This window comes from Pogona vitticeps, chromosome 5 (genome assembly GCF_051106095.1).
Source record: "Pogona vitticeps strain Pit_001003342236 chromosome 5, PviZW2.1, whole genome shotgun sequence".
Taxonomy (NCBI): Eukaryota; Metazoa; Chordata; class Lepidosauria; order Squamata; family Agamidae; genus Pogona; species Pogona vitticeps.
The window spans coordinates 164136526-164280704 of NC_135787.1; the positions used below are offsets into that span (position 1 = coordinate 164136526).

The window sequence follows — 144179 nt, forward strand, 5'->3', positions numbered from 1 at the left end:
GGCAAGACCGGTTTGGATTCTTTTTTCAGGTTTGTACCAGACAAACAATATTAACCATCTAAACCAGATGATGAGAGTGACTGTGAAGAAAGGAAGGGACCAGAGGCATAGGAAAGAAAGATAGGGAGGCCTTTAAACCAACCCCCCAAGTTTGCTGTGCAAAAAAGCCTGGCCCTTCTCCAGCTGTCTCTCCTTATCTTCAAGATACTTAAGGTGCTGGTTCTTACGGAACTCCCGCCGGATGAAGCTGAAGTAGAACTCACGATCAGTATAGCGCAGGCCACGTCCCTGACGTAGCAGAGCACGATAAAGTGTCAGCACTGCTTCACGGCTCCAGGTGGCCATGGAGGATGAGTGGCAGGACAGTGAACTGAAGGGAAACAGAAAATTTAAAAATCCATTTATGCACACTTGTCTAAACTGTGTCTTAAGAGAAACAGTGTAGCAATTAACCAGAGAAATACACTCATGTAAAGTTCTGCTTGTTCTTTACTTATCATTTACTTAAAATATTTAGACACCATTTTTCAAGGCAAAGATTTCCCAAGGCAGTTTACAATGTCCACTGCAGCATAATTTAGTTTCCTATATGTTGTATGGGAGGAGGACAAATAGGGTAGGGGAAGCAAGCTAGCTGAGGGAAAATTAAAGAGAATAAACATTCCTGATGTGCAGGCTGTCCTGTTTCTGTTGACAGGAAGTCCACAGTATGTGCATATCTTCATCCACACTAGCAGCACAAGATGTGTATGGATTTATTCAGTGGCAAGATGAATTATTGTCTCTGACACAGTGCATGATGCTTTCATATTTTATATTTGTGGTAAATTTTCTGGGAGATCTTCCTATTTCCATGAAATACGTTCAAGGAAATCAACTTTGTGATAATTCTATTTGAGATGATTTTAAAAGACTAGTGTGCCTTTCTTTCATTAAGGTGTTACATTGGAGCCCAAAAGAAGAAAAAAGGGAGAGGGACTCGAATTAATGTGTGCCCCTCTTTTTCTGCTTTCTCCGAAATAGGCATCTCCTTGCATCAATACATATTGTGACTGCCCACACCCCTTCGCAGCCATTTTTCATGCTTTCTACAACCCATGGCACTTACTTTGTTCTAACACCCACAAAAATTCCACAAATATGTAGACGTTACCAGGAAGATTCTCTAGCCGCCCCCCCTTTCCACGGATGTTTGGGGCAGCGGAGGGAGGCTGAAATTAAGAAACGTTTGAGGAATCAGTCATACTCTCGCCCTTTCCTCCACCCGGTGGTCTTTTAGGAGAGTACACGCGGTGAAAAAAAAGCGAAAGGCCCTCAAAAGAAACCGGAGCTGCAAGACGAGGGCGAACTCTGTCGCCCGAACAACTCCAAGATGAAGTGTCGGGGGCGAAGCCGGGGATACCCCCACATAGGCGGGTCCCAGGGTAGGGGGTCTTCTGGAGGCTCTGGGGGCTCACCCGTGGGAAGAGGCGTGGGACGAAACTAGGTGTCCTGCTTTCCAGACCTTCACGGAGGAGGCAGCCGCGTCCGTGTCTCAGAGACTCCCGAGCCCACCTCTTCCCGCTCCTGGCACAGCTCGCGGGGTCTCTCGGCAAAATGGCCACTTCACTTCCGGAGCCTGACCTCCCTCACCATAGAAACTGAAGGAGAAAGGTTTTAAAACACGCACACACTGCCTTTTCTGTCCATACGCAGCACTAAGGGGAAAGGGGAGATTGGTTAAGGATTCAAGTGAATTAATAATGAATATTAGAACCGTGTTGGCCCGTGACTTTCGACTACAACTCCTAGAATTCCTCAGGAAACCTGATTGCCTGAGGGATTCTGGGAGTTGTAGTTTTACAAAAACTCATGTTTGCGCGCCTGTAATTTCTAACCTCCCTGTTGGTCTGTTGCCAGTGTCAAAATTACAGGAAGAAAAAAACGGAAAGAGAGGAAGTAATGACAAAATAATGTGGCACTAATGGATTTGTTTCATTGTGAACGATTGTGGATCTAAATCCGGTTCTTGAAACACTTTTTGAGTCTATTGCCCATGATTCGTAGCTCCCCCTTCTCACGGCTGGACGTACTTCCTTTAGTCATTATGTGCTGGAATGGCTGGATTTAACATTTGGAGAAGTTTTAGGGATTTTGGACAATTTCTCAAATGTCCCTGCCAACGGGGTTATTGTTTCCTTTCAGGGAAAAGATGGGATAGGAAAAAGTTGCTAATGATGAGCAACAATGGGATGGGAAGTTGCTCAGCAATGGACTTGTGCTTCATCGTCCGATGTATAGGAGTTTTAGATTCTTTTCTTTATATACTGTATAACGATTGTCAATAGCAAGAATTTTGGAAACTCAGAATTCCTGTCATTTAGTGATCAAATGGTCAGAGGGTATTCTAGATTTGTTAACTTTTGTGACCTTTTGGAGAGCTTTGTGTAGCCTCACTACAAAACCCTGCATTTGTGCTTACAGTACCTCCCCATCTCTCTTGTATGGTTATGTTCTTGACTGATGAGATGAGGCGATAGGAAGCTACATTTCTGGGGCACAGGTCTACCCATTTCTGGTTCACTTGTCCAAAGGGGCAGGGCTAGCCCTAGATCTAATGGATTAAATTGAAGACAAATGTATTTCCACTGAATATTAAGAAAATTCTTGCCAGCAGAAGTCTTTCCATCAAGTGGCAATGAACTCAATGGGGGAGGTGCCTGTCTGGCAGGAGGCCTATAAGCAGGGCCTGGAGAGACTCATCTGCTTATTATGCTTTAGCTCTAAATTCCCTGCATCAAGTGGTGACTGGTCCAGATTTTCTGTAGCAAAAGTATGTGTCAATTATAGCTCCAAAAATGCCTCTGACAACAGTGGGTCAGTGTCCATGCTGAAAGATAATCCTGGTAGTTTCTTTATAGGCACTATCTATAGGCACTTTGGATCTCCAGTGAGGTGTAGTGGGTAGAGGGACAAACTAAGACTCAGCAGGGTTCAAATCCCCACTTGGCCATGGAAACTCACTGGGGAAGTAGAACTGGTAAAAAAAATCTCCTTAAATATCTCACTTACCTTGAAAGCCCTATTAGGGTCTCTATAGGTTAGTTCCAACTTGACAGCACTGAGCACACACAGAGGTACTTTATAGGCAATTTTCTCTGAGCCCATAAAGTTCTGTTCAGCTTTGAATCTCATTACTGGAAATCCTGCTTCCATTGCTTTATGTTACAGCCCTTTAAACTACTGCTACTAAACTGGGAGAGAAAGGACCCCTGCACTGCTCCATGGTCTTTGGGAATTTTTGTGATGATATCCAACTACAGCAAATAGATTTTATAATACAGCATAAACTACTGTAGAAATATTCATTAGGTAGTTACTTGAAACAAGAAAAGATACATGCCTGCTTGTCTAGAAAATTAAGTGTTGGACAATCTGAGAGGTTTCTAGCCTAGTTTTTTGTATCTAAAAGATTATCAAATTTCAGTGGTATGTTGGGGATGGGATATGGTCACACCCTGTGAAAGCAGTTGGTCTTGATTCCGTATGAAGATACCTACAGTGGGGTCTCTACTTAAGAACGTCCCTACTTAAGAACAATTCTACTTAAGAACAGCTCCGTTTGCTAAATTTTGCTTCTACTTGAGAACAGAAATCCTAGATAAGAACAGGAAAAAAAACCTTTCCTGCTCTTTTTTTAACCTTAGGTCATCTTAGGTTAAAAAAAATTCTCCCCCTAGTGGTAGAGTACGTATTAACCAGCTTTGCATTAGTTCCTATGGGAACTAATGCTTCAATGTACGAATGCACCTCTACATAACAAAAAAAACAGCCAGAACGGATTAATTGGTTTTCAGTCCATTGCTTCAAAATTAGCTTCGTCAGAAGTGCTTTTAACACTGTTCCCTGACCTAAGAAAAAAAGAAAAAATATCCCCCTCTAGTGGCAGAAGGCGGAATAGCAGCTTCCCATTAGTTTCTATGGACGGAAAAGAGCAGATACGGATTAAATGGTTTTCAATGCATTCCTATGGGAAATGCAGATTCTACATAAGAACTTTTCCACTTGAGAACCACCTTCCAATACGGATTAAGTTCTTAAGTAGAGACCCCACTGTACATTCTTGCAATTACATACTTGTAGGAGTTCTTTCTGTATGGTTTTTCCATTGAACAGATGGAAGTCAGGAGAGGGACATCATGTCCTGCCCCCACCCCATGATATGCAACTGTGGAAGGTGCCTTGGTCGCACTGATTTCGATGGAATTACTTCTGTGCAAGGCCATGGGAGTAACCTCACTGGACTCAGTGGGACTGAGAAAATAATGTTAAGATTGGGGTGTATATGTTTGATACTTGCAGCTTGTCAAGTGAGAAAGGGGTTTCATGACATGAGAATGCAAAGGCAATGCAAATGTAATTAATGATAATATTTCTGCTTTAGCAATACAGTGTTGAACCTCTGCCCCTTAAATATTATTTAACAAATAAATTGAACAAGTGCAGCATTCCTATGAGGAAACAAATAACTATTCCCCCCATGACAAAATAAATAAAAGCTACTAGCAGTGCCATAGGAATAAACCCTGCAAGAAAGAAAAGCTCATCTGGGGGGGGGGGAATGAAATGAGAGGACAGGATTATCTCAAAGCATCAATGAAAGAAAACCTCTAATCCTGCCTGCTTAGTTCCTTTTTTTACTTTGTTGCTAGCAGTACTGTCTCAAATATGGATATTGTAACAACTGCACTTGTGATGGACCATTGTACATTTATGGGGAATCTCTCTTATCTTCAGAGAACAGCTTTGAGACCATAGAGATTGGAAAAGATAAGACAGAAGCATCGGGAGGACTGGAGATGCACAGAAGAGGCATTTCCCCCCTCTTGTGGGAATACAGATGCTCACGCTACATATCAATGGTGCCGCCTTCTGGCTGTTTTATGCAAAGCACATAGGTGGCATACGACATTTCGTTTTCTGAACTGACACTATGAGAAAGGCACATAAGAAATACATCTTTGTAACCTCATCCACTGGAGAGGTGAATGAGTCTGCAAATGTATTTGTAACTCAAGATAAATTAATTAATCTACTGAAGTGAGCTGCACTCCATGAGAGCTTTTCCTATAATAAGCTTAATAGTACAGTAACTCTGAAAATTGTTTTGCAGCCAACATGGATTCCCTTGTATTTTCAGAAAACTTAAATAACTAATTTAGCCATTGTAGCAATGGGACTGCATTGAAAGAAGATTTCATGTAAAAAATACCATGACTTTAATTTCTAGGGATTCATCCCTCCAGCAAAGATAAAGCTCTGACTTATATTGACTTTCGTTACTCAATCCAGCATCTAAAATAATCTCCAGCTTTGACTAAATAGAAAATGGCTAAGTCTCTCTGGTCTCTTCCTCTAAAGAGGCTGTTGGCTTTTTACTGAATGGAGACAGTTTGGATTTGCAGAGGGGTTGTTACATTTTTGAAAGAGAGATTCAAAGTATTTTTTAAAAACAGCTTTTTAGTTCACAGCAAACCTAGGGGCCATTTAGGATGAAATCTTAACAGCAGAATAGCCCTGCTGTAATGTTGGTATGTTTTTTCCTTTATTTTTCTTTTAGACAGCATGAAGACTACTATGCTATAATATTGAGCTATCTCATTCCAAGTGTTTGGTAGGATCATCATACCTGAAGAAATGTGGGATTGTTTTTAAGTTGAAAGCTTGGTCCAAGAATTTTGTGCCTTTTTAGCTGGCCTAATAAAGATTGCTTTTGGAATTTGAAAATGTGTATGCTTGCTCTTCTGTATTGTGAGAGGTATGGATGAAAAGGCACTGCTGAACCCTCATCTTTTAAATTTAGCAGAAATGTCTTATTTTTGCAGGGAAAGGAGAGGTACATTCACCTGAACCAAAGGTGGGCAGACATCCAGTCAATAATCAGCTATTTCATACTGCAAAACACTGCTAATGACAGGCAAAATGATTTTTGAATTAACAATTATTGAATACTTCAGTCTGATAAAACAGAATTTGCAAATGAGTATGCAGTTCAGTGAGTTAGGTATCTGGCTACAGATCCAGATGTTGGGGGTCTGTTTCCCCATTGTGCCTCCTGTGAGTAGAGTCAATCTGTGTGGCCTTCGGCAAGTTCCACAGTCCCAGGATGCCCCCACAAGAAAGGAATGGTAAACTACTTCTGAAGACTCTCTACCTGGAAACCCCTGAAAAGGGGTCGCCATAAGTCAGAATTGACTTCACAGTATATGATGATGATGATGATGTACAATTCTGCCTAAACAGATTGATCCAATGTAAAAAATGGGACCACATTTGTCATGTCCTATGCAATCATCTCTAATTTTTATTGTTCAGTAAGCGAGACCAGTTCTTGTGAAGTGAAGGAGACACAGCAATCTGACACACAACTACAGTGGTACCTCAACTTACAAATGTCTCAACTTGCAAACATTTCGAGTTACGAACAGCTCCGGTTGAAAAATGTTGCTTCGACTTGTGAACGGACCCTCGACTTACGAACAAAAAAAACCTTTCCTGCCCTTTTTTGACCTAAGTTCATCTTAGGTCAAAAGAAGAAAAAAAATTTAAAATCTCCCCCTAGTGGTAGAGTACGGATTAACCGGCTTTGCATTCGTTCCTATGGGAACGAATGCCTTTACTTACGAACAGCGCCTTGACATACAAACAAAAAACAGCCTGAATGGATTAAATGGTTTTCAGTGCATTCCTATGGGAAATCTTGCCTCGACTTATGAACTTTTCTACATATGAACGTCGTTCCAATACGGATTAAGTTCGTAAATCGAGGTACCACTGTAGTTTAAATCCACACTCTTCACTTAGGGTTTCTCAGAAATAGTTATTATGGGCCTAAGGTGGGTGACAGTTGGCTTAGGCATCTGGCTGCAGAGCCAGTGGTTGGAAGTTGAAATCCCCACTGTATCGCCTCAGAATGGAGCCAGCCTGTGGCGCCTTGGGCAAGCTGCACAATCCCATATGGCTTCAGAAAAAGGGATTGGTAAATCAGTATTCTCTACCTGGAAACCCCTGGAAAGAGTCACCATAAATCAGAATTAACTTGACCTCACATTATTATTATTACAAATATGGGTGATAGCATGTAAGTTTTTAATTGTTCCCTCCAGAGGCCTTTCCCCAGCATTCCACTCCAATTAGGTGGGGTAGATGACCCCTGGACCCACTGAAGACCCTTGAATTTCAGAAATGTAGCTCATCAGCCTGTTAATGGAGCTATAAAAAATAATTTCAATTTGCAATTCATGAAATCCATAGCTGTTATAGTATTTACATCTTTTACCCACACACACCTTGAAAACTGTAATGCCAAAGACTAAAAATGTAAGAAAGCACATAAGTGCTGAACTTTTTTAAATGATTGCATCTCCTTGTCATACTTTTGGAAGTTAAATTCTTCCTACACCCTGCAACATTATGTACCCCGCATTTCTTTCCTTAGACATGAGCACTGAATCCAGTACTTAGCAGCAAGGCTGATTTTCCTTGTCACAGGTTCCTCCTGTGAGTCATAGATCATTTTTAGAATTTGCTATGGTGATTTTGGATCATTTGTTTTATAGGGGTTGGTTTGTCTGCTCCATTGGCCTGTAATAGTGCTATAAAACTCTGGCTATGATGAAAGGGAGGGATGGGTTGTATTTATATGTGGATTTGGAGGGCAGTTTTGGGGCCCAGTGCCAGCTGAAGGTTGCAATTGTAACAGATCTTTCAGTATTTTGTAGCTAAGGGAGCATTTGCTACTTGGCTAAGAGGTTGACAGGGTTCTTTTCTGGTATGTTGATGAGGAAACAAAATGCACCAAACCCTTGATTTTCATCTTCTGTTGGACAGGATTTTAACATGCTCGTGTTAACTTGCAGCACTGATGGTTTAAAAATTCTGTCAGAGATTTGTTTTGTTTATATGCTTGCTAAATCGAGGTCTGAAAAATGACCTTAGAAATGAGTAGGTGCCATTGTTACTACCTCTTATTGATCTCTGTAAAGAAACCATAGTATGCCAAGAAAAGACACTTCTACCTGATTGTAGCACAATTGTTTACTGCTGAGGTTTAAGATTGGTTGAACAGAGGGAAAGGATTGTACACACAGTAGACCGTAATCTTTCCAATAAGCTAGAAGTGCTACAAAGGGATAGCTCCCAGCACTACCAACAAAAGGGACTGTACAGCTATTCCATCTTTCAGATGGATTAACCCAACTTCTTCTTCTTCTTCTTCTTCTTCTTCTTCTTCTTCTTCTTCTTCTTCTTCTTCTTCTTCTTCTTCTTCTTCTTCTTCTTCTTCTTCTTATTATTATTATTATTATTATTATTATTATTATTATTATTCTTATTCTTATTCTTATTCTTATTCTTATTCTTATTCTTATTCTTATTCTTATTCTTATTCTTATTATTATTATTATTATTATTATTACTATTATTATTATTATTATTCAGTCAAAGGAAACTCAGAAGAATCTGTGGGAAAACATGGAAGGATTGCAAATGGAAAGCATTGTCATTTGGGTACTGTATCTTGATAAAATTAATGTGATTTTGGCAGGGTAATTGCAGGATAAAAGCATTGTCTTAAAGCATCCTATTTGCCGATTTAAAGCGATACACACAGAAGAAGGGGGGGGGGAAAGCACATTATAAAAGGGGATTGTTGTTTTATCTATTAGAAATTCAATACGCTGCATGGTCAGTTAGGAAGCCAGACAGTTTGAAAAGGAATCTGTAGATGGTTTGAACCAATAAGTCAAAAAATCCATACTGAATTTCTAGGAAACCATGCATGTTCCGGCTCTGGAGCCTGGACCTTGATTCTTAGATCTTAACAAGTCATAGAATCTAGCCAGAGAGACAAAGAATGAAGACAGCTACATTTTACTTCCACAACAAATAGGTTTGGGAAGAAAATGCCACTGAAGATGAGTAAGTTATCTTTTCAGCAACATCAAGGTGGACAGTTGTGGCATTCCAGATGTTATTGGGCTGCAATTGTTGTTGGCAGTAACCACCATGGCTAATGCTAGGAGATGCTGGGGGTTGCGATGCAACAACATCTGGAAGGTCATAGTTGCCTATCCATGGGCTATGTCTTGTGCTGTCATTTTAGATGCTGAGTTTGAGAATTCTGTCAATGTTTCATTGCATGATAGTTTTAAAATGACATTAATCCAGTCTTCATGAAGGTGGAGATATACTCTCCTGCTCTCCCTCAGCTTCATATAGTGTGTTTGCTTTACTAATTCAGTAACTGCAGAACAATGGGTGTGGATGCAGTTGGGGTGTGATGGCAGCAGGAAAATGTTGTTTTGATTTGCGCCTATGGAAACTGGGTTTGTTCAAGTAAAATTTTTGTAATTGTCCAGATTTACAGGAGTCAGTGGAAGCAGAGGCAAAAAGTTTGGTTTGTGCCAAGCTCCACCAGCAGGTGCTAGCAAATGTCAGTTGACAATGTCCACCTCTCTCTCTCTCTCTCTCTCTCTCTCTTTCTCTCTCTCTCATTGTTCTCCCAAGTGCTGTAGCAAAACTCTGTAACAGCACTGAGTTGAAACCCCTTTTTAAAAGAAACTGTTATGGGACTAACAGTGCACAGCTGGAGGGAGCTGACATCCCTCCAAGCACCTCATTGCATCAGATCAAGTGATCACACCAGCAGAAAGTGGACAAAAGCAATGACAAACCACTCACAACAAATTTAAACCACCTGGTTGCTGAACAAAAAAAGAACAATTTTCTGTTCAAAAAGATGATTCCATAATAGGAAACTCTGCACTGAGTATTACTGTAATGTCATATTGTCACCAGGTTTTAAATCAACCCTGGGTGCTCACTGGAAGGATAGATCCTGAAGCTGAGACTCCAATACTTTGGCCATCTCTGAGAAGAGAAGACTCCCTGGAAAAGATCCTGATGTTGGGAAAGTGTGAGGGCAAGAGGAGAAGGGGACGACAGAGGACGAGATGGTTGGACAGTGTCATCGAAGCGACCAACATGAATTTCACCCAACTCTGGGAGGCAGTGGAAAACAGGAGGGCCTGGCGTGCTCTGGTCCCTGAGGTCACGAAGAGTCAGACATGACTAAATGACTAAACAACAACACAAAATCAAATATAAATTGTGGGATAAATGACCAATGTATTCACCCCCGTAGTTGTGCTTGGAGAAGACCCATTGAAATCAATGGAAATTAAGCCAGTCATGATTACTTTGTCCTAATTTCCATGGATCTACTCTGAGCATGACTCATTCTGGAGCCATCTGAATGTTTATTCATGTTTTTCACAACAGTTGGCAATATTAAAGACCACTGTACCAAACAGCTACACTGCTGGTTTTTGCAAGGGTGGTAAAGATCCTTTGTTTCCTAGACCTGTAAGTGAAATCTCAATAGAATTAAGAGCTGCAGGGCATGGTTCCTGCCACATTCTCTGGCTTCTACAACAGCCTGTATGGTGCCACCACTTGACATCTCTGTTTCCTGTCCCTCAGCTAGTCGAGCTGGTATTGTTCTTCTCTCTGTTCTGGTCCACCAATTTTTTACACAAACTTTTGTGCATCCATCCACAAATCCGAGTGACTCCTGTACCTTTTTTTTTTTTGCTAGTCAATATTGCTGTCCTGTTTGGGAGAAGATAAAGAAGATGGCCTGATAATATTCCCAGCACATATGCATCCTTGATCATACCACACACAGCCCAATCCTGAGCAATTTACTCACATTCCCATGGGACTTAACTTGCTAATAAGTGCGCATAGGATTTAAGCTGTGTTTGTGTGTCTAATTTATGTCTGAAACTCTTTAGGATCAACATGTGGAGCTAGTCAAGGACCACCTGTTATCGGTCAGTTGTAGATTGAGTTCTCTGCTTACAGAGAGATAATGATATAGATAAGATAAACAACTGGCAAATTGCTTTCATCAATAGCCTAGTTTGGAACTATATTGTATTGGTTTTAAATATATAAATGGTTGTTGCTGTTATGAAGAAGAGGTGAGGAGAAATGCCCACACATTATGTTTTGACCCAAGATTTTGCTAAGCAGAAAACATGGAAATCCCATAAATGTGTTGTTATTCTCCATTTTGACACATTCTTTCCATCTCCTCAAATTCCTATATAAAATTATATTTAGTACTCTAGATCACAATGTTCCCCACAATGTGTACAACCCGAATTCTGCCAAGTATTTGGGCATGTGCTTAACTTCAAGCATTTGAGTAATTTCATGCTTGGCTATAAAATCCTTAAGCATGCCGCCAGAGCGTGGGCTTGTTTTCAGTTTGCACTTTATTGACTGGATCAGAGGTAAGCTCTAATACAGCTTTGTGTATCTTGACAAGATTCTTGTTTAACTCACAGAGTATTTTTTTTAGCAGAAGGGCTTGGGTATTTTAAGGCAGTTTAATTCCATTTTCAGAACTTATCCAACCAACAGCATAATTTAAAAAACATGAATATAATTATTTATTTTCTTTTTTTGGCAGAATATGTGTAGTGGAATATAGTGTGAAAGGAACTTTTAATGAAGTACCAGACTCCTGTTGATTATTTGGAATCCAAAAGGAGAGACTAGTTCTCTGTCTCTCTCTCTCTCACTAGCTCTCCAGTTTCTTTTTGCGTAAGGTACAGTCTTAGGAACTTGAGTACCTTGTAATGGGACTTCCAGATGGAGGCTTTTGCATGCAAAGTCAAGACCTTTCTGACTAACATTAGCTCAATTTATTCCTTCCGAATCGACGGGGGCTCAGGACAGAAGTTGTAATGAGCCAGCATTAGGTGTATGCAATGAACAGCTTGAGTACTTCCAGACTGATGTTTGTGAGGCATAAGTGCACAAGGTCAACACAACAAACATCTGCAATCCTCAAGAGAACCATATACAACCAGAATTAAATGGGCTGGCAGGTTCAGTGAGTTAGCACAGCAGTCACTCCAAAATATCAACGGTAAATACAAATGCCCATGTTACTTGATATCTCTAGAAGTATTATTCCCAGGGTTCTACAGTCATGCTGGAAGTCCCTTTAGAGAAGCGAGCCTTTATCTCCTGTTTCCTCCCACTAGGTATTTTTTTTGCTCACTTGACTTCTATGAACAGAAGTATTTTTTTCTTTTAGGATGCTTCCTATATTTGAAGGTGAATGAGATGGTCAGTGGTTTCTAGTCACAATAAAGGTGCCTTTGTGTATGAAGAATATGAGTGGGAAGCCACTGTTGCATTCATGCCCCTCCCATTCATGGCTTCCCACAGGCAGCTGGGTGGCCACTAGAGATGGGAACAAACCTTGGTTTGGAGGTTCATGCTGGTTCGTATGCATGACACCACATGCATTCCCTTCCGCTGCCTCCCCAGCCAATGCCCCACTTACGAGTCAGAGCATGCTCCTCTCCTCCTTGCCTGTCTCACCTCCTTGTCTGAGTGGGTGATCAGCCAAGGAGGTGGGGCAAGAAAGCATGATTGCTACCCTTTTCTGGGTCTCCTGACAGGGAGACAAATCTCAGAATGGGCAGTAGTGAAAGAAAAGTTCGATTTTATCATACATGGTGGCTTTTATGCTTGGATGGCCATCTCCTCCTTACTCCCAACTGGCATCTGGACCCATTAGCTCGACATGAAGCCCTTTTCTTGATTCCATCAACATCCTAAATGTGTTTAGTGAGGACACAAGAGAGGGCCTTTTCAGTGGCTGCTCCCAGGCTTTGGAATGTGATACCTTGAGAAGCCAGGTTTCTCACCTACCTCTTGTCTTTCTGTCATCAGGCAAAGATTTTCTTATTAAGGCAGGCTTTTAAGCAAAAAATGGGGGTCTAGGAAATGTATCGAGAAATTTTAGATATTTTTAAATGTACTTTTAAATGCTTTTAAAATTATTTTTAATTCTTCATTTTAATATTGATTAATGTTAATTTTTAATATAGTTTTTAAACCTGTTGCATTGTATAGTTTTGCTGGCTGGATAGCTCCATGGGTTAAGTATCTGACTGTGGAGTCAAAGGTTGGGCATTCAGTTCCCTACCTTGCATTCCAAAAGAGCCAATCTGTGTGGCCTTGGGCTGTACAGTTCCAGGGAGCCCCCAGAAGAAGAGAATGGTAAACCACTTCTGAGTACTGTATTCTTTCCCTGGAAAACCCTGGAAAGGGTTGCCATGAAGGAGAATTGACTTGATCATACATTATTATTACTAAGGTGGGTGACAGCTTATAAGTAGTTAATTGTTCCCTCCAGAGGCCCCCCAGGGGCAGAACTGACTTGATGGCACACAGTTATTATTGTATAGTTTTGATTGTTGTGAGCAACCTTGGATCCCCTACAGGGAGGGAGGGGGAGGGAGGGAGGGAGGAAGGAAGGAAGACGTTTGTATGTTCATTGTATATACTGTACATATTTAGATGGTAGTGCAATAAACTAACATTGTTTCATGTACACACATTTGCTACTGTTCAACTGTTACACAAGGGTTCTTTTCCTGTGGCACCACAAGCCCCCCACACCCCCTATATCTGGGGTTTGAGGTGAAATCTCAGGCGTGGGAAGCTGCTGACCTGGCAACTCTAATGTTGTGAGTTCTAGTTCAACAACATCTGGAGATGCAAATTTTCCGTATGTACAGGGAGGAAGAAGATGGATTATCCCTCTAATGCAGACCTGGGCAAAGTGCGGCTCGAGGGCCACATACAGCCTGCGAGCTGCTCCTGTCCGGCCCGCCGGTCGTCGCTTCTGGCCGGCCCATGGACAGTTTTGAACATCAAAACCATTTATAGCTTTTTGTCTGAAGTTGATCAGTTGCTTATCTTCAACATACTGTAAAAACCTCTAGTATTTGTGAAGATTAATAAGTTTAAAATAAAAACAATCATAACATCACTGTTTCATTTTATTTTTAAGTAAAGTTGGTTCGGCCCCCAAACACAGTTCAGATTTTTCATGTGGCCCCCCTATAGAAATTAATTGCCTACCCCTGCTCTAATGTATATAGGCATACTGTGCTATGCTACTAGTCCTTGGTTATGTCCTCTGAATAGGATCAAACTGAACCAAAGGCATAGGTGCATTCAGTGGTAAGCCAGCTCAGTCTTTAGCTGCAGCATCAGCTTGTAGAGTTTTATCTTGAGTTGAGTAGTAATAATAATCATTTTGCTGTTATCGAGTTTAGAACTGAAACTTATGATTCCTTGAATAATTTCTCTAAACACTGAACAATATTAAAATTCAGCAATTTTTTTATTAAGTAAAGGTCTTCCACTGAATTTATTTAATAAAAGAATAATTGCACTGTACACAGTTAAAAGTGCAATTAAGCTTCCAGCTCTCAAAGCTTCACCACAGAAGCAGGCATATCATTAGTAAGCAGATTATTTACAGGTTTAAGAATGGCGTCAAATCCGTTTCTTTTTATTTTTTAAAAAAACTTATCTGCAGAGCTAAATTTGAGTCAGCAAGACATATAATCCAAAGCCTAGCAGAAAAATGAAAATAAAGATCAGGTTTTAGCTATGCCTAGTATCAGACTAAGCATCTTACTTCAATTGGAACTAACCAAGTGGCAATAATAAACGTAGGCCAGCCCATACCACCCTATATTCCTTTTCATACATCGATGCTCTGCAACCAAAATCAGAAAAGTAGTAAGCTTTTTTGTTGTTCTTTCTACTACAGTGGGGTCTTGACTTAAGAACGGCTTGAGTTAAGAACATTTTGACTTAAGAACCGCTCTCATAGGAAAATATTGACTTGACTTAAGTACTTAGATTTGAGTTAAGAACTGAAAAAAAACCATGTGGGAGGCAGGGAAAGTGCAAAATTTGAACTTTCAGTTAACTGTTGGCCAGTGAAAAGGGTGCCTGTCTGCTTCCTCACTCCTCCCAGCGTTTAGAGAGTGGATTGGGAGACAGTCTTCAGACTGCCTGGTACTGGACTGCCTGGACTGTATTTTCCCTGCCTTCCCTGAACCTTTCTTGACCTAAGAAAAAAAGAAACAAAATATCCCCCTCTAGTGGTCGAAGGCGGAATAGCAGCTTCTCATTAGTTTCTATGGACGGAAAAGAGCAGATACGGATCAAATGGTTTTCAATGCATTCCTATGGGAAATGCAGATTTGACTTGAGAACATTTTGACTTGAGAACCACCTTCCAATACGGATTAAGTTCTCAAGTCAAGACCCCACTGTACTTGTTACTGAAAATCTTTTTAGAAAAAAATCATGCTACTTCCTATGAATCTAATATCTTGCCTGCAGTCTTCCATGCTGCCTGTGTCATAGAAAGCTTTTATCTCTCAAAGACAGAACCTCCTCACTCCTGACTTGTGGATAGGCAGGCCAGAGCATTGAAGAAACATTAAAAATTATCACTCACCACTGTGAGTGCTCGTATTGCACAAGTGATCTTATTAATATTTTGTTTTAAATTTTTGCCTTGCTCTTGGCTGTGGTCTAATAGATTTATGAAGAATTGGGGGTGGGGGACTACACACCAAGGCATGTTAACATGACAGTGAAAATACACAATGAATGTACATGTGTTTTTTTTTTTAATGGATATATTTTATTTAGGCTGGGGCGCCGTTTATAGCTCAGCAATGAAATGAGCCACATTAGGGGCTTCATATTTATTTCTTCTCATTTCTACTCTTTTTGTGTTTTTCCACACCCAACACATGTAATTAAATCTTGAGGAAGAAAGGTGGGGGTGACACATTTTAATAAATAACAAGGACCCTGGAAATCAGGTGATGATGGACTCAAAACCATGAAATGATCAAGAGTTTTTGAAACTGGACCGAGATTCCTATATAGCATAGATTCCTATACAAAAATAAGGATTAAGCACAAAAAGAGAGAGGCTATGATTACAATGGTTATGATTATGGTTTAGCCAAGGAATAAGAGGGGGGGGATTCAATCTTGTATCCCCGCAACCTTAAGTCACTAGTTTGGAATAGTTTGGTACTGTTTGGGATCATATAATGACAGCCACACTAACTGTGTACTGAAACATAACATGGATTTATACTTAACAGCACCTCCTACACAACACACTGTCAGATTCCTTCCAGAGGACAAAAATTCATTCTAGCTGTGTGCTGTTAAAGATCAGAAGCTCATAGCCTTTTGACTGCACCACAAACATTAAAATTATATACTGGTGTGTGTGTGTGTGTGTGTGTGTGTGTGTGTGTGTGTGCGTGCGTGCGTGTGCGTGTGCGTGTGCGTGTGCGTGTGTGTTGTCTCCGTGAAGGCCATAAATTACGTGCATCTTCTTATAGCTGACCTTCCAGTTGATTGAACCTACAACATTTGTAAATCTGTGACCCAAAATAGTAGAAATCTGGCTCAAAACGTTAATATAGATTTGGAGGGGACTTGAGATTGGGATTTTTAGTTAAACACACTTACCATGGCTCCACAGCTTTTGCTCTTAAAACATCTCACATATTTCCCTTTTAATAGGGAGTTGTGCATTACTGCTTTGTTGGTGCTTCCATAGAGGTTACATTGTTACTGCTTCAGTAAGTATCTTTGTTGCTGGTATGTACAGTACTCTTAAATTGCAGCTAGTTTACAGTGTCCCCAATGGGATTTTCAAGTCGCATGAAATATTTAAGGAGTACAGTAGTTTTTCCATTGCCACCTCCCATGGCATTTCTGTGGCCAAGTGGGGATTTGAACCCTGATCTTATGAGTCCTAGTTCATTACTCTCTCCACTACTCCACACTAGATATCAATATATTTTAATTATCACCATTGTTCTTCAATAGAATGTATAGTTGTGATACTCATTTTAACAATAATGACCAAAATATGTCAGATTATTTATTCAGCCCATGAAATAAGTTTATGTAAAAACACCCCTGTAGAATAGACAAAATTCATCATGACCCCAGTCTTGAGTTCCACTCCATTGCTGGGGTCGAACTCAAGACTGATAGGAGTTGTGGTTCAATGTATCAACACGTTCCCCACCCCCTCCTCTCCACTGACTCTCTGTGTACATCACAGAGGCATTTTTGCCATCCTTGCATGCCTGCAATAGCAAAATTTCCATTACTGAGTTGCAGACTATACAGCTGCATTGTCCATTTCCAGTCATTCATTTCCTACACTAATTGCTCATTTCCTTTAATTTCTTACAGCAGAACATAAGCCAGCAATGTTGTATTCTATCTCATAGTGTCCTTTCTGGTGCACAGCATCATGTATTGGGTGCACAGATATAATTTTGCAGGCTTAGCATTCATTTTAGGAGGAAAGGAATTAAACTTACACTAGCAATTCTACGTGGGAAAGCACTAAATGGATTCTTGCTGGACATGAGTTAATTCACATTACATGTTAGGAACAGAGGAGCAACATGGTGTGGGATTGTTCTTCTCAGGAGGAACCTTATGGTTCTTATAATGGAGAATTTGCTTTAAAGCTGTGAGATTTCTCTGATCTGTCAGCTCATGCTTGGTTGAACTGCTCAGTCTGTGAAAAGGCTTGCTTTTGAGTTGGAGACCTTGGCAAAATTTAACTGCAAGCATGCAGGTGGATAAAGCTAATGCTACAACCCAGGGTCATCTGTCTTGCATAATCATGGCGCAAAAATTGTAGTTTTCTAACCCTAGCCATTATTGGACAGAACTAGGTTTTGGTGGAAAGCATCTGATCTTGGAATATGTTTTCTGTGGATGAGGAATTCTGAATATCACACCAACATGCCATGGGAGCAAATTTGTAACTCTTTGTAGTATGCAGGAGCCATCTCTTTACAAAACTGCCATATCCAGTAGCCTAGCCATAAAGTCAGATGTTCAGGGTCCCTTCATTAAACTAAGCACAGACAACCATACACTTTTCTTCTGGAATGTACATGAGCAACCATTCACATGCTTCGCAATATGACTTAGTTACAGCTACAAGGGGCAGGGGAGAACAAGAATTCATCAGGAGGGAAGGGAGAAGCTAACCAGAGTCTAGCCTCCCACCTTCTTCTTGCACAGTTTGTGAACTTCAGGGGTGACAGCAGGCTATATACTGCTGCAACTTTCCTACTATGCTCTCTCCACCACATGCTTCTACCCAGCCTTCCTCCTCCCTTCTTCTGGACTCAGCAATAAGACATTATAGAACACACGCACACATGGAGCTGGGAGAGGGAGGAGAGAAGCAAAGTGTTCAGCATGATGAGTGAGTTGCAGGATGGTTCAATTTCTGGAGTTTAGTTGACACTTATGTGTGCATGTGCAGACACAGATTGGAGAGTAGAAAACCAAGCAGTAACTAAGTCATCCTAATCTGGCAAAGAGGGAGGCGAGTGGGAGGTTGAACTATCTCCCTCTGCCTTGGATGGAGCGTGAGGAAAGACAATTTCCTCCCACCCACCCAAAGGAGTCTGAAGGGGAAGGGCAACATACCCCTATGAGACTCAAAGGGGAGTTTTAAAAGAGGGACCAGTCCAAAGAGAGACTGTGTGTGTGTGTGTGTTTAGTCGTTTAGTCGTGTCCGACTCTTCGTGACCCCATGGACCAGAGCACGCCAGGCCCTCCTGTCTTCTACTGCCTCCCGGAGTTGTGTCAGGTTCATGTTGGTTGCTTCGCAGACACTGTCCAGCCATCTCATCCTTGGTCGTCCCCTTCTCCTCTTGCCATCACACCTTCCTAACATCAAGGTTTTTTCCAAGGACTCTTTTCTTCTCATGAGATGGCCAAAGTACTGGAGCCTCAGCTTCAGGATCTGTCCTTCAAGTGAGCATTCAGGGTTGATTTCCTTTAGAACTGATAGGTTTGTTCTCCTTGCAGTCCAGGGGATTCTCAAGAGCCTCCTCCAGCACCACAATTCAAAGGCATCAATTCTTCGGCGGTCTGCTTTCTTTATGGTCCAGCTCTCACTTCCATACATCACGACAGGAAAAACCATAGCTTTGACTATTCGGACTTTTGTTGGCAAGGTGATGTCTCTGCTTTTCAAGATGCTGTCAAGATTTGTCATCGCTTTCCTCCCAAGAAGAAGGCGCCTTTTAATTTCAGGGCTGCTGTCTCCATCTGAAGTAATCATGGAGCCCAGGAAGATAAAATTTGACACTGCCTCCATATCTTCCCCTTCTATTTCCCAGGAGGTGATGGGACCAGTGGCCATGATCTTAGTTTTTTTGATGTTGAGTTTCAGACCGTTTTTTGCACTCTCCTCTTTCACTCTCATTACAAGGTTCTTTAATTCCTCCTCACTTTCTGCCATCAGAGTGGTATCATCTGCATATCGGAGGTTGTTGATATTTCTTCCGGCAATCTTAATTCCGGCTTGGGTTTCTTCCAGTCCAGCCTTCCGCATGATGTATTCTGCATATAAGTTAAATAAGCTGGGGGACAATATACAGCCTTGCCGTACTCCTTTCCCAATTTTGAACCACTCAGTTGTTCCATGACCAGTTCTAACTGTTGCTTCCTGTCCCACATATAGGTTTCTCAGGAGACAGATAAAGTGGTCAGGCACTCCCATTTCTTTAAGAACTTGCCATAGTTTGCTGTGGTCCACACAGTCAAAGGCTTTCGCATAGTCAATGAAGCAGAAGTAGATATTTTTCTGGAACTCTCTGGCTTTCTCCATAATCCAGCGCAAGTTAGCAATTTGGTCTCGAGTTCCTCTGCCTCTTCGGAATCCAGCTTGTACTTCTGGGAGTTCTCGGTCCACATACTGCTGAAGCCTACCTTGGAGGATTTTGAGCATAACCTTGCTAGCGTGCGAAATGAGTGCAATTGTACGGTAGTTGGAGCATTCTTTGGCACTGCCTTTCTTTGGGATTGGGATGTAGACTGATCTTTTCCAATCCTCTGGCCACTGTTGAGTTTTCCAAACTTGCTGGCATATTGAATGTAGCACCTTAACAGCATCATCTTTCAAGATTTTAAATAGTTCAACTGGAATGCCATCACCTCCACTGGCCTTGTTGTTAGCCAGGCTTTCTAAGGCCCACTTGACTTCGCTCTCCAGGATGTCTGGCTCAAGGTCAGCAACTACATTGTCTGGGTTGTCCAGGATATCCAAATCTTTCTGATATAATTCCTCTGTGTATTCTTGCCACCTCTTCTTGACGTCTTCTGCTTCTGTTAGGTCCCTCCCATTTTTGTCTTTTATCATGTTCATCTTTGCGCAAAATGTTCCTCTAATATGTCCAATTTTCCTGAACAGATCTCTGGTCTTTCCTTTTCTGTTATCTTCCTCTATTTCTTTGCATTGTTCATTTAAGAAGGCCCTCTTGTCTCTCCTTGCTATTCTTTGGAAGTCTGAATTCAAGTTTCTGTAACTTTCCCTATCTCCCTTGCATTTTGCTTCCCTTCTCCTCTCTGCTATTTCTAAGGCCTCGTTGGACAGCCACTTTGCTTTCCTGCATTTCCTTTTCTTTGGGATGGTTTTCGTTGCTGCCTCCTGGACAATGTTACGAGCCTCTATCCAAAGTTCTTCAGGCACTCTGTCCACCAAATCTAGTTCCTTAAATCTGTTCTTTACTTCCACTGTGTATTCATAAGGGATTTGGTTTAGATTATACCTGAGTGGCCCAGTGATTTTTCCTAATCTCTTCAGTCTAAGTTTGAATTTTGCTATGAGAAGCTGATGATCAGAACCGCAGTCAGCTCCAGGTCTTGTTTTTGCTGACTGTATAGAGCTTCTCCATCTTTGGTTGCAGAGAATATAATCAATCTGATTTCGATATTGCCCATCTGGTGATTTCCATGTATAGAGTCGCCTCTTGTGTTGTTGGAAAAGAGTGTTTGTGATGACCAGCTTATTCTCTTGACAAAACTCTATTAGCCTTTGTCCTGCTTCGTTCTGAACTCCAAGGCCAAACTTCCCTGTTGTTCCTTTTATCTCTTGGCTCCCTACTTTAGCATTCCAGTCCCCTAGAATGAGAAGAACATCTTTCTTTGGTGTCAGTTCTAGAAGGTGTTGTAAATCTTCATAGAATTGTTCAATTTCAGTCTCCTCAGCAATGCTGGTTGGTGCATAAACTTGGATTATTGTGATGTTGAATGGTCTGCCTTGGATTCGTATTGACATCATTCTATCATTTTTGAGATTGTATCCCATTACAGCGTTTCCCACTCTTTTGTTGACTATGAGGGCTACTCCATTCCTTCTACGGGATTCTTGCCCACAATAGTAGATATGATAATCATCTGAGCTGAATTCGCCCATTCCTGTCCATTTTAGTTCACTGATGCCCAGGATGTCGATGTTTATTCTTGCCATCTCCTGTTTGACCACCTCCAGCTTCCCAAGGTTCATAGATCTTACATTCCAGGTTCCTATGCAGTATTTTTCTTTGCAGCATTGGATTTTCCTTTCACTTCCAGGCACGTCCACAGCTGAGCGTCCTTTCGGCTTTGGCCCAACCACTTCATTAGCTCTGGAGCTACTTGTACTTGTCCTCCGCTCTTCCTCAGTAGCATGTTGGACGCCTTCCGACCTGAGGGGCCCATCTTCCAGCGTCATATCTTTTAGCCTTTTGTTTCTGATCATGGGGCGTTCTTGGCAAAGATACTGGAGTGGCTTGCCATTTCCTACTCCAGGTGGATTGCGTTTAGTCGGAACTCTCCACTATGTCCTGTCCGTCTTGGGTGTCCCTGCACAGCATAGCCCATAGTTTCTCTGAGTTACTCAAGCCCCTTCGCCACGACAAGGCAGCAATCCATGAAGGTTCATGAGGTGGTGGCTACCTGAGAGGAGAGGATGGATGGCGTGATCTGCAGAGCCAATAAGGAGAAATCCGGGAAGACCCTGCGCCTGCAGGAAGTGTTGGTGCTTCAACTCTCCATGGGGCAACATGACCTACACCACTGGTCATGTCTCACCATGCTGAGCCAGCTTCAGAAGAGGAGGAAGACCACGTGCAGCCACGGGAGGGCAGTGGGGAACGGAAATTCAGTGCCTCAATTGTCAGTATCATTCCAGAAGCTTCTGGAAGCAGCACAGTCACCTGAGAAGTATCAGAAGAGAATGTAGTAGCTGTGAGGCCTATTTGTCCCAAGGAAAAAATGCAAGCTAAAAATATGAGAGCAAAAGCACAGCCAGCATTTCAAGGCTGTCTGAGTGCTAACTGATAACATCTGGACACCAAGGAGAGCTGTAAATCTTGTGTGTGTGTGTTGCTGTTGGAGCCTTTGTGGGAGACAATATGGAAGGTCATCTCTCATTTCCTATTCCAAGCTTCCCATTCAGATACCTTAAACCTTTGACAAACAGAGTGCTCTGCCTGCTACCTGTTGTCAAGGTGATTTATCTATTTGGACGGAACCAACTGCCTGACTCACAAACAGCACTGATCTCCTACTGTATGATTTAAAATCTGGCTTACAACAATGCAAAGTACCCCAAAGTTTTCCATCTGCTGAGGTCCATTCCTACGGCCTTCAGATCCTGCTTGCAGATATCCTTGTATTGTAGCTGTGGTCTCCCTCTGGGGTGATTTCCCTGCACTGGAGGCAGGCAGTGCATCATGGTCTCTCCCATTTTGAAGGGACACTTGTCCAGCAGGCCAAGGCGAAGAGGCAGTCCCAAAACCAGCAAAATCAGGGAGCTGGACAGGGGACAGATTATATTTGTCTTCAGTGTGGAAGGGATTGTCACTCTCGAATCGGCCTTCTCAGCCACACTAGATGCTGTTCCAAGACCTCTATTCAGAGCACGTTACCATAGTCTCTCAAGACTGAAAGATGTCTAATCTAAAACAATGCAGCTCCAACTCTTGCTGCCTGACGTATCACAGAGACTGGGATAAATTCAACTTTTAATTTTTGTGAGGGTCTGTAGTTTTCTTACAGATCCAGCTAGAAATGGTTGGGGAAAGCTTGGTTTGCTTTGTACATTAATCTAAAACAGAATGTTGTTGTTGACCCTTTGTTTTTGTTTTTTTCAAATCTTACCTTAATTTATTTAGTAACATATCTATTCCCAATTTGTACTGAAAAGGCAGTTCTACTGTATGCCTTCTTGGAAATAAAGTATGAGAGTGAAGTCAAACTCCAGGCCAGCGTGAGCCCAACTTTGCAACACGCCTGTGTATCAGCAAGTGAAAGAGCAGATCATGCTGTAGATTTGCTTTGCTGAGGGATGTGCAAACATATATCTATCCTTGTTAAAAGGACTGAGGAGACAAATGAAGAGAGAGTGACAAAACCACTTTAAGCAAAAGACTCCTACTAAAGCTGGCTTATTGGTCAGGAGGAGAGACGAGAGAGAACTCTATAGCAACTGCATGAACCAGGCTCATGATTTTATATAAGATTCTAGTAACTAAACAACCTTCAGTTTGCTGATTTACCCTATATACTAACACCTTCTGACAATAGATTTTGTAACATAAATGTATCATTTATGACTTCATTTTGGAGTGTTTTGTGTTATGTCTCATTCATTCAACAATTCTGTATGGAATATTCCACCATGACAAAAAATACACATGCAGCTGGCAATAATCACTGAGTGGTTAAAAAAAAAGATTACATACCCTCATGTCCTATTATGGAGGGAACACAATCATTTCTTAATGAAATTGCGTATGTCAGGCAAAAGGGAAGAAATATATAAATATACTCAGTTCCAAGCTGAAAGAGATGAATGATCTGCCCTTCTGCCTGATGCATTATAGATACAGGGATAAATGATGACTCTTCCATGAATGTTATTTATCCCATTTAATTAGAAATAAAGAATACCACAAGTGCTGGTTTCCCTTTCATGATTTTCAATTTGTTTTATTTCTTCCTTTGAACATCCCTTTAAGGGTGAAATGAAATCCAACCATTTACAGAGAAAATGATTTCAGTATGTACACTTTGATTTATCCTTACAAAAGTTATTTATAAATTAGACTTTAAAGGGCTTCTTCTACTTATTTGGCAAGTCCCACTTATTCCTTAGCCAACACAGGGCACAAAATTTCTGATTGCTAATATGAGAGATCCCATAGCTATCCTTCCCAGGACTTTTCCCTGCAGAATACTGCTCAATTGTTGCCTCAGAAATTAAAATAGACAGTGGTTGTATACCCCCACTGGCCATTTTTATATCCCTCCTAGATTGAAAAGATATGGGCTGATCAACCAAAGACTGTACAATTGGGCTCCCTTCTCCCCTCCACCATCTTGCAACATAATGTTCTCAAGAGATACTGAGCTACAATTCCTATTACTCCGAATATAGTGTGTAGAACTGTAATTCAACATATTCAGATGGTATTAGATTGTGGGAATATGGTAAAGCACTGCTATTTCTGTTTCTTTACAGTATGATTAAAGCCCTTAATTTCCTCCCCCTCTGTCCCACACACCCAATCTCACCACCTCCATATTTTCCCTTTTTAAATTTCCTCCAGAGAATAAGAAAAGCATTCTGAAGGTCGACAGAAATGGAGGTAGGTGGAATCCCTCTTTAAGCCATTCAGCTTAATGTTTAATAACCCCAGGCATCTTGTCCCTTGCATACCCCCCATGTCACCTTTTTGGGTCACATCTTCACCAGTAAAAGGCAAATAAGTAGACCAAAAAAAGACACAAAGCAAAGTGATTGGATAACAGGCAATAAAAAAAAAGTTGGTGCGAGTTCTAACCAGCTGTGATTTAAATGAAACCCAACTCAATATGGTTTTAACCTAAATGACTCAAAATGTCCTTCTGTGTCTGATGTCAGAAACAAGTTATGAATCTTCCATTTCTCTTCAGCAACTGAAAAACTCAATGTTAATGCAGATACTGGGACGATAATATGGAGCTACAGACAGACAAAGAAAGAAAAAGAATGCCCTTTCCCATAGACATATACAACTGAAAAACAGTTTGCGTGCAGTACCAGTGTCATCTCATTTAAAGTAGGTAAGATATGAAGAGCCCCTAAAATCACAAAGAACATGATTATGAGTAAGAATTAATATAAATGAAAACAAGCAGAGAATTGCAAGTGCCTGAAGACTCCATGTAGCTGGACATGTGCTTATATCGTATGAGACATTAAAGGGGGAAGAGATGGTAAAAAGACTGAAGCTTCTCTTCTATAAGGCCTAGTTTGTATAAGAGGGCAAAAAATTTCACTAGTCTGTACCATTGTAGGTTACAAGGAAGGGATTGCTTGAGAAAGTGACTCTCTAATTGAGAGGGGGAAACCCCTACAAACACAAAAGGAGCGTAGCCTCCAAAAGCCTAGGCTTATGACCCACACCTTCTTTTTCTATGTCCAGGGACTTCTTGTTTTAAACCAGAGGTTCTTAACCTTGGGTTACTCAGGAGTTTTGGACTGCAACTCCCAGAAGCCTTCACCACTAGCTGTGCTGGCTGGGGTTTCTGGGAGTTGCAGTCCAAAAACACCTGAGTAACCCAAGGTTAAGAACCACTGTTTTAAACTATAGTGGCATAGTCAACCACACCTGCAGCTAGGGAAAAGCACCATCCAGGACAATTGCAGCCTACGCTTGCCCACATCTGGTTCAGAAAAAGAGTTAAGAAGCAGGGTGCAACATCTTAGGAGGCCCAATAGGACCCTATGGATACAATGTAAGCACCCATCGGTCACCTGTGGGACACAGCTGCTGTCACTGGGTGTGACTCTGGATTTAGACTCGCCTAGAGGTTTGCTAAGAATGAGGTGGAGAAAGACTCATTGCTAGGCAACCACTAGGGGTACAGTTCCATCTCCTCAAGCTATTCATGGGAAAGAAGTTGTCAAGCCAGCCATTCGGGATCTCTGATGGGCAAAAAACAGACAGTTCTAAGTGTTGTGGGTACAGTTCCATTGGTATACTTACAAGTAGCCAACTGCAGGCCTCAGAGCTGAAAGAAGTTACTATTTGACCACTGGGCATCGTAGTTGGGCAATTCTTGGTATTCCTGAAAAGTGCCTTTGCTAAGCTTTGGATGCAGCACTCTGGAGAAGACTGCTTTGGTCCTTCCAGCCCACAAGGGGAAGAACCCCTTGAACCCTTCAGTCCATCCTGTTTACTCTGCTGTTAAATTGTCAGAAGTTTGTTTGTTTGGGGGTTTTTTTTGAGATGTTCCCCTTTCAACGGTTTAAGACAGTGAATATAGATGCAGTGAATTTCCTACAGAGATTCTGTACATGCATTTACACTGATTTTAAATGAAAGCTGTAGCCCAATCAAACTAAACCTTTGAAATTACCGGAAGCAAAAGAATAACAGCACCGGCAGCTTCAAACATGTATGTGGCCATCGCTGCACTCCAGAAGGAGCAGTTTTGCCCTCCACCACCAGCTGACATTTAGTTTCGAGGTGCGAGGTCAGGCACTCTGTATGATATCATCACCCAGTTACCTTAAACTCACTACAAGGTGGCACCTGTGTGCTGTCTCTTATTTATCTGCCCTCTAACCATGTGGGCCTCCTCAGTTAGTGCACACTCTTAAATCATCAAGAGACTCTTTCCTGAGGCTTATGAGCAAATGCTTGGCCTCTTCTACCTGTCACACACAGTATAAGATGTGAGCCATTTTTCAGAAGCTCCTCCAGGCTCAGTGCAAATCCATGTACCCAATCATCTCTTTTTTCTTTCCTTAGGTCAGGAGTTCAGATTAATTGCTCCAAATAACTAATTGCTTGCCAAGGCATTCCCCCAAAGTCATTCTTCCTTTAACTACTACCCCACCTGGTCCTCCGCTCTGTCAGCACAAACTCAATGTGTTTTCATTAGTGCAAAGTTCCTTAATGTCAACTCTGTGGGTCTAGGTTCCAGCTACAGAATAAATAATTGAACCAGCAGTCTTTTAAGGGGAAGTTTTCTTTGAAAACCAACTATATGAACAAGGGGGCAGTTGGGTTGTGGGTTTTTGTCTTTTTTTTTTTTAAGAAGCCGAGCTTTTCTGTACATTCTCCCCCAACAGAGGTCAGTTTCAAGTTTCACTTTGGTGCAGTCAAAGAAGGAGACTAGAACAAAGCGCCCTTTCAGAGTCCCACAGGAATTCAGTACTAACTTATCCAGTTACAATGGGATCTGTTCCTTGTGCAGAACAGTGGAGGAGGGTGGGAGGAAAAGAACGAAGAAAATGGGGAAGGGGGGATGGTAATGGGAGTGAGGAAGGGGAAAAATGGTCAAAGCATTGCAGAAAGGATAAAGGAGAGGCTGAGAATTGCCGCACTGGGTTGCTCTTCAGAGACAGAGGGATGGTGCCCAGAGACTATAGAGATGGAAGAATTAAGAATTCATGAGCTGTAATTGTGATTGCCAGCCCTAGAGACACATGCACAAAGCACGCCCTGTCCAGCAAGTTCAGGGACGCAAGTGAACAAATGAGCTGGCCTAGATTGAAACAAGGGAGGGAGGGAGGGAGGGGTGCAATTTGCCATTTGAAACAGTCCAATGTTGAGGATGTACCTCCTTGGTTGCCATTGCCTGATGGGCTATTTTTCTCTGTATTTGTGAACTCCGAAGCTTCATACCTACCTCTGGCTCCCAGCTAAGCCCTCTCAGAGAGCAAGTGCACAGATTCTCCATGCCATAATAGTTGGAGAGTCTACCTTCCCACTGCTCAAACATTCACTAGTAATGAAGAAGCAGAGCTTCGAAAATATTCATTTCTTCCATTTCTCTGTGTGGTAGTCCTGAGACTCACGTGTTTCACTGACTCCAGTCCTGAGCTACTGCTATGCTGTACAACAGTGTCGAGCTGGCTCTGCAAGTCACAACCGGTTCTATTAAACTTTTCCCCACTGGGCCCAGGATTAGGATCCTTCTCCATTGACAATGCAGCCCATTTTGTGGGGCAGCTAAATGCCTGACAAAGCAAGGGCCAGTGTACATAAAGTGGGGATTTTGACATAGTCCAGGACTGCCTCATGGTAGTACACAAGGTAAATGGTAACAAAGCCATCCCTGGACTTCTCCTGTCTCAGAAAAGAGACTTCAAATGACTTCAGTGCTGTATTCACCTCAGTGCTGTCCATCTGATGCTGCAGTTACAGCTGAAATTTGGTGGCAACAAGGGCAACTCCCTATGGTGCAGAAGGGTGCCAGACGTTACTCCATTTTAATAAGGTGAATAGTCAGTTCGTAAAACCATCCTCTCCGCCCGCCTGCCCCCCCCCACATAGCCCTTGACTGATACAAGGAGCCATCCTGCGATTGGCCACAGCACAAAAGCCAACTGCCTCTTTGTTGACATCCCCATTCCACAAAGGTTGCTACTAGAAGAGAAGTTATTGCTTCCAGGTACAGTACTATCTGAGTGTCTACAGGGCCAGTGGCAGCACGCGAAGGGTGAGTCCATGGTTAGTGATTTCTCATTTGAAAAAATGAACTTGCCAAGCACCTCGCAGAAACCAAACATCAGGCATGTTGGAGCATGGGTGGGGGGTGAAAGGAATTGTTGCACAACACATATGAACACCACCAGGTTGGCAAAGACTGCCAAACATGCACTGTTTTCTTTGTCTTCTGGAGGGAATGGGAGGAATTTACATAAAAACAGGAAAGAGTGTGAAAGTGGAGGGGAACAGAGAGACAAATACAATACCAAACAAACAGACTGTCCTGATGGAAAAAAACACACACACACACGCACAAAAACCAAAACACCCATTTTAGTAGTGTGGGGCTTTTCCTCTCACTGCACACATCTCAACTATTTATTTCTGTAAGCATAGTGGCTCATTGCTTCATATATTTCCTTAGCAGCAAACATAACATGGGATTTGCAGTAATTTTCACCCTGAACTAAGAGCCAAAGACTCCATCAATTGATTGGAGACACACTGGAGCCATTTCAGTGAAGGACAAGGATGCAAACATCCACTGAGTACTGAAATACTTGGCAGGTGGATTTAACCATGGTCTCTTAATATCAGTTCCATCAAGCACGTATGCTCCTTTCCCCAATGCAAACCACCTTACCGAATATGCAAAAGTTCAGCTAACAATATAACATTGTCCTCAAAATGTTGGCATCATAGAGCCAAGTACCATTACACCTCTCCTGTTCCAGAAGCAGTAGGGTGGGCACTGGAAGGTTTGTATCCCAATGCCTCCTTTTCTTAGACACAGTTCAAAGCATTACACACACTCCCCATCTTAACAAAAATTGTAAACATCACATTTTGTTGCAAAGAGGGAAACGTGTGAACAATAGACACATCCTTTGCAAATCGAAGGGCCAAGAGGCCCTATTGCTGTCTTACTTACACATCGAAACCAGCTTGGCTGGCTGGCTACCAGAAACAGCACTTTCCCACTTTCATAGCCTGCCAGTTTGTAGAGTTTCCCTGAATGTCTGTAATCATGAGATGGAAAGCAGAGTTCTTTGGTGTTCCCATGCTCCCATGTTGTGGGAAGACACACTCTTACACCTTAATGTAACAGAGCACACGTGGCAAAAATATACATACTTGAGATGAGAACAACTCCTGTTGTGATCTACAAAACTTCTCCCTTATATATGCACTCTTGAGCACACGCACACACCCTTTTCTGGTGAAGTTTCCATAGCCAATTGTCTGTTTCAGCTATAAAGCAGAATGCTCACTATGTTCTTTGGCCAAACGCCATCCTATGTTTTTCAAAACAACAAAGGTAAGAAACTCCCACCTGCATTCTGTCTGCAATCTCTATGGGCCTAACAAGTGGCAGTATTTTAGGAGAGCAGAGCCTGTGGAAGAGACACTGTTTTCAAAAGACTCAGAAGAAACAAAAACAAAAACAAAAAAAAAGGGGGGGTTGTCTTTCTTTCTTTTTAAATAAATGCAGAGTTCAACACCATCCTCATCTACACTCAATGACTGTAGAGGTGTTGGCACATTCACACCCTTGCACATCCAGCTTCAAGCCCCTGTGCATTACGATGTCACACAGAGAGGTGCGCCCTGCATCAGATGTTTTTCTTCTTCCCTCCTACAAAAGGGTTATGGAGCTGTACCTCCTGCTAGTTCTTAGGGTCAGTTCCCACATCTTCTGGTCTTCATTTACATGGTTAGGAATCCCCCTTACACATATACACCCAGGTCCCTTGGGGCAGGCAGAGGCTGGAGAGAACATACACTTCCCCAGCAGAAGTGGGTGGGGGAAGGAAGGAAAACCAAAAGACACATCTGACTGTCCCCTTTTCCCATAAGGTCCCCTTTTCTCATGCAAGCCCCATTCCCGTCACCCAGCCCCCTCTGACTTCTGGTAGGGGTTCTCCAGTAAGTACCTAAATCGCTGGTAGTTCTTTAACAGATATTTTGGGGCATACATTTGTTCTTTGGGGTCTGCTGGAGGATACTCCTGGGTAGTACCATCAAACCAACCACCAGTCCGGATCAGCTCCCGGATATAATTAAGGTCTCTTTTGTCCTCATAGTCACCCCAGCGGGGAAAATCCCCGTTCTGAGCTGATACCAGTTTAAAGTAGATCCCTTCAGGTGTAAAACACCATGAGCAGTGCCAGCCAGCAAAATGGAGCGGACTGCCCAGCGACCACTGTACCAGGATGTGCCCTGTGCTGTTTTCATATTGTCGAAAGCCTGGCATGGTATAGTATTCTCTGCGACGTAAGCGAATCCCATCAGTAGCATAAACAGTCTGGAGCATCCCCACTGTGCAGCCAGAAACTACCTCGAGGGTGCCAGGCTGCTTCCAGAAGAATCCATAGAGAGATTTGCGCATATGGAAAGCAAAGGGCTCTGTCCAGCCATCGTAGAGTTTAAGAAAGAGCACACCGTCACGGGCTGGAATTTCATCAGCATCATCAATGATGAAGACATCATCAGGACGCAGATTACGGAGGCGGGAAATGCCATCCCGAGTAAGAAAAGTGCGTAGGTAGTCATCCGCGATCCAGCCATCCTGGCGACCACCAGGGGGGAAGTGGTCCAGGAAGACGTAGAGCACTTTGTGGCGGATGTAGTCATAGGAGCTGTTGAGCAGCATCTCACGGAACTTGAGGGGTCGTGGCTCGCCATAGGCTGTGAAATTTGACTCGCAGACCACGAAGGCATCCACCACATCACCCAGCTCGTGGAAACGCACATCCAAGAGGTCAAATTCATGATTTACATTGATGGCGTTAATGACTCTACGGGGTACTTCCCGAGGAGTTAGACGGTCTTTTGTGGGCAAGTTTGAGTACTGCACCACAGTGGGCACGCCACAGCTAGGTCCATGCCAACCGGGCAAGCACACACACTCCACCCACTTACGCCGCTTTGTCCCACTGGCGCTCAGAGGTTTCCGGCCTACTTGCCCTGAAACAGCTCCCTCGGTTTTCTCATCCGGCTTGCCTGCTGGTGGTTTCTCCAACACCTTGGTGCCCGGTTTAAAGCAGACACCGCCAGCTTTGGTATGTACAAAATATTCTGTAGTATCTTCAGGCAGCACAAACTCCACTTTGTGCAGCTCCTCACCAGCTCTGCTTGGAGAGAGGGGCTGGAGCAGAGGTGAGTGGGAGTAGAGTGGGGTGCGAAGGAAATCTGGGCCCCCAGGCTCAGGACTGACCTGAGGGGTAATAGGTGCATTGTTCCAGAAAAGGTTGGAGACCAGGTTGGGGCTAAGCGAGGCCAGTTCCCTGGGGAATGTGACGTATGAGAGGGCCTTTAGGAAGTGAAGGAAAGAGATGAGGCAAAGACCAGCCATGCAGAGAGTCAAAAAGAGCTTGTGGCGTCTCATCTTCATCCTAAGATTTTGGAGGTAGGGGAAGGGAGGAGAAAGGGAGAGACAAAACACAGACAGAGAATCATTAATATATTTACTAGTCTGCAGGAATTGCTTAACTGCAGGTCATTTAAAGAGGTTGTTGAGGCAATGGGGAAATTCAACCAAAATTAGAATGCAGAAATGAAATTTCAACCTCCCCAAATCATTTTCCTTGCCTCTTTTCCTGACCAGCATCTCTAGTAACCTCCCAGGTCCATCAGAATCCAGGAAGATTGACAAAACTCTGAATGATCCACAAATACCTAATTATACGGCACACTGCATGAAATCCTGTTGCTTAGCATAGCAAGTCACAACTAGAGTAGACCCACTGAATCAGTGCGCACTTGATGAGTCAACTCCTCCATAAGTTCCATTGATTTGTAGGCCTACTGTAGTTGAGACTTACTATGCAAAGCAGCAGGATTTCAGCCACTATTTCAAGGAAACTTGTAGCACCAATTCTACACAATTATACACTTTTGAGAGATACGGATCTGTCCCAGTACTGCAGTTAGGTAATTTCCAATTTTGGATTTTTCAGTCATAGTTTGGAATAGTTACTATTTTGGACTACACATTTCAGAATCTTCCAACTGGCCAGGCTGGTAGAGAATTCTGGGAGATGTAGTCCAAGCAACTTTTCCCAAGTACTCATTCATTTGTCTTAGGTGTCCCACACCCACTTAAGACAGCCATGTACATGACTTTGACTTCCCAGTGTCGCTTTCATTTTTTGTGTTTGGGAGCCCTCCTGCTCATTCTTGTGAGTGGGGCCCTGGATTTCTGCCCCAAAGTCTTACCTTAATAGCGATCCATCTAAAGGCAGAAATATATACTACCTCAATAAATGGGGGTTCCAAAGGTTTTTTGACGTAACCCAGATTGAGAGGGACCTTAAAGGCAAATCCGGTGTGTGTGTTTAACCCTCCTCAAGCTGAATTTGCCCTGCGAAGATTCTCAAGGACATCCCCAGTCTTCTCCCAGTCTTGTTCCCCCCCCCTTCCCATGGATTGGACAAGCAGGAGGAGGATTTGCAGAAGAAAATCAGTAGTAGGTAGAAAGTTTAAGGTACACTTTTTAGATATTTCCCTGCAGAATTCCCCCACTTCCATATCCATCTCAAAGTAATGTTACAGGGCAAATGTAGGGTTAGCCTCATAATATGACATGTTGGCTGCATATCTCAGTGGCCATCTTTCAAAGTAGGTGCAGTTGAAAAACAGTGGTTTCATTTCACTTATACGAGACCATGCTTGTATAGTCCTGGGCACACGGCACGGTCCTGGAGTGCCACCAGAAGAAGGGAAGGGCAAACCTGAGTTCTGTATAACTAGGAAATTCTGGCAAGGGCTATCATCAGTTGAAATCAACTTGATAGCACACAATTAAGTTGTATCCCCTGATTTTCAAAAGAGGTTTAATTCAGGACCCCTTACCTTTGATGTCTCGGGTGTGTGTTTTATTAAAAGGTCAATTCTTTCCTTCTGAGCTTTGCCTCCCTAACAGCATGCTAGTTGACAAAGAAAATAAGAATCTTTCTTGCCTTCCAACTTCTACACCGAGAGGATAGCGCAGTGATTTGGGTACTCAGCTATAGAGCCCTATAGGTTGGGATTTTGACTCCCCACTGTGTTTTCCAGAACCGCTGGCCTGTACAGCTTTGAGTAACCCATACAATCCCACAGTGTTTTCAGAAGAAGGAAATGACAAAGTGAAAGTGGTGTGTGTGTGTGTGTGTATATATATATATATATATATATATATATATATATATATATATATATATATATATATATATATACACACACACACACACACACACACCACTTTCACTTTTAGAAAATTATATCAAAGTTATTGTTTATGTGTTTAAATGGCTTTGGCCCCTACTCTGCAGGGGCACATTTTTACACCTGTATTTTCATATGCCTTCTACCTGTGCTGTGACAGCATGAAACGATCACTGCTCAAGCTAAGCATATCTTGGCTGGCCCAATTAAAATCCTATTTACTATAAGGTGAATTCACAACACGCAGGGGTTGGCTGTGATCAGCACCCTTTCTGGGTGAGATGGGTACCTCTCTGCAGCTGCCTGAACTAGTAGGTCTCTTCAAAGGGAAAAATCCTCAAAAAATATAATGCTTTTCATCAATTGACATTTTACTAAACAACCGCATGAGATTTCATTCTGGATACTTCCTTTGGTGAGAGAAGAAGGCACCAGGGCAGCCTGAAGAGTGAGTCACCATTGATAAAATGCTAATAGCTGTTTGGAATTATGAAAGGCTGCACGGAAAGTATCCCTCTGCCCCTCCACTTTGCTAGCTGTTTTATCTGGTGCCTGCTATTTGTTTAATTAATATAATTCATAAACTATTTTCAGCACTCTTGTACCTTTGTGATGCTATTTATTTTACTATATTTGGATTCTGGACTATGCACTTTACAAAAATAACACCTAGACAGCAAAATCGCAGCAAAAGGTAAACTGATAATCAGCATGTTCCTCATGAGTTATAAAAATATCAGAGGCTAGGACACAAATCAAACAGTTTCAGGGAGGGGAAGATTCAGATGTGGAAGCAGGATAAAGATGCCTTATTATTGCTGAATGAGTTGTTATTGTTGTTTTTCTTTCTTTATCAAGATATTTACCCTGAAGGTCTTGGAAAGAAAGGTCTCCTGAAAGTGTACTGAACAAATTTGATAAAATAGTTCAACTATTATCTAGATACAGCTACAGATCTAGATAACAACTGAATTATTTTGACCCATCCAAATCATTATCTGAGGACCAGACTCCTCCAACTCCTGTTCTATGCACAGCTACCATGAAAAATGTTTGGAAATGTTAACTGGTACAAAATAGCACTGGCAGTTTATTGACTGGGGCTAGTTGAATAGAACCTGTAATTCTATTCTTACACAGTCTGCCTATCTATTTTTGGGTTCTGTTCAGGTAAAGTATCTCATTTCTAAAACCTTAGCTTGGAACTCAAGTGTTTTAAATTCTACCTTAAGCTGTATGTACCCCATTTGTCTATTCTGTTCAACACCTGCGGCCACATTGACTGAAATGCTATGAGCAGGGCCTTTATTGTTGTGGTGCCAGTTCTAGGGAATGACCTTTGTAGGAATGCCTTTTAGACACCTAGCTCTTCAGAAAGGAAAGGCTTTGGCTCTGTGTGACTTACAGTCAATAGTTTTCCTTCCAGCTAATGTTTGACACACCTGCTCCTTAAGGGATCATTAATATGGATGAGACCCCATCCAGCACCTAACACTATGTGGGGCTCCTGCTAATGGTGATGCAAAAACCACCAGCCGCCATTTCTCCCTCCTACCCAGCAGTGGCACTGTGGCAATAAGCTGGAGAGCCAACAGCCCAAAAGATCTCTAGTTCGTTACTGAACTGCTGTGCAAAAGCAGGTGCAAGGGGAAGACCGACAGGTGATGCAATGTGGTGAAAGTGGCCGTGGTGTCAGAGATGACAGGTAAAATGTCAACAGTAATAGGTTCTACTGGAGCTAACAGGCCCTGGCTAGTGTTGTAGTATATTGGGTGCTAATGCTGAGCCTGACAGATAGCGTGAATGTTGTGTGTTACTTGCTGCTGCTGAAAAATGTATAGCTCAGTTTGTTGCACACTACAGTACTTTATTTCTGTTTGAGGAGACAGACACTAAATGTGTGTGCGTGTGCATGCGCATGTGTGCGTGCGCACTTGCATGCATTTGCTTTTTGTGGCAAAGGCAGGCCTTGAACTGTTGAAATGGGCTGATGTGGTCTTGTGTACAACAGAGAATGGATTCTTTGTCTTCAGAAGGATAAGAATGGGACATGCAAACGAGAAGCAGTTTCAGATGTCACCCACTTCCAAGCGTAGCCGTTTGCAGGAGCTGCAAAACGAGTGCAAGCTTAGGATATCAGGGCTAATACAGGTTGCTCATCAGTAAATTGAAGCGAGAGGAGTGCTTTCTAGTTTGGAGGATGCAGCTGAAGATGGAGCAAACCCCACAAAAGTAATTTGGGCCACTTATGGAAACGGCCAAATTCTGATCAGTTGAACTCAAAAGATCGAAGCTCTCAGCTGAAATTCAGTTGTATTCCTTGAAAAAACTACAGTGGAACTGCTTAGTGACTTTTGAACCCACCAATGTGGGGAGTGTCTGCAGGAGTAAGATCACCGGTTAACAGCACCAACTGCATATGGTAACTAAGCAGCCACAACCAGTTAATTATTTTAAAAGCAAATAAATCTGTAAGACTTTACATTAACTGAGCTAGACACTGTTAGTCTTACATTCCCTGTTAAGGGTGCAATTATTTGCATGTTTACCTGGAATTAAGTCCCACTGTGTTCAGTGGCACTTGCTTTCCACTAAGTGTGCTTAGGAGTGCATCTGAAGTCAAGCCTGGCTGAGCACAGTGGGACTTTTTTCTGAGCAGACATATATAAAGTTGTGGCATAAAGCTAACCTGCCTAAACATCTACGTACTAGGTACATTAGTTGTCTTTCAACCTTTTATATGTTACTTTAAAGTTTATCACTAAATGTATTTTGCCATAAACAATGAATACGCCACTTTTTCCACACTGAATTAATATACATAATGATTGAAGTCAGAGTTGATCTGCGCTCTGAGCACCTCAGCAGGGTGGGATAAAGCATGGTTCTTATGGGTGGGACCACAAGGTGCCCATTAGCATTTAATAAGCTTCAAATGTCAGATTTTGTATACTAATTAATTAATTAATTAATTAATTAGATTTTTCATATCACACCTTCAGTGAACATACTACTCTGAGTGGCTTACAATAATACTCAGAACCCACATGCCCCATAAAACAATACATTTGATATGGGAGTTCCATAAATCCAGATTTAAAACCAATGAATGGATGGATGGATGGATGGATGGATGGATGGATGGATGGATGGATGGATGGATGGATGGATGGATGGATGGATGGATGGATGGATGGATGGATGGATGGAAGGAAGGAAGGAAGGAAGGAAGGAAGGAAGGAAGATTTAAAAATAATAATACAGAATCCAAGGATAAATTATTAAAGGCAGCTTTATATAATTTAGACTTTACTAATTTCTTGACTATCAGGAGGGAAGAAACCTGGCATACCTCAATTGGAAATGGGCATACCTCAATTGGCATACCTCGGTGTAGCCACGTTTAGCAGCAAGGATTTGTCCTAGTGTTGAGCTGAAATTTGCCCTCCTAAATTTAAGCCAGTTAATCCTGTTGTATAGGCCAACACTGGCTCTGTTTTATGCAATAGCTCTTCGGGGACTTAAAGAACACTCTTAATTTCATATGTAGCATGGCCTATCTAGAGATTTTCTGTCCTATACGTGTACAGTTATTCCTTCTAAATGCAGGAGCAAAATTTTACATGGGTTCTAGTGTACCATCCTACCACTATTTAGTTATGGATAGTCAGCCATTATAATTACTAATTTTAAAAGCAACTTTGCAAGTTCTACATCAATCCAAAACTTTTCATTTGTCTACCCTTTTGTCTGTTTCAACCCAACATTTCATTCTGTCAAGGATATTTTGAATTCTATCCTCTCTTCCAAAGTGGGATAACTCACCTCAAAACTTGGGCTGGGCCATATGCCTTTTAAGATTCCCAAAGGAGGGAATAAAAAAAAGTACAATATGTCAAATATTCACCTCTTTTTGTCTCCTTTGCATCTGCTCCACAATTTGAATTTGCTGACCGAGCTGGCTGAAATACTGCCGCAATGATCTGCATGGCTTATGGACAATTCTTGTTCTTACGCAGTCAAAATGGGTACCTTTTTTTGGCAACATCTTCAGATTACTGCTGACTCATTTTAAGACACCTACACCAGTTCTGGAACATTGGTTTTATGGTTGTTCCCCTTGGTTCTAAGTAACAAAAGAAAAAACCCGTGTAATCTAACAAAATAGAAATTTCTTACAGTATCTACATTTCCTTAAAGTACAGTACTAGATTACTTTAAATATTGACCAGGTTTCAATAATTAGAAAATCCATTCATTGAGAACAAAGCTTTGACTTAGGTCTTAAACTTTGACAAAGAAACTGAAACCAGGAACTTATGACAGCCCCCTGGTCAGCTGGGACAACCGAGAAAGTTTTGACAAAGGAACTGCAGCCATTATCAAATAAAACTTTGCTGAAAAGGAATGTGGGAGACTTAAAGCCTTTATTCAAGTCTTCTATGTGAAATAAATGGAGCATATGAACTGAACACTTCTTTGAAAGACCTCTTAGCTTCCTGGTGGATTTATTTGTTTTTGTTGAATGTATTTTGTATTTACTGAAATCTGGTCAATATTCAAAGTGATATTCAATATTCACAATAACTACACTTCAAGGAAATTTGGTTATTGTGAGCAATCTGTATTTAGTTAGACTACATGCTTTTGGTTTGTTATTTTACTTTACTTTTATTAGATTTTTACCCCCCCCCCCCCCCCCCAGACAAAGTCTACTTGGGGCAGCCTACATACATGATAAATCATACCAGAGACATCATCATAAAACATTTAAAACATTTAAAACAATTTTAACAATTATATAAATCCTTGCCAAGATGGGGTGATTAAAAAAGAAAAAGAGTAAAGATCAGTTAACTGACTGGAGGGAAGGCCTGCCTAAAGAGCAGCCTTGATTACAGCACTGTGTTTCTCTTATTTTGGGTGGCTATCCCCTTTGTTTTTAAAGCAGAGTGACACTCTGAGACATAAAATGTCTATTTTTTTTTCTTAATCAGCTTTCAGTTATCCTTGAAATGCAGAACTGCCCAGCTAATATTGCCACCCAGCATTTCTTGTCCAGTCGGGCAAGGATGAGATCATTTTCTAGAGATGCTGCTGACATTAGGGTATTCCTACATGGTTATTATGCCCTCCTTCCAGAAGGTCACTCACTGCCCATAGAGTGGCTGAAAGGGGAGAGGAAGACCATGCTCCATGGTTTCATCCCCTGACATCAGCCAGAGCATGGTGGATACTGATGCCATTTTTTCCCTCTTTGCCACCATTTGGGAATTACTGCCCTATATTTCCTCCACTCAAAAACATCATAGCACAGTTTCTACCACTTCATTTCTCCTTCCCTAGCTGACACATGTCACAATTCAAAATGTCATTTTCACCATTCTGTGCTTTTCCAAGCCCGATATTTGGTTGTCAGGGCAGAGAAATGCACAACAAGGCAACATAATGCCTTGTGGTAATCTGCATATTATCAGGAAAAACAGGGGAGTGGAGGTAGCTCTCTTTGTCTTGTAAAAAAAAGGGGTAGCAGTTCTGCCCCAGGGATCCTTGAACTTGCTCAGTGTATTTGCTTTGTCATTCTACAGTGCAGTTTTTTAAAGTTACTCCATTAAAATCTCTTAATGGACTGAATGACCAAGGACATTTCAAGTTTTAATTCAATCCTCTGCTGTATCTGCATTTCCTCTTTCTTTGTTACCACTTACCATTTGACAAGCACATTCTCTCCAGAAGAGGCTTGCATTTCCCTTACCTCTTCCTTCTGCAGCACAAGCATGGGATGTGTCCTTCACAGAATTACAGAATTATACAGAGACCTTGGATGTCAACTAATCTAGTCCACTGCTCAATACAGGATCTACAGTGCAAAATGCAGCTACAGCATCCTTAATAGATGGCCACCCAACCTCTGGTGAAATACCTCTCGTGAAAGACAGCCCACTAACTCCCGAGACAGCCTGTTAAAACAGCTTGTACAGTTAGTCCATTTCATCTAATGTTTAGCCAAAAGCAACTCCCCTGCAATTTCCGCCCCCTGGTTCTAGTCCTGTCTTTGAGCAACTCAGAACAAGCCTAATTCATCAACTGTAGATGATAGGCCTATATATAGATATCTGAATACTATTACTGCATCTATCCTTAATTTTTCTACAGGTTAATTATACACAGGTTTTGAAACCATTCCTCACAAATCAGCTACAGCCTTACCTATTTCTCCAAGACTTCTTAAGATCGTTGCGCTGTTGGGAAATGACTGTTTTTGCTGACAGTTCACAAAGCCCACAGCTGGACTAGTTTTAAAAAACCCTTTCTTCCTTCTTGCCTCTCACCAACATCAACAAATGAGGAAAAAGCGGTTTAAAGTTTAAGCTAGCCAGCTCAACCCTCTTATCTTTCTGACGGAATGGATTCAAGAATGAAAGACACCCAAGTAGAACAGTGAAATGCCCTCTTTTATCTGCCTCTCCACTTAATTAATTGCTAGCCTTCCTACCCAAGAGCTGTTTCCAAGAGTGGAAACAATAAGGACCAAAGTTCAGATTACCTTTGCTAAAGACCAGCCCAGGTTGCATTATCTCCAAGATAAAATACCACATTCTTACAGCCTCCCAATCAGTCTTCTGTGATCACAACTATCAGTGTGATGTGCCACAGACCATACTTGGACTTGACAAGAGTTTTGACAGGCATGATTTTTCCAGCAATGTGTCTCTATGGGGCGGGAATGGGACAAGAAGTCTGTCTGAGAAAAGGGGCAACACAATCCAGTTTTGAAGGAGACCAAGGAGGACAGAAAGACAAAGGCTGATGATATAGGAGTTTATCACACTCTGTAGCCCCCTTACTGGAACAGTTGAGGTCTCTCTAAAAATGTCAACTACATAATGTTCTTGTTAAGAGTTTTCCAATCTGTTTCTAATGGGGACCAATCTGTCCCAGACTTGTCTGGGGTTGGAGCCTACTGTTTATTTGGAACAATTAGGATCAGTTCAAATAGACACCATTGTCTTACTGTGCAATCACCTAGATCACTCCGGTGTGGGGTTTGGGGTGTTTTCATACAACTTAGTGATGACACTTAGTCTGGTCATGACTGTGGATGACACCTTATGTCCTATTTTGAAGCAAAATATAGGCATTTTTGTTATAATTTAATTTTTATTTAAAAAATACTTTTCCACTATTGCACTGTATCATTTAAGTGCTATGCCACTTACCAAAAATATTTAAAAAAAAAAAGGAGTAAAAAGAAACACAGGGCTGAAACATGGCACTCCATGCCTCTACTATTTGTGTGCATAAAAATCCTGCATTAATGCCCACCAGCAAGCAATGGGAACAGGCTGTTTCCCAAGCAGCTGACATTTATTACAAAAAAAGAAAGCAGGAGGCAGACAGTAAGAAGGGGAGGGGCACATTGCAAGCAAAAAGACCAAAATGGAGTGACTGAACACTAACATGTGGTTGATTAGACTGCAAATACAAGGGCTGCAAGGGAGAGTGCCATGTGAATGTTAGGCGTAACCTAATCAACCCTCACTTTTCCAAACCATTCCAAACTAGATTGCTCCCTGTCACGAATGTAGCTGTACTCAGAGAGTTCTATATAAACTGCAAATGGTACTGTCTGAAATCTGATGTGAGAGCAGTGGACTTTGGCCCTCTCTCTATATGTTCAACTTGTCATTTGTAAACTAATACAGTATATCATAAATGCCAATAAACTGCCAGTGAATTTGTTTCAAAGAAAACCTGGGCAAACACCAGGAATTGCTCACCTACTCAAAGTGTGGCAAGTGGGACAACAGTATTCCCAGTGGGCTTATGTTTTCCAGCACTGGAACGGTGACCTATCATAACTGTAAGCCATTGGAAGTGTTAGCATTGAGATCAGCTGCCCTAAAGAAGAATCCAAAAAAGCCTAGCCCAGGCAACACACATTTCAAAGGACAAATTGTTGGACAGGAAGGCAGGGGAGGGCAAGTAGGAAGATACCGTCAGCTCTTTAAGACTGCTATCTTAGAAAAGAAGAAAAAACTTGTCACAGAGTTTTCAAATGCTACTCATCTGTTTATTCATTCCATACATGTGGTTATGGAGCCATGCTACTGTTTTAATCTGGTGTCACATTTATGCAGGAAAGTAATTAAAATTCTTCATTGCCTTGAATCGAAGAATTGCCTTCTGTCATAGTATCACCACAACTAAGAGGAAACACAGCTGTCCTTCAGAAATTATGAGAGCATAATTTTGGGGAGGACACAGTAGCTCACCAATATTGGAGATCTGCAGATGCACAAGGTGTAGTTAAGGATACCGCAGACTTCCAGTAGGAGAACAACAACAGTTCTTGAGAAGGTGGCTGAATTATATAAAACTCCAGAGAAGGCACTCAAATGAGCGAGCAGCCTTCCAGACAACACTGATGGAATAAATTGCCTTCAGTGGTGTGTCCCATTCACTGGTTTTAGTTACCACTGCATCAAAACCAAAAGGCAAAATGTCTTTAATCTAACTTTACTATCAACAGATCTCTCCTCTGATGGTTGTTGTGGGTTTTTCGGGCTTCTTGGCCGTGTTCTGAAAGTGGTTCTTCCTCACGTTTCGCCAGTCTCTGTGGCCAGCATCTTCAGAGGACAGCAAACTGTCCTCTGAAGATGCCGGCCACAGAGACTGGCGAAACGTGAGGAAGAACCACTTTCAGAACACGGCCAAGAAGCCCGAAAAACCTGCAACAACCATTAGATCCCGGCCGTGAAAGCCTTCGCGAATACAGATCTCTCCTCGTCCAGCCACTAACGTACTCCTTTCTTTCCCATTCAAAATCATTCAGTCATGACTTTAGGAGGGGCTAAGGAATTATATGCCATAAGATGCTACTATACCAAAAGACCATACAGGGAAGAGGAAGCAGTCTTTGTTTTCCATACAGATTGTAACAATAATTCATTCTGTGCATGGGAACAAATGCAGGCTCTGATTGGCCCTCACAGGTAGCTTAGCACTTGTAGATAGCACACACAATGAGTTACTAAGATATCGTAAGGCTTCTGTAGCTACGAAATTGGTGCTGGCACCTATAGTACATAATGTACTACAACCTGACCCAGTCCTCTTGTCACTGATCTCCTGGTTCACTGCACACATTCACTGCTGGATTCTGTACAAGCAGCTAAAATTGTTTTATTTCCCGACTGCTCTTTTACATTTATACAGTTCAGAGCCAATTCTGATGCATGCAACCTTTGGAATATTCCTGGGGAAAGGGTCAATGGGAACTGCTTGAAGGGCCAACTTAGATGGGACACCAACCATACTAATAGTTCTTATGTGGTTGCTATGTATGTGCCAAAATATCCAAGAATGATTCCTATCTAAACAAAAACAAAAGAAAAAAGAGATGAATCATATCAATAGCCTAATGTTGGTGTCTGTGCAAAAGCGAAGTGTGTTGCTTATATACCACCTCATTGTGCTTAAAGCACTCGCTGGGTGGCTTGCAATTTAATTATACAAGCTACACATTGCCTCAACTATAGCAAGCTTACCAACCTCAGAAGGATGGAAGGTAGTCAACCTTTATCCGGCTACCTGGGCCCAGGATCAGTCTTAAGTTATGAGCAAAGTCTTCATTGCAGCACTGCAGTTTATCCATTGTACCACAAGGCTTCTAATCCTCTGTACCTGCCACTCCAAACTGGTATCAGGCAAAGCTTTTCTCCCAGTGCAAGGAGCCTGACTGAGTTTGGGACTGTGACATCGCTAATGAGTTAAAGCAAAGAAAAAAACAAAGTATGCTTATATATTACCTCACGGTGCTTAAAGCACTCTCTGGGCGGTTTACAATTTAACTATGCAGGCTACACATTGCCCACCCCAGCAGCAAGCTAGGTACTCAATTTACCGACCTCAGAAGGATGGAAGATTGAGTCAGCCTTGTGCTGGCTATCTGAACCCATCTGGATCAAACGCAGGTCATGAGTAGAATCTTCACCATAGCCCCTTTCTCCTCCCTGCCATGATCCTGATCCATGCTACTGAATGACGAGCAGTCACATAAACATTAACATTATGACTGGATCACTAGTTTTCCTTTCCCACAAAAGATTCTTATTACTGCAACAGGCTCTGAGCTGGAAGGAAAAAGAATAGTAGCATGAACAATAATGCCAGCAGAAATGGAAGACTGCATTGATGGACCACACCAATGTAGGAGCCAGTATTTCTTGGTCTTTTAAAGCAGATTCATCAATGATGTTTCATAGGTGAGACACCCTCAACTTGACTTCAAACTTTACCACTTACATCCTTGGAGTGGAAATGTTCTAATGTCCATCAGTATTTCCAGGAATCTAATGCACCCACTGATGGAATCTGATTGGCTAAAATGCGCAATAAATTCCAGTATAAACCCAAAATTTGCACTGTTCATGTTGGAGATGCAAACAAAGTCAGATTATTTAACCCCCCCCCCACCAAAAGCAAGCTTTTAAGTAGCTTACATAGAAAATAGATTTAAAAGTAATGAGAAACCTTTAAAAATCTGTGCTGTGCTGTGCTTTAATGTTGTGTTCATTTTTTCCCTAAGAGAAACTAACCAGGTTTAGAATTGAATGAGGCCAGTGTTGCAATATGGGGATGAAATACAGAGATGTGTAAAATACATAGAATTAGATTCCTAAGCCATGAAAATGTCTTCAAAGGAAAGTCCCATTGGTTCAATGGAACTTGCAAAATGCAGGTAGGATTACACTTTGAATCCCTATTGACCAATATTTTTTTCCCAGCCTTACTGTCTCCCAGAGGATCATAGCCTCAATTATCAGTTCTTAGACAACGTTGAAAAAAGCTACTGCAATTCAAAACTAAACATCTGAAGGTTCTGAACCACAAGTGCATTTTGCAGCAACGTTTTCAACCTTATTTAAAACCTGATAATCAAGGGTTTAATCCTGGTAATTAACCCAACCCATTATGAAATGCTGCATCGTTAATTAAAGAATCACAGCACACTGACCAAACGCAAAGACTCAGGAGAAGCATTTTATTTTGTTAAGGGGTACAAACAAATTTACTTCAGTTTGTATTTGGTACAAACTATAGTTCTTTCTTCTCTATTATGTTAACAATTAAACTAGGTAAACATTTGGCAGTCTAATTCAATATAGCCCTTACCTGCTTTTCTTGAGAACATGGATAGGCAACTGGCCCTCTAAATGTTTCTTGTCTATAATTCCCATCAGCTCTAACCAACATAACTAATAGGATTATGGGAATTGCCCACCACAATTCTAGAAATATAAAGTGAAGTTAGATTATAAATGACATTAGGACTCAAGTGTAGTAGGCCACTCATTCAATCTTATTAAAGATATTTCTGAAGTTTACATAATATAACGATGGTCTAAGAAGAAAATTTAGGTGAAAACACCTAGTGTAAATTGTAGTGAGATGTCTTTATACAGGATGTGGCCACTGAATGGTTAATGATTGCAACAGCACTGTGAAAATAGGAAGCATTCATGTATAGATGAATCCTGAAGATGGTCAGGAAATGTGAATTCCATTTGAGCAACCTATGTTCCAGTCCCCATAGTTTAACCAAATAGAAGATTCAGATACTATTACAAGGTTTATTCTCAGAAAATAAAGGGAGTGGTTATATCTTAACAAAACACGTGGATATCTAAAAGAAACCTGCATGGTTGCAACATAAATGATGTACTCTATCCACAGTATTCTGTAGGGGCATATATTGTCCCGGTACAATAAATTCAGTAGGATCCATCTCTGCAGTTCTAAGATGATGATGACTATGATGATATTAAAGAGGAAGTCCTCTTTATAATTAGAAGAACAGGAAATGAATATTTAAGTTGCCCAGAGGTTTTGTGGTTCTACTTTTATAGGGGAAATTATTCTGAAAACTTCTTATGTAACAGTATTTTTAATGAAACCTGTTGTAAGAGGGATGCTTTGGCCGTCCCCAGTAGGCCATCCACCTTGGATCTGTGCCCTCTGGTGGGCTACCTGAAAACCCTGTCAGAATGGCAGCCTGAGAGCATGGAAGACAGAAGCAGGGTCCCAGGTGGGAATCCAAAGGTGAATGTGGGGCTGGAGCCAAGACCAGATGGCAGGAGTGAGAGGTTTAGAGGAAGAGGTGGAGGGGAAAGACTCATCATTCTCAATGGACTCAGAGTAGTGAGTGGAGGCTTCTGAGGTGTTCCCTCCCATCCCCTGGGCCCTTGGCAAAGACTGGCCACTTTTGCTCCAGGACCTATGGATGGATGGATGGATGCGTCTGATTTGCCCTGGGTAAAGGGGGAGGAGTGCCCCATCCAGGCCTACAGATTAGCAGGGCAGGTGCCCAACCAATCCCCAATGCACTAGGCCCATCCTTGACCCAAAAACGGTGAATAACTAGATTTCAAAAGCTCATGGAGAGAGAGAGAGAGAGAGAGAGAGAGAGAAAGCATAACCTCAGACTTTGCTGTAACAATCAGCAGAGTTGCACTTCTACCCTTGCTTACACAGGAGTAAGCTTCACTGAACTCAAATGGGAGTTTTCTGTGTAAACACACAGAGGGCTGAAAGCATTGAAAATCAGGAGTTAGAACTAATTTGTTGTATTGGACATTAAGTCATAATGGGCTTTAGCTGGACAGGAATTTGTCAGGGCAAAGTGCTGTTACAGATTAGAAGAGCAAGATGGAAGGAATAAAATAAAAAGTTAAATGTTTTATTAGACCAACTAGATTTTAGAGCTGTCAACTTCTGAGAATCTTTGGCTCTTCCCTTCAGGCACAGATGGTCTTCAGAGGTATAAGAAATAATAGGGGAATTTCCTTATATGCAGACATTATCAAGTATCTATATGTGAAGAAGAGAAAAACAACCCTATCCATTTTCAACTTCTAAAATGATTGGGACTTTTATAAGGCATTCCACTATAAAGCTTTTGTCAACGAAATTGCCTTTTAAAAATGAAGGCAGAAGTTTGAACTAGATATATGATGAGATGGAGGCAGAATTTCTCAAAAGAATGACATATTCCATTTGTTAATGTTTATGAGCAATATAGATGAAAAACCTGGAGGGGGGAGTATTAACAGGTATCCTATCACTGCATTCCTGGGCCTGAACAACTTGAAAGACAAAGAAATAAATCAAATGGAAAAAAAGAGGTTTTACACATGTAAAAAAAAGTCATACCAGGGAATATAATGCACATTTCATGTTATTGTTCCTCTCCTGCTGGAGACTGGATGTCATCATGTTTATCCTGACTCAAAGCTGTGACTACACAATCAAGTCGTGCAGGACTTGCACCAGTTATAAAATGAATAGTTTACATTTTTTAAAAAACTTTTTATGCGTCACATAATGCAAAGGCTGATTCAAATCATTCTGGAATTATTTTTGAACATATCTTCCCCCATGTGATCAGTAATTTCCTTCTGAAAAAGGGAGGGAGAGAAGGAGGGAGGGAGGGAGGGGCTATGGGCCGAAATGTGGATCATGTGTGGACAGTGGCTCTGAATTAATTTGTGGCTCCTGTGTGATCACGAATTGAAGTGGAATGTAGGCTATGAATCAAACCAAAGCAACATCAGAACTCTCTGATTCGGCTTGCCAGCATAGTTGCCATCTCAGATGCATCATCATTGTACTGCATCCAAACCAGTCCCCAGAACCTTATGGCAATAAGCTCTTTGCCTTCCTCAACTTTTAATAATAAGCTCTTTGCCTTCCTCAACATCATGGTATTCTACGTTTTTGCATTTCATATGTTTTATGTTTTCATAACCAGTGCACAAGTAGTCGTGCAAGGGATAACCCAACAAGAGTTGTATTATGCTAGTGTTTTCCCCAACAGGATTCTGGCCTTGGTCTTAATTTGCTTACTTTGGTACTTTATTGATTACCTTCTTGATCCAAAGAATTCTTAGCATCCTATAATAAATCCAATACTTTGGCCATCTCATGAGAAGAGAAGACTCCCTGGAAAAGCCCCTGATGTTGGGAAAGTGTAAAGGCAAGAAGATAATGGGACGACAGAGGATGAGATGGACGGACAGTGTTATCGAAGCGACCAACATGAATTTGAGCCAACTCGGGAGGCAGTGGAAGACAGGAGGGCCTGGCGTGCTCTGGTCCATGGGGTCACAAAGAGTCAGACACAACTTGACGACTAAACAACAACTACAACAATAATCTGAAGGGGTGTCAGAGACTTCTGGCATAGTGGTATAGAGACTAGACAAGAATGGTTTTGACATAGGCAAAGGAATGTTGAGCTACTAGTTATACTGGTCAGAGGTGGCATTGTTTGGCATCCTTTGAGGATCAGTCTTTAGTAGGAGGTCCACTGCCAGCCTCCGGAATGTCCTGATTCTGTTGCATGTGGAGTATTTAAACAAGAGGACTACACTCTGTGGATTGGAGCAATTACCTCTCTAAGATGCCACAATTAATGCTGATAGGTCTTGATTTGATGTATGTTTGGCTGCTACCCAGTGTACCCTTGCTTGACAGTAAATCTCATTGAACTCAGTGATCTCTAGATTCAAGTCAGCATGTATAGGTTTGCATTGTTAGTCACACAGATATTAGCTGAAGAATGCAGCAGATGCACAAAGACTTGGAGAATATGCTTTGTACAGTTTTGGTTCTACTGTATGGCATGGAGACATGGGCTTTTAAACAGGCTGCCCTCTATCCTATGTAGAGGATAGAGACATTATAGGATCTGTCCTTCCAGTGAACACTCAGGATTGATTTCCTTCAGAATGGATAGGATTGTTCTCCTTGCAGTCCAGGGGACTCTCAAGAGTCTTCTCCAGCACCACCATTCAAAAGTATCAATTCTTCAGCGGTCAGCCTTCTTTATGGTCCAGCTCTCACTTCCATTCATCACCAATGCAGTGGTGTTTACATATAAAATCCAGCCTTACTCAAAGCATCTCAGAGGCCAACAAATATGGTTTCCAACAAAATAAGCCACTGTATTTTTGCTTCAAAGAAACAAAAGTTTATTTTAAAAAATAGAATCCATTGCTGCTGTGGTTGAATATGAATGGTCACCTTGCAGAATGGCTTTCTACTTACTAGAGATAGCCAACTACAAAAGAAAACCCAGGAAGAACCATATAAAAAGAATCATGCTGCTGCTGTAGCATTAAATCATTCTGATGCCGGAGATAAGCTTCTGTTGGTTTGCTGGTGGCTCAGTCTCAGTATTTCCACATAGATTCCTCATTAACTACAACCCCATTGAGGGTCATTGCCTCCACATTGTGAAAGACATTTTCTGTTTTGTAACATCCTGCTTGCTTCCCCATTTTTTAAAAGTTTAAGGATGTTGGGAGGCACAAGGAAATAAGCTTCCCATTTCTGTGCTGGGAGGCTACAGCAGTTCTACACATATATACACCAAGTGTGATATATGCCTAGAAGCCCTTTTTCACAGTCTGGCATTGAACAGTTTTGTGGATCATGATCATTGAGAGGAACAGCTACCCAATGGACAACATATGGATATGATAAACACCTTAAAAACATATGTGTACCAACCATGATGCAATTGGGACTCCCAGGTACATAGGTGAGAGTCTTCAAAGGTTGGCCCTACTTGTCCTGTGTTCCTGGGTTTCAGGTGACTTTAATACCAAACAGGCCAATAGCTAATTTGAAACACAAAACAGAATTCGAAAAAGCTGGACCATAACACCTAAAATCCCCCAACAACCAATGATTATGCATGTTTGGGGATTATAGGATTTGTAGTTCAAAAATGCCTCCAAGCAGAGCCAATTCAGACATTTTGGCCCCATCAGAAAACTTCTGGAAATTCTACTAAATAGCAACAAGATGTGATACATATTTTTTATGAACTGCCCAGTTAAGGAAACACCATACTTTAAAAAGCACATTAGGCTTCAAAATCTGTATAAATGTAATCAAGCCATGATTACAGCCTCTTGTAGCCAGGAATACAGAAGAACATTCCATGAAAGAAACAGAACATTGCTTCTTTGGAATTACAATTTTGTGATTCTTAAAATTTATACAATGGCAAAGCAAACTTCTAAGAAGTTTAAGTTAACTTATTTATTTTGCAATTCACTCTAAAGCCCTCTGCATCTCCTATGTAGAGAATTAGTGCAGGGAAAGCACCCCAGAGGGAGACCACAGCTGCGATACAAGGATATCTGGAAGCGGGATCTGAAGGCCTTAGGAACGGACCTCAACAGATGGGAAACCCTGACATCTGAACGTTCAGCCTGGAGGCAGGCAGTGCATCATGGCCTCTCCCAATTTAAGAGACCCTTGTCCAGCAGGCCGAGGCAAAGAGACAGTCCCGAAACCAGCAAAATCAGGGAGATGGACAGGGGAAAGATTGTATTTGTCTTCATTGTGGAAGGGATTGTCACTCTCGAATTGGCCTTCTCAGCCACACTAGACACTGTTCCAAGACCTCTATTCAGAACACGTTACCATAGTCTCTCCAGACTGAAGGATGCCTACAGTGCTAAAGCCCCCAAAGCCTTTTCTCATAAGTTAGCCCTTCTCCCTATTTCTGCACACACACAGATTACTAGCTGCTGCCATTACATAGCCATTACGGAAGCAGTCTCTACACATGCTCAGATGCACCCTTGCTATTATTTCAGCTGTTTCTGACATTCAAAAATAATTTCTTACTCGAGCCTTAATATACTGAAACGGAAGAGTGGGCACTTTTGTCTTTCAGTTCAACCTGATATTGGTTGCTCTAGTGGCAGATGTGCTGAATTAGGAGGTGGTTCTGGTATAAGACGAGGTAGGTCTCTATTAGACTGATGGTGGCTAGGCCTCCAACCTGTCCCCAGTAATTTTTTCAGAACCAAATAAGTTAGTACCAGCTGATTCATAAACAACTGCAACAAGCGTGAGCAGCTTACATGTGGGCTCAGGTACCTCCCATCCATTTATATGCCCTTTCCTAGACTCCTGGCTTCTGGAGCTGCTGAATAGATTTGGCAGTGGTTAAAAAAAGAGAGAGGTATTGCTTGTCTTTTAAATTTGCTGCTGTATAGTGGAAAATGCACATTTAAGCCCTAAACTCCCCTTTCCCCCTCCCAAATTCAGCAAAAACAAAAAATCCTTTGTAAAATGAGCAGTTCTGCTTTAAAGCACAATACCTTGGAAATACATGCCTTGTTTTCAAGCAGAACTCCTCATTTTAAATAGGTTAGGAAATGTTGCTATCACACCACTGGAATTTGGCAACAAAATCTGGTGGTGTAGTGAAGAGAACACAGACTCCACTGAAGTGGGGAACTGATAATACAAACCCCCCCTCCTGGAAGCTGGTCATGCTGGATTTCAAAAAGAAAGCAGAATTGGACTGCTAGAACATGTGCTGCCAACTTGATCATCATTATAGAGTTCCACGTAGGATGTCAACAATATGGGGATAAATTGCAGGCATCTAGAATTCTAGATTCCTTGACCAAAATCATGCAGGAAGGGAAGCCCAAGCAATCAAGGACCAGAAACCAAGCACAGAGTGGATGAAACTGACGACATGAAAAAACTGTGTCAGATTACCTAAACTGCCATCCAATCCACTATTTAGTATATGTTTCCTTTGCTCTTAAAGCATTTTGCTCATCTTTCACAACAATCCTACAAAGCAAGAAAATTGACACACAGAAATATTTAGTAGCAGAAGCTGAGAGAGGTAGGGACTACTCACCTAAAATCACCCAGGAAGTTCATGATGGAAAAATTAACCAGGGTTTCTTGGCTCGTAGCTCACTCTACTAACCACCTGAACAGTGGCGGGCTGGAGGGGCAGGGGGGAACGACAATGCTATTAACATACCAGGGATTCCCTTTTTTCAGCTATGAACTTCACTTCTGGGTGGGCTGACATTCCAAATGCTTCTTTTCCATTCTCCTATTTTCTTGTTCTCCAATTAAGACTGCAGTGCAAGAGATACTTCTGGATTACAGGTGCTTTGAGAGCAAAGTCTGTGAACAAACATTAACCTCACCCCAATTAGAAACTCAGCATTCACTTGAAAGCATGAAGGAGAGGCAGCAGACTGCATAAAATCAGATATCTTCATGGATTTCACACACACAGAAATGGGTTGGAAATAAGAAGCAGCAAGACCCTCTACGCAAAATCAAACACAAAGTGTATATTTGACATATACTGGAAGAGGGTTGTGTTTAAATTTCCCCCTTCCTTTTTTATATTGCTTACAGTCAAGGGGCCATAATAAAGCATATCGGATGGCCAGATGCAAAATACTGTAGATAGATAGACAAACAGACAGAAGGCAAAGTATTTAGAAAGAAAAAGATCGGCAAATGTGGCTTATGTAATGTGAGCTCTGCCCTTTTTTGCCTTTGGCCACCCGAAGGAAATACAGTGGTGCCTCGCTTAGCAATGTTAATCCATGCAGCAAAAATCGCTGCTAAGCGATAACATCGCTAAGCAATTTTAAAAAGCCCATAGAAACACATTAAAATGCATTTAATGCGTTCCTATGGGCTTAAAAACTAACCTTAGGCGAAAATCCTCCATTGCGGCAGCCATTTTCGGTGCCTCTAAAGCGAGGCAAAACAGCGGGCGGCCATTTTTTCCCCGGTGGCCATTTTGGAGCTGCCAATCAGCTGGCCGAAAGTGGGGGCTTTGCAATGATCACTTCCCCGCAATCATCGCAAAGCGAATTTTCCCTATAGGAAACATCGCAAAGCGATTGCTTTTGCAATCGCAAAAACATCGTCGCTAAGCAATTTTCTCTCTCAACGGAGCGATCGCTAAGTGAGGCACCACTGTACTCCCGTCTTCTGGACCAACACAGCTGCCTTTGGTTTCCACTGCTCTTCTCCAATATGACAATCTGTTTATGCCAGCATTTCATAATGAATTGAATTAATACTGAAAGGAGTCCCAGGGTGCAGTTGTTAAATTGCAGTACTGCAGTCAAGCTTCTGTTCACAACCTGAGTTCAATCCTGATGGATTCAGGTACTGTAGTCAACTCAAAGTTGACTCAGACGTCCATCCTTCCGAGATCAGTAACATGGGCACCCAGCTGGGGGGGGCAAAGTACTCCTTGCATAAGTATGTTGTAAATTTTCTAGAGAACACTCTAGCACTATGGATCAATATATTAATCAAAACAACAACTGCTCATGAAGAAATTAAAAACCTGTCTTCCCCCTATGATTAACAATTTAACACGTATTTTAGCCTGTTGCAGAATACTGGTTGTGAATGGTGTAATCTATCAAACAACAACAACAACCCAGCATTCTCTCCTGTTACCCAGTAAGTAACAAAGAAACAAAATTCAGAATGAGGCTATGGTAAGCAGAGGCCAGCTTGGTTCAGTTCTCACCAAGTTCAAGACAACATAAACAACATTGCAAGCATGGACAGACCTGTCAAAAATGTGGGGTCAACTGTGGCATGGAGGAGGTTTATTTCCCATTCCGTGGTGCCTCTGATATATGCTTTGACTTTCTGTCTTAAGTAAACAGTTCTCATTTCCCTAAGACAGGAAATCATTTGGCTGTTGCTGAATTTGTTGAGGTGACAAAACTACCCCTTTCCTCCTTGCTTTTCGTCTTCAGAACAAAGCCTGTGTACACCTTGTTTCTCAAGTTAATAGGGCTTCCAGGACTCCTGGGGGTGCTGTTATCTTTGTAAACAAGGTATGTAAACCCTGTGCACCTTGCTTCCAAGAGCTTCAAAGTCCTATTGTCATGACACATCAGGCGCACAAAATGGCTGGGAGATTCTGTAACACGTGATCCACAAGAAAAACACTCTTGCAATACATGGGTTCTCTTTCCACTCCACCCATGACAGTGACAGGTATTTTGAAAGCTCATATTCTTTATGGGTTTTCCAAGAAACAGTTGATGAAATCCTGTTGCATAAATTTAGGCACATACAAGCAAATGATGTCATCAGCCATAGCCTTTTATCTTTAATAAAATGTTTCTTATCCACTCCCACCCCTATCCAGTTTCCAATACTCCCTAGGGATCCATTTCAACCTAGGAAAGCCTTTAGGAGCCTCAGGATAGAAGGAGGAATCTTTAATGTGTGAAGATTGCTGCCACTGGTCTTCACCACTGGAAGTGATTTTCAGATATTAGAGGCTCCCCCACCCACACAATCTCAAAGCTCCAAAGGTTTCCCCAGGTCAAAATGGATCCCAAGGGAGCCTTAGAAACATTGAGTGGTCCAGTAGGAAACTGTTAATTAAAGACAAAAGACCATGGCCGAGGAGATCATTGGCACAAATCTATACAACAATATTTCAGCCACTTTTTAAAAAAATAAAGCAAAACATGCTGCTTATATACTGCCCCATAGCGTTTACTTCACTCTCTGGGAGGTTTACAAGTTAATTATGCAGGCTACACATTGCCCTCCCTCTCCAGCGAGCTGGATACTCATTTTACTGACCTCAGAAGGATAAAAGGCTGAGTCAACCTTGAGCCGGCTACCTGGGATTGAACCCATGGTTGTGAGCACAGATTTTGGCTGTAGTACGGCAGTTTAACCACTGCACAAAATACCGTATTTTTCTCACCATAAGACACACCTTTCCATAAGACGCACCAATTTTTTAGGAGAAGAAAACAGGAAAATATAATCTGTTTTCTTCGCTCCATAAGACGCACAGACTTTCCACCCCCCCTGCTTTGTGGGGGGAAAGTGCGTCTTATGGTGTGAAAAATACGGTAAAACACTGCAATCAATATGTAGTTGTTTTTCTATGTTCTGCAACCTGGGGTATTTTCTCAGTTAATAGCTCTAATATTCTAATTCTCTGGGTGAACAAGGAAAACTCTGGATCAAAATTATTTTTACTGACCTTTCCTAACAGCAATTGAAGCTGTGGTAGGCACTACAGGTTCTCTTTCCCTTCCTCAGAATTTACTCTACGTTATTGTTTAGTTTTCAAGTGGTTTATATCATCCTGTATTCACATCCTGAATATAAAGAAACTCAAGTAAACAGATTGGCATTACAGTGCAGCTGGAATATTAGAGAATGTGGAACATACAGACAATGGTGTGTTATTCTCTATCTAGGAACTAGCAGCTACACTAATCAGACATTCCACAATTATTATTTCATACTACAAGATCCCCTTTCTCTATTCAGATGTTTCTGTGTTGGTGCCACAGAGGCCGATTTGCTAAAGAGGGTTGTGCTTTACCTCATTGTCGCCATTACAAGACCCTTAAAAAATGAAACATGAACTTGAGAACCACAATACCTTCTGAAGCTACCGTTTCCAACCTAGTGCCCTCCAGATATTACAGGCCACAGCTCCCACTGTCAGTTCTCCAGTCAGTGCGGCCCAATTGTCAATGGGCACTCCTTTTGTATTCTGAAATTTTGTCTACCTTCTTCCTTGTTTTTTCCTCACCTCCTCAACTTGTAGGCTTTTTTCCATCTCTAACTGCTATGGTCAAGGCTAATTGCTAACGAAGGAAAAACACAACCCATTTTGCTTCCTGTGCCTTTGAAGCAAAGCTTTGCTTTGGGGAGAGAAACCAAGCATTTTTTTAAAAAAAGTGTGGAGGGAGGGGGACAAAGCTCAAATTCTGTGTGCGTGTTTGCATGCGTGCATGTGCACCATCAAATCAATTTCCAGGGATTTCTAGGTCCAGTATACACAGATGTGGCTTACTACTCTCTTCCTCAGGGGTGCCGTGGATTATGCAGCTTGCCCAAGGCCACTCAGGCTGCCGTTCTATAATATCCATGAATTGGGATCACTTCAGAATTTAATATAATATGAGGCCACCATCAGTTCACTTGCCTTCAAAACATTTTTGGGAATCCTGCTAATCTATCAGTGGCCTTGCAGGAGTAAGCACACGTTTCTTCTTAACATCCTATTTGTAGGCATCCTTCAGTCTCGAGAAACTATGGTAACGTGCTCTGAATAGAGGACTTGGAACAACATGTAGTGCGGATGAGAAGGCCAATTCAAGAGTGACAGTCCCTTCCACACTGAAGACAAATACAATCTGTTCCCTGTCCAGCTCCCTGATTTTGCTGGTTCCGAGACTGTCTCTTTGCCTTGGCCTGCTGGGCAACTGTATCTTCAACATGGGAGAGGCCATGATGCACCGTCTGCCTCCAGGCTGAACACTCAGATGTCAAGAGTTCCCATCTGTTGAGGTCCATTCCTAAGGCCTTCAGATCCTGCTTGTAGATATCCTTGTATCGCAGCTGTGGTCTCCCTCTGAGACGCTTTCCCTGTATTAATTCTCCATACATTCTCACAACATGCCCAACATAGACGTCGCTGTTTCATTAATGTGTACATGCTGAAAATTCCAGCTCATTCTAGGACTACTCTATTTGAAACTTTGTCCTGCCAGGTTACACCAAAAATGCATCGGAGACAATGCATATGGAACGTGTTAAACTTCCTCTCCTGCCATGCACAAAGGGTTCAGGACTCATTGCAGTACAGAAGTGTACTCAGGACACAGGCTCTATAGAACTGGATCTTGGTATATGCCGTCAGCTTCTTATTAAGCCATACTCTCTTTGCGAATCTAGAGAACATGGTAGCTGCTTTGCCAATGCATTTATCCAACTCGACATCTAGGGAGAGTGTCAGAGATAGTTGAGCCAAGGTACACAAAGTCAAGGTACCTGAACATCCTATAAAACTACACAAATGACACAGGGTATTTGTCTGGAAGCACTCTTACGGCACACCAAGGAAACTTCCAGGAATCCATAAGTGCTTAAAAGAACCATGACTAAAACTAAGTTTTTTTTAATGATTTCAATGTATTCGTGAAGGCTTTCTAATGGTTGTTGTGGTCTGTGGTTGTTGTGGACTGTGCTCATCTGTGAAGATGCCGGCCACAGAGACTGGCGAAACATTAGGAAGAACAACCTTCAGAACATGGCCAAAGAGCCCAAAAAACCCACAACAACCAAGCATGACTTCATTTCCCTTGTCATTCAATGAGGGACAAAATGCAGAGGCTCAAAAATGAATGGATGTACCCTCCTCTTTCTTCCTGGGTAAGATGGATTCATGCATCATTTTTCTGCTGCAGTATTTCACCCTCCCCACCCCACCCCCATTTTGTTCCTCATGGATATTCCGCCAGAAATATTTTTGTAAGGGACCTCATTTTGATCAAAGAGGACCTGCGACTGTTCCAGTCCCGTCTGCTTGTGTGCTTCTAAATATGGCATTAAGATTTGCCCAGCTCGCTCTCATAAATTTATCCACTGTCACATCAGTTGAAGAGTCCGTCTTTTAGTAGACTGTGTAGACTGAGCAGGTCAATTCAGGCCTAAAGCATCCCCTTATTTTATTGCTGTGTCTTTTCCAAAGAACTCCATGTTTGCACTATTTTTACTTTGCATTTGATAGACTAGTCTGTGACCTTAAGGAGACAGCATCTCTCTGCATTGGTACAGAATACTTAATTGCATTCTAAAGACTGGGTCTTGATGCCATATTCAAAACAAAAAAAGCTATTCTCAAGGCAAAGCAGGGAGCTATCTGTCCTTGTCTTTTAAGCCCTACTTATTAATGAATGCCCACAAGGATACATTAGTACTTGTTTTTCAAAGGGGATCAACCAGGCTTTAATGGATTATGTTGTGTACGTCCATATAAGGCCATTTCAATATTGCTGCTGAAGCAACTTTTTTCAGCTCTCTCTCTCTCTCTCTATCTCTCTATCTCTCTATCTCTCTCTACACACACACACACACACACACACACACACACACACACAGAGAGAGAGAGAGAGAGAGAGAGAGAGAGAGAGAGAGAGAGAGAGAGAGAGTATATATAAAACTGCGCAAAGGTCACTAAGAAGGATTCTAACTGGGAAAAGTCTGTGTGTGTGTGTGTGTGTGTGTGTGTGTGTGTGTGAAAAGGAGATATCTATCTATCTATCTATCTATCTATCTATCTATCTATCTATCTATCTATCTATCTATCTATCTATCTATCTATCTATCTATCTATCTATCTATCCATCTATCTATCTATCCATCTATCCATCCATCTATCCATCCATCCATCTATCTATCCATCTATCTATCTATCCATCCCTCCATCTATCTATCCATCCCTCCATCTATCTATCTATCTATCTATCTATCTATCTATCTATCTATCTATCTATCTATCTATCTATCTATCTATCTATCTATCTATCTATCTATCTATCTATCTATCTATCTATCTATCTATCTATCTATCTATCTATCTATCTATCTATCTATCTATCTATCTATCTATCTATCTATCTATCTATCTATCCATCTATCCATCCATCCATCCATCCATCCATCCATCCATCCATCCATCCATCCATCCATCCATCCATCCATCCATCCATCCATCCATCCATCCATCCATCCACCCACCCACACACACACAGAGTATAAAACAATGTTTTGAAGAGCCTCAGTGCTGAGTTTCAGCAACATCTCTGTTTAACCACATTATTTTCTAGATCAGTGATCAGATGCTCTCTAGACTACAACTCCCCTCACCTTCATCTAGTAACTGGATGATGGGAATAGTATTCTAACACCTGGTGGGCACCAGTTTGGGAAGTCAGTTCAAAATCAAGAGATTTCAAAAGGTTTTTTGTCTTTTGACAAGAAAAGAGTTTTCCTAACAATGTTATTTCACTTAGAGGACAATTTTTTTTGGACTCAGAAGAGAGGAAAGTGGCAAGATTATTCAAGTGAGGGACAGGGGACAGACAAACAAACAAACACACAGAGACACACACACACACACACACACACAAAAGTGAGGTTTGGCAGTGGAGTCACTTTCCCACAGTAGCGGTTCTCTTCCTTGTTTTGGAATAGAGTCGCCTGCCCCTCCCTTCCCCACACGGTCTTATTTCCCATCCCTTTAAGTCTGCAGGGATCCCTTGGCAGCAGGCATCTCCTTCACTTCTCCAGTAACTGTTTGGGGACAAGCCAATTCTAGGCAAAAAGCCCTTCCTGGCCATCCCCCTTCCTCAATTTGCTACACAAAAAGAGGGAAACCTGATGCCACACTTTAATCTAGGGTATATGTTTTCCCCCAGCCCTTTCCTCTAATCACAAACCTAATGCTGCAGGGGAGAACAATCCTCTGCAGAAAACCATTACTTCTCACTCAAGGGAGTGTCACCTGAGCCAAGAAAGTGAACTTTTTAATATTTATATTTGCTCTCTGCTTCCTTTACCTAAGCTCTGGCAAGACCCTGGCAATCACCTCATCCCCAACATGAGAGAGAGAGAGAGCTCCGGCCCCCACCCAGCTTTCAAGGATATTGCCTTTAGCCTAGAATGAGAGAGAGAAAAGTACAAAAGAAAGATCCCCAGCAACCCCCACTTGGGGCCCAACTGACAGTGTTAACAACAGGACTGTCTGGCATTCTGTGTGTCTGTGTTTGATTATTTGGACTACGACTGCCCAAATCCCCTATCCAGCAGGACCACTATAGACCCTGTTCCACCTATGAGGCTCTCCATGTGATCCAATTTCACACTGTCTGGCTCATGTGGAGACCCTTCATGGAGACCTGTGCAGCTCCCCTTCAAGACCATCACTTGCCAGATGTGCAAAGCAAGACAAGGTAAATGGGTGGGACTAGCATGCTCTTCTCATTATGTGTTGTGTAAACCCAGTTAATACCAGAATTGTCTCCCTCATACACCTTCTTACTGGTGGATGCTGTAGCAGACACTAGTTAAGCAAGCGGGCATCTCCAAAAAAGGCACAGGGAGCATGCATTCCACAAAGTACCTCCTGGAGCACTGGTTCCCAATCTTGAGTAACCCACATGTTTTTGGACTAAAACTCCCAGAAACCTTCACTACTAGCTGTGCTGGCCAGGAGCTCTGGGAGTTGTAGTCCAAGAACATCTGGGGACCCAAGGTTGGGAACCACTTCTCTAGAGCCATTACTTCTGGAGAGATTGTCATTATACAAGGAAGTTTGCACATGCAACACTGGAACAACACTGGAAGCTGCTTTAGTCAGCAGATACACAGCTTAGTGGTAGAACTCATAATTTGCTTCCAAAAGATCCTAGGTTTAGTGCCTGATATTTCCACATATGGCTGGGAACCTCTTTTTTCTAAAACTCTGGAGAAACTCTGAGAGTCAGTGTGGAGGAGAAACCTATGGCCACCTTCTATATGGTCAAGCTATATGTCCACTAGGCTGGCTGCAACAATTGCCAAGGAGACAATATTTAATTAATGTGACAAAATTATTGCACAATAGAACTCACTTATTAGCAAATACTGTACAGTATGATACTGATTCCATACAACAGAATTACTAGATAATACAGTTCTCTATTAAATGCTTGTTGGACTCACCATTTCGTATCCACTTTTCTACATTTATATCCCATCTTCCTTCCAGTGAACTCAGAGTGGCATTCACAGTTCTCATTCTCCATACTTTGTCTTCACTACAACCCTCAGAATGAGAGGGAAGAGCAACTGGCCCAAGAACATCCCATAAGTTTCATGGCTCCGTGTCACTCTTCAGCCTGGATCTCCCATATCCCAGACCTATACTTTAGCACAGAGCTGGTTCGTCTTTGCCATTCCAGATATTTTGGACTACAACACCCAGAACCCCCAACTTGCCTTGCCAATGATAAAAGGATTTATAGAAGTTGAGGCCCAAAATAAAAACACAAACTAGAATGTCAAAACTTTGCCACTCCTGTTGTAACCGCACTGGCTCTTCACCTCAGTGGTGGAAAGGCTATATCTCAGCAACCCTGGAAAGCTACCGCACATAGACATGTTGCTACAACATGTAAATATTTTTCTGCAACACACTCAGAGGCCACCTCATACATCACAATAACTACAACAGAGACACCACACTATTCGGACCAGTGGATTGGGATTTCAGTGGTTAGGAACACCTGTGAGTATGAAAACATGTGGCAAAAGATACACCCATGAAGCTTAATTACATTTCCACTTCTGGACATGTGTTTACTTATTTTCAGATATACAAATACCCTTCAGCTGGTGACAGGAAATATATGAGCACTTGTGGCAAAACAACAAAGACCCACCCCCTCAAAGAAATCAGCTACTCTTCTGAAAGAAAGCAACCACGGGGTTCCTTCCCTTATTTCGGGAGTACAAATTAAATAGATTCACCAAAACCAGTAGGTTACATTTCTGAGCACACTACAGAAACTCCAAATAAAAGGATTATATTAACATCCCTTGTCCATTTTACCAGTTCAGCACATTAGCAAGAAAGTAGTATTGTGCATAGATAAGGGCAATCAAGTTCATTCACATTAATCTCATTCTAAAACAGACAAATGCCATTGTATTCATCCTTGAAACAGGGGTGGGAAGCTTCCTTGGGGCAGGAGGTCAGCTTGGGCCATCCCAAATCCACAAGAGAGAGCACCATCACCTCCAAATTTCAGTAGTAGACACCAATTATGCCATCCTATTTGAATACTATCTATAGCAACTCTCCATGGTGCACAGAAAAGAGAATAACATGAAGGAAGCAAGGGAGACCGGAAGGAATCAAGGGAAAGGGAGGAAGGGGGGAACCAAGGAAGAAGGTGGAACAAGAAGCGACTGGGACGGGGTTTTGTTTGAATTATAATATGGTTTTGGCAAGGAAAACAGCTGCAAAAATGTTTTGCTCACTCACTCTCTAATATGATGCCTAGCGAAATCACACCTCCATCTCTGAGCCACACAACTCTTTTCCAGGGGATCGTAAGGGATGTGTCCTATAGTAACGATTGCGTCTCCATTTGCTCAGCTTGGGAATTCTCCAGAGACTATTTCCTGCCACAGACCAGGAGAGTGGAAAAGAAAGTACCAATAGAAAGCAAAGACACTGTGCTGAGTCGGCCCTATCCCACTCTCCAATATTTACGGGAAGCCAGAAGAGGCTGCTCCATTGCACTAATAGTTTATAAATAATGCAAAGTGGTTTTTAATTATGCAGAAAGCCATCCTATAGTTCTCCTGGCCATGCCAAAGGCAAGTGTAGCCACTAAAGAACTGCAGGAGCCAGCAAGGGAAGATGAGTCCTTTGGTTCAAAAACATGTCATCATTCATATATGCAACAAAGGGATGAACTCTGTTTCATAGGAGAAGGTGATGTGAAAATACTTCTTGGGATAAAAGAAGTCCCCCTCCATCCCACTCAATCAGGGGACAATTTTGAATCATAGATGTTTGAACTCTGCCATGTTTCAGGCAGCTTCAAAGATCCCTCAGTCCTATCATTATGTAGCAAATATCTCATTTGAAATGTATTAAACTAGTGGTTTCCAACCTAAGGTCTCCATATGTTCTTGGACCAAAATTCCCAGAAGCCTTCACCACTGGCTTTGCTGGCCCAGATTTCTGGGAGTTGTAGTCCAAAAACATCTGGGAACCCCAAGGTTGGGAAACACTGTATTAGACTGCAGGCAATGGCAACAGTTCAGTTTCTTTTTCCATTGATTGGGAAACTTAGATTTTTGGACCCTAACTTTCAGAATCTTGATGCAACATGACTAGTGGTTGGCTGCAGAATTCTGAGGCTTACGAGTACAAAAAAAAGCTTACCTGTTCCCACAGAACTTCCTTGCACTAGTAGGAAGGTGGGTTGGCTGGAAGTTGAACTCGATGGTCTTATAGGATCCTTCCAACTCAATTACTCTATGATTAGGTAGTCTGAGGCCTTCTTCATGCATGACAGGAAAATAATTTGCCATATTTCCACCCTACAATGTCTGCATTTTTTTCCTCTTCTGCAGGAAGAGCATTTTAAAATTCAAGAATATTTAGGAAATGTGTGTTGGCCAGTTGTTATTCCTAGGGGTATATTAAATATTTGGAGCCTTTTTTCTGAAACAATCTGGTTATTTTTGTGCCCACTGCTGTTTTATCTGGAATATCATCTATATGATCACAAAACTAGTTGATATTCAGCCGCTTCCTGCAAAGACAACATCTTTGCTCGTTGTCTGAACTATCTGGGCATGCTAAACTTGTGTTTTCCAGTTCTCTGCTCGGCATGCCCATTCAGCCTGAAGCAAAGTTCTGTAAAAACAAAGAAGCTTGCAGATGCTCAAGGATGGCTTGATGTAATAAGATGTTGTTTCTGCAAGACATACCCAGCTACCAATATTTGGATCCATAAAAGGAAAAGCCAATTGGCTGGCTACATGAGTGTTTCTTACACTCTTGAGCTGAAACAAGCTGAGTGTACAAGTCACGTTTATGAGTTATCAGGGCTTAAGCTTCAGCAAAAACACTTCCAGTGGATTTCCAGGCGATGCATCCAGGTTTAGGTTCACTCCTGTGTTTTTTGTACTTAGGAATACAGAATAGGAGCCAGTGTAGTGTAATGGACAGAGTGTAAGACTGGGACTCAGGAAACTTGGGTTCGAACTTCTCTTCAGCCATGCATATTTACTGGGTAGTGGCACTGCTCAAAACACTTATTAAATATTTCACATACTTTGGAAAACCTGCTACAATGGGCAAAAGTCTAAATGGACTTAATGGTACATAACACACGAGCCTAGGACAACTTCATTCCTTATCCTACTTTTCACCACTGAAGTATGACGATGCCTGAACCCAACGTTGTTATGAGTTGTCCCAAGTACCAAGACCTTCTCCAGGGGCCATGTTAGCCCCTCTTACAAATAACACAGCGCTCAACTAGAGTTCAACTTTATAGGTAAAATATTTAGAAACAACATGATATTGATTTGGCTTAATAAAAGAAGCCATGACACCTTCCTTGTCCTCAAGATGTGAGCCAGGCTGTTCAACAACAGGACCGTTTAGACATCATTGATTCACAGGATCACAGGATTGCCATATGTGGGAAGCCACTGATTGCATATAACAACTGCATTAAGCAATAAGGAAAGGACCTGAGAGGGCTGCATTATTTTTCCCATCTCCAGTTTATAACACGTTGGGCAGATATGCCAGGTGGAGAAGAAAAACAATAACAGCATGGTTAACGTATAACTGTGCACCACTGAAGCATACTGTCTCTGGATCTTAAAACATCGACTTTGTCCAGAACCTGGACTTCTTTCAGAAATCTCTCTTACAAGGGTACCTATATAAATCCATGCTAGGCAAAGAAAGAACCTTCTGCCTTCTTCACAAGAGCTGCCCTTTCTGAAGAACTCAATGAAGTCCGACCGGTAGCAACTGGTGCCTGGCCTGGTTGGTGCAACATAAGGCAAAAATGGGTATTCCTATGCACAGAGGCAGCCAAACATTCATACATACACATACTTAGAGGCTGGGCATTCAGCAGGAGCAGAACACATGCAGAGACTTGTTCCTCTGTTTCTAACAGGAGGCAGGCAGGATTAGGTTGGCAGGAGTAACCTGAACTCGAGGTGGGACAAATGGACCATCTCCACTGCATCCAATCTTATGTCAGCCAGAATAGCCTCATTTGCTAGCTTCCCCTCTCACCATTTACCATTTGTACGGACCGCAGCATTCTCCATGATGGATTTAGCGTGAGGGCTGCACAGGTTCTCGTCTTCCTTTCAGAGTGAGGAACCAGAACAAGAATGCTGAAGTTCTTTCAGATTTCTTGGGTTTGGTATCAGCTCCATTCTAATGTTCATCAGGCTGCACTTCCTGAATTGTCAGACTGAAACTTTCCCCCAAATAGATCCCTCCCTAATAGTCTCATCAGGTAGAGTGGTGGTGAGCAACTAGATACTCCAGATGGTTTTGCTTACGATTCCCATCAACTCTAGTTAGCAAAGCTAGTACTGAGAACTGATTAGAATTGCAGTCTGAGAACATACCAAGGGCCATAGTTCATGCCCTAGAGCAGTGGCTCCTAACCTTGGGTAACCCAGGTGTTCTTGGACTGCAACTCCCAGAGACCCTGGCCGGCACAGCTGGTGGTGAAGGCTCCTAGGAACTGCAATCAATGAACACCTGGGGTTACCCAAGGTTGGAAACCACTGCCCTAAAGTGATCTGCCTAGTCTGGCAGCCTCTGGATTGATTGGAATACAAGTCTTTGGATACAAGTCCCAGCGATTGACCATGCTGGGGACGATGGTGACAATAACCCAAAAGTATCTAGAGCAATGGTCCCCATCTTTGGGTCTCCAGATGTTCTTGGACTGCAACTTGCAGAAGCTTTCACCACCACCTCTGCTGGCTAGGATTTCTGGGAGATGAAGTCCAAGAACATCTGGAGGCCCAAGGTTGGGGACCACTGATCTAGAGAACACCACACTGGGGAAGATTGATCTAGACACCTAACATTCCTATTCAATACAAAAAGGAGGCATGAATTATTGCTTGGAGATTGTGTGATATCCACATATTATTATTAACAATATGTTGGCCACTCTGATTCTACTAGTGTAATTGTCTAGTGCAGTGGTTCTTAACCTTGGGTTACTCAGGTGTTTTTGGACTGCAACTCCCAGAAGCCTTCACCACCAGCTGTGCTGGCTGGGGTTTCTGGGAGTTGCAGTTCAAAAACATCTGAGTAACCCAAGGTTAAGAACCACTGGTCTAGTGTTCAGACAATCAAAGACAATCTCAGTTTCTATATCACTTTCAGGTGCCTGACATGTTCACTGCACCTGATGCTGTACTTAGCCCTTTCTATCATAAAATTACCCAAGCATTTCATCCTTTCTTGATCCCAATAATGTCATCAGGGTGACTCCTGAATATCTTAACATACATCACAAATATAAACCAATTTAAGGAAGCCTCAGAATTATTCTTCTAGGAGGAAGACAAAAGCTTTTACAATTTCCAGGATCTTACCATTCCTGAGATTCTTTGAGGAATACATAAGACTTGGCATTAAGATTATATGCTTGAAGCACTGATCTATCTCAATGTTTAAAAGAAAGAAAGTCACAGGTACTCTCCGCTAACACTGTAGTAGTAACAAGAAGCACTGGCTTTTCAAAACACTAGCATTTGCACGAGAGGTGTTTTCATATAGTGCCATTTTTGTACACCAAACCTGATCACTCTTAATGTTATAACAAGTATTGTAATGTAACTAAAACTAACAGAGCAATTGGAGCTTTGCAGACTCGCAAGAGATTTTATGCAGCGTGGCCATGTTAAAGTGTGCCTTTTACACTGTGGCTTTGGTTTTGTTCTTAGGCTAAGAAGTAAATTTCAAAAGTTTGCCTCAGTTCAAACATATTTATTAGGCAAGCTCATCCCACCAATGTCAAGAGAACATACTTTGAACGGCCCATGTGCATGCAAGGAGTTGGCTATGCCTACGGCCACTGAATCTGATGAGTTGAGGCACACCTAATTCTGCACAGGAACAGACTACAAGTGTATTTGGCTGTGAGCCTAAGCTCATTATCTAAAGTTCCTTGGAAATCAACACAACTTACTTGCATGTAAATTAATGGAGATGGAGGGAGAGGTTCTGGCTTCAAGAGTTCCTTTAAACTAAGGGTGCATAAAATACAGTCCTCCCTGCATTTTTTTTACCATTGGCTATGTTTCCCAAGCCTGATGAGAATTCCAGTTTGACAACATGTGGAGCATGGCAATTATCCAACCCTGGGATTTAGATTTATTTTCAGATACACAAACAAATGAGAGAGAGGGAGAGAGAGAGAGGAGAGAACTACATCACCTCCGTGGCTAACCTCTTCCTATCACAGTTCCTACCTCTCTCACACCAGCTTCTACGATTCTCTGCCAGGGGTTTTCTGAGTCGGGGGCCAGCAGCTCCCAAGCTTTGGACCAACTCCCAGAATCCCTGACAATTAGCCAATTTTCAAGGGATTCTTACAGATCAAGCCCAAAACATCTGGAAGGTCAAAGGGTGAGAATTACCAAACTAGATTATTTGGACATTGCTCTGTCTGAGGCGGATGAATGAACTGTGGGTGAGGTTTTTCCCACCTCTCTTTGACGGCTCTGTTTATTTTTGCGTGACACATGCCTGTAAAAAGCACTGGAGCCCTTCCAGAACCTGCAAGGTTCACAACTTTGAGGAAATATTTGAGGAACAGATTTCTGGAGAAATAAAACATTCCAGGCAGTTTCATCAACTTCCAATTAATTGTTCCTTCCTAATAATAATTTGTTATTAAACTACTGCAAGACTGAGGGCTTTCAGCTTACAGTATTTCTTTGAGTGTTTAATGAGAAATCAGACTCAATAAATTGCATGAAGAACTCATGCACAAGATGACATTCTACACCCTTTAAGGATTCACAGCTTCTGCTTCAATACTCCTCTGTGGAAGTAAATGGAAATGACTCCAGAGTGAGTGGCACATGCATCAGCAATACATTTTTTTCATAGATGGCATTGTTGGAAACATTGCTTCCTATACAGAAAAAAAGGGGATTTACAATCATTTTTTAAAAAAAATGCAAAGAAAGGATTCTCTAGTGGTCTCCACTAGACAATTCCTAAATTTCATAGCTACATGGCAAATTTATATACAGTATGCACAAAGCAAATAGGATCTCTTCTTAGCTAGTGAGAGACCAGGAACATAAATTTTGCTAACAAAGGGAAGAATTATTAAAACGATCTGTAACCTGGTGGGACGCAGTGCAGCCCTCCAGATGTTGTCAAGTTGCAGTCCTCTTCGGCGCTAGCTAGGCTGGCCACTGCTCCATCACCAAGACAGAGAACAGACATCACCAAAAAGGAGGACATCCTTGTCTAAAAAGGAGGGCAGCCTTGTATTGTATTTGCACAAATTGCTGGATAGCTCAGGGGTTTAGGTCTCTGGCTGCAGAACCAGAGTTTGTGAGTTTGATTCCCCTACAGGGCCTCCTGGACAGAGGCTGGACTCTGATCCACAGGATCCCTTACCAATCTGCAGTGCTAAGATAATAATTCTATAGTTTAAACTAATATATGCAGATGTCATCACAATTGTACATTATTACTGTAATTTAGGTGGAAATATACTACCGCTTGCCATATTGCACAAGACTAGGACCAGTTTGTCACCTCAGGACATAGCAATGAAAATAGGATCTAAATCTAATAAATAAACAAGTCGCAGTGTATAATTATTGACTCTCTGAAACGCCATGTGCCTTTGTCAGCTCACTGAAAATGAATACATATAGAAAGAAAATAAACAGAGGTCATTGTAGTTTTCTTGAAATATCTAGCCAGGCAACAAACAGTTATTTCTTGACCAGAGAAATTCAATCAAGAAGGGGAGGGTGGCTGCTTAAACGTCAAAAAGGAGATCATGCATCACCCAAAAGAACAACTTTTTAAATGGAAGACTGCTTCCCTGAAAGACAATATACAGCCATGCTCGCCCTAACAAACATGGCTAAGGATGAAAAATGCTGGGAGATCCAGTGCAACAGCTTTCTCGTGGGCTGAATTTTGCCCTACACCAGCCTAAAGATTACAGAGGAAGACTGTGATAGCTTATTTTCTTAGCTTATAGCAGATCTCTTTCTACATCTCTGAAGAAGCCCTTACCAAGAAACAGGGTAAACTCATAGATTTTGTTCTTTGCTTTACTTCTGGTACTGTTGAGGACAGCAAGTTTATTTCACAGAGCCACTGTTTCCCATTCTGTAAAATGATGCTATTGCAAATGAACCTATTTCTCTGTAGGGATGTTGGCAAGACTTTGGGTCCAAGTCCCAAGTCTGAGTCTTTGGTACCAAGTTCCGAGTCCCTATTAAAAACAAGCTTCCCCCCCCCCCAAAAAAGGAAGGGGGTAGGTTGTGAGTTTGAGTCATTGGGGGGAAACAAGTTGAGTCACCAGTGCAACTTAAGTTCTACTTAACAATGAGTTCCACAACTCAAGTCCCATCCCGGCTTCTCTGCTGGGAATTGCTCATGCAAACTGTACACAAACGTGAGACTCCTTAATTAATTTTCCTTCCTTTGTGAATGCTTATAAATTGCTTTGCATTCCCCAAGGAGAAGAAGCTTATACTCATTGGTATTTACAAATAACACACAACTTCTGCATTTGTTTTCCTTGCCAGACCATGAGTATTAATTACCTGCTCCACACTGACATATATTTGTAAGTTCAGGTTTCCAAACATTTGTTTGGAAATAATTCCAACCAAATCAGGACTTACACTCAAGTAAAGAAACAGCTGAGGCTCCAGTACTTTGGCCATCTCATGAGAAGAGAAGACTCCTTGGAAAAGACCTTGATGTTAGGAAAATGTGACGGCAAGAGGAGAAGGGGACGACAGAGGATGAGATGGCTGGACAGTGTCTGCGAAGCAACCAACATGAAATTGACACAACTACGGGAAGCAGTGGAAGATAGGAGGGCCTGGCGTGCTCTGGTCCATGGGGTCACGAAGAGTCGGACACGACTAAATGACTAAACGAACGAATGAAAGAAACAGTATCTAACAGGGGGCATTAGTCAGCAAACTGGCTTTCAACTTTTATGATGGCGATGTAGAATCTCCAGGCTTAAAAGGAAGATACTCCAAAATGCCAGATGCAGGGGAGGGGTATCAGGAGACAGTTATCTAGTTGTCTCGTGTGCTCCCAGAGGCATCTGGTCGGGCCACTGCAAGATACAGGAAGCTGGACTAGAGGGGCCCTTGGCCTGATCCAGCAGGGCTCTTCTTATGTTGTTATTTGCTGAGGATATTTATAAGCCACTCACTGACCTATGTAGTTCTACACGGCAGCTTGTAGGAAACCTTCTTTCAAACTAAGACATCATAAATATTTTAAAAATAAGCCAGAAAAACCCAGCTGATGGGAAGGAGTACATAATCAGCAGGAAATCTATCAGCTGATAATGCCCAGAGATACAATGTCAGTTTTTTTCAATGTGAAGTATTTTTAGTCACTTTTTAGCACTATCCAGTTACAAAGCACCATACAACACCACAAAAATATTAATATGCAATGTACCTTGAGAAGCCGTCTTGAAATATAAAGCTAATTGCGATCTCAGTTAAAAGTACTATTGAAGTGGAAGGTCTTCAAGATTTACAAATACACCAATAATAGCCAAGGCATAAATTAATACAAAGGAACTCCCATAGTTTTTGTCTGCCTTGGAGAAGGCCCTATCTTTTCTGCCCACCAATCTGATCAATCATAACTATTATTAGCAATCTGTTAGTGACCATATAGAAACATTGCTGCTCCCCAAGCTCCGGTTATATCAGGAGTCACTAAGCCCACCGCTGTTCAAAGTAAGATTGCTCTTATGTGCCCTCTGAAGCACCGGTGGACAGTGTGGGGGCTTTAGAGATGTTGTTCAGCTGCAGTTCTCAACAACACTATCCAGCATAGCCCATGGTGAGGAATGCTGAGAATTGCAGTTGAACCCCATATGGAGGGCCACCCTTTGTCCATCTCGATCTGAAGACGAACAAGGATAGAGATGGACAGGAAGAAATCCCGCAGCCTTGAGGCTTTATTCATACTGAAGAAAACACGGCTTTCCCACCTTCAGTGAAGAAGATGGGTTTTCAGTAAGAGTGGTTTACATGACAAGCTATATTTGCTGAAATCCTTCCTTTTGCTCAGCAGTTAAAGGTGGGGCAGCCCTGTTTCTTTCACATCTGATCATCCTACTATGATTAATGTGTCTGTCATCACCAATTGCGCCTCCAACTGCAAAGGAACATCAAGCCAAGCCATTGCACATAATCTAAGACTGTATGGATGTAGTCATTCAGGATAAGTTAGTTTCAGTCTGTTTAGGCAGCATTTGAAAAAAATAATAATTGCTGGTTGATGAATTCTGGTTGTTTTAGTGCCAAAAATAACTTTTCCAAACTCTTTGTTGAGGGCTATTGTTCCTTGGATCTCCAGATGTCACTGGATTTCAGCTCCTAGAAATCCCATAGGCAAAGCCAACAGTCTGGGACTTTTGGAGATGTAGTAGTTTTTGTGGGGATGAACACTTTGAACTCAGCATGAAGATTAAATGAAGCAGTAGAGAACCTGGGGCATTCCAAACATTGGTGAAGTATTACTCCCATAATCTCTTGCTCTTTGCCTTGCGATTCCCATCACTCTGTCCCCTTAAAGAAAATGCACTGAAATGGAAGGCTGAAAAGGAATCACTCAGGGACAAACCTGGATAAAGTTATGTGGCTTTCTGAGTCCAACTCTCTTCCTTATATGCGGCTTATTCCCAACCATTTGTTAAGTATCCTCTTAGCATAGCTGAAGTCAACAAAACAGTTAACCATAAAAGGATCGTAGGGTTTACACTAGAAAGGCATTTCAGACTGTATGTCTGTAGCACAGATTCCTTACTGTTTCTATGAAACAGATACTGTAAATATTGATTCAGAAGCCAGAATGATTTTCAAGTGCACCTAGTAATCTGGGAATCTGAACTTCCTTCCTTATCCAGGTTGACACAACATATTTTGAAAAAGTCTACAAGCAGAAGTGCAGTTTCCCAGTTAAGGATTCCATACAATTACTATGGCTTACTTCTCACAGGAAGTAAGTTCCTCTTCTCGCAGAGGAACTAGAGACCAAATTGCTAAAATGCAGTGGGTTATGGAGAAAGCCAGAGAGTTCCAGAAAAACATCTACTTCTGCTTCATTGACTATGCAAAAGCCTTTGACTGTGTGGACCACAGCAAACTATGGCAAGTTCTTAAAACAATGGGAGTGCCTCACCACCTTATCTATCTCCTGAGGAACCTATATGTGGGACAGGAAGCAACAGTTAGAACTGGATACGGAACAACTGATTGGTTCAAAATTGGGAAAGGAGTATGACAAGGCTGTATATTGTCCCCCTGATTATTTAACTTACATGCAGAATATATCATGCGAAAAGCTGGACTGGATGAATCCCAAACTGGAATTAAGATTGCCAGAAGAAATATCAACAACCTCTGATACCATTCCGATGGCAGAAAGTGAGGAGGAATTAAAGAACCTCTTAATGAGGATGAAAGAGGAGAGCGCAAAAATGGTCTGAAGCTCAGCATCAAAAAGACTAAGATCATGGCCACTGGCCCCATCACCTCTTGGCAAATAGAAGGGGAAGATATGAAGGCAGTGGCAGAGTTTACTTTCTTGGGCTCCATGATCACAGATGGTGACAGCAGCCATGAAATTAAAAGACTCCTGCTTCTTGGGAGGAAAGCCATGACAAACCTAGACAGCATCTTAAAAAGCAGAGACATCACCTTGCCGACAAACATCCACATAGTCAAAGCCATGGTTTTTCCAGTAGCGATGTATGGAAGTGAGAACTGGACCATAAAGAAAGCTAACCACCGAAGAATTGATGCTTTTGAATTGTGGTACTGGAGGAGGCTCTTGAGAGTCCCCTGGAGTGCAAGGAGAACAAACCTATCCATTCTAAAGGAAATCAACCCTGAGTGCTCACTGGAAGGACAGATCCTGAAGCTGAGGCTGCAATACTCTGGCCATCTCATGAGAAGAGAAGACTCCCTGGAAAAGACCCTGATGTTGGGAAAGTGTAAAGGGAAGAGGAGAAGGGGATGACGGAGGACGAGATGGTTGGACAGTGTCATCGAAGCTACCAACATGAATTTGACCCAACTCCAGGAGGCAGTGGAAGACAGGAGGGCCTGACGTGCTCTGGTCCATGGGGTCACGAAGAGTCGGACACGACTAAACGACTAAACAACAACAACTTCTCACAGATGAGAAGCCTGTTTCTAGACTATGGATGGGGAGCCCCTGGCCCTCTAGATGCTTTCGACTACAATTCCCATCAGTTCTGCAGAGCATGGCCAGTGGTGTGTTTGTTGGCCAGAACCTCTATAAGGCCAAAGTAACTTCACCCTTAATTCAGAATGCACAACTTTGGGATGCATCCAGACAAACTAAGTTACTCACCAGGGACTTCAATCCTTTCTATGGCTTTTAATAGGTCCCTGCACTATGCAGGGACTTATCTGGATGAAGCAATATTCTGTCATCTTAATCTGCAGACTCACATAGATATTATACAGTGCAAGTTGACCATCATGCCACCTCATTCTACCTAATGACAGAGCTGGCTCTACACACTAGGACACTCCAGCACTGAATTCAGAAATCACTCCTCTAAGAGCCTACAGCTCTTCATCTCATGAGCAAGAGAAATTTAAAAAATGATAGTCAGTGCTTTATTTGCTTCATAACTTCATGGCAGAAGGTTATTGAAGGCACAAGAGCCAAACAAATGTAAAGTTTGCAACTGAATTTACACAGGAAAAGGTCCCAGTGGGGCCTTTTAAAATTTAAAATATTTTAGCCATGCCAAGATTACAGAGAGCCTGCACACTGTTTAAAATGCCTAGAATTATCCAGCAAATCTCCTACAGATAGAATAGATAATCAATGAGGTTCCAGAGGGTTCTTAACGCTACCAAAGATACTGGGCAGCTATCCCGTTTTTCCCGGTAACATCTTCTAAGCTCTTATAGAGCATGCCAAGATCTGGACTTCCTGTAAAATTCCATAAATGGGGCAAAACAATTGCATGTTAAAAGGAACATAGGCAGCTGCCTTCTACAGGGTCAGAGCATTGCCAGAGCCAGCTCTACCCTCAAGAAGAAATGAGCTGGGTGCCCAGCCAACAGAGGGCAATGGAGTAGAGGTGGCAGTAGCAGCCACTACCACCACCAGCTCTCCTTTGTAGGAAGCCAGAGCCGTACATTCTACACAACCTGCCCTGCACCCTTGATGCTGTCCTGTCACCAGGATAACATCAAAGGTGCAGATGTCGCTGTAGGGTTGCCACTGCTGCTGCCCACCTCCCATCAGAGCATCTAAGGCAGTTGCCTTACTCTGCCTAATGGTAGATCTAGCCCTGCCTCTGAGATACATCCGTTGGAGACTGCAGTGGCTGAATTTGCATTCTTCTGCAAAGTGTGATGTGAGCTGTAGTCCTTCTCATATCAGCTACTTTGAACGCTTGGCTCTAATGGTGATTATCAATTTGCCTCCAAACTCAGATAGAGACTCTGTTTCCAGTACCAGAAAACTACATCCAAAAATATAGGAAATAAAGAAAAATGAGCATGCCTGAGCACAAACAGAATGTTTGCTCTTTAATAAGGAATGAGGAACCAAATACTCTGCCCCAGCAATTTAAAAGGAGAAAGAAAAGCATTAGTGATTATTGAAAGAAGCAAGATGTTCAGGTATCAAATGCATGGACTCCATCAATTATGCAAAAAGACAAATCTCAGTGCTGGATACGACCCAGATCTTTAAGTCAAAGGCAGTGATTTCTCCCTCCCTGCCCCCAAGAGGAGAAATGGGCAGTTTCATACACAGAAACTCTTGGCTAATGTCAGCCGTCTGATCTGGAATCTATGAGTCATTACTCAGGGGCAGTTAAGGGCAAGCAAAATAAGATTGTTTTGTGAACCAGTAGCAGCGATGTTGATGGAATGTCAACTTTTGGCCCTTTTCATCTCTGCTAAATCTTCAATGCTCATAAAGCTCTGAAGCTCCAACCATTTGTTTATTCAATTTATTTATTGCATTTGTATCCCCTCTAAGGAACTCAGGGCAAAAGCAATGCATGGGTCTTTCTTCCTTTTATCCTCCCAACAACTCCGTTTTAAGCAGATAGACAGTAACCACAATCACCAAATGCTAAGCAGTTATTTGAATCTTTGAATCTTATCCACTGCCTTTCTGCTGTTGCACCCTAGGCAGAAATTCAACAGGGGCAGAATTTTCCAGGTGTGCAAATGAGATATTGGGCACCTGCCAAATTTTTGATTGCCAGGCAGTTGTTAAAGGCACAAGTCCTCTATTAGGACATAGGGACTGGGTACCTGTGGGAGGCATGGGGTCTTCCAGATGTTGCTGAACCTCAATGCATATCAGCCCCATATTTGACTAATGGTCAGGGATTGTGGGAATTTAAGTCTCCCAGCAACACTGGCCATGCATTTGTAAGAAAGTCCTACAATATAGACAGCAGGCTTCTGTAAACAACATATATTGCAAGAGTGGGGATTTTGACAAGTGCCACTTTTCTTGGCCTTACAATGCTAAATTACAACAAACCAAACCCTCAAAAGTTCTCTTTTCTATGAACTCCAGTTACCCTAGAACAGAGTGGGCATCATATAGCCCACAGGATCCAGGTAGGACATGCATATACAGGCAAAAATATGGGGCCACGACCAGGGGAAAAGTGAGAAGGTGATGACCCCAGAGTACAAATATTCTGATACAGAGGACACAAGACAATCAAGTAACTTGCCTTCAAAAATCTAGAGCAGAGGTGGGAAATATAGCCCTCCAGATGTTGCTGTACTCCAACTCACATCAGCTCCTATCAGCCCTAGCCAGTGATGAAGGATAACAGCTGCAGTGCACAAACATCTGGATGCCTTCCATACCCCTGCTTTAAGGCTTTAAAACAGCTCTTTAAATTGAACTCGGACAAATCCACTGCCTACTATACTTCCAGCTGTTTTCTTTTTAAAGTCCACTCACCCTTCTTCCAAAACACTTGTTACCCTATCCTTGGGAATTCCTTCCTTCCCAAGAACTGTCAAACCCTACAAAGACAAAAAGCATATAGTATCTTACAGACCAACAGATTAATTTTGACACAAGCCTACATCTGGTGAAGTGAACTTCTGTCCGCAAAAGCTTATGCTGCATTACATTTGTTAGCCTTTAAAGGGCCACAAGCCTCTTTTGTTGTGTTTTGCTACAAATTAACACAGTTACCCTTTCTGGAAACCCCGGCTACTTATTGGTTTACTTCCAAAGTTTGTACACACTATCCTTAAATGGTCAGCCTGCATTTCCAGAGTAGCTCCAAAGGAGGAGAAAACACAACAATTAAAAACTACAATAAAATAGCATCACAGTGCAGTAGATGACTCCAATCAAGAAAAACTCATAGAAGCTTAAATCATTTGTTCAGATTAGCAGCGTTAAAAGATATGGGAAGAAAACAATAGGTAAAATGCCAAATTTAGCTAAGTAGATGACAAATCAGTCTGGTACACCACCTGCAAAAATGTTCTCTAACAGGTAGCCCAGTCTTAACTAACTCAGCACCTTCTGCCTGTTTTTGAATAGAGCACATCTTGGGTCACTGGCTGGGGTGATTAGACTTGCCCTTTAAGTTACCATCTGGGGAGCACTGAGTTGCAGGGATGGGCAACTTTGACCTTTCAGATTTTTTTTTTTTACTCCCACTTCCATAATCCTTCATCATTGGCCAAGCTGGAATAGACGGTTAGTGGCTGTCGCCCAAATATAGTTTGGAGGGCTTGCATTGCCCCATCCTAGCTCAGAACATAATATCTGAACCACACAATCACTCTAAGACATGGCTGTCTTAATGCAATTCTTCTGGCCAATTTCACCTTAGAAGCCCGAGAGCACAGCACTGGTTTCATTTGACCTGGATCCCACTCTGGAATGATCGCCATGCTGGTATCTGTGTGGATTCAATAGATAGTCTTGGCAGGTTGCATTGTGTCTGTTATGAAAAGTACACCTCAGTGGTTCCCCATATTATTACAGCTTTAAAGGGAAAAGCTGACAAAGCTGGCAATTCTTGGCACACTCCTGGAGCCCAAACAAACCCGCTTTTCACTTTAGGTTCTCCCATCAACAAAGTGCATGGGGGAGGCACAGGAGGAAAGGAAGTGAAAATGGGACATTTTCAGGCAATGTCTTATGAATGTAATCTGGCATGTGTTTTGATTGAGAGCTATGAGCTGGATCTTACTGCAGGCAGTATCTCCCCATCTTTGCCAGCCCTCCACACATACTCTGGCATGACTGCAAGCCGTACCAGTCTCCCTCAGCACCACCATCATCACCACCACCACCTCCGCCTTCTCCAAGCCATATCCCATTCTGACTTGCTCCCAGATTCCAACAGTGGACAAAGAACTTGTTTCAGAGCACACAGCCCCATTTCAAACCATGGCCAACATTCGTCACAACCCACTGGGCAGCTTCGCCCACAGCTCCTATTCACTACAATGGTGCTTATTATACAGGAGAACTTTTGTGGTGGATGTTTAATACTTTGCCTGCTCCTTCTCCCTTCCACCCTCCTCTCCTTCATCTGATCTACCCAATGCCTGGCAACTCAAGGCTCGCAGGGGAAACAGGAGGGTGCCCTTCACTTGATGATGCTATTCTCAAGAAGAAGAGGGAACACAGTGGCAAGAGCAAAGAAAATCCCTGTCCTCATGCAGAATGTCATTACCCAGCTGTTAGATAAATGCACACTGGTGCTTCAAAGAAGGCAAAGGTTACTGCCAAATTATGCAAGCACTTGTTCCCTGTTCACATATACAAATAGATAGCCATTGTCAGACTTCAGATGCTACTGTACCTCTTCAGAGATGGGAAACATTGCTTCATAAGCAGCAGGCTTTGCTTTGCTTCACAAGAAGGGAACTTCCCATGCTGCCAGGTGCATTCTGGCATATTCTCAGAGTTGTAGTGCCCCAAAGTATCTTTTTCCCATCCTTGCAACTACTAGGCCTTTCCTTAGGCCCAACAATCACATGGATTCACCACAGAAAGTGGTACAGTGGTTGCCAAGAAGGTACATACTATAATCTACAACATACTGAAAGACGTAGAAAGAGAATGATCCATGTGCTCGGTGGTCAGGAAGGAGCAGCTGAAGTGAGGCACTTTTACATAAACCAAGCACTATATGCATATATGCAGCAGCTGGGGAAAGACATGCATGCTACAAACTTTCTTTCTTTGAATATATCTTCACCTATCAATGCTGGTCAGCTTTATTTTAGTATCTCTAAGAAAGGAAGTTCCCTAAGTAGCTTCTTTTCCACCATTGAACAATTCTTAGGGTTACTGAAGTTTTTTTTTCCTATCATGTTTTCTGTGTCTTTATGGGCTGCATGACAAAAGAAATTCACCAGGTAAAGCTTTCTCCAGAATAGAGTTTTGAGAATGGAAGAGTTTCACTGGCCAACTATCTACACATACACACAGAAGGTGCAGGAGCCCTGGTGAGAAAAAAATCAACAATTCTAGTTGGCTAACATAAATGTTATCTACTCTCAAGGCGTACACCCCAGCAATGAGAATATGCCACTTTCAGCTCACTTGGCAAGCACAATGATGAAAATACACGTATATCCTGTACAAGTAACAAATGGGCATTGTGTGACAAACAATATAAATGCTAAAGAAAAAAAATCCCACAGTACAGTATAAAGGCTAAAAACAGTAGCTATCCCTGTAGGGTAGACTCAGTGAATCACTTTGACATGTAAGTACTCATTTAACAACTCCATTATTTCAGTGGGTCTCCTCTAATTGGGACTCACAATGGGATCTAGACCCCAAGGTTTTGATAATCACATGCACTGTGAGTAGGCATCTCCTGACAAATTCAGCATAGTTTTTATTCTTGTAAAGTCTCATTACGATTATAGATTTTCTTCTGTGTATGTATTTATACACACATACACATGGTTATATCCATTGCTCTATGCTCAGTACACATATTCTGACATTTTTTGATGATGAAGAAGCAGTAGCATATCCATGAAGCAGCTAAAAATGCTTGAGGGACACCACGGCATTTCACGCAGGCATCACAGACCCAGAGAAACACGGCTGTGTTCCAAGCAGCTGCTGATTGAAGATTTACTCAGTGCAAGCAAAACCTGCACCCCAGGAAAACTGGTCACGTTCCTTCACTGCAGTTAGAGTTACATACCCTCTACATCTGACCAGATCTCTGTATTCAAGGAGCCCACACCAGGGATGGAGATATAAGAGAGGCCATACCTGTGGTAGATGTCCTGTTTCTATTGCAAAGCCACCTTGAGGTCCAGATACTAGCTTGGGAACTTTGCCATGGCCTGTGGTAATCTCAGGCATCATTCCAAGTCTACTGTTTACAAGACTTCACTGCAGATATTCAAGGATTCTCAGAGGGCATGATGAAACGGGAAAAACCTGGACTTCTCCATCCAGAAGGAGAAAAAAAAAGACACAGAAGCCAAATGTTAAGCAGAGGCCACTGTCTTTCTTATCTCCTCCAATTAACACCATGACAGTTATTCAACTGGCATTTTTCTACTACAAATGGAAATTAGTTTGGATACAAATATTTCTTGTGCCTCCTTTTTTTCCCTTGCTCTATTCAGGTGAGTCAACGACAGCCATTAAGAAATTTGAAAGCAACAACAAAAGAGCTATAGTTACTTGCACATGCTTTTGTCCATCCCACTATAGTCTCTGGATCAAACAGGTTTTGCATGTTTTTGAATCCAACCTGTCTGAGTAGAGCCAAGCAGGACAGGGGTGGTGGGTAGTGGAAAGGTGTGTTTAGCATCAAGCAGTGATAACCTTAGTATACCACTTTCATGACTCTGGGGAAACTAGTCTGTACGAGCCAGTTCCTACTGGATTTCAGATGTGATCTCTGATTCGCTAACTTGTTAGGAAGAAATTGAAAAGGTGAAAGATCTTGTTTGCACTGGTTCAATCATCACTACAAATGAAGACTGTAGCCAAAAAATCAAAAGAAAACTGAGATAGAAGGGCAGCAATGAAAGAATTAGAAAAGACCAGCAAGTGTAAGGATGTGTCACTGGAGACTAAAACCAAGATCATTCACACTCTTGTATTCCAAATAACCATGTATGGGTGTGAAAGCTGGAGAGCTAAGAAAGATGACAGAGGAAAAATGATTTGTTTGAAATAGGGTGCTGGAGAAGAACTTTGCAGGTACTGTGGACTGTCAGAAAGACAAACAAGTGGTTCCTAGAGCAATTCAATCCTGAACTATCCCTGAAGACAAAAAAATAAATAAAATAGAGGCTGCCCTACTTTGGACATATCATGAGAAGACAAGATTCTCTGGAAAAGACTATATTGCTAGGAAAGGTTGAAGGCAGCAGGAAAAGAGGAAGACAAAATACAAGATGGATTGACTCTCTAAAGGAAACCATAGACCTGAGTTTACAAGAGCTGAGCAGGGCTGTTGAGGATAGAGTGCTGGACTGCAACTCAGGAGATCTAGGTTGAAATCCCTGCTTGGACATAGAAAAACTCTGTATGTGTGTGTGTGTGAGAGAGAGAGAGATAGAAAGAGAGAGAGAGAGAGAGAGAATAACAACAAAACTCCTTACACAACTCACAAACCTTGGAAACCCCGCTAATGTAGGATCATCATAAGTTGGAATTGACTTGACATCAGATGGAGTGGAGAACCTTTAGCCCACCGCATGTTTGCAGTTTCAATTTGGAAAGTGAGAATTCCCAGAATCCATCAGATAGCACAGGGGATTCTGGAACTTGTATCCGAAAATGTAATTTTTCCAAGCTCTGTGCCTGTCCTATGTTGTGCCACGTGAGGGAACACTGTGGAGACGGGGAGAAATAACTACTCGTTTGTCATTTAGAGAGAGGAGAGCCAGCACCAGCAGCAAAACTTGACTAGGGAAGTTTCAATTAGCATATGTCCTGGAAGGCCCATGCAATAACTGACTATATTTTAACTGACTGCTTTTCTTGAAATTTCAGATTCCTGGTGATTCGTGCTTTGCCGTAAAGGAAGGGGAGCAATGTTGTGGATGACTGTATTTTCACTTCTACGCTTTGCACATTTGTATGGTGGGAAAGGACATTCCAAAGATTAAGGTCTGCTCATGCCATGTCTCACCATGGCATATGTGCATAAAGGGATTCTGTGAGAAGGAGGAGGAGGAGGAGGAGGAGGAGGAGGAGGAGGAAGAAGAAGAGTGGGGAGAGGAAGGGAACAAGTGGGAAGAGACTAAGGCTCACACCTTTATGTTCATCATGTGACCACTGCACCATCAAGTGATGACTGGCATGTGTGGATGAGTCATCTCAAATTTAACATCACAAGTGAAATCTTGCAACTCACAAAAAGTCTTGTCCTAAATGCAACACCTTTTCAATGGAATCAATTCAAAAACAAAGCTCCCAGGTTATAAAATGTTGATCCATTGATTTGCATGCACATGTAAACACACCTCAAGATACTGCCAAATCCTTTGAGAATATTAATCTGCCAGATTAAATTTTATGTTGCCTTCGGCAAGCCATCTTAACCTCTTACCGACAATAAGCAGATAATAATGCTGGCCTACCTTCTAAGGTTGCCATAAAGGATGGCTAAGCATGCCATCATCTATATATTTGCTGGTGGTGGTGTGGACAGCTATCCCAATGATTTGGTTTCTACTCTTTGGAGCTAGTCACTCCTGCCAAATCTCCTTAGCTCATCTTAAAGTTAGTGAAGAGGCAGTTTCACTGAGATTCAGAATAGCTCATCCAGAGTCCCCAGAAATCACCAGGGGAAAAAACACACACAAAAGAAATGGAGGAGGAGGAGGAAGAGGTTTTGCTCTCCCCGTTCCTTCTCTTTACTTGCCCTCCCGTTCTCTCCCTATTTTTGTAACATTGCTCAAACAGGTCTGCAGCTGCAGCGCTCGCTCTGCTTCTCCCCCCCCCCCCCGTTCCACCGCAACACCTTGGTTGTGCTCATGCAGACAATCACATCGCCCAATGATGGAGCTGCTGCTGGACGAAAGGGCTGCTGCTGCTGCTGCTGCTGCCGCCCCACAATAGAGAAAGATGGTTCAGTCAAGCTAACCAACCTGCAAGTATTCCCAGGGGCCCTATTCACCAGAGAAAGGAAAGCAGCCCAGGCTGGGGATTAAACACTGGTGAGGGGCAAGAAATCGGGGGGGGGGGAGAGCAGAGGGACCATTCCTCTGTTTCAGGATCCTAGCCTGGTATTCCAGAAAGAGCCTCTCCACCCTGCTCCATGTAATGCTGCAGGCTTGGCACACTGTATCAACAATGCCCTCCTGGCATGGAGAGCCTGGCAGGGGAGCAGATGGGCCATGGTTGCAGTCTGCTAGGTGGTGCGTTCCCCACCTTGTTTCAGGTGCGGGTATGGATACCTTTGCCCAGGTGTGTATGTATGTACCTTTATTTGTGTCTGTGTCTCTGTGCGTATTGATATGTGTGTATGTAAACACAGAGAGCAAGAGAGGTGGGTGGGGGCGGGAGAGGCTCCATCATTAATTAACCCAAGGCCATGATGCTGAGGTGACAGCATCTTCTGAGGGAAAACCTCTGTGCTTCTCTCAGGACCTCTTGCCCCCATTGCGTCCCTCCGGATACAGGTGGGGTGTTTCTCTGCCTGAACTGCTGGGCACGAGAAGCAGCGCCTTGAGTTCTGTCTTTTCACACAACTGGACTTACACAAGCAGCAGCTGCAGGCAGGGTCACTGGCATTGCCTTCCCTCACAACACACACTCCACAGCCTTGTGTCAGAGTCCAGAAAGATCAGGCAGAGAGTGACAGATGAAGAGTCCCCCACCCACACCCACCCCGATTGCTTTCCCTCAGGGACTGGCTGGTCCAGGTACCTCTCTGCCTGGTCCTCAGCACCCCCCCTCCCCGCTGGCCTGAGTCAGGGAATGAGCCAAACCGAGGAGGGGGGGTAAAGATGTCTCTCTACCACTGCCTCCTATGTACACACAGAGAGAGACATACAGTGCTCAGGCAGCACACCTACAACCACTCCAGTCTCAAAATAATTGTGGATCCTCAGGATTTCCCAAAACAACACCCCCCCCCGCTTCCTAACGAAAGAGGGTTGGGGGCTGAGGGTGGATTTGCCCTGGAAGGGGAGCCTTTAGGAGAAGGGAGAGGAAGGGGGGCAGTCGGGAAGAAGGGCACCACACGCGCAGGGGGCAAGGGGGCCACCAGATAGACTGGAAACTGGAGACAAAAGGGGAAATGGGTGGAAGGCAGGAGGGATGGGGTAGGGGGCGAGAAGCTAGGTGGGAGAGCGCAGAGGGAACCCTGGATCAGGACCGGGGGGGGGAAACAGGCGAGGTTAGAGAGGGGGGCCAGTAGAGGGCGGGAAAGGGAAGCCCAGCGGGCCAGAGATCGGCCCCTGGGGAAGGGAAAGGAGGGCAGTGCCAGGGGGCTGGCGGGGTCGCCGGGGCTTCTTCCCCCTTACCCATCGCCCGTTGTCTTTCAGCAGCAGCGGCGGCGGCGGCGGCTGTGGCGACGGCTCCTCTGCCTCCTGGGCCCCCGGCGGGGAGATGCTGGGATCCGCAGCGGCGTCTCGCCCCATCCCTGATTCCGGCAGCCGCGGCCGCCCCCCGGCATGGCTCAGCCTGGGCGAAAGCGCTGCGCCTCCCTCCTCCTCCTCCTCCTCCTCCTCCTCCTCCTCCTCGCCGCCGCGTCCCCGCCCCCCCCGCCCGTTTTCAGCAGCGGCGGCGGCGGCGGCGGCACCAGCAGCCGCCTCTGCAGGGGCGGGTGGGGGCGAGCGAGGGAGGGAGGGAGGGAGCCGCAAAGACGGGTCCGGAGCGTGGGGAATCGGAGGTGGGGTTGGGGGGAAGAGGGAAGGAGGGAGGGGGGCTTGAGCTCCGGAGGGGCGATCTTGGCGCGGAGAAAGAGCCCCAATGAAGCGGGACAGAAATAGGCGATGGCAAGGGGTGGGGGGTGGGAGGTGGAAATCGCCTCCCCGGACAAGAATAAAATTCTAATACTTCTAATAATAAGGCGATCGAGGCCCCTCCCCCTCCTCCTCCGTCGCCTCCTCCTCGCAGAGCCTCGCCGCCGCCAAAGGAGGGAGCCCGATGCTGGCGCGATCGAGAGAGAGATCGGGTCGGGAGAGCGGGTGCTCCTTTCCCCCCTCGGCTCTGGCCAAGGCTGGCAGGTCGGTCTGATCGCGGCAGCGTCTGCGGCAGTCCTGGGAAGCCGCGACCATCTGCGTGGGTCTCCCTCTCCTCGGTCCGTCCGTCCGTCCGTCCGTCCACTCTGCTGCCCTCAAGGTTCCTTCCGAGGGCCGCCCCCCCCCCAGATCTTGGGCCCTTGGGCTGTGCCAAACAAGATCACGCAACCCCACCTCTCGTCCTTCCTCCAGGTTAAAAATATCCCCACCACCCCCGGACGCAAGGACGGGCGGGGGGGGGGGAGAAACCGGGAGGGGGTGGAAGAGGAGGGACACGGGCTTCAAGAACAGCTCGCGGGGGGTGTGTGTGGATTAAGTCATCTCAGCATCATCATGACCATTGCAGCCTTTAAAAAAAAAATCTAGGTAGGGCTCTCCTGTGTCTCCCTCCCGCCGCTCCTTTCTCCTCCTTCCTCTAAAAAACCCGATCCTCCCGGACGCCGCCGGTAGCAAGAGCAAGCATTACTGTATCGACGGAGATTGGAGGGGGGTGATCGCAACCTACGCCCAGCTACTGCTAAAGAGCACAGATCGGCCTTTCTCTGCGTGTGTCTGTGTGCACACACACTCGCGCTTGTGTTCTGCCTCGGCCATGGCAGGGAATACAAAGGAACGCCTTGTGTTTCCGAAGCCGCTTTGGAAAGGGGAGGGCGGGGCGGGGACGGCTGGGTGGGCTTTGAGGGGGTCTGCCTTGGGCAGCCGGGCTGGCTGGGCGAGAGAGCTCCGCAGGAGGCAGCCGAGCGAGCCCAGCCCGAAGGGGAGAGGAGCGGAGGCAGGCAGGCAGGCAGGCAGGCAGAGCCTCTACGCCCGGAGGCACCTGGAAGAGGAGCAGCGGCCAGTGGGCTGGAAGGGAATGGAGGAAAGCCTCCATGGGATGCTCTGTGGATCTGTAAAATGGACATAACAGTGTTCCTCATCCAGAGGGTAGTGGGGAGGGTGAACGCTGCGTCAAGAGCCAATTGATTGCACATCTCTTTCATTCCTGGCAGAGAAGTAACTGTGTTACCTAACGTTATATGCAAATATTTTGGGGGCTTTCCCAGCAGGCTATCCCTGCCTCTTAGCAATGAAAGTGCAGTAGCGCCTTGTTTAGTTTAGTTCAATATCCAATTTTATTTATCCTGCGTTGAGATTAAAACCTTTCATTTTCTGCACCAGGAACATGCAATAGGTGGGGGAGTGTTTTTTTGCTTTTCTGCTTAGTAACCCAGAACATACAATCAGAACTGCTATTTGGAAGTGTGATTGCACATGTTTTATGGTTGGGCACCTATTGGACAATACTTGTGATGTCACAAATGATGGAGACACCATTCTTTTGCCACAGTACTGTTCCCTGAAGTTTAATTGATGAATTGATTGCTTTTGAGAGGCTGGGAACTTGCTCACTGTAATATTGAAACCTAAGAAATATGTTGATATGTTTACACTGTGGTTTTTTTTTAAAGATAGGAAATAAATTTACTGTCTCACACACTTAATTCCTAACCATTTTGTACAACTTTTTTTTGTTTTATTAGTTGAATATTTTTTGAGGAATAAAAATCTAGTACTGTTTTTGAATGTAAAACATCATCTTTTTAGGCAGGTTTTTATGGGTCTCTGAATGCCTTTTTTAAAGTTAAGACAGTTTTTAATGATTGCTTGCTTTTAATTATTTGATCATATTTTAATTACTGTATAGTTTAATTGTTTTTAATATTTAACTTTTTGAAATTCTATTCTTTTAATATTGTGAGCCACCTTGGGTCCCCTTATCAGGAGAAAGGCAGCCTATAAATAATACTCCCTAAAATCCCAATGAACTGTGGCCAAATAATGAAACTTGGGCTTATAGTGGTATATAAGTGTGATGAATATACATTGCAGTGTCATCCCAACCCATTGAATAAGCTTTCTGGAGGCATTTAGAATCAGGTCGTAGTGCCCCTCTGCCAGCCCTCAGTGGTAGAAAGACTTACTCTTCTCACTCATGCAACTCTATTGCTCCCACTCAAGAGCTCTGAAAGAGAATGTTACTCTGGTAGTTCTCCTGGGGCAGTAGGAGGAGTAAGCCTCTCATGGGGTGTTAAGGGCACCAGTACTTTTGGGTCTCCTGTTTGCAAAGCCTTGCAGATCCCACAAAGGGATCTTGGTAAGTATTTCGGAGGGAGGGGAGAGAAATGTATACGGGGTGGGTGGGGAGTGCAGGTGTTCTCCCATGTGTTTGGCAGAGAGATCCAAATGGACGTGTGAGTGTGGAGGACCTAGTACGCTGTTCCGTTCTGCAGAATGGTTTCAAGTGTCTGTGTGATGATTGTTTGGCAGGAGCTTGTGTTGGCAGTAGAAACTTGGTAAACTTGGTATCTGTGGCTTGGAACTTGGGGACAAGTGTTTGAACAGGGGGTGACAGACCAACCCTGACACTGCGCCCACCGAAGGTGGTTTTTTGAGTGGCCAGAGGCAAGAAACCTGTGAGGCTGTCAAACTTGGAGGAATAGTTTTAGCATAAGAGAGAAGAGTTTGGTCCCTACTCTGCTTCAATGCGCGCTAGATAACTTTAAGCATTTGGAGCCACCAACACCGGTGAAACTCACCAAGAAACAGTTAATCAACTTATGTTCCATGGTCTGGCCCACTTACCATCTTGGCCAAGACTTGCTTGGCCAACTACTTGGGCCTTAATTTTAAGGATTCTCTTTATGTATATGTATATGTTACTTTTTCTTAACCTTAGTTAGGATCTCCTCTTCTCCCCCTTTCCATCTCCACTCTTTCCAAACTCCTTTCCTCTCCCTTTCCTTTTCCACACCTTCTATACTCCTTTCCGTGCCTGAAAAGCACGGTAATCTATGCACCCGGGTAGGTGGGGCTTGTTAGCCTTGAAAGGCAGCCCATCTAGGAAAAGGAAAACTCCGATTTCAAACCTCCACTGCATTGTGGCTATATCCACCGATGGAAAAGGCTTCAGGAGTTAACCTCGAGGCAAAAGCTGGAGCCGGAGTTCAGAGGCAGTTCGTGACCATGTACAGTCATGCTCTGGCAACTCCTGTGACATCACTGGAACCAGTTGTATTGGCTCTTGCCTTTCCATTGGACTATTTCAGTGACATGGAAAGGGAGGATTTTCTGCTTGGGTAACAGCCTATCCTCCATATTATTTTACCCAGGCTTCATGTTCTGGAGAGGACACTCCAACTTTGTGTACAGTGTCAAAACAACACATGAAGTAGCAGTTACTGGTTATATGTCTTTACTCGATTGGTGTAGAGCATGATGCCAGGGGCTACTTCTGACAGTGGGATAGGTCATTGCATCTCACTAGGTAGCTACCGCCGGCCTTAAGCTGGGCAGCCCCCAACCAATAAGGTGCTGCCTCGCCACAGTCTGTTCACCTCACAGGATGCATGGGGTTTAGGGTGAAAGCTGACAAGCACATTGATAACCCTGCACCATGCAATAATCATAAGAAAACTTCTGCCCTAAAGCTGGATACCTGGAATGTTCAGACAATGACCCCTGGCTTTGCTGATGACCTGCAGGAAATAGATGCTGCGCACAAGACCGCTGTCATTGACATGGAACTGAGTAGGCTGCAGATGGACATTGTTGCCCTGCAAGAGATGAGATTGCCAGACTCGGGATCTGTCAAAGAAAAAAAAATTCTCATCCTTCTGGCAGGGAAAACCATTGAATGAGACCAGGGAATATGGTGTTGGCTTTGCAGTCAGAAATACTCTGCTGAGATCCATTATTCCACCTACTGTGGAGAGTGAAAGAATCCTGTCTCTGCAGCTCCATTAGCAGGACTAGTCACCCTTATTAGTGCATATGCACCAACACTGTCATCTACAACAGAAGTCAGAGACAAATTCTATGACTATCTGCAGGTGCTATCAAAAGAATCCCTGAGAAAGAGCTGATGTTCATTCTCGGAGACTTTAACGCTAGAGTTGGTGCTGATCACAATTCTTGGCCCACTTGTCTAACCTATTTTGGCATTGGGAAGATGAATGAAAATGGCCAATGCTTGCTGGAGTTTTGCTGTTATTATGGTGTTTGTGCCAGCAACATGTTCTTTAATACGAAGCTTCGACACAGAGACTCTTGGAGACATCCAAGATCGAAGTATTGGCATCAGCTCGATTTGATCCTCGCTAGACGCTCTAGCCTTCCTAGTATTATGATCACACGCTGATATCAGAGTGCTTATTGCGATACTGATCACTCTCTTGTGTGTAGCAGAGTAAAACTACAAATAAAGAGATTGTATAACATGAAAAAGGAAGGAAGACCATGTACTGACATCAGAGAAAAGTGGAGGAATTTGCTCAAGCACTTGAGGAAACACTTCCAGGCCCAGGTGGTGCAAATGCACCTGAACGATGGGAACATTTCAGGAATTTTGTTTATAATACAGCCTTGTCCACATTAGGCAAGAACATAAAAAAGATGGCAGACTGGTTTGGAGGAGTTGATGCCAGCCATCAAGGAAAAGAGGAGAGCTCTAGCAGCATACAAAGCTGTCCTAGTGAGTACAGCTTGCAGGCTCTTCAAGTTGCTCGTAACAAAGTCCAACAGACTGCCAGGAGATGTTCTAACAATTACTGGCTTCAGCTCTGCTCTCAGATACAGATAGCAGAGAACACAGGTAACATCAAGGGAATGTATGACAGTATCAAGCAGGCTTTAGGTCCAATACAGAAGAAATCTGCTCCCCTGAAGTCTGCTACAGGTGTGCTCATCCAGGACCGAGCACAGCAGATGGAACGCTGGGTGCATCACTACTCTGAGCTATATTCCAGAGAGAATGTAGTAACCGAGGAGGCATTAAATAACATCGAGTGCCTGCCTTGGAAGAATTGGACAGTGAACCAACTTCAGCAGGAAAAAAAAGCAGCCTTGGATTCCCTTGCCTCCGGCAAGGCACCTGGGAAGGATAACATTCTTGTTGAAGTGCTGAAGTACTGTAAAGAGATCATTACCAGTGAGCTGTATGAAATCTTTTGTCTTTGCTGGAGGGAAGGTGGAGTACCACAGGACATGAAGGATGCAAACATCGTCACATTGTATAAGAACAAAGGAGACAGGGGAGACTGCAATAACTACCGTGGCATCTCTCTTCTCAGCATTGTAGGGAAGCTGCTTGCCCGTGTTGTGCTGAAGAGACTCCAGATGCTTGCAGACAAAGTCTATCCAGAATCACAGTGTGGATTTCGAGCTAATAGATCCACAATTAACATAGTATTTTCCCTCAGACAGTAGCAGGACAAATGTAGGGAACAATGACAGCCACTCTGTGGCCTTCATAGATCTTACAAAGGCCTTTGAGTTGGTTAGCGGGGACGGTCTTTTTAAAATACTTCCCAAGATTGGATGCTCACCTCGACTCCTTAACATCATCTTTTCATGAGGAAATGAAGGGCACTGTAGTTTTTGATGGCTCAACATCAGATCCCTTTGACATCCGAAGTGGAGTGAAACAGGGCTGTGTCCTCACTCCAAATCTGTTTGGGATCTTTTTTGCTGTCATGCTGAAGCATGCTTTTGGAACTGCAACAGAAGGTGTCTATCTCTGGACTAGATCAGATGGAAAGTTCTTTAATCTCTCTTGATTGAGAGCGAAGACCAAAGTCCAGCTGAGGCAGGCAGTGCATCATGGCCTCTCCCATTTTGAAGAGACACTTGTTCAGTAGGCCGAGGCAAAGAGGCAGTCCCAAAACCAGCAAAATCAGGGAGCTGGACGGGACAGATTGTATTTGTCTTCATTGTGGAAGGGATTGTCACTCTCGAATTGGCCTTCTCAACCACACTGGACGCTGTTCCAAGACCTCTATTTAGAGCACATTACCATAGTCCCTCGAGACTAAAGGATGCCTACAAAGTTGAATGTGGTATATTATTATCAGTGCTGGAATAGTTAACTTTCCTGATATTTTTAAAGTAGCGAATAAGAATATTGATATTCCCTGAGATAAGGATGCCTCCTTTTTAAACTTAGAGACAGATGGATGATGTTTAATCAATATTAATATTAGTTAAGAACTACAAATAGTGCTTTACAGCTACATTGGCCCACATTGGTCAATTGAAATGAATGGGGCAACTTAGCTATAATTTACTTTCAGTGGGACTTAACATGACTAATAAGGCAGGCTGCATACAGTAGGACTTAGCACGGGTAAGGTGGGCTGCACCTTTTTTGCTGTCATGTGTCATCAACTCAGTTCTGAATTATGGAAACCTTAATAAGCTTTTTGAGGTATGTGAGATGTTCAAGGAGTGATTTGCTGATGGTTTCTATGGTTGATTAGGGAACCCAAATGTCCTAAGACCTACTCCAACATATTTTATACTACATTACACTGGCTCTCAAGGCTGCACTCTTACCAAGGAGTAAGTCTCATTGAACTCAGCGGACTTGCTTCTAAGAAGCAATGCATAGTATTGAACTATAAATTTGCAATGAACCTAGTATGGCTGCAGCAAGGATCAAGGACCTTATGTTGTTGGACTACAATTCTCAAAATCCCTCACTACTGACTATGCTGGATACAGCTGGTAAGGAGTTGCAGTCCAAGCACATCTGGAGGGCCATCAGATCATACAGTTTATGAACACTGGGTATCCCCTTGCCCCCTTGTTCTTTTTAGTCTTTATGTCATTAAGAGATTGTTCATGGTGCAAAGTGACACTGAATCTATGGTGTGTGTGTGTGTGTGTGTGTGTGTAGGTAGGTAGGTAGGTAGGTAGGTAGGTAGGAAGGAAGGAAGGAAGGAAGGAAGGAAGGAAGGAAGGAAGGAAGGAAGGAAGGAAGGAAGGAAGGAAGGAAGGAAGGAAGGAAGGAAGGAAGGAAGGAAAATGAACTGAATGATCTGAACTTGATGGCTGTGTTGGGTGCATATGAGCTGTCCCTCCAGAGACTGATCAACAGCATCTTTTGATAATTTCTCACATGGATCAACTTTCATAGGAGCAGTTCTGTTAGATCAGATTCAAGTTGATCTAGTTCAGCATCCTGTTTCCCATAGTGACCAGTTCTGTGCAGTCTGGGAAGCCTGGCAAGAAGGACATGAAAAGCAGCAATGGGTACCAATCTGGCTGGTTTTTAAAAAGGGATTGGATACATTGATGGATATTAGGGTCATCAATGACTACTAGTGAGAGTGGCTCTATTGTCATCTCCAGTATCAGAGGCAATAGACCAGCCATTGTGAAGTGTGAGAGTGAGCATGCAGCTGTCTGTACTCACATTCTGCTTCTTGGCTTTCTTTAAGTAACTGGTTGACCAACATGTGAACAGCCCATTTAATGAGGCAGAACATAAGACAATGACAGGAACCGTGTTGGATCAGATTAGACCAGTGGTTCTTGGGTCCCTAGATGTTCTTTGGACTAAAACTCCCAGAAGCCTTCACCGCTAGCTATGTCAGTCAGGATTTCTGGGAGCTGTAGTCCAAGAACATCTGAGGACCCAAGGTTAGGAACCACTGGATTAGACATGTTCCCAGTAGCATGATGTGTCTGAATGCAGAGGTAGCATATAGCCAGTGCCTTCATTGCATTGATTATTTGTGCCAGTCTATTGGATTCATAGGACTTGCACTGCTTTGCACTTGTTAGAAGAAGGGCACGATAGAGGTGGGAGGGCTCTGAATGGGAAACGTGTACCATTTCTTATATTAAATTCCAGACGAGCAGCCATGTGAGTCAGTGGTAGCATAAGCAAGGGAAAGTTTTTCGGCACTTTAAAGGATAACAAATATATTGTGGCATTATTATGCATATGTGTATGTCCATACAAAATGGGAAATATGCTTTTTTGGGATCGAGGTTTCTGGACACCCTAGCCAGTATAGGAGTTGTAGTGTAATAAAAGTAACTTTTCCAATGCCTGTATAAGTATGTGGAACTTAGTCTTTAAGGTGCCACAAGACTCTGCTGTTTTTGTTGGAGAGTCAGTATACAACAGTACAGGAGCAATAGTGGGTTCAGCCCTTTGAAACCTGAGCTTACTTTCCCCTTATAAAGGAACCATGTCCACACTTCTTTCTAAGAAAACAGGAAAGCTTGTGTTTATCAGAGAAATACAGTTAGGGATAGGAATGGTGACAGAAGTTCTAGTCTAGCTAGTGGGAAATGTCAGGAGTCATGGCTGCCCCTTTGATCTCTAGAGAACAAAGGGAATATGTCTCTTGGAGGAACAAGAGAGAGATGTGAAAGGGAAGAAGGGGACATCACCAACCCTAAGAATCACTATCTAAGGTTGAAGGAAAGTCAGCACAGGTCAGAGCAGATAAAGGACAGTCTCAAAAACCTGAGTAGGACCACTCTTTCTGCAATTCCCTTGTAAAGACCTGCATCTTCTTGAGTGTGACCTCAGTTTCACCTAGTCACTTCCAGCATTTTTTCCACAAAAATACAGTGGTGCCTCGCTGTGACGAGGTTCGTCTTTGGCCGGGGGGGGTTGGGTGGTAAAGGCGGGAAATAAACGCGGAGGCGAGTTCGAGTCTTGAGAACTGACAACTTTATTCGCATGAACACTTAATTCCACGGGATCGAACGGATCCTTCAAAACATCATCGGTTAACAGGGCGTACTTCTTCGGTCTAACCACAGGCTGACCCATCTCATCATCTACCATGGGGCCGGGCCAAACCGCTCGCGATCCGTCGGGGTTCTTAAAGGTGCACTCCGGACGGCGCAGATGGTCCCACAGCAGGGGTGGCGGGCCCAATCCCCCTCCAAGGGTTTCTGTTGGAACTCGGGGCCCGGGCGGATAACCCTCCGTCCCCCACCATGGTAGCCCACTGGGAAGACCGAAACCCTCCATTCTAAGGGTTCGTAAGTCCTACCGCGACCGCAAGTTATGAGAGGTTCAGGCAGCAGTCCTCCTCCTTCTGGTAGGCTCTGGGTACTTGGGGACCCGTCCGCTAAGCTCTTGGCATCTTTCAACCAATCTGTCTGCACCCCTCTCGTGGTGCATCTGCCCAGCTCTCCCTCTCCCAGCCAACTGAACTCCCGCGCAAAATCTCCTTCCCCTTTCACCTCCTCCCACATGATCAAGTCCATCTCGGCTCCGCCCTCATCCACCAAGCACACTTCGGTAGGCCTTCTCTGTAGTTCTTCCTCACTCTCTATTTCTACCAGCACCCCTTCTGCACAGCCACTTGCGTCTTTCGGGCTTTCTTCTTCTGGGGACGGCACACTGGGTCCCACTCCTTCACACGCCCCCCTCTCTGAGTGGGCCGTCCTCCAGGGAAGGTTCTCCTTTTCCCCTTCCTGTCGAGAGAAATAGTCGGCATTAGAGTGTGCCTTCCCCTTCCTATACTGTACCTGAAATGAGAATGGTTGTAAACTAAGATACCATCTGGTCAGGCGGGCGTTGGTATCCTTCATGCGATTAAGCCACTGTAAGGGCGCATGATCTGTCACTAGTATGAACGGAGCCCCTAACAAATAGTACCTTAGGGCGTGCACCGCCCACTTCACCGCCAAGGCCTCTTTCTCGATTGTCGCATACTTTTGTTCCCGACTACTCAACTTTTTACTTAGGTACATTACCGGGTATTCCACCCCATCTCTCCTTTGAGATAAGACCGCGCCAATCCCCCTGTCAGAGGCATCCGTCTGCACCCAAAAAGGCAACTTAAAATCCGGAGCATACCTAGAAGGTAACGTTGCCAAGATCTCCTTAAGCTGTCTGAACGAGTGCTGTTCTGCTACACCCCATATAATGCTTTTCCCTTTCCGCTTCCGCGTCAAATCCGTGAGGGGAGCTGCCACCTCCGCAAAATTGGGCACAAATTGTCTGTAGTATCCGGCTAGCCCCAAAAATTGTTGGACCTCTTTCTTAGTTTTGGGTACCGTCCATGATACCACTTTGTCTACCTTATCTGACACCGGTTGTATTTTGCCACCTTCCACCTGAAACCCTAAGAATTGTACCCCTCTTCGCGCGATCTTGCATTTATCCGGATTCACTTTCAGCCCAGCCTTCTCAATCTCCCCAAGCACTCTTTTTATGTGTTCCAGATGTTCTTCCCAAGACTTACTATAGATCAAGATATCGTCGATGTAGGCCCCCGCGAAATCCCTAACCGGGGCTAAAACTTGATCCATCAACCTTTGGAACGTTGCGGCGGCGCCATGCAACCCGAATGGCATTTTTTTGAATTGATACAACCCCTGGGGTGTCACAAAGGATGTTTTCTCTTTGTCCTCCTCCCTTAAAGGGATCTGCCAATAACCTTTAGTAAGGTCAAGCGAGGTCAGATAGACTGACCCGCCCAATTTTTCCAAGAGGTCGTCCACCCGGGGCATGGGGTATGCGTCGAATTTGGAAACTTCATTCAATTGTCTAAAATCCACACATAGACGCATCTTCCCATCAGCCTTTGGCACCATCACTGGGTAGCTACGCCATGGGCTCCGCGAGGGTTCTATAATACCCAGGTGCAACATTTCCTCAACCTCCCTACTGATAGCCTCTTTAAGATGGTACGGCCAGGTTCTGTTCCCTGATCTCGTCACAACCCCCGCTGGAGTGTGTATCTCATGTTGTATCAGCCGAGTTTCACCAGGTACCCCTGAAAACAAATGCTGGAATTCGCTCTCTAGCTGCAATAAGTCCTGTTGTTGTGCCGCAGGTAAGGTCTCATCAATAGGTAACCGGCCCTCTATCCGTCCCCAAGAATCAACTTCTGGCCCAAACTCCTGCTCCTCCACTTCCCCCCACAACGCCTCTCTTTCTTTCCACTCCTTAAGGAGGTTGACGTGGAAGATACCCTTCTTCTTAGTCTTGTCCGGCATATATATCTCATAGTCGACATCTCCTATTTTCTGTACCACCTCATACGGGCCCTGCCAAGTCGCGAACAACTTGGCCTGTTCAGAAGGCATCAACAACAGAACCTTTTGCCCTGGGGCGAACTCCCGCACTTTCACTTTTTGATCGTATCTCCTCTTTTGCCCGGCTTGGGCCTGGCCAAGGTTGGCCTTGGCCAGTCCCACTGCTGTTCTTAGGTGCTCCCTCATTTCAATCACTTGTTGGATAGTGATCCGCGCGTCATCTGGACCTTCCTCCCACCTTTCTTTCACCAGGTCCAGAATGCCTCTGGGATTCCACCCATACATCAGTTCGAACGGAGAAAATCCTGTAGAGGACTGTGGTACCTCCCTTATGGCAAACATTAAAGGGGCTACTAACAAGTGCCATCGCCGGGGTTTTTCCATGACCAATTTCCGCAACATGCCTTTCAGGGTCTTGTTGAAACGTTCCACCAAGCCGTTACTCTGAGGATGATACACGGCGGTGTGAATGGGTTTCACCTCTAGGAGGCGCCACAACTCCTTCAAGGTTTGGCTCATGAAATTCGTGCCTTGGTCAGTAAGTATTTCCTTGGGAAACCCCAGCCTTGTGAATACCTGCATCAACTCCCGCGCTAGTACTTTGGCTGTGGTCGATCTCAGGGGGACCGCTTCAGGATATCGGGTGGCGTAATCTATGATCACTAATATATGAGTGTGCCCCCCTTGTGACTTGAGCAGTGGTCCCACAATGTCCAATCCTATCCTTTGAAAGGGATGATCCATAAGCGGCAATGGGATTAACTCAGCCCCCGTGGGTGGCTTCCTTTGGGTTTTCTGACACTGTGGGCAAGTTTCACAGTATTCTTTCACCCCCTTCCGCAACTCCGGCCACCAGAATCGCTGCTCTATCCTTGCCCTCATTTTTTCTTCTGCCAAATGTCCTGCCAAGGGAATATCATGAGCCAATTCCATAACTTTCGACCTCCATTTGGAAGGTACCACCAACCTTCTACTTGCATCCTCATGCACATAATACAACAGGTTGTTATCCATTTCCCACCCCCTTTGTCCTCTTACAATGGTTCCCGATGGCTGAGCCGCCAGCAGGGGCTCCCGCAGCGACGCGTCATCCTGCTGCATGGCTCTCACTTGTTCCCGCGACGTTTTCTGCAAAAAATCGGACTGATCCTTACTATCCTCCTCATCCCCTTGCAGCCCTTCCTTAACCGATCCCACATTGCGGGAGCCCACCCAGTCCCGACCAAGCAACATTTCACGCGTCAGTCCTGGAACGACCCCGATTTTCATATGTCTCTCGTCGTCCCCTACTTTCACTGTAGCCCACATAGTTTGGTACTTTTTAAGGTCCCCGTGGATGCATCGCACCGATAGTCCTCCATCCGTCTTATCGCCCGGTAGGTCTCTCACCAGGGTCGTCCCACATCCCGTGTCTATGAGGGCTCTTTTCTTCACCCCATTCACCCAAGCGTCTATTTCCCATCGTTCCGAGGTCGGGCCCTTAGTCTCTACCGCGCGCGTTAAGCGCCCCACCCACGAACAATCAATCCCGGGGCAATTCCTTTTCACGTGGCCCGGAACCCCACAGGAATAACAGACGATCCTCCCCTCTTTGTTGTCCTTCCCTACCACTCCTGGGGTATAGAGGGGTCGTCCGTCCTTGCCCTCTTTCCAGCCCGTGCCCGGCGCGTAAATCCTCTGATCAACCGTAATAGGCCGGACCAGCTTGGGTGCAAACGGCTCGAAACCTTTTCCGCGCGCTCTGGCCGATCCGCTCATCTCCGTGCCCGCCTTCGCAGTAAGGTTGGAAGTTGAAAGCGAGACTTCTCCACCTCGTGGTCGCTGTCTCTCCGCCCAGGGGGTGGTCACTTCCTTGTTCGCTTCTTCCGTGTTGCTGTAGTCCTCCAGCAGCGTAATCGCCCTCTCTAGCGTTTTGGGATTATTCTTCTGCACCCAGTTTCTCGCGCCGGTTCCTAGGGACTGCACGAGCTGTTCAAGTACAACCGCATCCACTAACTTCTCACCATCGTTTTCGGCTGGTTTCAACCACCTCATCGCGTTAGCTCTCATCCTCTGTGCGACCGTGCGCGGGTGGGTTCCTGGCTTCCACTTCAACTCCCTTAGTCTCTTTCTATAAGTTTCCTCCGTTAAGTTCAAGGTGTTCAAAATAGCATTTTTCACCGCGTCATACCGCGTCGCCTCCTGGACTCCCAGGGTATCAACCACCTCCTGTAACAGGCCGGTGAGACATGGTATGAGCACCAGAGTCCACTGGTCCCGTGGCCACCCCGCAGCCGTGGCCACCCTCTCGAACGTGTGCAAGTACGCCTCAGGGTCATCCGTGGCGGTCATCTTCTGTATTCGGATTGGGGCCGGTCCCGCCACTAGGCTGCCCCTGACGCTAGCCAGATTCCTGCCGCCCCTCTCCTCTTCACTCCCTCTCCCACGCATTTGCCGGGCCATCAAGATTTGCTGCTCCGTCAGGTTTTCTATAAGTCGGGCTTGTCTCTCCATCGCTTCTCGCAACCGGTCCACCTCCTGGTTTCCCGCCATTTCCGTCCCCCCGGCCCCACGTTGGGCGCCACTGTGACGAGGTTCGTCTTTGGCCGGGGGGGGTTGGGTGGTAAAGGCGGGAAATAAACGCGGAGGCGAGTTCGAGTCTTGAGAACTGACAACTTTATTCGCATGAACACTTAATTCCACGGGATCGAACGGATCCTTCAAAACATCATCGGTTAACAGGGCGTACTTCTTCGGTCTAACCACAGGCTGACCCATCTCATCATCTACCATGGGGCCGGGCCAAACCGCTCGCGATCCGTCGGGGTTCTTAAAGGTGCACTCCGGACGGCGCAGATGGTCCCACAGCAGGGGTGGCGGGCCCAATCCCCCTCCAAGGGTTTCTGTTGGAACTCGGGGCCCGGGCGGATAACCCTCCGTCCCCCACCATGGTAGCCCACTGGGAAGACCGAAACCCTCCATTCTAAGGGTTCGTAAGTCCTACCGCGACCGCAAGTTATGAGAGGTTCAGGCAGCAGTCCTCCTCCTTCTGGTAGGCTCTGGGTACTTGGGGACCCGTCCGCTAAGCTCTTGGCATCTTTCAACCAATCTGTCTGCACCCCTCTCGTGGTGCATCTGCCCAGCTCTCCCTCTCCCAGCCAACTGAACTCCCGCGCAAAATCTCCTTCCCCTTTCACCTCCTCCCACATGATCAAGTCCATCTCGGCTCCGCCCTCATCCACCAAGCACACTTCGGTAGGCCTTCTCTGTAGTTCTTCCTCACTCTCTATTTCTACCAGCACCCCTTCTGCACAGCCACTTGCGTCTTTCGGGCTTTCTTCTTCTGGGGACGGCACACTGGGTCCCACTCCTTCACACTCGCTTAACGATTTTAATTGGTTAAAAAAAATCGCTATGTGAAAACATCATTAAGCGAAACACCATTTCCCATAGAGATGCATTGAAAACCGGATAATCCGTTCCAATTGGAACGGATTACCATCCTTAAGCAAAAATCGCTATAGGAAAAAACGTTAAGCGAAACGCGGTTCCTCCATTGAAATGCATTGAAGCCTATTTTAATAGGGGGGAAAAATTCACAAAAAATTCAAAAAGACTCAGAACAAAGCCAAATTAAGTTAACGAAGGTTTTATTAGGTGCACTAACGATTCCAAGCATTTTAAACATTTTTTAAACATTTTAGAATATTTTAAAAATAGCGAAAATGGGGCTGTCGAAAAAACATTAAGCGAAACAAGGGGACCTAAAACCAAAAACGTTAAGCAAAGCATGGTCCCGAAATCGTTAAGCAAAAATTGCCCATAGGGAAAATCGTTAAACGAAGCGCAAGATCGCTCCGAAAAAAAAAACATTAAGCAAATTTTTTGTTATACAAAGCAATCGTTAAGCGAGGCACCACTTATATGTGGTGGCTAATGGAATGTGGTGATGATATTGTGGCAGCCAGCAAATTGTGTGCTTGAGGTGCTGTCAATCCAAGACCAATCAGCTCATTCAAATCCTTTCCCAGCTCACTTTCTGTCACTTAGGCAGGCATAGTAGTGGGGAGGGGGGACCTAACATCAGCATTTCATGCATGTGTCTGTGTGTAGACATCAACAGTGCAAGGCAGCTGCGGTGAGAGAAAATGAACTAGAAACAGTGACAAAGGACTACCAGCCAAACAATTCATGTCCCTTGAGGGGACAACAATATACTTATAGTACTTTTGGTATGCAATTGTGGATATTCACTCCCATGCTAATTGCATGCTACAAATAGCACATCACCAATTATAGATTGAGAGAAAGTGCAGCTGGGCTTTGTTTTCAGAGAACATTAGGGACAGCTAGTCAATCAAGAGGGGAAAGTATACTACACATTTAAAATGATATCAAAAGTTGCTGAATAAGAATGTTCACATCCTGATCCTTCCAGTGGGGGAGGTTTAAGTACATGTTTTTGCCCTCCCGTTGAAATAAATGGGATTGGAAATGGCTTGACTTTTGGTCAGTGTGCTCGGTAAGAATACCAGTCATACAATGGAAGGGGCAGGCAGTGATATCATAGCCTACCAGTATGAATGAGTTTTGTTCTCTGGGTGGAAGAAGAATCATGTTCTGCTGGGGAAGAACAATGTGATGTTCTGTTGAGGATGAACAATGCAGAACCTTCAAAACAATGGGGTACATACCCAATAATTAATCAAAGCAGCACCAACCAGTGTTATCTTTGTGGATGCTCTCTGACACAGGAGTAGGCAAAGTATGCCCTCCCTCAAATGTTGTCCGACTGCAGCACCCAGCATCCCTCACTATTGGTTATGCTGAACAGGAGCAGCTGGAGTGGCAGCCCAACAAAATCTAAAGAGCCACCTCTGTTCTAACAGACCTCAATCTAGTGCCAACAGTGCTATAGCCCACAGCTATGTAATGGAAAGAAGACCACTTGCCTGAAAAGTGACTGCAGGGGACAGACTGATGATATCCTTCTTGGTAAGAAGACCATAAAAGCAGCCATGCTGGATCAGTCCAGCAGCCTGTACATGAGTTGGCCAATCAGATGCCCATGATGTAAATACAGTGGTACAGTCCTGCCAGAAACTACCATGCAAAGGGATACCGCCTCCAATGGAAAAAGTAATAATACTGTATAGCCTTCAGGACTAGTAGCCACAGATAACATTCATCTCTTTGAATTTGTCCACATCTCTTTTAAAGACCCGTAAGCTTTTGGCCGGGGGACGTGGTGGCGCTGTGGGTTAAACCACAGAAGCCTCTGTACTACAAGGTCAGAAAAACAGCTCCCGTCGCTTGTCGCAGCTCCTGCCAACCTAGCAGTTCGAAAGCATGTAAAAATGCGAGTTGATAAACAGGTACCACCTTGGTGGGAAGGTAACGGCATTCTGTGTCTAGTTGCACTGGCCACTGTCTTCGGATAAAACGCTGACTCTACAGCTTGGAAATGCGGATGAGCACCATGCCCTAGAGTTGGACATGACTGGACTAAATGTTAAGGGGAACCTTTACCTTTACCTAAGCTTTTGGCCATCACTCCATCTTGAGGTACTGAATACTCCATCTTTTAACAATGTATTGTGTGAAAAAAGTGTTTCCTTGTATATGTCTTGAATCTCCAACACTCCAATTACAAAATCCTGTTTTTTATGGGCCACTTTCTCCTCAGCAAGTATGTTTTTGTACACTACTATCATATCTCCTTTCCTTTTCCCCCCAGCTAAACAGCCATAAACATTGTAACTTTTATTCAGTCCCTTGGTTGTTTTGAAGTCTCATGGCACAGTGGTTAAACTGCTGTACTGCAGCCAAACTGTGTCCATAACTCTGGGTTCAATAACAGGTAGCTGACTCAAGGGTCACTCAGCCTTCCAGCCTTCCAAGGTAAGTAAGGAGACAATGTGTAGGCTGCATAATTAACTTGTAAACTGCCCAGAGAGTGCTTTAAGCACTATGGGGCAGTATATAAGCAGCACACTTTTTTTTAATTGCCCTTCTTTGTATTTTCTTGATCTCCAGGTCATTTAGGCCTACATTAGTGCTCCTGTGTTTAAGTCCTATTACAATGGGAAAGTGCTTGGCTTCAAATGGAAAATAAGCGAAACAGATAATAGAACTTTTGGAAAATTCTAAAATAGTTTAGTTGTATTGTACTGATGGGCATGGGGAGCTATTATGTCCTGGGCCCTCATGATACCATTGTAAATAGCCAATAGATTTTCATGACACTGAAGTAGCCACATCTCAGAGAACACTCCCAGTCACCATGAAAACACTGACTGTGGAGAAAATGATACTTTCCAAGCAGCAGAATACAGTAGTTTGAGAAAGATGAGTATACTCTGAAGGAATCTGTGAGGAAAGGTTGTGTTTGAAGCTATTATGTTTGGAGGGGAAGAGTAAATTGTGACAACTGCCTTCTACTACACTTCTTTTCTAGTACTAGAAACATGGGTGATTCAGCAAAAAGAAACTCAATCTAGAATTCATTTCCGGGGGATGTAGTGATGGGCTTCAAGAGTGTTCCAGATGGAACATTTGTTTTAATTCATTTATTGGCTTCCACAATCCAAATTGATGTTAACATATTTTTTTTTCTCACCATACAGACAACAGAAGACTTGCCTCAATACATCCAGTTACTTTCCCCAGGACTTCCCTGACTTTTTCTTTACTTCAGAAAGGAAAGTTTATTTTCAGTCTCACATTGTTTTCGGGCATGGAGTCTGACGCTATGGCATATTCAGCTGAACTTTGTGTCCAGTTTAAGAGTTTCCTGTTTGGAAGCACTCAAAATTATTTTTGTATAAAAAACCAAAACGAACCAGAAACAGCTCCAGCGGAGAAGGTGCAGCAGGCAAATGGATCCCTGCTGGGAGGAAACTGGGGAAGGCTTGAGGGGTGGATGCAGTGGCCATGGCCACATGATTTAATGAGCCTGGGTTCTGCAAGATCCTGAGTGCTGTGCTGGTAAATATTGCTCTGACTTCCAGCAGGAGTGGCTAAAGGAACTGTAATTTGGTTCAAATGTGGTTCAAACAAACATACATTTATCTCTGTAGTTTACTTCTCTTCCTAACAAGCCTGATAAACAAACACGAAATAAATCCAGTTTCTTTTCTGGTTTGTTGGAGAAAAGCTGACAGCAGAAACCAGAGAGGCAATTGCACCTGTGTTTAAAAATATTCTAAATAAAGCACAAACTTGTCTTTACACCATGCTTCCATCCCTTCCAGTCTGAAAGAGAAAGAATGTTGTGGCTTGATGGAAATGCTTGGGAAACTGTAAGGTGAATGGTCTTGTCTTGGTGAGGAAGTTGGAATAGAGACCCTTGTTTTTAATTCATCTCCCTTCCTTTTTTGAGATCCCAGAGGAGAAGGAAAGCAAAGCATAACCTCAGAAGTTATGCAGTCCTACCCTTTGCTACAGCTTTCTAGATGCAGTGGACTACATTGACCATCCTCTCCAGCCAGCCAGGCCAATTTCCTGGCTGGTTGGGGAGGGAAGTAAAGAATTGTATTTCAATGTATCTGGAGGGCACCAATTTGGGGAAGGCTGCTTTTCTGAATAAAAGCAAAGTATGCTTCTTCTGTACTGCTCCATGGTGCTTAAAACATTCTCAGGACAGCTTACAATGTAATTATGCAGGCTACACGTTAAGAACTGTCATGCAAAATACAGCCATGGCATTTCTTGTCAAGTGCCATGAAGCCTCTGCTTAAACACCTCCTGTGAAGGGGAGCCCATCACTTCCTGAGGCAGTTTCTGCTCCCCTGTGGAAAAAGTCTTAGGGTCAGGAAGCCTACCCTAATATTCTGAAGTCTGAAATCCCTACTCATGGATTCTAGCTTTGACATCTGGAGCAACAATTGATTCAAACGCGTGACATTTCTAAAATTTTCTGCTACAGAAACAGGAATAGGAATATTGAAAGAATAATATAAGAATGTTCAAGAAACAGTAAGGGAACTCTTGTTTATCTTTATCTTCTGATAGGTTTGGTATTTATTTATTTCAACTCTGAAATAATCATAAATCAAAAATAAGATTAAAGGGGACACACATGTCAATGAAAATTGTATGTGCTAACTTGTACCTATGGAAGCAACTTTACAAAGAGTTGGAGGCCAGTATCCTGTTAGCTATGCTTACTGGCAGAACTCCACTGGTGTTTATTTCAGCAATTAACTGCCACAAATTAAGATGTTGGTTTAGGCATTTGCCATTGTATGTAAGACATGTGCTGTGGTGTGTACAAGCAGATGCCCACACTAACTTCTTCACAGTCCCTCTCCAGCTAGTGTAAATATGTAACAAACTCTCTCTATTACAATTCAAATAGAAATACACATTTCACTAATGTGAAGAAGACTGTTACTTTAAAAACCACCATTAGCAGCTTCACAGTCCCTATGTCCCCTTCTGGTAGTTCTTTACTTTTCACTGTGCTTGAAAGAACTCTTGAAACAGTGAAACAGAAGACTGTCCATTGTAAAGTAGGACACATGACCACCCTGTCCACCACTGCTATTTCTGCAATGGAGAATCAGTTTAATTATAGCCATAATGTGGAAGAGGAAACTGAGACGCAAACACAAATAAACTGAAATTGCTAGCCAAAGGTGAAGTACAAAGTCAAGCCAAGCATAGAACCAGATTTGCTGACATTGGATATGAGACCCTGAAAGCAAAGTTACTCACTCAACTTTCAGTTTCCTTTCTTCTTACTCCTGAAGGAGGACTCCACGCAAAGGCAAAGAAAGCTATAAGGATGAGACTCTGTCAGTTGCAAACACATCAAAATAGAGGTCTAGCAGGGAGAGGAGAGGAACGGTTGTGGTGGTGAAAACAAAGCAATAACTAATTCCTGTACGGTTCTTATTACTTAAGATACATGAAAGTGTAGAGGGCAGATGATGAGAATGCAGCAGTAGACTCAGTGATTTGCCTTAGCTAGCTGATAACATAGGCAGTGGCAGACATACATTTTGAGGTCCTGAAGCTTGCGCTGTTATGGGGGACCCTTCACAACTAGCAATGAGGTCTGGATAACTACTGTTATTCTTCTTCAGTAGCCACAAGTTTTTTAAATAGTCAACTAAGGTTGCTTCTGGGGAACTTTCAGGATTAGGGAGCCTGAAGCTTAAGCTTTATGAGTTTCATAGTAGATCCACCCCTGCATGGCAAAGGGAAAAGGTCCAAGCAAGTATATTCTACCTTTGGATCATGTTGTGATCATCAGAGTAAAGGTAAAGGTAAAGGTTCCCCTTGACATTTAGTCCAGTCGTGTCCAACTCTAGGGTGCAGTGCTCATCCCCGTTTCCAAGCCATAGAGCCAGCGTTTGTCCAAAGACAGTTTCTGTGGTCACGTGGCCGGCACGACTAGATTAAAAGCAGTGAGCTATATCCAGCTAGAGTAGATCCATTCAACTGATAGAACTTGCATACATTTTGACTTCATAAAATTCATTGATTCACAGGATCTGGTGCAGATGGAATTAACAATCAGGTTTATGGCACAATCTCTAATAGGGCATATAATGCTGCCTGAAATCAATGTGGCTCAGGAAGCCCACTACTAGGGTCGCCACTTGTCAACAAGAAATGCTATCACATAAAAAAAAGAGTGATGAGAGTGATGTGCATATGTTAATATATTCAAAGTAATTTCACACATACAAAAACACACAATACAACATAATGACTTTTATATATACAGTACATGGGGATGTTAGAAATAACTCCTATATATTTTAATAAGGCACATTATATCATAGGGATGAAAAAGTCTGTGCACCAACCCAGTTGCATCCCAGTGCTCAGTGTGTGTGAGCAACATCTAAGCATCAGATTTGCCTTCTCATGGTTCTTCAAAAAGAACTTGGACTGAACAACCCTTCAAACAGAAGAGGGGACATTCAGGCCCTAGTTGTGGACTTTAGACAGAAGGCTGTCCTCTGTAAAACAGGGCGATGTTGCCCATTGACTGTATCTACTTTGCTTGGCAGCATGTTCTAAGGTCTCAAGCAGAGGTCCTTCCTTACTGGATCATTCAACTAGTGCTGCTAAGAACCTTCTGGGTGTAATGCATGTGCATTATCATGATCAACATGCACTAGAAGAGAAAGTCCTTGAAAACATTCAGCAGAGAAAAACACTCAGGTTTTCAAGTGTAATGATTTCAAGAACTGGAGTGATCAAAGTAGACCTCAGAACCATTAAATATAATGAAACTGAGGTTCTTGAACAGCACTCTTCAGAGGCTTAAACTGATGCATAAAAGAAAAGTAGAGTTCATTATATTAAAACCAAAACCTGTTGGGTTTTTTTCTGTGATGTGTACAAATTTAAATTTCTTAGGATACAGTATTTGCAATTAGTCATCCTGTCAATATTTTTGAAAGTGTGTGTGTTTGTCTCAAAAGATTGTTGAAAATGTACAAGCAAAAAACATGATATTTTGCACTGCTATTACTGAGGTCCTAGTAAAAAACTGAGTGGGTTATATCTCAAAAGGTCATTGAGCCTGGAGGATCCCAGGAGCAATAGTCTCCTAACTAAAACAAACAGGTCTCCAGTATTATAAGAAGCTGAAATACAACACTTTTAATGGCTTACCGAAACAAGAAGACCTTATTGAAAAAATACGGGAAATAGCAGAAATGGACATTTTATCAGAAGTCATGAAGGACTACCCCCTACAAAAGGCAACAGAAAGATGGGACCTATTCAACAAATGGACCAAATTAACAGGCAACGTGTAAATAGCATATATTGAAATGAGAACTTAATCTAAAAGGCAGAAAAGAGAAAACAGAACAATTTAAAACTATGATATGGCAATAAGTTCAGAATGGTTGTTAGCATGTTATGGTCTCTCCTCTTCCCCTTAAATTCCTAAGTCCCCTTTTCCTTTTTGTCACCCCTTATGTTAAAAAATAAAAATTTAAAAAAACACTTTTAATGGCTTAAGGGGTATTCTGGGAGTTATAGCCTTCTCACCAAAACAATAACCATTTGCCAAAATTGTAAGACAGGAACATCGTTACAGATGATACTGCTTTCACAGCTTCTTGCCAATTGTCAGCAGTTCATAATCTGCATTCCATAATTGTCAACATGTATACTACAGTGCTTAATCTACACCATTCATCTCACTTTTAACTATATTTTCCCCAGGACAAAAGAATACTATTCCAAAAATTAAACTAGGGAGAGTCTGTCATAGGCAAAGGGCAGGGATTGTTATGCTGATGCTGTAACTCGAGCACCACACTCAGTTCAGGCTGTTGATTGTTCTGACATTTTGAAAGAGAAATTACGTTTGGTCTAAGATAAACCCAAGTGCTTTCCAAAGGTGAAAACAAGAACTGAAATGTTCCGCACTTCAGGCTCATATTTGAAAACCATGGTTTAGTTCAGATTTGTGGTGGATCGACGCACTATTTTTAACATGTATCAGAAAGCAAACTATCCCTTTTAAAAGGAGGTTTAATTGCTCTTTTCCAAAAGTGTTCTGTGGGGCTAGAAAGGCTGCAACCCTTTCCAAATAATCACTGTTCTAGTAAAATGTCCCCTTTAAACCTTATTTGTGCCTCCTGAAATTAATTGATGAAAATGGAGACTAGCCAAGAAATTAGGAGACTGAGACTGGCGCAGTGGTTAAACTGCAATTCTGCAGTCAAACCTCTGCATAGAACCCGAGTTTGATCCTGATAGGTTAAGGTAGTTGGCTCAAGATTGACTTAGTCTTCCATCTTTCCAAAAGCTGATAAAGAGAGTACCAGCCTTGCTGGGAGGCAAAGCGTTTCTTGCAGAATAATGTTGTAAACCACCCAGAGAATGCTCTAATCAAGAAAACAAGAACCTTGGTTGTTCTGGGTTTTTCGGGCTCTTTGGCCGTGTTCTGAACGTTGTTCTTCCTGACGTTTCGCCAGTCTCTGGGGCCGGCATCTTCAGAGGACAGCAACCTGTCCTCTGAAGATGCCGGCCACAGAGACTGGCGAAACGTCAGGAAGAACAACCTTCAGAACACGGCCAAAGAGCCCGAAAAACCCAGAACAATCATTAGATCCCGGCCGTGAAAGCCTTTGCGAATAAACAAGAGCCTTGCTCATACAATCTTGCAATACCAATATAGAGCTAAGAAACTTACACAAAAACTAACATGTTTCAAAAACATGATCTGTCTGTTCACACTTCAAGAGAAGAGAGGGCCTTCTCTGTGGCTGCTCCCAGGTTGTGGAACGTTCTCCCTCAGGGAGTTGGGTTAGCCTCCCCCTTTTTGTCCTTCCATCCACAGTTGACGGCCTACTTCTTTAAGCAGGCTTTTAATAAGCATAACTGAGTCCCTGAATGCTGGTTTGTTTGTTTTGCTGAACAGGGTTATTTTTAAAGTTTTAGATGCTTTTCATGATTTAATGCATTTTGGTTACTATTATAGTTTAATGATTTTAATGAGTGATTTCTTGTGTTTTTAATTCTGTAACACTGCAAGCTACCTTGATTCCCCTAATCGGGAAATAAATAAATAAATAAATAAATAAATAAATAAATAAATAAATAAATAAATAAATAAATAAATAAATGAATAAATAAATAAATAAATAAGCAAGCAAGCAAGCAAGCAAGCCCCCCAGTTTTCCATCTTACGTTTTCTTTAGTGCCCTACGAAATATATAAGAGATAGGCAAGTGTTCCCTTTCCCTATAACTCCTCCTGCCCCATTACCAGCTGTGAGCAAGCTTCACAATCATAATCCCAAAGAGAGTCTTGAAAGACATGCAGAATCACAAAACTTTCCTAAACCCCTTTGGCCCTGCCACTTTCAAATGGCAACACCGTGGCTTAATTTGAACAAAACATCGGGGTATCCCTCAATCAACAAAGAATTATACCGGCTCTCCTGAACATTACTACTCACTTGCCCCTTTTTCCATAGCTGTCATAGAGAGAGAGACACACACAGAAAGAAGATGGAACTGCCACACCTTCTGTACTCCTTTTTCTCCCCCAGGAAAGAAGTTTTCAGTAGCCATTATTTCTAACCTTCTGTTTACAAATGGTTTCTTTTGGAAAAAAAAATCACAGGCTCTGGTGTGAAATTTGTGAGGTAGATGAGTGACTAATTTGCAGAGTGTTGTGAATTAGGTATCTGGTTGCAGAGCCAGAGTTAGAGTTAGATTCCCTGCCGAGCCTCCTGGGAGAAGTGTCAGCCTATGTAGCCTTGGGAAAGCTTTAAACAGTCCAGGGCAGCCATCCTTCTTTCTATGCCAGGGAATGCTGGGAGTTTAGTCCAAACCATAACATTTCAAAGCTCAAGGAAGGCCAGGAGAAGTTTAGCCATCATGGCCTTCCTGTTTAATCCTTGACCGCTCTTCTGAGACTGCTGTTAAGTGGGACCAATTAGGCCTAATTGTGTTGGTAGTTTCTGTTATGCAAACATGAATCCCATTAGGCAATAAGCAAAGACCACTAATTCATTTCACACAGGCCATTGAACAGCAATCAGATGGCAATGCCCATGCATAGCTTCCAGACCAAGGGAGGATCAAAACATGTCAGTCATGGAGGCAGTACTGCCATGTTTTATTATGCAGCGAGACTCCATGTCTTTAACAGGTGCATAATGGACAGAGATTAATGAGTGATTGTTTGTCTTGGGATGGAGATGTGGGGGTTGGATCCTCTTCCTCCATTTCCATATATTTTGGGATAATATTAAAGGCACAGGTTGATTACTGAAAAGAAAAAAAAAGGACAATTGAGCTATTTGGACATTCAAAGCAAACCATTGCATATTTGGATGGTAACTCCCTGACCACCATCTTCATCAGACAGTTACCTTTTTTGGACTACCATTCCCAGAATCCCTTAGGTAGCACGGACAAGAGCTTTATGGGAATTTTAGTTCAAAATAAGGACTGTTTTCCACCCCATTTGTAGCGATGTGATAGCCCATCCAAATTAATTTCAATCAAAGATGGGAAATGTGTGACGCTCAGAAATTACTGGACTGCAACAGCCATGATCCTTCATCATTGCCCTGATGGGAAACGTAATCCAATTAAATCTGAAGGGGCACACATTCTCTACTCCTGTTTTAGGTAAGGCGATCCACAACAGATACTAATGATGGGGAAAGCAACATCACAGACTGCACCAGAAGTGTTTAACTTCCATCAAGATACTAGCTCACAATCCTACAGACAACACATTAATGCACCCATGTGAATCATTCTGCTACAAGGAGATTTTTAGCCACTGTCATTATCAATTTTATCTTGCTAAGGAACAGGGCCCAAGGTATGAAACCAAATAATGAACCAGATTGGATGTACTGAAGAGAAAAGGGGGAAAGGCTGGGTAGAAGAACAACCTCCTGGGAAAAACAACCTTCAGAACACGGCCAAAGAACCCAGAAAAACCCACAACAATCATTAGATCCCGGCTGTGAAAGCCTTTGTAAATACAGGAAAAACTGGCTTTTGGATTCATACATGCATAAACTTTTTCTGAAAAAACTTCTTTGAAAGTCTTCAGTGATTCATGGTGACCCAAATTCTTTAGGTATTCATGTAAGTTTTTTTAAAATTTGTCTTTGCTAATTACAGCCAACCAACAAAGTGCTACATGGGCATGTCTTGGTTGTACCCTAGCACTTTGTCAGCTAGCTTCAGTTGCTAGGGTGCAAATATCAAGCGAACCCAAATAGGCTTCTGACCTGTGTTTTCACCTTCTGAGACAATCCAAACCATATAATTAATCTCTTTTTTCCTGTAATGTTCATATTGGGCATCTCTACTTATCCTTTCTTTCTCTGCTTACTGCACTCCCAATGGCTGCCTCTGCTATAATATAAGAGGAGAGAGGCATAGGGTGGCTGCATGTCCTACTGTAAAGAGGGCTGCTCTCCATTGAAAGGCCTTCACCTTTATTTGAAAGTCTATCTAATCCAAATGCAAGAATAGGCAATACCTTTACAAACCACTGAAAACCACTGTACAATATACAAGCTTTCATGGATCAAACACCACGTCATCGGGCTCATACCAGTGTGAAGAATGTAAAGTCCAAAAGTTCATAAGCAAGATGAATTTTGCCAGGAAAGCTACTTCTATATGTAACTTAGTCCAAAAGTTCTTGGCAAGATGGATTTTGCCAGGCACATCTTTCTTAGATGTAAGTCAGGAGATGTGCAGGAAGCACTTGCTGTTGTTTTAAGGTTGCAGCAGAGGCAATTGTGGATTGGATGTCACACCCCAGTTCTTCAAACAAAGAAGCAAAGGCTATGAGCACACACGCCACTCCCCATTTTGCCGTTCTTTGAAACAGACATGTTTCTGCTTGGCCAGGGAGAGGTATTAGTAAGGAGGGAGGACAAACAGAAGCCTTGCAATCAATCACTTATCCAGACCACATCAACAATAGACTGAATAGGTTCTCCAGGCACATTGGTTACCTGTTCACAGCCATCCCCATGGTAGTGTAGAAAAGAACCATGTTTCTTTTTAAATTGTAGCAATTTTTTTTCTAAAAGTACATATACGTATAGATATAAACTAATATGTGTAAATGTTATGGAAATTACCACCTTCCTTTTCCTATTAGGCACAAGTGGTTGGAGAAAGATGGCTGGGGAAAGGGCAATGCTTTGTGATCTGCCTGATAACCCTAGAAAAGTTATCTCAAATGTGCTGGTACCTTTGACAATATTATAGTTGCAGGGGTTTCAGGTAACAGAATGCATGCTAGTCATCTCTTCATCCTTAACCTGCTACCTGACCCTGACAGTGTTAGCACGGATTCCTGTTTTTCCCAGATGGATATATCATCGGGGTGCTTCTTTTCTGCTTGAAACAGGGCCATGTGAAAAAACTAAATCATTCTAAAGTTGTGTGAACAGGTCTCTAGCCATCCGATGCACTACTTGAGCTGCCTGGGGATTTGTAACAGTTGATCTCTTAGTACTTATAAGGAGCAGTGATTGGATCTTTGACAGCTGGTGTCTCTGATTTTGCAGGAGAAGTGAATCAGCTGTGGGTTTTAGTCCAAAGTTTAATGAACCTCTCCAAGGTGCTGCATCAAGGTTTGGCACATCGGGTAACTCTTGTAAGAAAATAAAACTTGGAGTGGAGTCACCACCCCCATAAAATCTTCTCCATCTTCTCCCCACAAACTTTGCAATGTCCAGTCTCAGGAAGGACAGTCATGAAGAAGAAAAGAAATGCTCAGTCACCATGTTGTATATTAAAACATCCTGAAACTTCTGGATCTGTGTGTGTGTGTTTAGTCGTTTAGTCGTGTCCGACTCTTCGTGACCCCATGGACCAGAGCACGCCAGGCCCTCCTGTCTTCCACTGCCTCCCGGAGTTGTGTCAGGTTCATGTTGGTTGCTTCGCAGACACTGTCCAGCCATCTCATCCTCGGTCGTCCCCTTCTCCTCTTGCCATCACACCTTCCTAACATCAAGGTTTTTTCCAAGGACTCATTTCTTCTCATGAGATGGCCAAAGTACTGGAGCCTCAGCTTCAGGATCTGTCCTTCCAGTGAGCACTCAGGGTTGATTTCCTTTAGAATTGATAGGTTTGTTCTCTTTGCAGTCCAGGGGATTCTCAAGAACCTCCTCCAGCACCACAATTCAAAGGCATCAATTCTTCGGCGGTCTGCTTTCTTTATGGTCCAGCTCTCACTTCCATACATCACGACAGGAAAAACCATAGCTTTGACTATTCGGACTTTTGTTGGCAAGGTGATGTCTCTGCTTTTCAAGATGCTGTCAAGATTTGTCATCGCTTTCCTCCCAAGAAGAAGGCGTCTTTTAATTTCAGGGCTGCTGTCTCCATCTGCAGTGATCATGGAGCCCAGGAAGATAAAATTTGACACTGCCTCCATATCTTCCCCTTCTATTTCCCAGGAGGTGATGGGACCAGTGGCCATGATCTTAGTTTTTTTGATGTTGAGTTTCAGACCATTTTTTGCACTCTCCTCTTTCACTCTCATTACAAGGTTCTTTAATTCCTCCTCACTTTCCGCCATCAGAGTGGTATCATCTGCATATCGGAGGTTGTTGATATTTCTTCCGGCAATCTTAATTCCGGCTTGGGTTTCTTCCAGTCCAGCCTTCCGCATGATGTATTCTGCATATAAGTTAAATAAGCTGGGGGACAATATACAGCCTTGCCGTACTCCTTTCCCAATTTTGAACCACTCAGTTGTTCCATGACCAGTTCTAACTGTTGCTTCCTGTCCCACATATAGGTTTCTCAGGAGACAGATAAAGTGGTCAGGCACTGGATCTAGACAGGATGATCTTTTGACTTTTCTGTTTCTTTGGCCTTTTCTGTTTCTTTCCTCCATCCTCACCCAGCCTGGAGAAAGGTTTTGACAGACTTAGAAAGGGGTCTATTTGTCATATTTTAGTGATCCATTAAAAGTATTGCCCATGTTTAGTTTGGGTGTATGGATGGATATCCTCCCAGCAGGATTCCAATATTCATGGGAGAATGGATTCATTCATCCAACAGAACTTGAGATACCCTCCATGCTGGAGGCAGAAGTATATTCAAGGGATGTAAAGCAGATTGAAATAAAAGAGAGCCATGTGGCCATTACATAATACAACTACAGGAGTAGGTGATATCTTTATAGACCACTAAAGAAATCATATAACCTCCAAGCTTTCATGGATCAGAGATGTCCGCTTCCTTGGACACACATCAATGACTCAGAATTCAAAAGCTCTTGGCAGTTGGATTTTGCCAGGCATTTGTCTTACGTGTAAATTAGAGAGGCTGCAGGCTGCATTGGAGTTGTGCCTTTAAACTTACAGCTGAGGAAGCTGTTGATTTGATGTCACACCCCAGTTCTTCAAACAAAGAAGTAATTGCATGCTCTTTGACCTTCCTTTTAAACTGCAAGTTACTATTTGGCTTGGGAACAGGGTGACACACAAAACCCAGAATCCTTCATCTGGGAACTGGAGTGAAAATCGAGTTAACTCGCCAGATTAGCCAGTTATGGTCAGGTTATGATTGATGTCAATATTATTCCTCAGATGGGGAAGAAGGAGGCATAGAACTCTCTTAAGATAGTTTGATTAGGATTTTATCAGCTGCTGGGGTACGTGCAGGATGTGTGATCAGCAGGACTGAATGAGAAGTGGGGAGGGGATTTTACTGTATTTTGATAAAAGAATTGGGTTTAATGAACATTACCGGTATTACCATAGAATTGTAAGGACTTCCTCATTGCGAACTTTCCTTATATCCGTGGGGCTCTACCTTTAGTTCTCCAGTTGTTTTGGACTTCTTCTTGTCATTATGTGCTGCAAAGTTGGTTTAATTTATGCTAATCCTCCCAGTCATTTTGAGCTGTGGAAGAAATTGTTTGCTATTGCAATCCCCAGAGAGTTTCAATGGATGAGAAGGGATTTGAACTCAATTTGCTGAATACACTCTATCTACTGTACACTGGCTGTTGTTTTAGACTTAAATTCCCAGAGTCTCTGGCAGTGGGTCATAGTGGATAGAGCTTCTAAGTCTAAAACATCTGGATGGCCAAAGATTAAGAACTGCTGCCCTAGATGAACTTTGATCCTTACTATTTTTGAACAGTTTCAGTGAGATCAATTTACCTCATGTGGTTTCAGCCATGCCAATATACTTTTGAACTCAAAGTTAATGTCCCTTTATTTTATGATCTAGAAATCTGATCTATTTATTTAATATAAAATGGTGATTAAAAGAGAAGATAATAAAATAGTATTATCATCCCTTTTTCTATTGCAACTTTTTTTTTAAAATTTTGTTTCTTGGTCATCAATTGTTAAAAATGAGATGGCCATTAGCCAGCAGACAATTACAATCTGAAATATACTTGAAGTTAAATAATTTGAAATATATTATTTGTCTCACTGGGAAAGATGACAACCCTATTCATCCTTGACCAAACTTACATTAAAACATACTCTGGTTTCTCTTCAGATCGTATAAATCTTTCTTACATTAAAACATGTTTACTGCCATATTTTTGAAGAAATTAGGAAAAATTTGTTCTGTTTTTTCAGGCAATGTTTGTAGGAGACAGATGCCCTAGTTTCATGATATTTCCATAAGACCTTTAAGCTGATTTAGTTAAATTTAGTTAAATCGGGACAATAGACATTAGGGAGTACTTTTTCTGTCACAGAGTGCTAAACTTGAATAAAGCAACGCAAAGGTTGAATAGAACTCTGATAAAAACAAGTAAGTATGAACAGGAATTTGAAAAATAAGTGCATTTTATTTGAGTTATGTTTTATACATATACACTACTTCCTTACACATATTTCCCTCAGAATTGAGAGTGGAAAATTAGACTGTCTGCAGTTGCATGACAGTCACTTAAAAACCTGCCATTTGGGGTATCACCTAATAATTAGTTCAAGAGTGCTGCACTCTGAATTCACACTCTTTGGACTAATAGTTATTAATATACTCAACAGCTATATTATTTTTAATGTGCAACATGTCTTGTGGTTTCTTTTGGCAAGTGTTAGTAGTGGTGGTTGTTGTGGGTTTTTCGGGTTCTTTGGCCGTGTTCAGAACATGGCCAAAGAACCCGAAAAACCCACAACAACCATCAGATCCCAGCCATGAAAGCCTTTGAGAATACGTTAGTAGTGCTGCCCTTTAAAATGGAAAAAAAAATGTTTGTTTTGAAAGTGTACACTTCGCAGATGAGTCTCCTGCAGCATAAACTACCTGAAATCCTAAAGGCAAATATACATTTTTAAAAGGTTGACCTTTATTTCAACCGTACTTGTATTCTAAAGCAGGTCATGCCTTGACATCAGTTTTACAAGCAAGTTCTTGTAAATGTGCAATCAAATCTTGTGTTAAAGAGTTCAAACTGTACTATCTATAATCTATGCTGCATCGTCTGCCATATAACCACTGGTGAGTTTCAATTCCTGCCTCCTATTTACAGTATTTATTTCTTCGACTTGAATCCTGCCTTCCTCCCAAAATGGGATTCAAGGTAATTCAAGACAGATGTAAATTCTACTAGTAACCTATCCTCTGTAGCATACTAGATATATAATATATAACCTGAGGAAATGAATTGTCATCCATGAAAGCTCACACTGAACTAAATCTGTTAATCTTTAAAATGCCATAATACTTTTGCTTTTATTTTTGTTATATCTATCTCCCTCTTACATATATACAGGCAAGCAAGATTTTTTGTTGTTTAATTGTAAAGTCGTGTCCGACTCTTCATGACCCCATGGACCAGAGCATGCCAGCCGCTACTGTGTTCCACTGCCTCCCGGAGTTGTGTCAAATTCATGTTGGTAGCTTCAATGACACTGTCCAAGCATCTCATCCTCTGTCATGCCCTTCTCCTCTTGCCCTCACACTTTCCCAACATCAGGGTCTTTTCCAGAGAGTCTGCTCTTCTCATGAGATCGCCAAAGTATTGAAGCCTCAACTTCAGGATCTGTCCTTCCAGTGAACACTCAGGGTTGATTTCCTTTAGAATTGATAAGTTTGTTCTCCTTGCAGTCCAGGGGACTCTGAAGAGACTTCTCCAACACCATAGTTCAAAAGCATCAATTCTTCAATGATCAGCTTCCTTTATGATTCAGCTCTCACTTCCAATCCAGCTTCCATACATTGCTACTAGAAAAACCATAGCTTTGACTATGCGGACTTTTGTCGGCAAGGTGATGTCTCTGCTTTTTTAAATGCTGTCTACATTTCTCATTGCTGTCCTCCCAAGAAGCAGGTGTATTTTAATTTTGTGGCTGTTATTACCATCTGCAGTGATCATGGAGCCCAAGAAAGTAAAATCTGTCAATACCTCCATATCTTCCCCTTCTATTTGCCAGGAGGTGATGGGACCAGTGGCCATGATCTTAGTTTTTTGTTTTTTTTTGATGTTGAGCTTCAGACCAGTTTTTGCACTCTCCTCTTTCACCCTCATTAAGAGGTTCTTTAATTCCTCCTCACTTTCTGCCATCAGAGTGGTATCATCTGCACATCAGAGATTGTTGATATTTCTTCCGGCAATCTTAATTCCAGCTTGGAATTCCTCCAATCCAGCCTTTTGCATGATGTATTCTGCATATAGGTAAAGGTAAAGGTTCCCCTTGACAATTTTTGTCCAGTCGTGTTCGACTCTAGGGGGCAGTGCTCATCCCGCTCTTCAAGCCATAGAGCCAGCGTTTGTCCGAAGACAATCTTCCCTGGTCACATGGCCAGTGCGACTTAGACACGGAACGCTGTTACCTTCCCACCGAGGTGGTCCCTATTTATCTACTTGCATTTGCATGCTTTCGAACCGCTAGGTTGGTGGGAGCTGGGACAAGCGACGGGCACTCACTCCGTCGCGTGGATTCGATCTTACGACTGCTTGGTCTTCTGACCCTGCAGCACAGGCTTCTGCGGTTTAGCATGCAGCGCCACCACATCCCATTCTGCATATACAGTAAGTTAAATAAGCAGGGGGACAATATACAGCCTTGTCATACTCCTTTCCCAATTTTGAACCAATCAGTTGTTCCATATCCAGGTCTAACTGTTGCTTTCTATCCCACATATAGGTTTCTCAGGAGATAGATAAGGTGGTCAGGCACTCCCATTTCTTTAAGGATTTGCCATAGTTTGCTATGATCCACATAGTCAAAGGCTTTTGCATAATCAATGAAGCAGAAGTAGATGTTTTTCTGGAACTCTCTGGCTTTCTCCATAATCCAGCGCATGTTAGCAATTTGGTCTCTAGTTCTTCTGCCCCTTTCAAATCCAGCTTGTACTTCTGGGAATTCTCGGTCCACATACTGCTGAAGTCTACCTTGGAGGATTTTGAGCATAACCTTGCTAGCATGTGAAATGAGTGCAATTGTACGGTAGTTGGAGCATTCTTTGGCACTGACCTTTTTTGGGATTAGGATATAGACTGATCTTGTCCAATCCTCTGGTCACTGCTGAGTTTTCCAAACTTGCTGGCATATTGAGTGTAGCACCTTAACAGCATCGACTTTTAAGATTTTAAATAGTTCAACTGGAATGCCATCACCTCCACTGGCCTTGTTGTTAGACAATCTTTCTAAGGCCCATTTGACTTCACTCTCCAGGATGTCTGGCCCAAGGTCAGCAACACCACTATCTGAGTTGTCCGGGATGTCCAGATCTTTCTGGTATAATTCCTCTGTGTATTCCTGCCACCTCTTCTTGATGTCTTCTGCTTCTGTTAGGTCCCTGCCATTTTTGTTCTTTACCATATCCATCGGCACAAAATGTTCCTCTAGTATCTCCAATTTTCTTGAACAGATCTCTGGTTTTTCCCTTTCTATTATTTTCCTCTATACAGTGGTACCTTGATTTACAAACTTAATCCATATTCGAATGGTGTTCGTAAGTTGAAATGTTTATAAATCGAAGCATCATTTCCCATTGAAATGCATGGGAATGGGATTAATTCATTCCAGCATTTAAAAATAAGCAGAGGAAGTCCCACACTGGGACTGCAAAAAAAAAAAAATCACCAAAAACAAAACAACACTGACCCTCAATCCCCACCACCAACAAAAAAAAAAAACTTTTTTAAAAAGCAGCACCTTACCGGTCTGAAGCCTCCTCAGCCTCCCGGGCTTCCATCGCTGTTGTGTTCGCTGCGGCGAGGGGGCTTGAGCCTGGCTGGGTTTCTTCAGCTGCTCGCCTCCCAGCTCGCCTGCTACTTGCTCCACGCCACCCTCCATGGGCCAATGGCAAGAAATTAAAATGGAAGAGGAGCGAGCAGGAGGCGAGTCAGGAGGCAAGCAGCTGAAGAAACCCAGCCAGCTCAAGTCTCCCAGCGCTGGACTACGGCTGCCTCCGCCACCCCCGCCAGTCCTGGCTCTGAGCTACCCCAATGGCATCCCTTTCCCTAACTGTTCGGGCAAAAGAGCTACAAAGAAGCAGCCTCTTCGCCACCAACAGTTCAGTAAATTCAAATTTCCCGCCCTTTCCCCCTGCCTTTTTGTGTTCGTAAGTCAAAGCTCCGTTCACAAGCTGAAGCAACATTTTGCGAACAGAGCTGTTCGTAACTCCAAATGTTCGTCAGTGGAGACATTCATAAGTCGACGTACCACTGTGTCTTTGCACAGTTCATTTAAGAAGGCCCTCTTGTCCCTCCTTGCTATTCCTTGCAAAATCTGCATTCATTTTTCTGTAGCTTTCCCGATCTCCCTTGCATTTTGTTTCTCTTCTCTTCTCTGTTATTTGTATGGCCTCACTGGACAGCCACTTTGCTTTCTTGCATTTCTTTTTCTTTGGGATGATTTTTGTTGCTGCTTCCTGTACAATGTTAGGGGCCTCCATCCATAGTTATTCAGGCACTCTGCCCAACAAATCTAGTCCCTTAAATCTGTTCTTTACTTCCACTCTGTATTCATAAGGGATATGGTTTAGATTATACCTGACTAGCCCAGTGGTTTTTCCTACTTTCTTCAGTTTAAGCTTGAATTTTGCTATAATACGCTAATGATCAGAGTCACAGTCAGCTCCAGGTCTTGTTTTTGCTGACTGTATAGAGCTTCTCCATCTTTGGCTGCAGAGAATATAATCAATCTGATTTCGGTATTGCCCATCTGGTGATGTCCATGTGTAGAGTCACCTCCTGTATTTTTGGAAAAGAGTGTTTGTGGTGACCAGCTTGTTCTCTTGACAAAACTCTATTAGCCTTTACCCTGCTTTGTTTTGAACTCCAAGGCCAAACTTACTTGTTGTTCCTTTTATCTCTTGACTCCCTACTTTAGCATTCCAGTCCCCTATAATGAGAAGAACATATTTCTTTGGTGTCGGTTCTAGAACGTGTTGTAAGTCTTCATAGAATTGGTCAGTTTCAGCCTCTTCAGCATTGGTGGTTGGTGCATAAACTTGGATTATTGTGATGTTGAAAGGTCTGCCTTGGATTCGTATTGAAATCATTCTATCATTTTTGAGATTGTATCCCAGTATTGTACAGCTTTTCCCACTCTTTTGTTGACTATGGCTACTCCATTTCTTCTATGGGATTTTTGCCCACAATAGTAGATACGATAATCATCTGAATTGAATTTGCCCATTCCCATCCATTTTAGTTCACTGATGCCCAGGATGTCAATGTTTATTGTTGCAATCTACCGTTTGACCTCATCCAGTTTACCAAGGTTCATAGAGCTTACATTCCAGGTTCGTATGCAGTATTTTTCTTTGCAGCATCGGACTTCCCTTTCACTTCCAGGCACGTCCACAGCTGAGCGTCCTTTTGACTTTGGCCCAACCACTTCATTAGCTCTGGAACTACTTGTCCTTGTCCTCCGCTCTTCCTCAGTAGCATATTGGACTCCTTCTGACCTGAGGGTCCCATCTTCCAGCGTCATATCTTTTAGCCTTTTGTTTCTGTCCATGGAATTTTCTTGGCAAAGATACTGGAGTGGCTTGCCAGTTCCTGCTCCAGGTGGATGGCATTTAGTCAGAACTCTCCATTATGACCTATCCATCTTACTCAAGCCCTTTCACCACGACAAGGCAGCAATCCGTGAAGGGGAAGTAAGATTTAGCAATTTGCAAAGTTCATTTTTTTTCCACATGGAATATAATGTTCTGATAGCCGCCTAGAGTGGTCCTTTCGGACCAGATAGGCGGGGTATAAATCAAATAAATAAAATAATAATAAAATAAATAATAAATATCCAATTTGTTATAATGAATAGTGTCAGACTAGGACTCAGGAGACTTGGGTTCAAATCCCTGCTTGGCCATTGAAACTCATTGTGGTGGCAACGGCAGCAATGGTAAACCACTTCTTGAACATCTCACATACCTTGAAAACCTTATGACAGTTGTCATAAATTGTAAACAAAATATTGGTGTTAAAATTTATGAAATATGACAAAGAATAGAAAGAGATTATGAGAAATTATTTAGAAAAAAAGTTAAAGTGAATATAGAAGTTAGAAATAGGACAGAGGAACCTAAAACAGGCGACCAAGTGTCAAGATTTGAACCTTTCTATGTACAGAATGTTAAAATTATCAAGCACATTATGAAGAAGCAGCCCTAAAGTGCTTTTAAAGTTGAAGCTTGAACAATAGATTACTAAAGTTGTTCCAAAACAATTAATTAGCTCCAGCTGAGCAAGGTCAATTCCAAAACAATCCTGACAGTTGAACTTGTTTTGCAAGTGATCACCAGACATGGATAAGAGGTCCAGGTTTTATAATTTGCTGTTTGTAAAATTATAATGTTCTGCTTTTTCAGAATTTGGGGGGGATATAGATCTTTTAGGCTTCAGCCCTTTGTAACTCCAAGCTTTGTAAAAAAAAAAAAAAAAACTTAGACAAAACAATGACACAATATCTGTTTGTCAGGTACTGAGTCACTATTGGACTTACAGAAAGTGCAGGAATAATACAATTTTCCCTTGAAAAATTATTCTTAGATCTCCAAGCTTTTGGACCTTCAAACCATGCAGAAAGGTTTGTTTGTAATTAGAAAGGAAAGCTAAACAACTGAATAATTATAGGGAGATAACAGAGAGAGAAAAAGACACACTCAACTCATCAGCATAGGAATGCTTCATGCTATGCCACACCCACTGATACAAACAACAGTCATCATGGATTTCCATCCATAGATGCAAACTGGCTTGGCAGGGTGAGCACTTAACATAATTATTCTCTCTGTGTTCATAGAGGCCACAAAAGTAATTTTCTTGAACATATTTTTATTTTTTAAGAACTGTAATATTTTGAGAGAGGTATTCCCAGCTTTCTGATAGTGCCTTTTAAGGCTATAAGTCTTTTTATAATGTAATTCTCATTGATGTTTTCTTGTACTGTTAAAATATATTTTACTGTATCTTGAATAGAATTCAGACTTAAGGATTTGCCTGCAATTTAGGTTTAGGCTTCATATATTTTAAGCATTTGTGCCTACAGTTTTTTCATAGCTGTGAAACTTGGAAGTATTTTTATGCTTTTGGAAACATAGAAGCAATGTAAGAAATACTGTAAAGCTTGTAAAATTAGTCAAGCTGAAGTTGCCTGGAATTATTGCAACAATTAAAATACTTATGATAACTCAGATGAATTTTGATTCGATTGTCATTAATTGTTTGATTTCCTTCTGGAATTAACCCCTTTTTGGGATGAATACCAGCTGTGATGAACACAGGCTTCTGGTTTTTCCCTAGAGGTCTATAAAGTTCTAAGTATATGTTCCGGTGTCAGAATCTTTCATCTGGTACAAAGACAACATTTGGGGAAAGAAACTGCAGAATGTACCCAGGAAAGGAGAAGTTCAATTATGCATTAAGATGTGTTAAACTACCTAATCTGTCTGTTTCAGTTTGTTTTACAGAGTCTTTGCACTTAAGAGACTTTCTGAGTCTCTCATTGTTCTGTAGTCTGTACCTTCCTGGTTGAAACCTAAATAAAGAGAATCCTGTTGGGGAACTGTTTTGTTATTCATATTCCTTGGTCAACAGGATGCTGGATTAGATTAACACTTCATCTGAACCCTCAGGGTTTATCTGATGTTAAGCTTGCTTTTTTAAAAAATAGAAGATTTCATTCCACAAGGAGCACCAGCCCTACCCTCACCCCTGAAATATCAGGAATAGAAAACAGGATAAAAGCACACATTTTCCAGCACAGCACAGAAGTGTTTCCAGGTTCCAGTTTTCTAGCACTTCTAGAAAATGAATGAAGAGCTATTTCATGTCAAAGTATGGGGAATCAGGCAGTTGTGCCTGGTGAAACTTTCACATAACTTGTTGGCTTTTGTGGCAATCTGTAGTGGTATTTGCTGGACAGATTCCTAAGACTGCTAAATCTCATACTCCACTGGCTGCACTTTTTCCCCCACATGCTCCAAAACACATTTTTCAAGCATGATGTTTGCCCTACCTGCTCCTTGTTGCAGTATCTCCCTCCTTTTTTTATTATTATTTCTAGGTCCTTTTCTTTTCTCTACCACCATAACACTACTCCAGACCATGCCAAATTCATCACAATATCATGGCTTTTGCCTTTTCATTTGTTTTAATTTATTCAGTTTGTTTGTTTCCCCACTATAGATTTTGAAACGTTTGTTTCCCCACTATAGATTTTGAAATGCTAAAGTGGGGACTTAAAAAACCCTAATGGCTTTATTTGTCGCAAGGGATCTGGCACACAGTTTCTGGCATTCTCTTTTTCTGTCACAGTCGCTCAGGACTCCATCTGATCTCTTTTCAGCTGACCAGCATTTTTAAGTGATGATTTTGTCACTTTTCCTTTCAGGTAAAAAAAAAAAAAAAAGCAAAGCGTGCTGCTTATACTGCCCTGGTATAAACTCTCTGGACGGTTTACAAGTTAATTATGCAGGCTACACATTCCCCCCCCCCCCAGCGAGCTGGGTACTCATTTTACCGACCTCAGAAGGATAGAAGGCTGAGTCAACCTTGAGCCGGCTACCTGGGATTGAACCCCAGGTCGTGAGCATAGTTTTGGCTGCAGTACAGCAGTTTAACCACTGGGCCATGAGGCCCAGGTAAATGGACTGGGATTCTGTTTGTACTGTATTTATTTGACCTGAGAATCCCTGCCAACAGAGTGACTAATAACTCCAAGAAATTAAACTAAACTAAACTAAAATTCCATCACACCCTGGTTCAAGGAAGAGAAATCTCTGGCTCTGATCAGAATTTGGCTCATGGGATTTTCCTTTCTGACCCTCAAGTTTCTTCTGCTGTTATCTTCTGTCAACAAGATAGGAGATAAAAAGCTGTTTAAAGCCTGGATAGTTGTAAGGAAGTGAGCTCTGATCTACAACTCAGCATAATAAAAGGCCGATTCTCTCAGGAGACTTGAAAATGACTGGCTCTACATGGGCAGAGGTCTAGAGTGGCTGCAGAAGCCTGGAATGGTCTCACTTGTCAGGTACTTGGACAATTTTTCTTGCCTCACAAATAGGGGATTGGAAATGGAGAAAGCAATGCTTGGGGGAAATTCCTCACTGTCCTTTGCTTCCCTGTCCTGCCCTGTCAACAACCCTTCCTCGAAGTGGCACCATTCAGAGGTGTTGGCCTACAACTCCCATTTACTCCACACAACTTTTCCTGGAGATGATGGGCATGGTGGCCTCACACATTTGGAATGTAGCCAGATGGGGAAGACTACCTCAAACAATGATTTCCAGAACAATTTGTGCATTCGGGGAAAGAGCTTGACACTTGAGAGTCAGCTTTGCCTTTCTCCTGCTCTCCGTGTTGCTGCCCTGAAAACTCCCCGCACTGCCAAAAAAACAAAAATAAAATGAAGCAAAAAGTCCCCAGCAACTCCCTATGTGTGTATCTTTGCTCTGGAGCCTCCATTATATATATTACAGCCTGCATTAGGACCTTACCAGGGTTTGAAGAGTTGAACGCCCCCCCTCCCTGCCTTGCCTTGAGGCCACCATTAGCAAAATCAAAACTATAAATGGAAGACCTTTAATGGATTGACTCTGTTCTATATCGTTCTCTTTGGTTGTTGTTATTTCCCTTAAGGGTGTAGGCCTGTTGCAGGGGGAAAAACAGGCAGTCTTGTGGCACCTGAAAGATTTTTTAAAAGTATTTATTAAGGAGAAGCATTTGTGGTCTGCAGCCCACTTCATCAAATGCAACTTCACATCAGATACATCTGACTGAAGTGGGTCGCAGTTTACCAAAGCTGTTCCCTGATCAAACCTGTAAGTCTTTCAGATGCCACAAGATGACTGTTTTTCCTGATGGACTTTGGTTCTCCCCATGTTTTTTCTAAGTTACCCAGTGACTAACACATCACCATCATCTCCAAGGGACTTGGAAACAGCTGCTACAATTTAAGTAGAAGAGTAATACATCTGATGATAGTATGGGTGGCTGTGACCAAGTGACCTGTATGGCTTCCTGCTGGGGCTGCTGTCCAGTTGCTTCAGGGCCTGTTGAAGTTCTTCCTTGTTGAGAGTACCTTATGTTTAAGCAGTGCTTGGACAAGACAGCCCTTCTGGTGGAGAGAAATGCCTTCAAGGAGAGGACAGACTTTGGACAGTATTTCTACAGAGGACTGACCTCTGTAAAGTAGGGCACATGACCACCCAGGTTCAATTTCTGATTCTTCCTAGAGGGTTATTTTTCCCCCTCCTTTCCTTTCTTTTAAAAATCTTCCGCAACAAAGCTTTGACTCTTCTTACTTTGCATGCATATTGCCAGTTTTACTGACAAAGCAGTGTTTCTGTCACAATTCAGCTTAGTATTTCTTAGACTGTCATCATGGATTACTATGAACATGTAGAGAACTTAGATTTGATTCATGTCTCTGCATGCTTGAAGATAGTTATTTAGCCTTAGATAAATGCATTGCTCCCTGGACTGGGAGCAATGCATGATATATCAGTTGCTCAGGCACTTTTGCAATATGTTAGCTGGGAACAGAGGAAGCAGGCCCAACTGCCCCAGTTTTGTTAACCTTGAACGGCATTGTCTTTCCGGGGTTTAAGGTCAGGGCAGGGGTGCCTGATGCCTGATGGTGGATTGGAAGGCACCGCGCAGGTACACAGAATCAAGGATGAGAACCAATGCCACAAACAAAAGTCGGAATATGCACAGAGATGGAGAGGGGGGCAAGAGCAGAGTTTAGAATGTTATTTTTTAAAAGGAAATTGCTGATTGACTGCCTCCTTTTTGACAACCGGGTGACCTTCCTTGTTGCTCAGTTAATTGTGTTTCACAATTCACTAGTTCGCATATTTTTTAAGAATTGTGTTGTCCTTATCGGGAGGTGAGAAACATTGATGGAGAAGATATTATCTGCTTCCCACCAGTAGTTAATGCTAATATTGCACCTTGCAAATAAATACAAAAAGGCAAAAGGCAAAAATGCTCAGAATTGTTAGCAGAATGAGAAAAAAAAACCTGAAATATTCCTGTCAAAATGTTTCTACAAATGCCCTTTAAAAGTAACTTGGAAGTAAATAGATGTTACTTGTTATATATCAAAGGTAATGTTGTAACTACCTATTATGTTGTTTTACTGTAACATTGTGACTGTTTGCTACATTACCTATTACTCAAGTAGCAAGTAGTCATAGGGAACTATTTTACTTAAACCAGATTTAAAGCAAACTCATTGCACAAATTATCACGGTGAACGTTCCACTGACCAACCTACAGGAGGTGTAAAAGATTTCACTGATAGGATCAGGGGCAAGATGGCTCCTCTCTTGCCATGCCATGTACAAGAGCCAAATGGACTCACAGCTGAATCTTACTTCAACGTACCTGAAGCAGCAGGTAGTTTATATGGCAGAGGATTGAGTATTCAGAGCATGTAAACATGCATCTGTCCTCCAACAGTGGGGTTTGTTATTATTTATAACATTCTTACCTGCCTTTCTACTACAGGGTAGTGCTCAAAGTGGCTTAAAAATATCAGAAACATAAAACAAGTAAAGACAAATTCAATAACAGAACCAGTAAAATAAAATAAAATGAAACCATAAAGACCATTAAAATCATCACAGTAATAGCCAATAATAGCTTATCCAACAATAGAGTAATAGTTGTGAGGAAAGAGGATGATGGATAGAGTGTCAGATTAGGACTCAGGAAACCTGTGTTCAAATCCCCACTTAGCCATGGAAACTCACAGAGGGGGAATAGCAATGGTAAAACCACTCCTTGGTTATCCCACATACCTTGAAGGTTGTATTAGATTTGCCATAATAAGGCTGCTGGCATGTAACAGCTGGGAGGTCAGGAGAAACAGCTGGTGGGAGAAGTTGGCAGATACTTGTCCCCCACATCTGCCAACTGAGGCAAATGCCTCACTAATGGTAAAATCTCATACTATTTACCATACGGACTGCTCTGGCTAACCAACCAATCACAATATTGATTGATTGATTGATTGATTGATTGATTGATTGATTGATTGATTGATTGATTGATTGATTGATTGATTGATTGATTGGTTTGGTTTGGTTTGGTTTGGTTTGGTTTGGTTTGGTTTGGTTTGGTTTGTATCCCACCCATCTGGTCTATGTGACCACTCTAGGCGGCTATATTGATGTCAGGTATAAATATTTAGCATGTTGTATCTCCTCTTATGGCTGATGAAGTGAACTTGTCCATGAAAGCTCACATTAAAAATACATAAAAGTTAGTCTTTAAAATGCCATCACATTTGTGTCTTTTTCAAATGTTTTTTCCCTCCTAGCTGGCTAACCTGTGTGTGTGTGTGTGTGTGTGTGTGTGTGTGTGTGTGTGTGTGTGTGTGTGTGTGTGTGTGTGTGTGTGTATACACATTTGAACTTTTAGTTTATTGACACATAATATGCAGCCCGAGCATAAGAATTACAGTTTACAGCATTAACACTCCAGCAGATTCCTGCTCCACACCAAATGTCTAGGGCAGCCCACTGTGCCACAGGAAAATTTCCTACAGAGAGCAAGTTTGGCTTTCTGCCTCCTGTCATCTCAGTCCCAGCACAGACTGTCCGCTACAACCACAGATTTCATTTGCTTCTATTGTTCTTACAAACCTCTGAATCAACACATTCCGTATGGGAAGGTGGTGGTGGGGGGAGAGGAAGGAGAGGTATGCCTGCTTCCAGTACTTGTGTACTGAAGTGGAGGGCGGTGGAGGAGAGGGGGGGGGGAAGAGAAGCCATTTCAACTATCACCTGTGCCTTCTTCAGCCATCCCAGGCCCCTGTTACTGGCCTCATGCTGCCTATTGTCAAGAAATCTTAGAATAAAAGTAGTTTAGTAAACGGCAGCCAATAGTCCTCTGAAAGAAGAAACAAAACAAAACAAAATGCAGAGCCGAGCAATATGAGTAATGCTCCAATGTGGATTTCAGCTAGCTGTTTTTTTCCCCTCATGAAGGGCATGTTAATTTTTGTTTTGTTTTGAATTCTGCTTTGGAAAATACCACATTTAGCATTTCAAAGAAGACAGAATTTAACATAAGAAGGTAGAATCTTCTGTTGCTCAGGAAGGCCTTTGGATAACCAGTATGGTATAGTGGACAGAATATTGGACTATGACTCAGGAGATCTGGGTTGAAATCTCCACTGAATCATGGAAACTCACTGCAGAAGTGGAACTGGTAAAACCACTCTTTAAATATCTCAGCTTGATAACCCTATTTGGGTCACTATAAGTTGGTTATGACTTGATGGCACATAACAAGAACAAGGAGGGGCCTATGGGCTGTTTTTTAACAGACTTTCTATGGTAAGGAAAGTTCAGCAGGGGTTTACCATTGCCACCTCCTGCACAGTAGTAACAAAGGTTCGCTTGTATGTCTCCACCGTTGCCACCTTCACCAGTATCACCTTCAGGTACCACAGCTGCCCAGTAGCTACCACCACCCACAATTGGAACTATCCATTCTGTTATCCTTGAAAAGGGTTGGGTGCATCTTTATTAGTCTGGTATCCCAGCTGTGACCCTTCCACCTTGGATGACCCTGCTAGGAGTCTGGGCTCATGACAGAGTCTGACCTCCTAGTGGCATGGCTCTCAACCTCACTGACACACTCAAAGTCCTTCACCACATTAAGCTGTGCATCTTAAGTCTGCAAGCGCCATTGAGGAGAAGACATTCATAGGGTCACCTTAAGTTGGAGGCAACTTGATGGCACATAGCAACAACAGCAGGAGAGCTTTTGCACTGAGACTTGCATCCCTTCCTACCACTATGGAATAATAATCAGTTCATCTCTATTGACTACCTGTCACTATTTAGCACAGTGGACAGATCTCTGAATTGGGGGGGGAGAGAGAGAGAGAGAGACCATCCAGTGCATTTTCAGAAGCAGAAAGTGGTCCTGCAGCCTTCATCCTTGTACACCATGAAAGTAGTAGAAAATGCTACTTGCAACCCAACAACAACAATGATCGCCACCCTTGAGCATTTCCCAGGGCACAGTCCAGCCTCTTGTTCCTCTGGCTCGCTGACCGCCTGTTCTTGTAGTGTCCAGCAGTTTCTTCTGGTAAGCTCTAAGACTGGTCTGTCTTCTCTTGCAGCGATACACAGGAGTGACAAGGAGCAGAAAGTGTTCAGATCAACATCTGGGCAGATGCTACAGTCTGGATCTCTTCTGGATGCAGCCTGGAGTGATTTTAGCTCAGGGCGATTCTTCCCTGTCTTTCATTCCTATGTGTTGTGAATATAGAATGAGTTTACACTCAATGGGCTCCAAACTAGTCTGCTTGGAACTGCAGGCTTCAAGCTGCGGTTTGTTCCATATCTCATCTCTCAAGTCCTTAGTTCCACATTTTAAGAGCAGAGATTGCTTTCAGTGGTTGTCAAGTACAAGTATCTCCTGCAGATTATTAGTATATCGAGTACATGTATTATGATCTGCTGCTGTAGAGAGGGAAAAGGAGTGTACCTCTTATAACAGCCTTTCTTAACTTGGTAGTCTCTAAATATATTTCATTATGGCTCCCATCATGCACAGCCCTCTGAAGAGGAAAAAGAAAAATACCTCCCTCAGTAGTCTTTACCTGTTATGTATGAATGTGAAAGCTGGACAGTGAAGAAATCTGACAGGAACAAAACTGATTTATTTGAATCACGATATTGGAAAAGAGCTTTGCAAATAGCCTGGAGCTGCCCCCAGCTCCCAACCCAGCCAGCCTATCCAGAAGGACACCATAAATGCCATGGGGCAGAGCAAGTGTCCCCCAGTACCACCTTCTGGACATGGCCAGCCAGGAAGGAGCAGAACCACCGTAAAGCGGTGCCCCCAGCTCCCAACCCAGCCAGCCTATCCAGAAGGACACCATGGTTAATGGTGTTGAAAGCTGCTGAGAGGTCCAGGAGTATCAACAGGGTCACACTCCCCCGTCTCTCTCCTGGCAAAGGTCATCGTACAGGGCAACTAAGGCAGTCTCCATGCCAAAACCTGGCCTGAAACCAGATTGAAATGGATCCAGAAAATCCATTTCATCCAGCAGCACCTGGAGTTGTCCGACCACAGCCCACTCCAACACTTTGCCCAAATAAGGGAAGTTCACCGCTGGTCGGTAGTTAACCACCAGCCTTGGGTCCAGGTTAGGTTTTTTAAGGAGTGGTCAAATTACCGCCTCTTTCAAGGCAGTAGAGACCACTCCCTCTCTCAAAGAGGCATTCACGGCCTCCTGGACCCAGGTGCAAATCCCCCTGGCAGATCTTCCAATTAGCCAGGATGGGCAAGGGTCGAACGGAGTGGTGGTAGAATGGACAGATCCAAGCACCCTGTCCACATCCTCAGGTCTCAACAATTGAAACTCATCCATTAATACTTGACCTAAGCACAGCACACTGGACACATCCTCTGATTCTGCACTAATGGTGGAGTCCAACCCACTGCGAATCTAAGCGATTTTTTCCCTCAAAGTGCAAACTCATCACAGTGATTTCCTGGCTGAAGAAGATCCCGGACCACGCGGATCTATTTTGGATGAAACATGGTAGATCCACCACCCTTGCAGAGGAGAGAAGAAGCTAATACACTAAACTTGACCAGGAAGTGGTCTGACCATGACAATGGAGTCACAACCAGCCCCTCCACATCCAGACCACCATCTTCCAGTCCCCTTGAGAAAACCAGGTCCAAAGTATGGCCCTTCTCATGTGTCAGGCTGATGATACATTGAGACAGCCCCATGGTTGTCATGGCAGCCATGAAGTCCTGAGCCGCCCCAGTCAAGGCACCCTCGGCATGGATATTGAGGTCCCCCAGCACCAACAACCTGGGAGTCCTCAACATCAGGTCTGAGACTACCTCTGTCAGCTCAGGCAGGGAGACTGTTAGTACGCAGCAGGGTGGATGTTATACCAACAGAATCCCCAATCTGTCTCGTAAGCCCAACACATAATACAGGCCCTTCAGACGTCCTCTCAAAGGGACAGGAAGCCTGGTCAAAGAGATAGAACTCCTATAGACTATAGCAACTCCCCCTCCCTGACCCTCCAAGCAACATTGGTGCTGGACCAAGTACTCAGGTGGACACAGCTAGGAGAGGGGAACACCACCCTCCTCTTCCACCCAGGTCTCAGTAATGCACTCCAGGTCAGCACCCTCATCCAGAATTACATCATGGATGAGGGCACTCTTATTTTGTACTGACCTGGCATTCATCAACAGCACCGTGTGGCTCGAGGGTTTGCTGATATGGTCACCTAATACCATCTGGTTGGGGGTAGGACTAGAAGAAGAGATATATGTAAGATATCTAAACTCTCTTCTCCTACGTGGGCATGTTCTACCCACCACCACCATTATTTCCCCTACCCAGCACCACCTCAATGGCTGCCCCCTCCAACGCCCTCTCCCCAGAACATTTCAAGCAAAGTTATTGTATGTTTATATGTATCTAACCTTCTGTAGTCTGATGAGAAGAAAAATAAAACAGAAGCAAAACAAAATGAATAGATTTTTTTAAAAAGCTCAGAATGCTAAATTAATGCTTTTGTTATGCAAGGTGTTGTTGTTTTTAATTTTAAATAGAGAGCTTTTTTACATTGACTTTCGGGCATTATGATTGTACTGTAACTGTTCTATCCTGATAACTATGTGTAATATATATATATATTAATGAATTTAAATTGATGTTTAGTAGTGGGGAAAGAAACCAAAACTAATAGAAGGCTGAAACATGTTGATGTTCATGGAATAAAATGTATGCATCTGGCATTCTGAAATGTTTGTTTTTGTATTTGCAAGAGCCATTCATTTCAAATCTGAGCTTTTCTCTAACAAGCTCAAGGTGACACATGTGACTCTTTCCCTCCACTTTATCCTCATAATAACCTTGTGAGGTAAGCCAGGCTGATCCTTTTCTGAGGTGCCCAGGTGAAATAAAGTTGCCCTGGATGCCTGCCATTTGCTGTATCCCTTTCCCCCATTTCTTTGAAGACCGATGCACAGATTTCAACGTGACCCATTAAAAGAGTGTGTTTTTCACTTTTAGGAATCAGTGGGAGACCTGAGAACTCATACCCTTCCCAAATGTTCTCAGAGGTCAGTTTGTGGCCAGTTTCTTGTTACAATAATGAGTAATCCAGCTAGATAACTTGTTGCCCTTGTTTTGATTCAGAAGAGGCCCAGAGAACTATGATGTCATTATACTTTCTTATACCAATAAGGAGGAGATGAATCTGAAGAACGTCAGGTTGGATATTTTCATGGCGTTACTATCTTCGTCATTAAAATGAACAATAATGTATCACTAGTTGTGAAAGAACTTATCACATTCCAGAATGATTTCCTCCAGTGCTGAAAGAGAGATGAATGCTCTTAAACGTTCAGGAGCTGAGAATTTATGGTGCTCTTTTCTTGTCCGCCAGTCTTCTGCACCACAGAATTGTTCAGATTCCTTACCCCATCTATCAAGGATAACATCCGACTGGATAATGGCAGTTCTTCTTCCTAACGCCTTCATGACTCTGCTTTCAATTTTTTCCATGATAGGGACTGATGGAGCAAAAAGGAATGTCATTTTATTTTTTGGTTCACACAAAAACCTTCTCATTCAAAAGCATGTCATGGGTCCAGATGGGAGGAGCGCTGATGCAACTCTCCACACAATTCACCATATTTAAGGAGACGCCGCTTCTGGTGGCTTTAATTGAAAGTAAAGAAGCACACGCTTGTTTTTACTGAGCTGAAAGACTCAAGTTCTTGGAATTAACCTGTTAAAAAGTTTGTTTATTTTATGTGTTTGAAATATTTATACCCCACCTTTCTCCTTGAAAGGACTCAAGGCGTCTTACATAATTAAAATGTCAATATTCTAAAGCTAAACACAGTAAGTATACTGTATAAATATTAAAAATAATTTTAAAATGTTATATTTAAAATAGCAATTAATACTAGAGATTGCAATACTAGAGATAGGCACAAACGGTTGGTTTGGTGGTTCAGCAGTTGTTTACCAGCCCATCACGTGTTCTGTGGTTTGACACACCCCCGAGCCCCTCCAGTGGATGCCTACTCAAAGGTCGCACCCCAGTTTCCCTGCCCTGCCTTCTCCGGGCTTTGCCTCTGAGTGGGCACCAGCTGGATGGGTTGGGACGCCAAACCACAGAATACCTGTTGGGCCAGCAAATGAACCGCACCAAACTGCTGAACTGGAAGTTCATGCCCATCTCTAATCAATACTAAAAATACATTTAAAAGCAACAGAGCACAACAATCCATTCAACAACCCCTATTCAGATAGCCAGTCACTAAGGAAAAGCCTTCCTAAAGAGAAAAATCGTTTCCCGCTTGTGGAAGGACAGCAAAGATGTGGGCAGCCTGGCTTCCCGTGGGAGGGAATTCCAGAGTCTGGGACCAAAGAACAGAGAAAACCTTCTCCTGTGTCCCCACCAACCGTGTCTGTGAGGGCGATGGGACTGAGAGAAAGGCCTCCCTTGTTGATCTTAATGCCCAGGTAGGCTCATAGATGGAGATGCAGTCTTTTAGATAGCTTGGACACAAGTCATTTAGGACTCTACAAGTTCAAACCAGCACTTTGAATCACGTCCGGAAATGGATCAGTAGCCAATGCTGCTGCTGTAAAAGGGGAGTTATATATTCCCTGTAAACCAGCCCCAGATTAAAATCTGGCTGCAGCATCTTGGACCCACTGAAGTTTCCTGACACTTTCCAGAGGCAGTCCCATGATTTTGTTTTGGTTTGGGGTTTTTGTGTGTGTGTGTGTTAAACAGGAAGAACCAAAGTGATGTATCTAATCTTCTAAAAACAGCCTTCTGGAAGTCCTATCAAAACACCATTCTAGCCCAGTGTTGCCAATACAGTTGACCCTCGACTTACAGATGGCTCCACTTACAGACTTTTCGAGTTACAGACTTCTCTGGCTGCAAAATTTAGGTTCAACTTGCAGCCAGAGAATCGACCTATAGACTGGGGGAAAAAACAAAATGGAACAAAAATGTCCAGTTACAGATTAATCGGTTTTCAATGCATTGTAGGTCAATGGAGTCTTGACCTACAGACTTTTCGACCTGCAGCCACCGTTCCAATACAGATTAATTCCGTAAGTCGAGGGTCCACTGTAGTTCGTAAGAATGCCCTTCAGAGCTTGTTTTTTTTTATTTCTTTAATTATTTTTACTTATTACTTCCATTTATGACTTGCTATTCCTTCAATGAAGCTCCAGGCAGTGTACACAGGTCTCTTCCACCTCACTTTATCCTCTCAGCAATCCTATTAAGAAGATCCACCTGAGAGTGATCACGGATCTGTCTCCCAAGACACCAAGTGGGCCTCCTGGCCCAGACACTTTTCTAGTTCTACCTGCAGATGCTGGAAACCCTGCCAGGGACCTTCTGCATGCCAAGTATGCACCCCACCCTTAAGTTGCCACACCTCTCCACTTCTGAAGAATTAGTACATAAAAGTAGAACAGTGGAAGCAAAAAGAAAAGAAAAGAAATGGCGTCTGCTAAAAATACACTCAATTTTTGCACATCTTGAAGCAGGAGCACTTCTGTATTAGCAAGTCAAAAAGGCTTCTGGTTTTATTTGTGTGTTCGCAAAAATGGGAAGATGGGGATCTCTCATGTGGAAAGTCTCTGTTGTCCCATGCAGGATTTCGTCTTCATCAGAAACTCCTGGCAGATTGACCGGTGTGGGCAGAGAACTCGAGTAACATTCCAGAGCTCTTTTAAATAAATAACTGACCACCCCCACCACCCCCACTGTTTTGCCTTGGACAGTGGCTTTTGATTGAAGCACTGAGGCATCAAATGCCTTTGAGCTTCTGTGGATCTTAGTTTGCAGCAATATTTTTCTCTTCCTCTTTCACCAGCTTCTTTCTGGTTCCACCCTCCACCCCCACATCTCTCCCTTTCTCACTCTCTCTCACTCTCTCTGTTTGAACTAATCTCTTCCCAGTTTAAAGAATCAGGCACGGAATGGAAAATTATAACAAAGAGTGTTTTGGGGAGACAACAAAGTAAAAGAAAAGAAGATGTGACTATATCTGTAATGACACATTCTAGTATTTCTTAAGCCCAGTGTCCATCCACTTTTGGAAAGAAAGTACTAAACTAGGGTGGGTGGGTGTCTAATCTGATCCAGTAATACAGTTCTGGCATGCTGGTGCAGGCGTGAAGCAGTGGGGGAGCGCCCACCCACCAGTGCCAGTGTGAGTGTTCCCCCACCCCTTCACACATGTGCAGTGGCGCCTGCATCCCCAGACACACATGCATTCCCACCCCTTCGCGTGTGCACTCGGGCACTCAGGTGCATGCACAAAGAGGTGGAGGAATGTTCATGCTGGCGCTGGCACATGCGCACATGTGCAAAACAGCTGTGGGGAGGGGAGTGTGTGCAGGGAGGCGGGAGTTCTGTCTTCACAGCCCAGTCTGGCTCAGGCCATGAACCGGCACTGGGCCACGGACCAGGAGTTCACGACCTCTGGTGTAGTGGATAGAATGGTGGGCTAGGACTCAGGAGGCCTGGATTTAGCTTCCTACTCCACCATGGAAACTCACTGGGGATGTGGAACTGGTAAAAACACTCCTCAAATACCTTGTCTTGAAAACCTCATAAGGGTCACTATAAGTGAGTTCCAACTTGAAGTCACATCACAATAACAGTTTAGGATACGGAAAAGGCTTTTAAACTTGGCTTTTGTTAAATTATTGGGAAATGCAAATTTTGCGAATCTGCTACTGCAAATCCAAATATGGGAAAAGTTCTGGGTTTTTGTTTTTTGTTTTTAATTAATATTATTATTATTTCCAGACACCCACAGCTGTCATGTTTGGGTTAATAGTAGAAATAACCTTTCTCATCTCTGAGCACATCACCCAGAGAATTAAGAGTAGGTCCCAAAACCTATTATCTCCAATTCCAGAATAAGAGTCCTTGTCTTGCTTTCACCTCTGGTAACTATCCACATTCAAGGGCTACAGAAATAAAAGAAACTCTGCTCGATGTTTAAAAAAATGAATTTTCAGAGTTCAGTAGATTCTCACAGATGCAGTGGCACTTTTTGAAAAGTACGTGCACTAAATTATAATAATGGTCACTAAAAATGATGCCCAAAAGGAGACCATAAAAAATGTTGGCAATATTGTTGATTCACGTCAAGAAACAATTCTAGTAGTTTCCACTTCTACCAGGAGAAGATAATTTGTAAAATCACTGGCAGTCTGTGGTCCAAGTAAGAGGACTTTCTCCTTAAGTCAGAGTGTGATTACACAGTCATGCCCCGCTTAACGATTGCCCCGCATTACAACAAATCTGCTTTACGATGATGTTTTTGCAATTGCAGTTGCGATCACAAAACAATGGTCTAAATGGGGGAATTTCGCTTAGCAATGATTGGTTCCCTGCTTCGGGAACCGATTTTCACTTTACGAGGATCAAAAACAGCTAATTGTCAGGTTTTCAAAATGGCCACCGGGTGCTTAAAATGGCTCCCTGCTGTGCTTAGTGACGGATTCCTCGCTATACAGGCACCGAAAATGGCCACCGTATGGAGGATCTTCACTGGACGGTGAATTTTTAGCCCATTGGAACGCATTGAACGGTTTTCAATGCGTTTCAATGGGTTTTTAAATTTCGCTTTATGACGTTTTCACTTAACAGCGATTTTCCTGGAACGGATTATCGTTGTTAAGCGAGGCACCACTGTATACGGAAATAGATTGCAATTTGATCCACTTGTCTGGTACAATCTATTTCCCGGTGATCACACAACCCATTGGGAAATGTGTTTCAGCCCTAACCCGATCTGTGCCCAAGCTGGATCTTTTTGGTCCAGCTGTAGGGCTTCTACTTTTGGGGGGATGAGCTGGAGTGATTCCTCAGCAGACAGAGAAGTATTGCTTTAAGGGATGATCAAATTTCTGGTATGATCAGGTACGCACCTTCAGAGCGGTCTAATTGCACCCTCAATATCTGGCACTTAAGACTAAATATACACAACAACAAATATAACTCTTGTTCCTGGGAAAATTGTTTTTCCCTCCAGCTATTGTGAAGATTGCAGTGAAGTTCCTAGAGAAGAAGGAAGCTGAAAGGTTGTATAGAATGATGATGATGTTATTTCTGATAATTTAAGAGCCTCCTTACTCTGTCCCTCTGAGCTCTGACCCCACCAATTGATCCCCAGAAAGATCAAGGTCGCCTGTTTCATCTCAGTTATTAAACCCTAGTACAGTAGTGCTATTATGCTGGGACTATAGTGTCCACAGTTTCCAGAAGATACTAGCCTGTGGATAACCCGCAACGATAAGGACAGAGTGCCTGAAACACCCAGGAAGTCCTTCTTTGTGTAAATAGGAGTTATTATTTTAACAGATTCAGATATCATTGCTAGTTGTGTAAACATGTATTTATTATTACTGGCATTTACTGGAAGGATCTCCATCTCCATTGTTTTTATGGTTGTTTTTATAAACTGACGTCATCTTTCTCCATTTCTGTTTTTTGCATCAAGGAAGGCAGGTGTTATTTCCATAGACCTAATGGCAAAATTCCTGCGGTTTGCTGTAGGAGCATAACCAAGCCCTTTTACTGTTTAAAGCAGAAGATACATGAAGTTTTTCCAATTAAAGCCTAAACAGTTCTTAGGAAGAGGTGGGAGAATCTGTGGATTTTTAAAATACAGTATATATTCAGAGACAGGCAGGAAGACACATGTTTTGGAGCAGCTCAGATCCTTAAAGGATGAAGAGGAACAACAAAAAATATTTTTATTGTGCAAACTTAAATTGATTTAATAGTCCAAATGTTCTATAGCCCCCAGGGACCTATAGTGCTGCCAGGAACGGGGTGGAAAGGTGGGAAGCAATAGTCTACAGCAGGCTTCTAGCACGCTGCGAAGCTACAGGCCTCATTCTTTTTTGAATACCGCAGCAGACAAACTGTATGAAAGCACATATAATTTAAAGTGCAGACTTGCTCAAACTGAGGATTTCCAAATGTGACAGCTGTAGCTCTCATCCACCACAACTCACATGCTACCATGCCTGAAGGGCACCAGATTTAGGAGGGTTGTCAAAAGATATACAGGCCATGAAAGGCCTATCAGATTAGGTTTTATTTGCTTATGTTTGCAGGTGCACTAGCTTTTAGAGATGTGCCCATCATTTGTGTTTTTGGACTGCATGCCCCAGAATCTCCCAGACAATCCCATGGCAAAGTTGCTGAGGAATTCTGGGAGTTGTAGTACAAAAAACACAAATCTGCACATCAATATTTATTTTATTGTATTCTACATATTTTACCCCACCTTTCTCCTTAAAAAGAACCCAGGGTGGCTTACACTATTAAAAGACCATATTTAAAGCTAAAAACAGCAAGTGTGCAAGTACTATAAAGGATCAAACAAGTACCACGCTAAAAAAAATAGAAATAAAAAAAAGCAACACCAAAACTACTTTCAAAGCAGTAAGGCACAACATGATAAAAGCTATCAAACCCTTCCCAGAGGCACCTGATTGGCTACAGCAGCAAGAGAACCCTGTACTAAAAGGCTTGGGGGTCAGATCCAGTGTGGCTCTTCCTGTCTCATTTTTTAGTCTGATGCTGATTATTTAGCAACATTCCAGTAAACCAGAGCAGGAGTGTTTTTTCCCCTGTTGTGAGATGGATTCTCCTTTCCCAGATGTTTGCTCTTACAAGGAAATAGGCTCAGCTTCCAAACTAAATGCTGCCTACTTTTTAGAGCTCAGAAAGAACAAGTTGTTCTTGTGTTACTTACATGGAGAGATGCTGGTAACAAGAACGTAATAAAGTTATAGTTGGAAAATAATGGAACAAACTGGGACCAAGTCATCTGGTTATCATACTGAGCAACATTCTGTGGCCACTTAAAAGTTGCTTTTAAAGAGCAGTTTTAAACAAGCATTTTGATAGGATATTTTCAATTTTTATGTAGTTTTGTTGTCAAGCTCAGGCTTAAACAAAAAGTAATAGAAAAGTAAGGAACAAGGAAATGTGTTATTTCTTATCATAAGTAATAATGACAGCAAATTACCCTTCAAACTCTGTAAGAAGTGGAGAAAATGATTATTGGTGGATTTTGGGGGTTTTTTTGAAAAGTATCTTTCTAAGGTTTGTTGCTCCTCTTCCTGGGTCAGGTACACTCTTGGTAAACACTTTGCATGTTTATATGCTTAAATATGCTTGAAGCTTCATCTGAACAAAACAACAAAAACTGTTCTTACTCTTGAAAAACTGCTTTCTCCACAGCAGATGGGAGCCACCACTTCATAAGAGAAAACCAATCAGCATTTTTGCAGGGGAAACAAAAGATGATGTGAAAGAGGAAGGATTAGGAGTGGGTTCTCCTCAGGCAAGATATCTGAACAGCTGGTTCACTCACCACTCAAATTATATGTGCCAGAAAAAAAGCAAACAATTGCCCCATGTTCTCGTTGTTGTTATTTTCTACAGAATGCCACTGCCAAACCAGTGTTTCAGGATTCTTGCCAGTACTTTGGGTGGCACCTATTAAAATGTTAGTCCTTGCTGCCCTAGGCAACTGGTACTGTCTACATTTTCAGATGTCTGTATGATTCAGAGCCCAACTGTTTATCATGTGCATTTTTTCTTGCAGAGGTGCTCTCTCAAGTGGTAAAAGATGTCTGTCACAATACTGTATGTGCTAAGAACTCCCATTCTTTCTTTTTATCTGGAGAAAGAGGGCTCCATCTGTATATAAGATCATGCCCTGAACAATCTGCATTATCTCTTGTTTAAATTACTCAAAATTAGCAAAGAAATCCCTTCATGGAAATCCCTTCATGAATTACTAAGGGGCTTGAGTAATTCAGAGAAGCTATGGGCTATGCTGTGCAGGGACACCCAAGACAGACAGGTCATAGTGGAGAGTTCGGACTAAACGTGATCCACCTGGGGCAGGAACTGGCAGTATCTGCCAAGAAAACCCCATGAACAGAAAGGAAAGGCTAAAAGATATGATGCTGGAAGATGAGCCCCTCAGGTTGGAAGGCATCCAACATGCTAATGAGGAAGAGCGGAAGACAAATACAAGTAGACGAACCTCGACAGCATCTTAAAAAGCAGAGACATCACCTTGCCGACAAAGATCTGCATAGTCAAAGCTATGGTTTTTCCCATAGCAATGTATGGAAGTGAGAGCTGGACCATAAAGAAGGCTGACCAGTGAAGAATTGATGCTTTTGAATTGTGGTGCTGGAGGAGGCTCTTGAGAGTCCCGTGGACTGCAAGGACAACAAACCTATCCATTCTAAAGGAAATCAAGCCTGAGTGCTCACTGGAAGGACAGATCCTGAAGCTGAGGCTCCAGTACTTTGGCCACCTCATGAGAAGAGAAGACTCCCTGGAAAAGCCCCTGATGTTGGGAAAGTGTGAAGGCAAGAGAAGAAGGGGACAACAGAGGATGAGATGGTTGGACAGTGTCATTGAAGCAACCAACATGAATTTGACTAAATTCTGGGAGGCAGTGGAAGACAAGAGGGCCTGGCACGAAGAGTCGGACACGACTTAACGACTGAACAACAACAGCAAAGACGTCTGCCCATTATTATCGGAATTATAATTTCATGTAAATGGTGGTTGATTGTCATTTAAATGTGCATTTGGCTTTTTATTCGTTGCCCGACACCTGAAGAGTTGTTTTGGATCAGAGTGAAGGCCTACCCAGGCCAACATCCTGTTTCCTATAAGAAGGAGAGAAATCCCACCATCAGGATCAGAGCAAGACAACATCCTTCTGCTTGGGTCTTTCAGCAGTTGTTGTGAGCAAGGCACAGTTACCTTTGCTTCTGAAAACTGTGTGTAAATACATTCAGGATTAGTACTCTCCATAGCTTAACACAATCAAGAGTCATTAGTCCTATACAAGCATCTAGTCTGAAATTATGTGTGGCTCAAGGGATATTAGCAATGGGGCCATGCAGGTAAGCTTTGCCTCTCCATCTCCACCTGACTCCAATGTCTGCCAGACTCTTGCGCTCAGCCCAAGCTGTGGATAAGTACTGTAAGTGTCCGGAAATTAACATATAATGCTTCTGTGAACAGTAGCCCTTCCTTGACAGAGCAACAGATGTTGGAATTGTTGACAGCCTGTTCAGCTGAATGCAATAACAGTGCCTATGCACACTGAGCACACAAAGAGCTGTAGGACGTCTGGGATGAAGTCAGGTGGGGGGGGGTCTGAGGGTAGGAATTACTGCACACCCCCTCCCCACCACTCCTTGAGTCATACATGCTTTCAGGCTAAACATCTGAATAAGGCTTCTGTGTTAGATTTACTGAGGTTTCAATTTTGCATACCAGGAAACCAGAAAGTGGAAGTTTTGATAATATATGCAGCACATGCCACTATTTTCAGCCATATATCATGTGAAAATGAGCTTATGAAGACACACCCTGGTTGACAGAATGTGAACCCTACCGGTTCTGTGAGAAAGGGAAGGTTGGCTGTGGAGAAAAAATTGGGGAAGGCGTGAGGAAGAGCTGCCTTTGTTTCCAAAGGAACCACAGGAGGAACGCTGGGCAGCCCTGCAGGCAGAGAGTCACAGGGCTGAAGGGAGGTGAACGAAACAGGGAACCAGGATCGCCTAACCCTGACTGAGGGAAGACTAAATGAAAGAAGCAGAGGAACAGAATTTTTAAAAGTATGAACGACTGGAGTCTGGAATAAAAATATAACTTAGGGCCAGGCGGGATTGTATGTGAAGGGAAGGAGTAGATGAGGGGCAAGAATGTGGGCTTGGAAAAAAGTTGGAAGTGAAAGATGTAGAAAATAGAATGGGTCTTACCATTATGTTGAGTGAAATAGTAGATACTGAGAGGGGCAATGGGGCAGCAGTGAGGAGTGAGAGGCAGAGCATTGCCCAAGCCAAAACAAGAATTCTGATCTGCTATGATGGGGTTGGAGGCCATTTTATCCTTTGCCTTAGCATGCCAAAAGTTTGGGCCGGTCATGGTAGAAAAGCATGGCCTTAATGGTTTTACAGATGAAAATAGGCACACTCTTAGTGTAACTGCCTTCAGGTACACTATACGGTTCTATCAGAATTTGAGAAGTCACTTTGCAAAAGTAATGTGTGTATTTTGTTAGAAAGTTACCAGTAGTAATGGTGTTACTTTTAAAAGGTAACCTATTGTATAATTGGTTGCGCTACCTTTTTTTTCCCTTGTGCATAGGAATGAAATAAAGACAGCATAAATATCTAAAAATTAGATTAAAATATCTGAAAGGTATCTAGAAAACACTGCTCGATGTACCAACATTTTAAAAAAAGTATTCTCGAGCTGTTTTTTTCTGAAACATAACTTTTATTATGCCCTCATTATAAAAACTTGGAGACAACTCATTGCAGATGACTTTGTTGTAACTCATTGCCCGAGTCTAGAATAGTTATTTTGTTGGATTACAACTCATAGAATCCCCCAACCATTTTTGCTGGGGAATTCTAGGAATGTAGTCCAAAAAAAGTAATTTTCCCGACCTCTACTTGTAGTTTCCAGGTGCTGGACATTGTACTTGAATACTCTGTTTACTTGAGAACAACCTGCCTTACGTGAACTCCTAAAGCAAGGACTGCTAAATAAAAACCACAGTCAATGTTTCTCATTTTAAAAAGCGCAATAATTTTGAGGGTATGTTTTGCCTGACCGGTTGTGGTTGCGCTTAAGACAGAATAGCTGCAAGTCAAAAACATTGAGTACCTTTTTTGATCTGAGCAGGTGCTGCAGATGGTGGAGGCTGGACGAGAAAGTTCTTTGTAGCTACACCAGGAGCAGGTGACATATGGCTTTCTGAGCACTGGACTGATTCCCAGAGCCTACAAACACACACCCTGCAGAAACTAGCTAGGAGAGTGGGAGCAGCCACAAACTAAAGGGCGAGAAGCAACTTCAGCCAAGAGATCATGACATATAACTGCTAATAAGTAGCGCTGGAGGAAATGACCATTCTGCTCACCAAGTTAAGTGTGCTTCCTTCTCCAGATCAGTGACACAATCAATGACAGATTGGAGAGTAAGAGAACTGGATTTAGATTTACCAGGGTTAGGTAAACATAATTTTTAGCCCAAAGTAAGATAATTTTTTTCATGTTTAATTTGGGCACAGACTCAGGGATGCCGTCCTCCCAGCCATCTGATCTAAAGCACATGCACTTCATGAGAGGCAAACATGCCCAAATCTTCCCCTCTCTCTTCCCTTCTACCCTTCCGTTTTTCCTTCTTTCTATGCACCTTTCTGATACAGGATTCCCTGGGCACCACTAAGCCTTTTCTTGTTTCCCATAATCTCACTCCCTCCATAGACTTCTGCATTTCAGTGTTTTTCCATGGCCAACCAGCCCTTGCTTTGTGTTACTCTGCCCTCATTCATTCTGGACTTATATCAATTTCAGTGGCTTCTCTTCCTCTCTTTTTTGCCTCCAATCAATGAGTGAAGTGAAAACATGTTGATCCCTGACAATAGCATCAGCCTCCTAGAAGGCTTCATAGTGTCTCCCTTCCTCTCCTTGTTGAGGTTTGTTCTTCTTAAATGTATAGATGATCTGCTAGGTATTATATACTTGATAGGCGGTGTGAAATAACACACAGTATCAGCTGGATTCTTGATAAAGATGTAGGTAGACAATATTTTATTTGCATGTTGATCTCACTATATTGGTTGATTTAGACAGATGATGGTTTAGACAGAGATTCATATATATCTGAATGACCGGGTGAGGATATGGATAAATACATTGTTTATTGCACTCCATGGTCTGAGAAAGCAGATTTTTATCCATGAAAGCTTGCAATGAAATAAAATAGTTTATCTTTAAAGTACTATAGTATATTGTGTTTGCTTCCCCCCCCCTTTTTTTTTGTCAACATGCTGAGATAGACTGACATAGCTGCTTCTTTGGAAATATCCTAGTTCAGGTGCACTTGATGACAAAAAATGATTCCTCCCTGCTCCTTTGTCTTATCCCCATTCCTATTTCTGTTTTGAACCCAGAAAATAGCATCATGTGTCAGTTCTGGAGGCTGTTATCTTTTGCAAAGATGCCTTGTCAGAAGGATGATAACCTGCATGCATTCCTGCATAAGTAAACTGATAGTGAGTAGTAAAAACTTAATCTTGTTGTGTTCTTATCATAGACTGACTAAAAGCTTTTTGTCCTTCTGCTCTAACTGCATAGTAGTGGCTTTAACTAGCCACATGGGCTACGCAATGTGTATGACTGCTTCCAAATAATGGCTAGTTTTACACACACACACACAAAAATCCATACCTTTCATAATTATATCTTTCCAATGCATTGGTAAGAGAGCTGTCTCAGTGTTGCACAGTGGCTCCCCATTCCAGAAGACATAGGTGGACCAACCAGAATAAATCTACTGAATCAATTGTTACTAGTGGTCATGTTACCAGATAGGCGGGATAGGATAGGATAGGATAGGATAGGATAGGATAGGATAGGATAGGATAGGATAGATAGATAGATAGATAGATAGATAGATAGATAGATAGATAGATAGATAGATAGATAGATAGATAGATAGATAGATAGATAGATAGATAGATAGATAGATAGATAGATAGATAGATAGATAGATAGATAGATAGATAGATAGATAGATAGATAGATAGATAGATAGATAGATAGATAGATACTAGGGATTTGAAGTACCATGACAAAAACAACAATGACATCAGCTTGTACATAAATCCTGTTGATTGAAGAGGTCTAGTTGGTGTTAGCTATTGGATTTAGACCGGCTCCACCAAGACTATGGCTTCATTTTTTGAGGCATTTTCCTATCAGGTTTTATAAGTCTGAAAATTTCTGCAACAGGAGGCTAACCTTCAAAGGAAAAGACCAGTCTCTAAATTTCAGCTGTTAACTGCTGTTTTAAAGTGTACTGTAATTTGATTCTTCCATTTAGTTTAGTTCTCTGCTACATTTATGATTTTATTCTGTTGTCAGTATTTTATTGATTTTCTTTTAAAAAAAATTAAGCCACCTTGTGGCTTTTGTAAAGAAGATGGAAGTATAAAGTAACAGCACCAGCAGTTTCATAAAGTCTTATGAAATCTTTGACTGAAACTTGAGGCTATCTATACACTAGTTAGATGTTACTGTGGATTTGAAGTACTGTGACAGCATAATTTATTCCCACTAAAAGCACATTTTTGTGGCTTAGGGCCATGCCAAAATATTGCTTATCAGTAGCAGAGAAGTACTTGGAATGAGTAACCCCAGCAAACATAAATGTGAGAAGGTGGTAGCAAATAAGATAATTATTGCAAAATGCTTTTTGAACAAAGACTGCAATAAAAAATGTACAGGTAATTGACTTTCTAGTGGCACCAATTTTGGTTTGGGTGCATACCAACAAAAGAAACTAAGTGAAGGTTTATGAAACTCAGCACAGAGCTTTTCCTGTAAGAAGTACAGGCCCAATCCAGGCAAAGTTAAGCACTTTTCAAGCTTGCTCAACTTCAGAGAGTAGGTTTAAAAAAATCTGTTTTAATGTTTTCCTAATGAATTCAACAACAATTAAGGGATTAAATTTTGAGGTCTGTACCCTATTCAAGTTCCTGATTAAGGAAACATGATCCCTTATGTCCTAGGATCAGTGGTTTCAACTATATGATTATTTGTGAGCATTTTAAATTGTTTTTCTTCTATTTTGTTATCCATTTTAATGTGAACTGCTTGGCTTTCAAGTGGTATATAAATACTGTATAAGTAAATACTATAAACAAAATAATAGCACATTTTAGTTGTGTCTACTCAGACCTCTTTGTTTCTCCCTTCCTCCCATCTTTGTAGATGTCAGGGCTGGATTTTAATTTTCATTACCCATTGGATATATGTTAGAATTCCACCCCCTTCACTCAAGGGAGGGGTCTAGATGTTATCATCTCCTGTTTGTACTCTTCCACAAGTTTTCTCTTTGTTTCTTCCCTCCCTTGTTTCTTTCTAGAGAAAATCCACAAGTGAATAAAGCAGAAGACCTGCACAATGCTTTTTAATTATACTTGCCTTCTCTGAGCCTGATAGTATTCTTCCCCTCTCCTCTGTCTTTCTGTGTCTTTTTGTTGACACTCTTCACTGCCCATCAAACTGTGGGCAGCATATCGTGGCTGTTGTCAAAAGTC

The 144179-nt window shown here is 42.8% G+C and overlaps 2 protein-coding genes and 1 long non-coding RNA gene across 7 annotated transcripts in view; 1 reads left to right on the forward strand and 2 right to left on the reverse strand.

Moving 5' to 3' along the window:
* The window catches only part of MIURF (mitochondrial elongation factor 1 upstream open reading frame), a 1005-nt gene extending 660 nt beyond the window's left edge, over positions 1-345 (reverse strand). The window contains exon 1 of the mRNA XM_078376149.1: positions 1-345. This exon is cut by the window's left edge and continues 52 nt beyond it. Within this exon, the coding sequence (XP_078232275.1) occupies positions 133-345 (213 nt within the window). The 3' untranslated portion in view covers positions 1-132.
* Positions 346-23739: 23394 nt separating this feature from the next.
* On the reverse strand, positions 23740-82896 carry MGAT3 (beta-1,4-mannosyl-glycoprotein 4-beta-N-acetylglucosaminyltransferase). Of its 5 annotated transcripts, none has more exons than XM_073000124.2 (3): positions 82503-82896; positions 37378-37596; positions 23740-31657 (listed from the first exon to the last, which is right to left on the reverse strand). In XM_073000124.2, the coding sequence occupies exon 3, from the start codon at positions 31654-31656 to the stop codon at positions 30151-30153; it is 1506 nt and encodes a 501-aa protein (XP_072856225.2). In that variant the 5' UTR covers position 31657; positions 37378-37596; positions 82503-82896; the 3' UTR covers positions 23740-30150. The 5 variants fall into 5 exon arrangements, with proteins under 5 accessions (XP_072856225.2, XP_020665792.3, XP_072856226.2 ...); XM_020810133.3 differs by lacking the exon at positions 37378-37596 and adding an exon at positions 78280-78455; XM_073000125.2 differs by lacking the exon at positions 82503-82896 and adding an exon at positions 76844-76922.
* On the forward strand, positions 82878-101261 carry LOC144583093 (uncharacterized). Its single transcript, XR_013536685.1, has 2 exons — positions 82878-83207; positions 100658-101261. It is a non-coding gene; the product is annotated as an uncharacterized LOC144583093 (long non-coding RNA).
* Positions 101262-144179: the final 42918 nt, after the last annotated feature.

Coding starts and splice junctions, on each gene's coding strand:
- MGAT3 (XM_020810127.3), bottom strand. CDS start 76,938: ATGCCAGAATGCACCTGGCAGCATGGGAAGTTCCCTTCTTGTGAAGCA. Junction 31,658..76,843: donor TGTTTCCCATCTCTGAAGAG/GTACAGTAGCAT, acceptor CCAAAATCTTAG/GATGAAGATGAGACGCCACA.